At 40.2% G+C, this 144,179-nt stretch overlaps 3 long non-coding RNA genes across 4 annotated transcripts; 1 reads left to right on the plus strand and 2 right to left on the minus strand.

Annotated features, from left to right (window-relative positions):
• Positions 1 to 49,836: 49,836 nt before the first annotated feature.
• On the minus strand, positions 49,837 to 67,437 carry LOC115294311. Its single transcript, XR_003909807.1, has 3 exons — positions 67,398 to 67,437; positions 58,923 to 59,008; positions 49,837 to 50,002 (listed from the first exon to the last, which is right to left on the minus strand). It is a non-coding gene; the product is annotated as an uncharacterized LOC115294311 (long non-coding RNA).
• LOC115294317 lies at positions 62,353 to 110,720 on the plus strand. The gene is made up of 4 exons (XR_003909809.1): positions 62,353 to 62,378; positions 70,955 to 71,120; positions 108,765 to 108,909; positions 109,942 to 110,720. It is a non-coding gene; the product is annotated as an uncharacterized LOC115294317 (long non-coding RNA).
• On the minus strand, positions 67,434 to 86,483 carry LOC115294321. Of its 2 annotated transcripts, none has more exons than XR_003909814.1 (3): positions 86,408 to 86,483; positions 71,688 to 71,826; positions 67,434 to 67,489 (listed from the first exon to the last, which is right to left on the minus strand). It is a non-coding gene; the product is annotated as an uncharacterized LOC115294321 (long non-coding RNA). The 2 variants fall into 2 exon arrangements; XR_003909815.1 differs by lacking the exon at positions 67,434 to 67,489 and adding an exon at positions 70,321 to 70,367.
• Positions 110,721 to 144,179: the final 33,459 nt, after the last annotated feature.

Here is a 144,179-nt window from a genome sequence, read left to right on the forward strand (position 1 = left end):
TGGGCAATGCTAACATTATGCTGATGGAGGAAAGGGCAGGGTGCAGGGAAATCTGTCCCCTCGGCCAGGGTGAGAGTAGGAGAAGAGCACCTGTAATGTAAGATGGCTGCCTTCTCCATCTCCCGGCCGCCTCGGGGAGTCCAGGAAGTGCTGCTCCGTTGGCATCAGTACCGTGCTCCTTCAAACACAATTATCAAGACGGTCCTCAGTGACCTCTTATTGCTGCTGTATTTGGGAAACTGCATTCAGATGCAGATTGACCTAAATCCTATCAACCCATTCAACCATGTGTGTGAGTGTGCGTGTATGTGTGCGTGCCCGCGCACGTTTGTGAACACACATCACACATGTATTTGCACTTCTATAAGTTCCCCCTAGAGCATTTAAAGCCCCAATCTAAAATTTCCAAATGAGGAGAAACGTTTATTTTCCCAGGCAACTTTGTCAATTGCTCTTGTGCTCTTCTTATAAATATTTCATCGCAAATATTTAACATGGTTCTTTCCCCAATCGGATCAGCCTTGAAATGCTCCTCAAAGTGAATTCTCCCCTAACAATAGCTTGATGCAAAAGCTTTTTTTCTTCTCTTAAGCACAGGGTCTGCTGCCATAGCAGCACGAATAGTTCTTATTTAATGGAAAAGAAAAGATACTTTACATTGATTCAGTAGTCCACAAAGGTCGGGGCGTAGGGAGGCGCAGCACATGCGCACCTTAGGCTTCCAGTGCCGAGGCCCGGCCTACCTTGAGCTCCCCTCCCCCAGCACGCCTGCGATTATTACCCTGCCTACATTAGAACTGTAATGGGAAGTGACAAGTTTATGTAAATGATCCACACACTGATTTTGCTCTTGTAAAACAGAGCAGTTACTTTGGGCTTTCTAATTATTTCATGCCTTGTGGTTCTCTGATGAGGCAGAGATGACTATACTTGAAAAGTACCTTGTGATTGACAGACTTCTGTCCCCCTGGAGCTCATTAGGGCTCGGGCTTTGGAAGATGGGAAATAACCCTACCAGGCACCAAAAAAGAAAAGAATTCACCCAGCACCCGTGATTCCATAGATTCATTTGTTCAGATTTATGTGTTGTTGGGGAAACAGTGTTATCAGAAAAGTGCACTCTTGCCTTCCTGATCCAAACAGACTCTCCGCTTTGGTGCTTTTGATTTTTAAAGCCTGCATTTAGAGTCACACAGGCTGTATGATGTAGAGCTTGAAGGCTATGAAACACCAGTAGAGTTCTTCACAAAGACCCGGGGAGGAGGGTCAGATGAGAGGGGCAGCGTGCCATTTGGGGCAGCCACAGTCTAAGTGGATGTCGACCACCATTGTCACTTTGCAGACTCAGCATGACCTGTTCCAAAGTCAAATTGGCAGAGAAATCAATGAAAGGAGCAAATAAAATGGAATCATTGGTTAGGAAGCTCTGTTTCTCCAGTGTAAGTATACCCCGGGGAGAGGAAGGGCTGAGATGGGGGCAGGATTGTAGACAAGATCATAAAGCTGAAAAGACTTTAAGATTTCTTGTGTCTTCCTATTTTATGGATTAAAAAATTCGGAGAGGACAGCCCCGCAGCTAGCTAGCAGTACAGCCAGAACTAGACTGTAGCTTTCTATGTAAAACCCATTTCTCTGGGGCAGAACCAGGAAGGGGCTAGGACTGGGGAAGGCCGGCTGACATGAGGACTGCTGCTGGATGAGCTTCCAAGAAAAGAAAGCGAAAATCTGTTAGTCTAAGTACAGTAGGGGCAAGTTTTGTAGCCACTACAGTTATATGAGTAAAAACTGGACCGTTCTTTGTTTCTGTAATTGACCATGCTTTCAAGCTACATATGACTGTGTAATAAGGGAAACAAACACACCTCCTAATTAAAGTAAGTTCAGTGTCTCTTCGTTTAAAAGTTTCGTTCAGGTTTGTTTCTTTCCTTTTGGATGAATATTCAGTCAAATTCAGTGTCCACAATTCCTACTAGGGCCATTTATCTTCTTTCAAAAATTCCCCAATCCCATGCCCACTTCCCCAAGAAGTGCTGCATCTTTGTAGCAACAGGGGGATGGACTGGTCTGAGCACAGGTGAGTGGGCTCTTCTCTTGTTCTTTGATGCCTTTCCAGCTACAGGGAGCTGTGCATGCCAGTAAGCTGCCTCCCCTCCCTCCATCACCACACATACAGTTAAGTTTCCTTTGAACCCAGGAAGTCATCTTGGAGCCTAAGAGGAAGAGAGATGGATATTTCTTCAATTTGAGATTGTATTAATCTATAAGCTACTCTGATAATTTTTATATATTTGGTGAATTTTAGTACTACCATATGCCCTTATAATGCCCTTCTCCACCTCTGTCATTGGCAATGCAGTGTCCGTGAGGAAGTCTTAGTCAGTTATGAAAAATAAAGTAGCTACCATTAACTGCACATCTGACCCATGCAGTATAAATTTTGGTCCCCTGCTAGATTTGCAACACAGAGCCAACAACGAAAGCATGCACTGTGACCTGGAGCTGAAGAGTAAGTCAGGGGCCAGAGGAGTAAGTAAACCAAACTGGTGTAACTAGATGGACATATGGGAAGGAAAAGGTGACCAGCCTCTAACAGAAGCACACTGCAAAACTTTTTGTTTTTTAATGTTTTTTTAAATTTATTTTTGAGACAGAAACAGAGCAAGAATGGAGTAGGGGCAGAGAGAGAGGGAGACACAGAATCTGAAGCAGGCTCCAGGCTCTGAGCTGTCAGCATAGAGCACGACACAGGGCTCAAACCCCCAAACCATGAGATCATGACCTGAGCCAAAGTCGAACACTTAATCAACTGGGCCACCCAGGCACCCCATGCTGCAGAACTGAGTTGAAGAGAATAGAAAGGGAAGAAAGCTGCCCAACTCATTTTAGGAGACATAAAAATAAGTTGATTCTAAAACCACTGTGGACAGCACAAGAAAAAAGGTACAGGCCACTTTAAGCTGTGAATGCAGATGAGAAAATCCTGTATAAATTACTTTCTGTGTGAATCTAATAACATTTTTAAAAACAAACCCATGGGTGCCTGGGTGGCTCAGTCAATTAAGTGTCCAACTCTTGGTTTCAGCTCAGGTCATGTTCTCATGGTTTGTGAGTTTGAGCCCTGCATTAGGCTCTGCGCAATGCACAGCCTGTTTGGGATTCTCTGTCTCTTTCTCTCTCTGTCTGCCCCTCCCCCAGTTGCTATTTCTCTCAGTCTCAAAATAAATAAATAAACATTAAAAAAAAGTGAGATTTATCTCAGGAATGCAACAGGTGTCTAATACTAGGAAACCTCTCTTAAAAGAGAAAACAAAAGAAAAATAAAGGAGAGAAAATGTCTGAATATGAAAATATTTCATGAACTTTAACATTTACTTATGATAAAATAATAGTCTCAGTAGCCAGGACTAGAAGGGAACTGCTCTAATCTGATGTAGACTTTTGCCAGAAGACTGAGGGCAACATGGAAGCCTTAGAAACGCTCAGTTCTTCTAAGGTCTGGAACAAAACAAAGGTCTTATGATCCCTGCCCTACTTAACCTTTTATTAGATGTCCTCACCAATAAAAATTTCGAAATACAGGATAAGAAGAAAAGTAGCTTATATGATGCAACGGTTTAAAAGATGTCCATAAATTCTCAAAAAGTGGACCCTAGTTTCTCTGTCCTTGAGTTTGGACTGGATTTAGTGAGTTGCTTCTAACAAATAGAATAAGGTGAAGTAATGCTGTGTGATGTCTAACACTAAGTCAGATCCCTGGATTCCTGACCTCAGAGACTGTGTGCTAATAAATGTCTACTGTTGTAAGCTGATAAGTTTGGGGATAATTTGTTCCAATTGATAACTGCTACACAAGCATGGGAATAAAAGATACTAAATTGTCATTTATTGCTGACAATATGATCATCTGCATCCGAAATCCAACAGCATTTACAAAACCATTAACTAGTGAGAGTTCAGCAAGTTTGCCTTAATTTAAGATCAACTTATAAAAGTCAGTAGTGTTCTATCCCAGCAATAACTGACTGGAAAATAAGTATCATTCAAAATAGTAGCCAAACTGTAATGTATCTGTGACTTAATATTACATGGAATGTATGAGACATTTTTATGGAAAAATATTAAAGTCTTATTAAAAGACAGAAGACTGAATAGTAAAAACATGTACCGTTTTGATGGTTGCTGACTTCATATTAGAGATATTTCAGTTCTTGGGGTGCATGGGTGGCTCAGTTGGTTAGGCATCCAACTCTTGATTTCAGCTCAGGTCATGAATCTCACAGTTTGTGAGTTTGAGCCCCACGTGGAGGCTTTGCACTGGCAGCACTGCGCTGCTTTGGATTCTGTCTCTCCCTCTCTCTCTGCCCCTTTCCTGCTCAAATGCATTCTCTCTCTCTCTCTCTCTCTCTCTCTCTCTCTCTCTCTCTCTCTCTCAAAAATAAAAATAAAAAATAAATAAATATTTTTAAAAAATAAAGATGTTTCAATTCTTTCTCAATTATGTATAATTTCAATGCAAGGACAATAAAAATTCCAGCCAGATTTCCCCCCTGCCTGGATGGCTTGCCATCTTCTATCACTGTGACTTGTAAGCACCGCATACCTTAAATACCATGCTCTGTGCTTATCACTGGAATTCCTGGGTTGCCTTCAGCTGGGTCTGTATCAAGGGCCTACCTCACCCCAGTGGCCATATCTCTTTTCCAAGTCTCAGCCCTATGTGTTCTGGCTCACATTATTTACTGAGCTCCAAGCTTCTGTTGTGAGTTGGGCTGTGATAAGAGAGGCAAAAGAGGAAGGAGCAGGGGAAGGAGGGTGCAACAACAATAACAACAACATTTGCACCCTCTGTAGATAGGACCCCTTTCTTTGAAGACAGTTTCATTATGAAGCCAAAAGACCATAAGATGGGAGTCTGATTATTAACGCATTTGAACAAACCCATGGGACGTATTTACCTACATTAATGAAAGCTATGAAAAGTGAGGACTTTTATGCAACATTTAGAAAACATATCAGGAGAAAAGATGCCAGAACTGTGTGGTTACTCTAATTAGCAGATCAACACAAGCAACGTTTTTATTGGCTCCATGAATGAAATAGTAGGTTAAAAAATTACAAACTAATTTAGATTTGGTGTAGCAGAGGGCAAAGATTTGGGGCTCTATCAGAAAGAACATAGGACCACCAAACCAGAAGTTCTTTTCATTCTTAACCTTCCATTCTTGATGGGGAACGCAGCCAAAAGAGGACATCCTGTAGCTATGGTTTAAGAAATCATCTGAATGCACTAAGCAGTGAAGTGATTCGGCTGTAAAAGATTAGACTCAATGCAAAGGCAAATATTGGCCCCTTTAGCTCGAATCTCCACTCTCTCTAATATATTCATGCCACACTTCTCCTGACTTATTCCTAGTCATGCTTCAGAACTCAGCCCTGATGTCAACATCTGTGGAATGCTTTCCTTTATACCTCATCCTTCCACCTCAGCTCCTGCTAACTGCCCCTTCTCAATCCGCCCTGCATTGCTCCTTTCATGGACTTGTCACCTGAAATTGGGTTTGTTTTGTCATCTCTTTACTCACTAGACTTTGAGCTCTTTAAGGGTAGAGACTGTTTCTTTAAGTTCTATCTTCCAAAGATCCAGCCCAGCACCTTAAAGATACTAAGCTATCAATAACATTCACTCAATGAGTAGATGAGTGAATGAATGTCATTGCTCTCTAGAAAAAGAGAATTAGATGTAATCACTACGGAGGTAAAGGGAGTATGTATGCATAACAGAATAGCATCACTGAGCCAGACGTGAAGGACAAGTAAGAAGGAGAAATAACAAAAGTGCCTAAAGGCATGGAGCAAAGTCTGGCAGAGAAGAAAGAGGTGGTAAGGAGGAATTTACACATAAACAACAGAGAAAAGTAAAGATACACGTCAGGCTGTAATAGGGGGAGGGCAATGAAAAATATTTCCAAAAGCTATAGCTAAACAAGAGAGCGCAGTGAGAAGACAGGATGAAGAATGAAACATTTTGAGAAGTAAAGATAGGGAGAGCAGGTTTCAGAAGATTTCATCTTTTTAAATAAAGTTTATTTATTTGTTCTTTATAAAGTTTATCTATTTGTTTTGAGGGAGAGAGAGAGAGGAAGTGTGAGTGGGGGAGGGACAGAGAGAGAGAGAGAACCCGAGCAGGCTCCTCAAGCCAGTGCAGAGCCCGATGCGGGACTTGAACTCTCAAACTACGAGATCATGACCTGAGCCAAAATCAAGAGTCAGAGGCTTAATGGACTGAGCCACCCAGGGGCCCCTGAGAAGACTTCATCTTTTCAGAGGATCCTACAGAGGGAAGGTGAAGGATGAAGAAATTAGTGAAACTAGGGAATGGAAAGCATAAAGAAACAGAAGACAGTGAATGTCCATGAAGGTATGTAAAGAGCATAAATGCCACACGGAAGAGTAGAATAACAATATTTAACATTTGTTGAGCATTACCTCAGCTGCTGTGCTAATTTACATCACATTTCATTTACTCTTTATGGCAGTAGGCACTATTTTACAGATGAGGAAACAAGCCCAGAAAAGTGAAGTATCATGTGTAAATTCACAGTAGTAAGTGGTGGAAATGGAACTCCAATCCAGCTCTTTCATCTCTGAAGCTTGGAACCTGAGATAAAAATGAAGGCGACAGATAAACCAACGGGGGAATGGTAGGAAGAACGGACTTCTGGAGGAAGGCCAAGTGTACCAAGCACATGCATGACACATGACACACAACTCCAAGTGGAATTGCACAATACAAATAGCGAGAGAATGTTGGAATTAGGCCTTCTGTGCTCTGAGGGAGTAACTTAAGAAAAGAACAAAACAAAACCCAAGAAGGAATGTTTTCTTTTATGCCTTAGAGTCTGAGAATTTCTCTGTAGGAAGAGACACAAACTTGTTGAGACATACAGAAGAAAATATAAGCTAAAAGGAAACTCCTGAGTCTCTACATGGGGCCCCAGTTTTATAAGGAAGCAGATAGATATCTACATGATAAGGTGGGGGGAGGAACTGAAGTTTAGGGGGATAAAAGCATGAAAGAAGAAAAAGAAATGAGTAGGTAAGGATGCAGATCTATAGAGAGCTGGAGGAAAAAAGGTCATCCAGCAAGAGTACCTGAGAAAGAGAAGTGAAATGGAGAACTCAATGGCTCATTGGGTTTATGAAGTGTTGTTGGGGGGCCGAGTTAGAATTTGGGTTAGGGACCCCCACCCAATCTTCAGCAAAGGCAATGAAAAATAAACCATTCTGAATATGGTTGGGTTTCTTATATAACATGTTGAGGTGTGTCCGGTTATGGCTTGCATGGCCTATTAGACATGAAGAGAGTTAAATATGAATTGCATGTATAATAATACTTAAAAAAAAACATGAAGCATCACATATCAAAAGCCTAGAAAACTAAAAGCACTTCCTGTGTGCCAGCAAACTGTACTACTTGGAATTCATCTTAAGGAAATAATAGATGATATACGTGAAGATTTTACCTGCCACTATTTCACTGGAGAAAGAATGTGTGGAAAAAGAGCTGCCCAACAATAAGTCACTGATTTAAAAATTTATTTTTATTGTTTTATTTTTATTTTTTATTAATGTTTTGTATTTCTTTTTGAGAGACAGGGCAAGCAGGGGAGGGTCAGAGAGAGAGGAAGATACAGAATCTGAAGCAGGCTCCAGGCTCTGAGCTGTCAGCACAGAACCTGATGCAGGGCTCAAGCCCATGAACCGTGAGATCATGACCTGAGCCAAAGCCGGGCGCTTAACCAACTGAGCCACCCAGGTGCCCCAATAAGTCACTGATTTAAATAAATAATGATGCATATGTACAATAGAATACTATATGCCCACAAAAAATTACATTGTAGAGTCATTCATTTGACAAATATGTATTGAGTGCCTTTGATGTAGCCAGTGCTGTCCTAGGCACTGATGGCTCAGCTGAGAATAAGTAAATCTCTCTGCTCTCCTGGAATTTACATTCTAGTGGAGGAGAGAGAAAGACAACATGCAAGTAAACTAATAAATAAGCAATATAATTCAGTGATAATACTGGGCAGAATAAAAAAGAAAAGAAGGTAGAGATGGGTTCAAGTGTATAAGCTTATAAAGGTGTTCAAGGAAAGTCTCACTGAACATAGAGTTGGCTACACAATAGGGTGATGTGCCCTCTGGCCAGAAGTGTTCCTCTTTGGGGAAACAGAATCTCGATACCTGCACAGGTCAGAGGGAGATGGCAGGAAGCACAAAGTCCTCAGCACGTACCTGGGAGGGATGGTAAGCAGGACCACTCCTACTTCCACCCATTCATTCATAGATTCATGTGTTTGACCTATTGAGACACTCATCATCTAGATTTGTTGATTTACGATGAACACCGTAATCTCAACGATGATCTCCACCCTCAAAAGCACCTCCAAGCAGACACTGCAGCTGTGACTTGCACTTGTTTCATCATTCTAGCAGACCTTCTGGGTAATGCAGTATGTAATATGACTGTGAGTCCGTAAAAGTGTGTTGTTCTTTGGTCTAATGTGATGTTACTTGGGATCTTGTAGAGGTGGATCAAACTCACACTAATCTTCCACTCAAGATCCCCTCTCTAGGGGAGAAGAGACAACTTGCCACAGTGGGGTTAATTTGCCACAAGCGGCAGGCACTGTAGCCGGGATTCAGGGTTGGTTTCTGTTACAGACTTTGGACATTTGGCAACAGGGGCTTTTTCGTCTTTGGTTGGTGAGATTTTATAGGGATCCCTAACCCTAACCCAGGGCCACAGTAAAACACTTTATAAATTTCAGTTCAATTCAATAAAACATTTCAGTTTTAACATCTCTCTAAGGCTGCTCTCTTGGTTAGAGAACCCTTTCTCCCCCAGCCCTCTCTCCATACAGCCTTATTTTTGCTTGCCCACTCCTCCTTCCCATTCTTAGCCTCCTGCTTCCATGACTATTTTGTTCATGCATTTATTGTGCCAGCATCAGGTGAGGACAGACACTGGCTGGTATACTGCCTATTTAGTTCCTCTTGCATGGCGGGAGATCTCTGCTGAGCATTCAGACATGCGAGCTGAAGGTCTTCACATTGCATGCTCATTTCCATGTCGACTTACATGCTTCTCTACTCCTTGTCTCCTATCTTTTAATCTGTTTTCTTCTGGGATCTTGACCAGCTGCCTAAGCTATTTGGTGCTGCATACAAGGCTGTATGTTCTAACATCAGACCATTCTCCAAAGAGAGTGGGGGACCAGGAGCACCACCCCAATACTTGCCATTGGGAGAGTTTTCTGCCATTCTTTTGCATTTGAACACACATATAAGGCTGGCATATCCATAATTCAAAGAAGGCTTTTTCCTCCTCTGTTGGTCATAAAGCACCCTCAGAGGACAGTGAATGTGAGCTGCAGGAGACGGAGCTTGGTGGATAAAGGGAGGAGAACAGTGGTGGATGACACAGGGCCAAGGCCACCTTGTGCAGCTTGCTTGTGCTCTCCAGCTCATACTTGTTCCTATATGTGCCACTTGCCTCATATGATGGTTTGTGAGGGGCCCATGTGACCTTATCACTTGGTGGTCTGCAAGGACTCAGCTCAAGATGCACCATTCTGGTGGTCTGGTCACTTGGCACCCTATGGTCTACCAGGCATAATACCGGGAGCTGTTTTTCAAAAGGTGTGTAATTCTCCATGGCAGATGGCATGCTCCTGCTCTAGAAACCCAGGGGCCTCTGTTGTAATTCTTCCACTAGGGCCTTTCATAAACTCCACATGGTGTCCTTTCCCACCATGACATCTCTAAAACCACAGGGTCTGCTGGATTGTAAGGCCTAAGTGACAGGGTCACTCCTACCATAGCCTGGACCTGCTACAGAACTTGTCTTGATTCCTACTCAGAACCAGTAGCCTTTTGTGTCATCTGATATATGTGTTAGAGTTGTGTTTGCAGGTGTGTAACATGCTACCTTCAGAGCCTTAGGGAAGTGTGAAGTGTTATGAGAGGGAAGATGCAAGACGAGGTCGTGTGTTCTTTATTTCAGAGAGGATAAGGGGTTTCCCTCCCACGCCCAGCCACTAGATCCTCAAACACTCACTAAATGTGAATATCTCCGAATCTTTGTAAGGTTTATTCCTCAGCCTTGAGGGGGGGCATGTGTCTCACCAAAAGTTAAGCCACTTTTTGCTCATTATCGATTGGCATAATGTCATCATTCTAGTGGAACAGTGTGATGTTTGGCATAAAGTTTCTTCAGACTATATTGTGATAGAGGACAGGGGAGTTACGAGAGTTCTAGGTCAAGGTTGTAAATGTAGTCTGTTGTCCATCCCAGATGGATGTGAATTGTTTTTTTTTATCCTCTTTCCTTATGGAGATGGGAAGGAACATATGTGCCAGACCAGTGGCCTCATATCATGTACTTGAGGCCTTGTTAATCTGCTGTAGCAAAGATACCACATCTGGTACACCATCTGTAATTGTGGCTTCTACACAGTTGAGTTTGTAGTAGGTCCTTACCTTCTAGCAACCATCTGCTTTTTTCAAGGGTCAAACTGATAAATTATATAAAGATACTATGGGGGCTACCATCTCAGCATCCTTTAGACTATAAAGGTGGCTGGGAAGTAATTTTGTTTTCAATCTACTGTTTTGGCTGGGAGTGGCAGTGGGTTGGAATGTTCAGAGCTTCCACTTGGTTTTCCCACTGTGATTGGCCTTATTCCCAAAGTGAGGAAATCAATATTGGGATTATGCTAAATGCAAAGTATATCTTCTCCCATGGTTCATTTGGAGACGGGGAAATGACCACTGGGTGGGTCCATGGATGATGATGAACCACAGCTGGGTCAGGATTATATTTGTTACTTGGCCTCCACATGCCGTCATGAAGATGCTCCAGGTCTCCAGGTTAACTTTTACCCTATGATTGGGTACTCCCTTTTCCCTGGACTGTGGTCACCAAACACATGGCTATGTCTCTTTGCATGGCAACTAGGTAACCATTACCAGGTAACCTTGCCATGACACTGTGGAATCCTTCATCTTAGTAATGGCACCGTCTTCAGTCACTTTTCTCAGAGCTAAGAAAGCAGGCAAGAGACTGTGACTATTTATTAAAGTGACTGTCCCCAACTGCCTTATCAACCACTCTTGATTTCTTTTGATTGAACAGCTTAAGTAGCACCCTTCTTGGTTGCCCATCTATTTTGTCCCTACGCATACTATGCTCCATTACTCCACTTTATAACCGTGAGGCAGGCCCCCCTGAATGACCTCTGACCCTGTCACTCAATACTTGGCCTCTGATGATCAAACACTGCCACTTAGCTTCATCCCATTACTACCATGAGCATCTTCTACCATGAACCTCCCCCAGATGGAAGAACCACCACTGAATTTCATACTGGTGATGGTACCCTCTCACTGACACATTCCTTTGCTAAGTGGTAAGTCGTCTGGACTCTTCCATGGAATATAGTCACCTTCCATAGTAGATATGCTGGCACATGCCCACTCTTCTGATCTTTATAATCTCTCCTTCTAGCATCTGTCATGGCAGTTGTGACATTTCTCTCTCAGTGTGGACCATTTCTTTTTCCATAATTCTAGGAGCTCACATAACAGCACATTTACACTTAGTGTTGCCAGAGTGTTAAATCCTGTATCCTGGGGAAGTACTCTCAGTAAGCTTTCCTTTATCCAACTCTATGTTTCATGACCCTACCCCATCCCCACCCCATCCAGCTTGCTCAGAAACCAGTTTCCTGTGTACTCTTCTGATAGTACATGTTAGGTAGATTCTATAGCTCCTTTGGGGGTAAAGTCCCTTCCCTCCTTTATCAGACTCAGAATATCCCTAATCAGGTTATACTACAGCTTAACTCTTGCTGTCCTGATGACCAGAAGTGGGGACAGATCCCAAGGAAGGAGCAGGTTCTCTTGTAGGAGAAGTCCTCTGCAGCATCTTTAAACAAGTAGGTAGTGTGTCCCTTGAAGAGTGAAGAGTAGATGCCTTCTGCTATTTCAGAGTTCAGAGGAATCTAAGATCCGAGATTTTGGAGATCATTAACCCAAACATCCTCATCCCATGTGATAGGGACTCATTCTTCCCTAGCCTATATGCCTCTGTTGAGAATTAAGCTTTCCTTAGCACTCTGCGAATTTTATGATTAATTCCTGGTCTTGGTCCTTAGCTTTTTGTAGCCTCTAGCTAGTTTAGATTAACGTACTTTGTAAGCTTCCAAGGAAGCCCTTTGGCTATCACTTTTAGCATTTAACTGTCAAAAAATCACTTTTTCCAAAGTGATCAGTTGAGCTTCACAATAGCTATCCAACTGAACTGCCCTTATGTTATTTCTCCCACATTTATTAACACCTGACACATCTCATGGGCTGGTGCATTTTCTTCCACTAGTATCACATCCTAGTTCACCATCAGTGAAAGCTTTAGCAATGTTTTGCTGCCTTGGGCCAGGGGTTATCTATGCTCTACCTCCAGCCACTGATGGGGGCCTCCCTGCTGGCTAGGGGGAGGGACCCAACTCTAAACTTCTTAGTGTCTGCTTTCTCAGACCACTCCCAATATAACTGTTGTTTGTTGGGCTCCCCGAAAGAAAACCCTGAGACAGAGATTAGCATAGGGGAGGTTGATAAGAAAGTCCTCTTGGGATCATGTCTCTGGAAGAGAAGTGATGCGTTAGGCTGGACTGAAGGAAGAAGTGGGACCGATTATAGGTCCCAATATACCCTTCAGGAAATTCTGAAACTGGAATAGCCCTTCAAAATTGTCTACAGTCAAGTACCTGGCCGTGTTGCACAATGGATAGTACACTGGACTTCTAGACAGAATTGTCTACAGTCAAGGTAAGGGAGCCTGGCTTTCATCTTCCTGCATCTTCCAGTTGCTGGATGCCAGCAGCTAATGCATAGGACTGTGCCCTGGGGCAAGGTGAATACCTTCATCCATAAGTTCTGAGAATTGCTGAGAGCTGAGGGCTAGCTGCCAATAGCAGACAGCTGGGTAAATAGGTCTCCCAGTTTTGAAGGGGAATCTGAGTAGTACATCACAGCAGCATCTGTCACAGTTGCTTTGGATGAACCCAAAGGATGTTCATAATAGATTAATAAATGAAAAGAAAAATCAGGTTATAAAAGAATATATCTAAATGATCCCTTCTGCAAGGCCATACCCAAGGTATTGACGATGATCCTGTCTTGATGATGATGGAATTCTGATTTGTCTTTCCTCTTATTTACCTACACTTTCTAATATTCCTTTAATTGATTACTTATACAATAAGAGGTTACTTTTAACTTCAAAATTTTCTGGGGACAAAGTTGGACGTTATATAAGACATTAGAAATAAAGGATTTTAAATTTCCCTTATTATTTTAAGCTGTTTAATTAAAAAGATTTAAGTTTGGCTTTTGTTGATTTAAGCAGATGAAGGTATAAAAGTGAGCCCAGGAAAATATATTGGATTTTATAATTAGTAAAAATATTCATATTGCCTAGCTCTCAAATTAAAAGTTATATTGCCACCATATTGTGGCTTTTTCATCTGACTACTCAAAAACTCTTAATGAGAAATTATTACAAGTCCAATTTAGCTGATGGACAAAATAAAATATAGGGAGGTAAAGAGATCCAGCCAAAGCTACACAAATTACTAGCAGAAAAGATACTCTCAGCTTCTGATTTGGAATCCCATTTTCTAATTATGAAGCTATCCTTTCTCCAAGTAAAGTTTAGGTCAAGGGCATTGAATACCCAACTCACTTATTCTAAAGTGGTCCTCTTAATTACCAGTGCTCATTAACTTTATATGTCATTATTAGTGCAAGGAGGTGGGGAGGGAAGTGTGAGATGTAAAGGAAACAGGAAGTAATAAATTAATTTCTAACCAAGGTCAGCCATTCCCGAGAGCACAAAGCAATGCATGGTGGATTGCTCCAGGGGCTTATATTGGCAGAAAAGTTATTTGGACAAAGTTCTTAGGAAGTGGACAGAAAATTCTGTCAAAGATACAAAATATTCACCAGCTAAAAACTATGGTGAAAAAAGAGATTTGAGTTTAAATGTTTCTTTATAAGTGCTTTCTTCTATATGTCTACGCTTTACAAAATAACGCTGGTAACTAAAGTAGCCTACAGGGAAATAAAATGAGATAGTGTTAGATAAAAGGAATCTGAAAGAGAAAGAGACAGAGAGAAACAGAGAGAGAGAAATGTCCAACCACCCTTTCAGTTTCCTCGGCAGTTCAGACAAAGCATTTCCATGTTTCTAGAAAGTTTTCTTAAAGCAGCTTTCAATCTTTTGGAGAGTCACATATCACTAAAGTCATCAGTAAATCAGTAATTAATTATTCTTCAGTTGAAATGTAAATAAAACAAACCTGTTTGACACAAGCTAATAATAGTTTGGATATGAGATTTTAAATATACTCAAGACTTAATAACATTTTTCTATGTAGTCAGATGCAGAAACTTCACAGCTTTGTGCACAAGGACAGAAACCACTTTCAAAAACTAAAGTTGGTAAGAATTGACATAAAACATTTTAAACAAGTGATCAAGCTGACATTAAAAGCCTCCTGACATGACTTGAAGGAAGACACTCTCGCCTGGACAGAATTCTCACTAAAAGGTTTCACCTGGATCTAATAGTAAGACAAGTGCAAAATGTTGGCCTGGACTCTCCCAATGTCTATGTCATGGGAAAAAAATCAGAAGTAGGATACAGAACTGTTCTAGATAAAATCTGACTGCAGAGACACGACCACTAAATCTAATGAATGATATTCCAGAGGATCCTAGATTTGTTTAAAGAGTTACAAAGAATATTTTTAATTGGGAAAACCTGAATATGGACTAGGTACTAGATAATAATAATATTATTATTATAACAACATTTTATTAATTATCTATGATAATGGTGTTTTGGTTATCTAGGAGAATAGCTTTGTTCTGAGGGGCATGTGCTGATGTATTTAGGAGCAAAATGTCATGATAGTCACAACGCTAAATGGTTAGGAAATAGAAAAATGTTCATATATGTATGTTTATATGCAGATATGATATATAGACATTTCTATATATAGAAATGTGTGTGTGTGCATTTGTGTACATTATACATATGTATGTGAATATACGTATATATACACACACACACACATATATAAATATAGATAGAGAGAGAGAGAGAGAGAGAATATGACAGGGGCACCTGGGTGGCTCAGTGGATTAAGCATCTGATGCTTGATTTCAGCTCAGATCATGATCTCTCAGTTCCTGAGATGGAGCCCTGCATGGGGCTCTGTGCTGACAGTGTGGAGCCTGTTTGGGATTCTTTCCCTCTTTCTCTGCCCCTCCCTTGCTTGCACTCTTTTTCTCTCAAAATTTAACAGAGAAAGAAAGAAAGGAAAAGGAAAGAAAAGAAAAAAAGAAAAGAAGGAAGGAAGGAGGGAAGGAAGGAAGAAAGAAAGACAGACAAATGTGAACAATTGGCAAGCCTAGGTAATGTCCCGTTCTTTCAGGTCTTATATAGATTTGACTTTTTTTCTTTTCAAAAAGAAAAGAAGACTGAACTCAAAATGGAAGCATTTATTGACCCATGAAAAGTGATCTATCCAGCAATGGAAGTGCAAGTTGTTTTTTGAACACTGAGCACTCTGCATCACCTTCTCCCGGCAACGGTGCAACTCGTAAACGGGTTGGAGCACTTTTGAAAGAATGAATGTTCAAAGTGATAATCTAATACTCATTTTCACTCTTTGGTCAAGGAGATATCCTTGATGATGATGATGATGATGACTTTTAATGTTTATTTTTGAGAGAGAGAGCTCAGGCACCCACCAGCAGGAGAGGGGCAGAGACCGAGGCAGACAGAGAATCCCAAGCAGGCTCTGAGCTGTCAGTACAAAGTCCCACATGGGGCCCCAACAGACCGTCAGACCGTGACCTGAGTCAAAGTCAGATGCTCATTTGACTGAGCCACCCAGAGTCCCAAGATATATTTTAAAACAACTTTTTCATTCAAATGAAATGCTCTCTGTCAGATACACTCTTAAAATTTCTTTTTAACAAAACCAGCAAAGTTTGAGCTTCAGTTGTTTTTTCTCTAGGGACTATACAAGGACGCTTCAGAAATACATCATCAAAAGCAATTTATAATCTGCAATTGAAATTTAAAGTTTGAACCATGAAATAAATAGCTAAGACCAGTACTGTATTTAGATACATTTTTCTAATTCATGACGTTACAAAAATACTTGAAATAGGTTGAACATATGAACATGACATTTTTATAGGTCAAAAACAGTTGAGTACAATTCTGTATAGTTCAACTATCTATTTTCTATTTACTGTACAGTTCCGATTATAAAATGAGGTGCTTTTATTTGCTCAAAAAATTACTCTTTTTAAAAAGGGTTTATTCCAGCCATTGAAAATCCTCTCAATTTATAGGGACCTCTTTAATTACTTTATTTTGAACAACAAAATATTTTGAGGGCAAGACACATTTGCCTGAATTGACCTCAAACAGTGCCTACTTTGGGTGTTTTTAGTGGTTACCTGGCAGAATCTAATTATTTTTTAATAAAAAAAATATTAACACAAATCTAGTAATTACTGCAAAGGAGTTGATAATACAATTTTAAATGTTTGAATTTATTTTATTTCATTCCATTTTATTTTTATTCTTTTTATTTTTGAGAGAGCAAACAGGCGAGCAGGGGGTGAGGGGGAAGAGAGAGGCAGAAAGAATCTTAAGCAGGCTCTGTACCCAGCTCAGAGCCTGACGCGGGGCTCCATCCCATGACCATGAGATCATGACCTGAGCTGAAATCAAGAGTCAGGTGTGCAACCGACTAAGCCACCCAGGCGCCTCTATTTTTATTTATTTAATCAAAGTGAAATATACATAAGGAACCACATTCACTTTGTGGTGCAGCCATCATCATATCCATTTCCGGAACAATTTTCATCTTGTAAAACTGAAACTCTGTAACTGTTTAAATCATAGCTCCCCATTCCCAATTCCCTGGTCCCTGACAATCAGCATTCTTTGTGTCTCCATGAATATGACTGTCCTAAGTACCTCATGTAAGTGGAATCACACAGTATTTGTCCTTTTACGACTGGGTTAGTTCACTTACCATAAGCCCTCAAGTTTCATCTATTACAGTACATGTCAAAATTTCCTGTCTTTTAAAGGCATAGTAATATTCCCTATATGTAAACACCACATTTTGTTTATCCATTCACCCATCAGTGGATATTTGGGTTGTTTCCACCTTTTGGCTATTGTGAATAGTGCTGCTATGAACATGCGTGTATAAATATCTCTTTGTGACCCTGCTTTCGATTCTTTTGTATAGAGACCAGGAAGTGTGACTGCTGGATCATACAGCAATTTTATTTTTAAGTTTTTGAGAAACCACCATGGTGTTTTCACAGTGTCTGTACCATTTTATATTCCCACCAACAGCACATGATGTTTCCAATTTCTTCACATCTTCACAAACATTTGTTATTTTATGGGTTCATCTTTTTAAAATAGTAATCACCCTAAAGGGTGTGAGGTGGTTGATTTTATTTTGAAAAGATTTTTATTTTTATTTTTATTTTAATGTTTATTTACTTATTCTTGACAGAAAGCACAAGTGGGGAAGGGGCAGAAAGAGAAAGAGACAGAGACACAGAATCCAAGGCAGGCTCCAGGCTTCCAGTTATCAGCACAGAGCCTGACACGGAGCTCAAACACGTGAACCCTGAGATCATGACGTGAGTCGAAGCTGGATGCTTAACCTGTTGAGCCACCCAGGCGCCTCATGCATGAGATTTTTAAAGCATGATCTAAATGGCTACTTTACAAGACCACAAATATATATATCTTTGAAAAGATTTGAGGAAAAAAATATTATTAAATAAACAGGTACCCATGGCTTACAATAAAATATACAATGATAGCCTCAATCCTGAATTTTAAAATTGACAGAAGATGATCTGCTTTGAAAACTGTATTTGAGGAATTAAAAGATGTTTTGGTGAAGAAAACACCACTGATGTCAAAGTTGCCCATGAAGAATCTGAATCAAACTATGTCATGAAATGTGTAAGTGGAAAAAAGCAATGTTTCTAAATTAATATTTTATGCACATAATTTTAAATATGTATGTGTATCTAAATTAATAAATTATAAGTAGGCAATTGCCTGTTTTAATTATATCCCCAAAGTTTATATATTTAAATAGGCAAAAAATTTGACTTAAAAGTTAATGTATCCAAAACAGCAAAAAATATGAGATCAGCTTATATTGGGGGCCACCTTCTACCCATGTGTGCAGTGTGTGATGTTTATTGGTACTTGACACATTTATGACTTTCTCCCCTTGCAGAAAGAAACTGGCAGCCGGGGCACATCCTCCGAACAGAAATCAGAGATGATATTTTAAAAAGGTGAATTTGAAAATGACTGACTACATTTTTAAAGGAAGATAACATGAAGAGGTTCTATGTTAGGCCCTAGGAGTCAGACCATGAGAGTGTCACAAACAATTCCTTCCTTTGAGGGGCACATGATTCTAACTATGCAATATGTAGAGTGATGGTGGTCCTGTGCAGACCACATAACAAGCCTCTGCGCACACCTGGGCTGGACTGGGCACAAGAAAGAATCAGTTAACCAGACGTGCTTCTTTATTCTCGAAGAGCTCATTAACCTCGAAATAGGTGCACACAAAGCTTCCAGAGTTTGCTGCATACTAAAATAAAACAAAAACCACACACACAACAGTGAAATAACTAAGAATGTATACATTTAGTTCAAGAATTGACTGCATACTATATATCAGGGCTTGTGTCAGATGCAAGGAATGCAAAGCTAAACAAGACACGGCCACCAAGAGCAATGGTGCTGACGGCAGCAATTTCTCTGAGCGCTGACCATGTGCTGGGCACATCCTTTACAGTCTGTGAAGCTTAAATGATCTGGTCCAAGGCTCCATCCTGACTTCATTTCCTGGTATTGTCCACTGCCCTTTCCTCTTCAGCCACGCTGGTCTTTGATTCTCTGACCACATCAAGGACGTTCCATCCTTAGGGTCTTAGTACCTCCTGGTCCCTTTGCCTGGTGAGCTCTTTCCCAAGACATCTTCAAGGCTCAGTCCTTACTTCCTTCAGGCCTCTCCTCAGATGTCACCATGTTAGAGAAAGCTTCCTTCATCCTTGTATGTAAAGTAGCACAGCCCTTCCCACCCCCAGTGGACGTGGTGATGCACCACCCACACCCCCTTCAAGACTGAGGCACTCACTCCCCTGGGTGCTGGAGGTGATGGCAGCTGACAGCTCTAAGCTCTCAGCTCTGTCTGGAAATTTCTCTAAGCTGAGGAGAACCACTTTCCTAGATGTAGCTTGTTTGGCTGATCAAAGTAGGGATATAAGTGCCCAAATCCCTTACCCCAACTGGGGTCAATTCTGAAAGGCCTTCCCAGCTTCAGAGCTCCCCATGGGGTCAGCTGAGACCCTTTACCCTGCTGTGCCTTTCTGCTCCCAGAAGTGTTGATCCTGAGAGCACTCTCTAATGAGCTCCTGTCACACTAGTCTCTGTCCCATAATCTGTTCCCTGGGGGAACCCACCTGCCATGCCCCCAATCATTCTCTTTCTCTCTACTCTGCTGTATTCATCTTCAAATAACTTAGCACATCTGAACTTACTGCATAGTTATTTGCTTATGTTTCTCTAGCCCTCTATATGCTAGCTCCATGAAGGCAGAGACTTCGTGTTGTTCACTGCCATGTACCTAAAGTAACTAGGCACATAGTAGGTGTTCAAGAAATATTTATTAAATAAATGGACAGATGAGTTAATAAACACCACTAGGAAATACGTGTTGTTGTGGTTTCGTTAGCATTTTTCAGTTGAGGAAACCAAGGTTCAGAGAGGTTAAGTAACTTGTCCAAAGTCTCTCTGCTGATGATTGGTGAAGTCAGTAGAAAGACATAAATGGGATATTTCAAGAGAATGTAGACAGTACAACATGTGCATTATATGCTAAGGAAACTAGAAGCAAGCCGAATAAAAAGATACATTGGTGGGACAAAGTAATTTTTCTGCATCACAACTTAGAAAGAATCAGAGTGTGAAGCTTACTTTTTTTTTTTTTTCCAAGTAAGGAGGGAGGCACCTGGATGGCTCAGACAATTAAGTATCTAATTCAGCTTAGGCCATGATCTCATGGTTCATGTGTTCAAGCCTGGTATTGGGTTTTGTGCTGTCAGTGCGGAAGCTGCTTGGAATTCTCTCTCTCTCTGTGTCTGTCTCTCTGTGCCTCTCTCTCTTTCTTTCAGAATAAATAAATAAACTCTTAAAAAATTTAAAAATTCAAGTAAGCATAGGAGAGACTGGGTGGCCTAGTCAGTTAAGTGTCCAAGTCTCTCAATATCAGCTCAGGTCATTATCTCATGGTGGTGAGACTGAGCCCCGGGCCGGGCGCCATGCTGAATGTGGAGCCTGCTTGGGAGTCTGTCTCTCATGCTTTCTCTGCCCCTCCACTGCTCACACAGTCCCCCTCTCAAAATAGATAAATAAATAAACTTTTTTTAAAAAGTAAGGATAAAGAAGTAAGTATAGAGTAAGTGTAAAGAAGCATTTCACTACCCTGGTGAAATGGCTAAATATTCTTGATTTCAAAACCAATCAGTGCCCAACCCAGTTCTTTCTTTCTTAAGACCCAGAGCTCTCTGAAAATTGGTATTTCTATTACATTTTCATTTTTTCCTCAAGTATTAGTTACTTATCATTTAGCTAAGATTTCGATCAAAATGGAGTAATAAATAGCAAAATTTATGTCATTTCCTGTACTCCTGGCAGTCCCAGTGAGGCAGGGACTCAGTAGGGGTGAGGAAAGAGAACAAGCCCTTCTCAAACTGAGGATTTCAGTGATGCCAACAGCTGATGGATAACAAGTCTATGAAAAATGGCTCCTTAGAAAAACCTCTATATTTTGATTATAAAACTCTGTCTTTAGACACCTGAATAGTTGCTTAGAAAAGTTATCGATTATTTGGGGTTTTTTCCCCTCTAGTAAGAAGATTAAAAAAAAATGTCCTGACTTCCTGTCACAGAGAGAAATGGTAGAAAGTCACACTAGTTTTTGGAAGTAAAACAAGGAGCACCGAGGACCTGAGAGAATGAGATGTTGGGGGTGGGGACTGAGAGGGGGTTTGAAGGAAGATTGGGTGCCCGACAGCCAAGAGGGAGTCCTGATTTCTTTTTCCCAACAAAGAAATAAGTAGCAGTCACTTTGACCTTGTGGGGGATATCAAAGATCACAAATAAAAAAATTTACAATACAAGAATGTGGAACCAAAGAAGAAAATCAAAGAAGAGCACATGACTTTTGGTGGCTTGCAAAAGAAAAGATCAAGGAAGCAAGGAGACAGAGTGAGCTACACCATAGAGTTAGAAAAAAAAAATAATGCTTTTACAAGTCTATCAAAGGGAATAAAACCACCAAAGGGAAATGTACCACTAAGTAAAGGAAGAAGAGATGAGATGAAAACCCAAACTATCAAAATACTTAATAGACCACAGTGCAAACTGAAAGCTCTTGGGCTCATTAGAAATGTTGGACACGATATATTTTTCTCTAATTATTGCCATCTCAAGGTTGACCATCAGGGAATTGAATTCAACACGATTAAACTTCACTCACTCACCATCTCCCTTCACCAAATGCTGGTTTGGAGCTGAGCTAGCTTCAGATTGGAAGCATTGGGTGTGACAGTCTGGAAGTTATAGTCAAAAGGTACCTAGCTTTTCTCCAGTTCCTTCCGAAGGTTACTACCTTCCTTCAGCCCACCTCTCCCCTCCACCTCTCCCCTCCTTCCCCCTACACACATCCCAGACAGGATGACCCTGGGCCTCCTCCTTATCCTTCCATTCCACAGCTATTTACAGAGTGCCTGCTAAGTGCCGGCACCGTGCTGGGCCTCGAACCTGCAGAAGTGAGCAGAACAAACAAAGGTACCTGTCAAATGTGGAGTAACATGGAGACAGACACAATAATCAGATGATCTCACAGAGATTATATGTGAATCATGGCGAATGCTAAAGGAGCATGTGAGAATGTACCATGTAGGGCTCACTCCAGCCTGGTGGGTCAGGGGAACTTCCCTGAGGAATTCAAGTCCATGCTTAGAACTGAAGGACTGTCAGTAGGAGTGACTTTGGGGGTGGGGCTTGGAAAGAGATTCCTGGAAGAGGAGGAAGCAGCCATTGCAAAGGCCCTGAGGCCACATGGAATGTGGAGCAGTTAAGGGCCACCAGAAGGCCAGTGTGCATAGTGGGGAAGAAAGTGACACAATACCAGGTCAGAGGTGAATTGAGGCCCACCACGCTGGGTTTTGTAGGTTATTCTGGGGCATTGTGTCTACTCCAAGAGTGGTCAGTGAGGCTTTTAAGGGGGTGCAGAGGGAGCTTGACATTTCAGGTATTTTTTAATCTATTCTGTTAAGTGTAGCCAGGACCAGCTGGGACACATTGCAACATTAAAATGTGGGGCTCCTTGTTAAAAAATTATTAAGAATCTCAAGGCTGTGAGGGGCACCTGAGTGGCTCAGTCCCTTAAGAATCTCAAGGCTGTGACAGCAGACCATTAAACCAAGCATGGGGCTCTCCCATGGGGCGGAGCAGCCCCTGAGTCCCCTGGCCATTTTGGTCATGGGTGAGTCAGGAAGCTCCGTGATTGGTCTAAGTCTGTGTTAGTCAGGCCTTCTCTGAGCTCCATGAGAAAGCAAGGTGGTCCCCTTACTGTGTAGCTCAAAATATCATGCATGGCTTTGTTTCTGGTCATTCACGGTCTTTAACCAGTAAAAACAAAGAGAAGTTTAGCTGAGGTAAGTATATGAGAAGAGCGATCAAGCTCTATGAGAAACCTGGCTTGAGGTTTTTAAAACTAACAGGATGCATCAATCTCTCTCCAGAGCACTGGGCAACTCTGTCCAGGTCAGAGTCCAGACTAGCGGGAGGCAAGTGAGGCTCCTGGGAGCAAAACTTAAAGAGGCACTTATTCTCAGGGTCATGCAAGTTCAGGGTCAGTACCTGAAACTGAGTGCCTCCTTAAAGCTTTCTGCCCTCAGCCTGGCTTGCCTCACCCTGCTCCAGGCAGGTGGGGGGGGGGGGGGCTTTCACCACAAAGTGTGAATCTAAAGAGTCTTTGTGAGACTAGGAGGCACCAAGTCACTCCATGCCAGGGCTAGACAGAGGCCTAAAGAATAGGAGAGTAGGCCGTCTTTGCACTGGGAACGCTTTCTGGAATCCAGTGACATGAAGCGGGCCCTCTGGAGGAGTCAGCTAGAGCCCGGTGAAGGCCCGGGGATCCCACTGTATCTTACACTCTGCACACTGCAGTGACCTGTGTAGGCTTGGGTCAGTCAGAAACAGTTGAGCTGGAATTCAGACAGTCAACTGCTGATATGCAAACGGCTCCCCACCTGTGCTAGCCCAGCTAGCTTCCTCAATGCTGTATTCGATTCATTTGATTCAGTCGAATCTAACAACACACAGGCTCTTGCTCCCTTATGTGAAGAGGTACAAAAGTGATTCTGCTGTGCCTGTCTTCCTTTCTTTTTTCATTCTCCAGGCGTCAGACCATTCCTATCCCCTATCTTCCTCTTACTTCCTCTCCCCGGCCCCTAATGTAGCTTCTGCATGCCCCAGGGTCCAGTACAAAGCATCAAAAGTAATCTCCTTTGTGGCCAGTAAAGCCCCCGGCAGGTCCCACCACCGGAGGCCTGGCTGGGCACGGGGACGGCAGCTTCCCGAGGGGCAGACTATCTTCACAGAGGAGTTTGACCCTAGAACCCTGCCTGATTTCGTCTTTCTTCTGTCACTTTGTCTGGATTTTTGCTTCCCTTTTGCCCTGAAAAGTGCAACAACTCCACAGTGACTGATTTTCCTGGTAGAGGGCGGAAAGGCCGTTATTAATTTGTCCTCGCGTTAATATACTTCATTTCTTTTCATCTTTATTACCCATCTATATCTTCTTCAGAGGCCTTGTTTACATAAAACAGGACTCTTGGATGCAGAAAGTGCTTAACAAGCCTCAGCACCGCCACTACAGAGCAAACAGGGAACACTCACCCCGTATAATTACAAATCATTTGACAGTATTAAACAATGTCTTCAGCAAATGGTGCCAGGCTTCTTTCTAAATTTTTTTAAAATTACTATAAAGATTAGCCATAAACTAAATTATGAGCTTGGTCTATGACATTCTGACATTAAGCTCCAACAGTAAGGGCATATATCTTGAACTGGTGCTCAGATTACAGGCTCAGATTAATTTGATTCTTCTTCCTCTCAGAAATCTCTCCCTCCCCTCCTCTCTCCCTTCTTGTTTTAACCATTTTTTGCACATAGAGTACCACACACAGAGAAATACGACTTCAGGGCTCTTAGCCTCCTCAATTCTGCTCACATCCTATTTCCTCACCAAATGACCTCCTCTTCAGCAAGACTGATATGAGAGCCTGAGCTGCTCATCAGTGGGTTTGCCTCTGACTGAGCCCGTCTCATGAACAAGGAGCTGGGAGCAAATGGGTTCAATAACTAGTTATTGAACACCTACTATGCACCTGTCATGGTTTTAAGTGTTGATGAAAACCGTATGTGGGAGCAATTAGTTCTATTTTGGTCAGATGAGAAAGTCTATTGCGTTCAGGGGATATTTGAGCTGGGCTCTGAAGGATGAGTAGGAGTTTGCTGTATAGATAAGGAAGAAGGACATGTCAGACAAATGGCCCAGGATAATGAAGACATGGAAATATGAAAAAGTATGCCAGAGTTTGGGGAAGGCTACTATATCCTGGTACAACTGGTTTATGGGGATTCTAGGAAGGCATAACTGGATTAGAAGATGAAACTGGGAATGAAGGATGGATGCCTTGTGAAAGGACTTAGGTCTATACAGTAACAAGTTGCTCAGTCATTTAGTGGTGACCGCCCTTAGTTTTTGTGAATCATGAGCACAGTTTCATGGGAAAATTCCAGAGTGAATAATGCAGGATAATTCATTCTTTTACACAGACATTTTTTGAATGCCTTCTACATGCATAGCACTGAACTAGGCACTAGAATGGAATCCACCTGACAGCACAGAGGTACATAAATAACCACAGCCCAAGGCAAAATGAGGCAAGGGAGTGATCGGAAATGTATAAAGAAAGCATATGAATGGGAGTAATGAATGCCATCTGGAAAGACTTCAAGAAAGGTTGACTGGTGAGAAATGTGTATCTGGGACATACAAGGAATAACATAAGCCAAAGGCAAGACATTCTAGGAAGGAGGAATGACCTGAGCCAAATGAATAGTGTATGAGAGATCAGTTTATGTTCAGGAAAAGGTAGAGTATAGAGACTAATTTTGAGTAAAAACAAGATGGTAGAAGGATGGGCTGGGGTGAGTTTAGGGAAGGTCTTGAATGCCATAACAAGACATCTAGGCTTTACCCAGTAGAAAGTGGAGATCAATATAAGGTTACTTAACAGTGCTATTATATCAAAGGCACAGTGTAGGCATATATACTCCATCTCGAGAACCTACTTCTTTAGGTTAAGTAATGGCTTCCAGGAATATTGTCTTTAGAAGGATTCTGGGCTCAGTGAGGAAAAACTAGATGCATTTATCCATTCACTTATATAACTAGCCTAAAGACTAGTTACTCCTTCTATTTGAATAGTAGAGAAACCCTGGGAGAAGAGTAGTTTGATTGTCCTTGGGCATATCTCCCTTTTATTTACCTCAATGAGATTTCAGGAATAGTGGAGCGACATCCATCAGACACTTTTATAAGAAAGCAATCCTACCTTAATCTGCTCAACAGCAGAACTGAGACATCATTAGTTAATAATCCTGGCCAAGCCCTTTGAAGTTCAAAAGGACCATAAACACACTACAAATTGTTATTAGTAACCAATGGAAGAGAGACATCTTTCTAGCATCCAACATAAAAGACCAACTAGCAAGCTTGAAGATCCCCTCCCTCTTTCTCATTCACTACAGCTTCTCACGGCATTGCATCAGCTGATGTTAAGAGAGCCTCGTTGCCTTTTCTGAGTATCAGAGGCCACAGGGAAGAAGCAGGGGCAGCTGGCTGTAGAAACCACTGGCATTATTTGCCCCCCCCCTCAAGAAAGAGAAGACAACCCAAAGCAGCTGGAAACTTTAGAATATAATAAGGGGATACAGCCCCAGAATCTTTGAGAGGGGAGATTGAACTGAATGTATTCCAGAATCTAGATAAAGAATCCTTAATCAGGGACCATAGGATCTCCTCTCCCTAAAGGAGCCCATGGACAAAATTTGAGGAGAGGAATCTTTTAGCTTGGATGGAAAATAATTTACATTTTTATTTTCAGTGACCTATAGTTGAAATTTAGCATTTCTTTTAATTGTGAATGTAATCAAACTATAGTCGCATTAACAGTACCTGTGATTTTCTCACTAATAGAAATCGGAGTAATTTTCACATCCTATTAAAGTAGCTGCAAGTATCTTGAAACATTGTTTGTGGTCATCAATATTTTGAATTATGGTAGATAGACTCAGTACTAGATCTTGTTAAGTGTTATTAAAGAAGGGCATATATCACTATATCACAAATGTAGCCATATAGGTATAGATATCAACATAGATATAGATAGATAGTCTATTTTTTAGAGCAGTTTTGGGTTAATTTTTAGGAAAAATTAACAGAAAGTACAGAGTTCCTAGGGTATCTGACTGGCTCAGTCTGGAAAACATGTGACTTGATCTTGGGGTCGTGAGTTCGAGACCCATGTTGGGTGTTGAGATTACTTAAATAAATAAATAATTTTAAAACAGAAAAAGAAAGTGAAGAGTTTTCATATACCTGTCTTTCACCCAACACATCTGGAGCCTCCCCTACTATCAGCATCCCTGGCCAGAGTGATACATTTATTACCATCAATGAACCTACACTGATGCATCATTGCTACCCGATGTCTATAATATACATTCGAGTTCACTGTTGGTGGCATTACATCCACAAGTTTTAACAAATGTAAAATGACATGGGTCCATCATTACAGGATCATACAGAGTAGTTTCACTGCCCCAGAAGTCCCCCGTGCTCCTCCTATTCATCCCTGCCCGCCCCCAACAAATCTGTGGTTTTAAAAAATACTTTTATGACTATTATACTATATTGTTTTCTTTTTTTAATTCTATCTATTTTGTATCTCTTAAATTCTGAGAAGGGGTCATTTTGGCTTCACTAGACTCCCAAAGAGTATAAGGCAGAACTCAGTTGAAGAGCCCTGTGGCTCTTTCTCTCTGTTCTCATGATTTCAGGGATGGGGTTTCCTCTCTGTTTCTCCTCCAGCAAGCAGGCTTTCTTCTTCCATCTCCCCCTTAGTAGACCTCCCATAAACTTCCATTTTTTATGTAAAGCAATTTAACTTTGTCCCAGTCATTCTATCTAAACTTGCCCACTTTATCCTGGGACTGAGGAACTTGTTTGTGATTAGCAAACAACAAATCCTCTGGTTACCAAGATCCACTCTCCTTAAAAGCAGGGGGGTTATACATAATAATTTTTCTTTTTTTATATGTTCAAGTTAAAAACTAGAGATTTATTTTATGTCCAGTGCAGGAGTCAGACCTGTACATTTCACTAACTCTGTAAAGAGTACAGTGAGGAAACAGCAGTTCAAGGGCACCATCTTCCTGATTGCTTCTAGGGATGTTTTTGTATTCTTTGTAGAAATGCACCTGGAGGGGCACCCGGGGGGCTCAGTTGGTTAAGCATATGACTCTTGATTTTGGCTCAGGTCATGATCTCACAGTTTGTGAGTTTGAGCCCCACACCAGGCTCTGCCCTGATGGTGCAGAACCTACTTGGGATTCTCTCTCTCTTCCCTTACCCTGCTCATGCTCTCTCTCTCTCTCTCTCTCTCAAAATAAAAAAATTAAATTTAAAAAAATTTTAGAAAAGCACCTAGAAAGTGGTGGCTTACTCATCCGAAGTACCCCTTTCTATCCTACTGGTCTTGTCCATTTCTCCCATAAGTAACATCTCTTCAGGAAGGTATTTGTTCCCTACCCTTCCAGGCACTGTCTCCTTTCTCCAGACTCAACCCTTCCTGTATCATATTACAATTGCTTATTTAATAATAATGGCTGAGACTTTTCAAGTATCCATCTACCACATGCCAGGCCCTTTTTCTTCACCCTCTCAACAGTGGTTTCTTAAATGATAAACATGTGCTGCATTATAGTAGGACCTTACAAATCTGATGTTGACAACAACCCGAATGATTTTACAATCATCCCTAGTTCACAGATGAGAAATGTGTGACCCAGAAAGTTTCCATAATATTTCAGAGGTCACACAAAGTTGATCAGTTTGACTTTAAACTGCATCAAAATCTAAAAATTGAACACTGACTATTTAATGACATTACAGAAGTGTTGTTGACTGTTCCTTTTAGGTGTGATCATGATACTATTACAATTTTTGAAGTCCTTATCTTTTAGAGATATATTCAGAAATATTTATTGATTAAAAAAGTCAAAACCAAAGTTGATATACCATATCAGGCTCCAGGATTCCATCAGGCACACCCCCAGGATAGCGACAGTTTAGTAGGAACCTCACCCAGTAGCCAGAGCAGGGTCTTTCCCTAACAAGTTCTGTGACTTTGGACGAGTCATGTCACTTCTCCCTTTTAGAACTGAAGAGCTGGGCACGATGCCCTCCAGTGCTCCGTGCAGTTGGTGACTCTCAGAGAAGATGGTAGTTATTCACTTCCATCTTGTAGGACAGTCCACAGTTAATAGTGGTTCCTCAATGGAGTGTGGACTGTAACCTGAAAGGATCCAATCTGTCTGGGTTTAGACATAATCTTCACCAAGAAAATCTTCTTATTCTACACAAAAAGCCTTGAGACTCAAACTTCTTTCCTCATTTGTGTTTGTTTTAGAAGCAGTAGAACCCTTTCTTCAAATGAAACATCATGTAGATACCTAATTTATAAAACTTCTAGAGAGAGTTGCTCTCAATTTAAATGACAGATAAGAATACCCTAAAATAGCCCCCTCTAAAAACCCACTCATCTATACCACCCAGGAACTGCTTTCATGATTTATATTTATTTATTTATTTATTTATTTATTTACTTACTTACTTACTTACTTAATTATCCTATCATCCAAATAAGATAGATATCATTTGAAGATGAGATGAGGAAACTGAGGCACAGAGAGGTTAAGGAACCTGTCCAGTGTCATAAATATAGAAAGTATCTGAGTTGAGATTCAGACCTGGACAGCCTGTACTCTTAGCTGCCATACTATGTCCCTCCCAAAGCAATCACACGCTTATCTTCCATTATACTGTAAGTTCCTTGGGGAAGAGTGAGAGTAGGGGTATGTGACCCCGTATTCCTAGTGCCCAACCCAGTGTCTAGTCAAGAATAGGTGTTCAGTAAGAATGAATGAAATCTACTGGACACTTTTCAGGAAATAAATCAAAGCCCAATAAACTTCATAGATATGAATGGGTGGTAGAGATCAAGCCAAATTCTTTATTTTAAAAATAAAAAACCCGAGGCCTGAAAAGTTAAATGATTTGCCCAAGACCTGCTAATTGGTAGCAGAACCAGAATTAGGTATCTTAACTAGTAAATTATACTAAAAGAATCAAAATGATAAAGGGATTGAATTAACTAATGCCTATGTCTCTTTCTATCTTGAAGCTGTTCTTTTTCTAACCATGAGGTATTGATGATTAGGATAGTGAAAAACTGTCCTGGTCACTGTAAAGCTGGAGGGGACCCTAAGGGTGACTTTTAAGGGAGTTTCCTTTACATTCAAGTTACCTTTAAGTGACCAGCTGGCAAACCACAAAGTGTCTACTAGCCAATGTCATCACTAAAAATATTGCCTAATTACCACAAGTTAACTCTTTATAGAACTAGAAAATAAGTTATCTCATTTCTTTATAGACCTACCTCCTTTGACGTATGAGACAACAAATTACAGCTTCAGCCTCCATTCCAGGCCTAAGAACAATCAATGTATAATTAAAGAGTCTCGATTCAATATGAGGATGGTCCTAGTCAATATGTATGTCTACGGCTTTTCTAACCTGGTTTCAGTAATGGGGGGGTCCTTAATTTTTAAGACCAAACCCTCATATATAACTTAATTCTGATTAGACATTTGTTTTTCCCCTGTTGGGCCTAAGATACATTTTTGATAATTGGCTTACTGCAAAATGCAGGAATACAAAACACCTGGCTGGCTGGCTGCCACTCTACCCACCCCCTTCCCTCCACTTCCCTAGACATCACTAGTTGATCACAGCATTTCTTTCTGTAGATCCTAGAAATAAATGCGAGATCTTTCTCTGGGAAGCCACTGCATTCAAGAGGAAACCTATTTGCCATAAGCTTTATTCCCTTAAAGATCTGTCATTTGCTCCGTTCTCATTTTTCTCTCTTTAAGCAGCTAGAGGTCTATCGCGTGTACAGGTCCTGCTGCCTGTCAAGTGGCCTTTCCGATGCTGAGCCCTCCCTCATGCCTGAGATCAACCACACAAAAGATAAAAATTGTCCTCCCTTCCCTGAAGGAGTGGTTTAATGGACATCATTTGGGATCAAAGTCAGAGAAGACGTGTGTGTGGAGTATAAGAATAAAAAGAGAAAGTATCAGCTTATTAAAGTCAGGGAATTTGAAGATAACCATAAGCAGGAATTCAGGGCCAGTGTACAGAGAAAGGGAATTAGAAAGCAGAGAAAACAAGACTATTATGTAACAGATCAAGAAAGTGGATGGGGGAGTGCCTAAGTGGTGCAGTTGGTTTAGCGTCCAGTTCCTGATATTGGCTCAGGTCATGATCTTACAGTTTGTGAGTTGGAGCCCGCATCAGGCTCTGCACTGATGGTGTGGAGCCTGCTTGAGATATTGTCTCTCTTTCTCTCTGCCCCTTCCTGCTTGCGCTCTCTCTCACTCTATCAAAATTAATAAGTAAACTTTAAAAAAAAGGAATGTAGATGGGTAGTGAATAGGAGAGAATTATATAATCCATCATACTTGTTTTATTATTGCCAGGAAGCTCAAATTTGCTATCTGATAACAGTAGCTATCTTAGCTCTTGTAACTAGACTGTTCTGGGCTCACCTCCTTTTGGAGGCTTAATTTTTTGTTTCATTTAAAAAATATGAAATGTGTTTAAATATACACACATTATATATTTAATAATTTTTGCATTTCTCCATTTATTATAAGAATTTTGAAAACCCTAGCTGATGAGGGGGGCACTTGGGACAAGCACTGGGTGTTGTATGTAAGCAATGAATCATGGGAATCTACCCCTGAAACCAAGAGCACACTGTATACAATGTATGTTAGCTAACTTGACAACAAATTATATTTTTAAAAAGTAGCATACCTGAAAGGCCATAAGACCTTAGACATCCATCTGGAAGGAGAAATTTAAAAAACAGCAAGACATGAAAGGTAAGACCCTCCTCAATACAGCTAAACAAGTCTTCATTGGGTATTGAGCGTATATTAAGCTCTGAAATGGATGATGTGAAGGACATAAAATTGAAGAGGGGACCCATGTCCTTTAGATTATCATCTTGGAGAGACTGACTATATAGAAATATAATTATTGTTAAAAAAACAAAAAATGACATGTGACTCATAATGGATACAGAGTCTGAGTGCGAGGTTACACTAACCTAGTGTGGGGCCCAGGCCAGCAGCATTTGCATCACCTAAGTATGTGTTAGTAATGCACCTTCTCCAGACCCACTCCTGACATACTGAGTCAGAAACTCCGAGATGGGGCCCAGGACTCTGTGTTCTAACAAGCACTCCAGGTGATCCTGGTGTGCTAAAGTGTGAGAAACTTCAAACACCATATTCTTTGCCAGGAATACTTCCACATTTCCTCCTTGGCTTCCCCCGCATAGCACAGGGCCAGACCAGGACTCCTATATAGTCCTGAAGAACAGAATTCTAAATAAAGCCACTTTGCTCAAGCTCCACACTAATAGTTTTAGATTCAAATATTGAAGCAAGAGGCCTTGTTTAAATGTCATTAGCTCGGGGCACCTGGATGACTCAGTTGTTTCAGCATCTGACTTCAGCTCAGGTCATGATCTCCCAGTTTGTGAGTTTGCTCTGCTGTCAGCAAGAAGCCTGCTTAGGATGGTCTGTCCTCCTCTCTCTCTCTGCCCCTCCCCTGCTTGCACACTCTCTCTCTCTCAAAAATAAAAATAAACCTTGAAAAGAAAATGGCATCTGCTCAAGTGAAGAGGGCCTCTGCATCCTGAAAGAGGCTCATTTCAAGAATAAAAATGACCACAGTTATTGACACTTCCTATATGTTAGTTTATCCACTATCCTCTAACCCCTCTATTCTCAAAAAAAAAAGAGAGAGAAAGAGAGAGAGAGAGAAAAGCCTATAAAGAAGACAAAATTATCATTCCCAATCTACAGAGGAAAACATGGAAGATGGGAGCAGTCAAGTAACTTGCATAAGACCCAATAGTATGTAAACGGTAGACCCAGATTTGAACCCAAATCTGTCTGACCCCAGGCTCTATGCCCTTCGCCAACTGCCCTCATTAAAGAAATGAGCAATTTTCTGAGAGTGCCTGAGAACATGGAGGCCCAGGTAAGATGTCAACCCCTCATCATGTTACCAACCTGACCACCAATTTGTTGAGGTCACTTCATCATTAAGTCTTAAGTGTTTTTCTACTTGCAAAAGGAGAGATTCTGCTATTTACCACCTACTCCCCTGTGAGCTGGACTCAATTGAGGTATGTAAAACTTTAGAGAACTAAAGACAAAAAGTGTTATAAATAGTATTATTACAAGTAGCAATAAATCAGGTAAAGAATGTAATGTGCAAGTTGGAACATAAACTGGAATTAAGCCTCGTAAATATAAAAGAACCCAAGGCATGCAGTTCTTTGAATTCTAACAGTGAAATGCTTAACTTAAATTTTAGATTAACAAGGCACCCAAATAGCCACCTCAGGAAGGCATAATTTGAGAAGGTTGGGGCAGGATAATTATCAGGAACTTTTTTTGAAAAGGTGGTTAAGCTGATATATATCTTTAATGTTTTTTTAGGAAAGATTACAGTAACAAAATTTGACAGTTTATTATATACCACTGAGAGTTTCTAAGCTCTCTACATTACTAAATTATTTACTCTCCACAACAGTCTTACAAATAAGGGGTGAGAAGTCTTACAAAGTAAGTCATATTATTATCTCCCTTTTTAAAGAGAGGGAAGCTGACAGGGCCTCCCTGGTTAAGTGGCCAACGTCAGCTCAGGTCATGATCTCGCAGTCCGTGGGTTCCAGCCCCACATCGGGCTCAGTGCTGACAGCTTGGAGCCTGGAGCCTGGCTTGGATTCTGTGTCTCCCTCTTTCTGTCCCTCCCCTGCTCATACTCTGTCTCTGTCTCTCTCTCTCTCTCTCTCTCTCAAAATAATAAACATTAAAGAGGGGAAAATTGAGAAAAACAGTTTACACAACTTGTAAGTGGCAAAGCCAGAATAAGAATTGAGGCAGTCTGGTCCCAGATTGTATAGTCTTAGCCACAGTTATGTTGGTAAATTACTATTTTTAAAATCTCTTCCTCATCTCCCATTAGCTTGTTCCATTTATCTATCTTCTCTGTGTTTTTTTTTATCATCATTATCTCTAGCTGGGCTCATGACTCAGAACACTAGCAGTAGGTCAATGAATGTTGCAATAAACTACAATAAAACAAAACACCACAATGACCATGACCTTTTCATTCTTTCCCAGTGAAGCCATCTAGACAAGAATGTTAACCAAGCAGGTTTTTGTCAAGCAATCTCAAAACAAGAAGTGAGCCTCCATTCTTGAAGGGCCTGAGTGGCTCAGTCAGTTGAGTGTCCAACTTCTGTTCAGGTTATGGTCTCACAGTTCGTGAGTTTGAGCCTCACATCAGGCTCTGTGCTGACAGTTCAGAGCCTGGAACCTGCTTCAGATTCTGTGTCTCCCTCTCTCTCTCTCTCTCTGTCCCTTCCCACTAGTGCTCTGTTTCTCTCTCTCTCAAAAATAACTAACCATTAAAAAACAAAAAAAAACAAGAAGTGAGCATTTTCCCCCAGCACACAAGAACACTGAATGTGTGTGTATGCATATATAATCAACCATATACACATATATACAATTGATATATATCTCAATTTTTTGTATTCAGTGATAACAGTTGCTCTTCACAACCTCGCATGGTTACTTTCTCTGGCAATTCTCATTCAATTTCTCTTGTCTAAAAACTGCCCCAAATTGATGCTTTTCAGATAGTTTTCTCAATGTAATTCTATTTCAAAGTATTTTTGAGTCAGGCAGATTCTTAGAAATCAATGCAGTTGATCCCATGAAACCTCAAGAAGGAAGAAGCTTGCCCAGCATTACTCAGTGGCTTAGTGCATAGCATGACTCTAACCCACAGACTGGCCCTGAGGCCTGGGAAACATTCCTGCATCTGAACAGGAAGTAGCACATGGGCTCTCCAATAGACCCTACTGCCAGCCCCAGTTTTACCACTTACTAGACATGCTGAAGAATAATTTAACCAGACATTACTATCAGAAAGAGATTAAGGGGCATCTGACTGGCTCAGTCAGAAGAACATGTGACTCTTGACCTCAGGGTTGTGACTTCAAGCCCCACACTGGATCCCGAGATTATTTAAAAATAAAATTGTTTTTAAAAGAGAGATTAAAATATAGTTACTTGTAAAAGGCACATGACTATATACTTAGAAAAGCCAAAGAAATTCACTAAAACACTATTTACATTCAAGGGTAATCTTTAAATTTCCTGATGCATGATAAACATGCAAAAACTAATAAATATTCCTATTTACCAATAATAACCAAAATTATAATGTTTAATTACAATTACAATGTTTAGTTTCTTCTCAAATAACTATCAAAAGTATAAAATACTTACAGATTTAACAAGTATGTACATTACTTATATTTTGAGAGATTAATTGGTTTGGTAGAAGACGAAATACATCTGCTTCTAAATGGAAAATTTAGATATATAAAAGGTACCTGATTCTTTTCACACACACACACACACACACACACACACACTCACTAAAAATAATCTTTAATGACTCCCAATCAAAAGCTCAGTGAGATTTTTACTAATATTCTGAAAAATTAAAATAAAATTCATCTGGGGAAGCAAATAGATGAAACTACAAGGAATATTTTCTAAGAGATGAGTAAGGATAAAAGACTATTTTTATCAGATAGTAGAATACAGCATAGCAGTGTATTAGTTTTACTACAAACTTAGATACACACACTAATGGACCTTATAGGATGTTTGTTACATGTAAGAATACAATATATGATACAGAAATTTAAAATATTTTTACAAATGATATTGTAATGTCTTGTTAGAAACTGGGGAGAGAAATAAATTTAAGTCTATACCTCACTCAAAACCCAAATGAGTTCCAAGTGCTATTAAGAATTAAAGAAAAATAAAAACTAGCACAAAAGAAGATCTAATAATAATCAAATATCAAGAAAAGTAATAACTTCATAAATTTGGGAAGGAAATAGACAAAATTTCCCTACACGAAGACAACTTTCCTTTAAAAAAAACTTTATAGGGGCATCTGTCCGGCTCAGTCAGTAGAACATAGAACTCTTGATCTCAGGGTCATGAGTTCAAGCCCAATACAGGGCATAGAACTTAATTAAAAAAAAAAAAACTTTAAAAAAACACTTAAGCTATAAATATTAAATTAAAAGGCAAATTGACTAAGAAAACTTTTCAGTAAAAATGGCAAATGGTCATTTTGTATCATCTTCACAATAAAATAAAAGTCTGTTCAAATCAATTTTTGAATGATGTGGAAATAAAACTAAAATAAATTACATAAAGAACTCCCACATATGGACATGGAAATTGTAAGACCCTAATAGAGACTTAAGCAAAAGACAAAACAGAGACAATTCATACAAAAAGAAATACAATTAATAAGCAATTAATAAGTCAATAGAGAAAAATTAATATTGTTATTAACCAAAGAAATGCAAATTAAAGCAACAATGGAGCACCATTTTCCAACGACATTATTATTTTTTTATTTTTTTAATGTTTTATTTATTTTTGATACAGAGAGAGACAGAGCATGAGAGGGGGAGGGGCAGAGAGAGAAGGAGACACAGAACCGGAAGCAGGCTCCAGGCTCTGAGCTAGCTGTCAGCACAGAGCCTGATGCGGGACTCGAACCCACGAACGTGAGATCTGACCTGAGCCGAAGTCGGAGGCTTAACCGACTGAGCCACCCAGGCGCCCCCAACTACATTATTAACAAACATTGTTTTTCAATTAAAATACTCCGTGTTGGTGGGGTCATAAGGAAACCATCCACTTATATATTTCTGTATTAAGGTAGAGAAACATAAATACTTAAGCCATAAAAATGGAATGTACTTGTGTAAAAAAAACTGTAAAAAACAGAAAAACTGTAAGCACAAAGGTGTTTAGGGTCGTGTCATATTTTTAAATTAAATTTCAACGATTATCTGAATGTCTCAGCGTATATTCTTACAGGAAGCTTTGCCTTCCTCCCTGCCATGCTGCTTGCTGGCCTTCAGGCGCGTCGGTGCCTCTGCTGAGTGTGTGCCTATTATTGACATGTCCCTGGCCTTAGCACAGGGCCAGGCGCATGGTAGGGGTTTAGTAATTAGTGAATGAATGAGTGAATAAGTGGCTCAAAGGAATCCATGTTAAAAAGCAGCAGATTGCATTAGTATGGATCTTGATGAAATATGAACCTATTAATTTGCTAATTATGAAAATTATGTTGCAACTCAGAAAACGCTTCAGGATAGCAGTGCAAAGTGGGGGAAAAACAGAATACATAATTGCACATATATTATGATTGTAACTAGATAATAGTTGTAGGCACATGGACAAATGCTGGAAGATAATATGTAAATTTAATAATGTTTTTTGTTGGAGTCATGGGATTATGGATGTTTCAGTCTTTTTCTTTTTTTAAAAGCATATTAATTTTTCTCTTTTTATAATTATGAAAAGGCAGGGGGGAAATGCACAAGCCTTGAGTCACAATACTTGGTATCAGTACCAACTCTAATATTTAATAGCCTTCTGACCTTGGACAAGTTACTGGAACTCTTTGAGCCTCAGTTTCCTCATCTATTAAATGGGACTATAATAGCTACCTCTCAAAGCTGTTTGTAAGGTATAAATGACTTAATGCATGTGAAAGGATTTTATAAACTATAAAGTGCCATATAAAAGTGACACCATTATTATTAAAGTAGCCTCTCTTTCCTAAGAGAAATAAGCTTTTTACTTCCTCCAAACTGTTCACACTGAGTTGTTTACATACAATGAAAAACAATTCCTAAGTCATTGAAACCCACATCATCCTAACTGTGTCTCACAAGCTAATCCTGAGCAAGCCCTAAACACTGGCATGTCAGGTCCTAGTGCATTTCCAGTTGGGTATAGGAGACCTTGAGATGCTAGGAATAAATTGAGACCTAAACCCAAACAAAGTGAAAAGTTTTGCCCAGGTAATCAAATAAGGAAAGTCAGAGAAAATCCATCACCAACTTTTCAAGGTTAATAATTTAATTTTTAAACACTGAGAAAATATAAAAGGGAAAAGTCTCCCTCCCATTTCTGTCCCTGATGACCCAGTCCTGTTGTTCCCACATGGTGACTACTCTTTCTTTATTATGAGTCCTCTCGGGATATTTTATACACATGTCAGCAAACATAAATGTCTTAATTTTTTCTTTAAAAATGTAACTTGCACCTTGGTGCTGTTTACATATTGATACATAAAGAGTTTCCTTATTTCATCCTTTTGCAGCTATGTTCTATTCCATTGAATGGATGAGCCTTTATTTATCTATCAGTCCCCCTCAAAAGAACATCCAGGTTGTTTCCAATCATTTGCTCTGCCCACTGAAAGAGAAGAGTTCATTCTGCCGTGAGCGGTGACAACAAGGCATGTCAGGGAGTGTGTACAGAGTGACCCTAACCTAGAAAGCCCATTCGCTTGCTTCTCTTTTGAATAATTAGACAGGCTTTTGGAATCTGCTCAGTTGTTTTTCTTGCCTTGGATCAAAACTACATGATTGGGAGAATCTATTTTAGTTTGCTCTTTTCCTAAAAGTCAGTATGATGCTGTCGTAAAGTCAGACAACCTGGGTTCAAGTGCTGGCTCTTTCCACTTACTATTCAAATTCTATCTCAAAATAGAGATAATAATAGTATACGCCTGATGGTGTTTTATAAGCCTTACGTGAGTTAATATACGTATCAGTGGCTCTTACTATGTCCAGCATCGTTCAGAGGGTATTTGGTAAGGAGCAACCAAACCAATAAAAGGTATCATTATCTCAAGAAATTATGCCCTAAGTCAGCGGTTCTCAAAATGAGGTCTGTGGACTAGTAGTAACACCTGGAAACGTGTGAGAAATGCAAACATACTGAATCAGACTCTGAGGGTGGGACGTAGCAATTTGGGTTTTAATAAGCTGTCTAGGTAATTCTGATGCGTGCTATGGTTTAAAACCTAGTGTTCTAAAACGTCCGGTTTGGCATCTGAGGGTAGTTTTAAAACATTCAGATCATGGAACACCTAAATAATCATGTTCTTTGTGGGACACCATGAGTTGTAACACAGAATTCCATGCACTTTACCAATGGAAAATATGCCCATATAATTCGTATGCCATTTTTTCTTCTCAAAATATGTACATATAATTGTTTCCTTTTTACCCCTTTGTTATTTGAGAGAGAGAGAGCATGCTGGAGTAGGGGAGAAGGGCAGAGGGAGAGAGCAAATCTGACATGGGTCTTGATCTCATGACCCTGGGATCATGACCTGAGCCGAAATCCAGAGTCAGATGCTCAACGGACTGAGCCACAAAGGCACTCCTAGAATTATTTTCTTTTAAATCAGATTTCCAAAGTTTTCTGTTAGCGTTTGTTTGCGCTAGTTCGGTAGTGCTGATTAAATAGCAGCAAGTATTAATATTTAGTTAAAAATACAGGGCAGAAAAATTCATAAATGAAAAAATTATTCTAACTTTTGAACTCACTCTATAATTACAAAATTATTATTTTTGGCCACTGTGATTTAACTTTTGCCATTTTTTCTTTATCTATGTATTTATTCAGCAAACATTTGCTGAGCATTGACTACATTGCCAAAAATGTGCTGAGTGCTTGGAATTCTAGTGAATAAGACAGGCAGAAGGAGGCTATCCATTGATTATCATATGATCTATCGACAGAAAATCACAGTCCCATTTGTATTATACCACATTTTTATGCCATTGGGCAGCGTTTCTAGAACGAAATAAACCATTACTGTCCCTATTCTCCCTGGACCCAGCACAATGGTTTCCTCAGTGAAGAAATGTTACTATCCCATAGCAAAGACCAAGGGTAACAAATAAGTCTGAGGTCAATTCCAGCCAGTTGTCAAGTCTTCCCTGGAGCATTATTTTGAGAAAGATCCTGAGATATTCTGGCCAGGCAGGAAATAGTGCTGTGCACAAAAATGAGCCCTTGGAGAGTATAGCCTTCCTTTTCCTTTGGTATATGGGAGGATATTTCTCAGCAGTTCTTGCATTATAAAAGGGTACCTTTTGCCTCGTCTCCCCCTGAGGCTACTAATACTGTTGGCTTTCTCCTTTCCCCTTGTAGGGGGAAAGTTTCCTTCTCCAAGAGCCGTTGAGAATGCCCTGGTCAAGTTCAGGGACGGCGAATAGTGTTTCCAATGTCAAATATATGAGGGTGGGATGATTTTCTCTGTGGTGTTTGGTCTGAGGCTCAAGAGCCCAGCCCTACCGCTTCTTCCACGGGCTTTAGGACACGTGGCTTGCTCGCGAAGCAGTGTGGAGCAGCAGGATTTATGTTCCTGAATGAGAGAGCACATACTTGCCCCTGTGCCACTTGGTTGGCATTACACAGATGTGAACAAGTGGCCCTTCACCTTTTACCTCCATGTCAACCAACCACTCAGAATAAACATAAAGAAGATTCCCACCGCAAGCTTCATGCAAGAGAACACAGAGGAGACAAAGTGGGCATAAGAGTCAGAAATTCAGTGGTTGGGCTGGTTCTCCATTTGCTCTACAATTAAAAAGGTGTGTATGGCATTTCTAGATTACTATTTATTTGCTTACATACCTCTGTTACCAAAAAAAAAAAAAATCATGAATCCTTATTTAGGATCCACTGGGCTCATAGCTCTAGGGAAGTTTGAACCAGATCAATCTGGCCCATTTGGTCTGCTGGAGCTATACTTTGGAATGTGTGTTTCAAAAAACCTGTTCTGTGCTTTGAGAAATGACAAAGATCCTGGAACTCCAAAGATTATTTTTTTCCCCATTCAATTTCCTTCAAGAAGAGCCAATATGGAAGAATTGCCAGGAGATTTCTCTATTACCTCTGCTGAGAATAAATGAAGATTATACTTATCCTGATTTGCTGAAGACATTAGAAATCACTGTTCTCTTCCTCTAAAAGGTTTTTCTTCTCTTTTCTAATATTTTGCTTCTTTATGCAAAACCAACCAAGTTCATAATGCTTGCTCATCGCTGGACTATTTGCAGGTATTATCTGAACCCCCTTTCATTGGCCCTCCTTTCTATTTCAGCTTTCTATATAAGTTTCTTGAGGTGCCTCAAGCACTGTTTTTACGCTCTTGTTTTTTTCTTTTTTCTCATGAAAACATGTTCTGGGATTATCTAATTTTAAACCGTACCACAAAATGACGATTTTCCAATTTTTATAAAGTTGCAAGCTGGGAATCGAACCAATGTGTCCCATAAGATGATCAATTGTAAAAACTATTACTTATTCACCTAGTTGATTCAAATTTTAGACCACTGGCACATATGATTCACAGGTGGCTGTCAACTAACCCTAATAATAATGACTAGAAAGAGAACTGTATGGTAAGTTAAATCATAGATCACTGTTCTTACAAGAATATCAACTTCCTTCCCTCACCAGAATGCAGACGTTGCAGAGTAAAACTGACTGGCTTATTTTTATATTGTTTTTCTTCTTCCAACCTTATTTTGGAAAACAATGAGGAAAGACAAGAGGGGAAAACAGAGTAAAGGAGATGTGAAAATGCTATGAACTATCCCTAAAGAGTAAAAAAGCAAAACCAAACCCAAAAAACAAACCTAGATTTTGTTGGGACTCTCAAGATTGTGGACATAATATGCCATGTCCATTCACTGGCTCGAAGCACAGTTTTTACAGCCAGTCATAAAATGGAAAGTAAAGATTCATTGTGAAACAGTTGGCACACATTTAACAAAGACAAGCTGGCACCACGATAATTTATACCCATTAGCATGGGGTTCAGTGGTGATCTTATGGTAGAGGGCACAGCTAATAAAGAACTTCAAAAGAAGAGAGAACAAATTATGAAATGTTGATTAGTGTAAGCAGTTTACGTTTCCAGCTATGGTGAAACTGAATTTAAATTGCAAAGATCCGCAAATATCACTATTAGTTCATATAAATACCCCAGCAATTCTATAAATGGATACAGATTTCACACAATGCGTTTTGCTATAAAAAAGAATCAGTTACCATACTAAAATCTACACTGTTTAACTTTGTGAAGGAATGAAATGATAGCTCTTGAGAGCACTTACGAGAGGTTATCTGTCAGATCTACACTTGTAAAGATTCCCCCTGTGAAGACAGAAAATCACTGGACCCCTTCGCCTTGTAATAACCCTCCAGATTTCTAAAAATGGGAACTGACTCCTTAATCCTTAATTGTTACAGGTAAAACAATTCCATCCCCATCAATTTTTTCTTGAAAAAACTCATTTTCCACGTCCTTTGTTACTTGGTTATTTTTCTCTGGCTCTTTTCTTCACTCCCACTTTTCTCTTAAAAAGAAAAGTGGGGAGGGGGGTGCCTAGCTGGTTTGGTTGGTTAAGCATCCAACTTCGGCTCAGGTCATGATCTCGTGGTTCCTGAGTTGGAGTTTCCTGCCCCCTCCCACACCCCCACCCCATTGGGCTCTGTGTTGACAGCAGGGAGCCTGGAGCCTACTTTGAATTCTGTGTCTTCCTCTCTCTCTGCCCCTCACCAGCTCACTCTCTTTCTCTCTCTCTCTCAAAAATAAATAAACATTTTTTTTAAATTTTTAAAAAGAAAGAAAAGTAGATAGGTCTCAAGAAATATTCATCCAAACCTCACCCAGAAGCATTCCCACTTCTTCTAATTCATGTGGGTTTTTGTCGTTAGTTTGGGCAATTCCATCAAAAACATAACCAGATACTTTTAAATTCCTAAGAGAAGAAATTTGAACACAAATCAAAGATAACAATTAAACCTCTAAAATTATAATAGCCCTAATCCTTCTGTTGAGTGTACAAAGGGTCTGCAGACCACATGAGCTCACCCTGGAGAACTTGCTGTTTACCTGGGAGCCAACTGCTCTACTACGAAACAGCCTCCGTGCCCGTCTTAGGTCTTATACCAAGAACTTCTACTGTGATGCATGGTATAGAAAGGGGTACTCAGAATGCTGTGATGAGGCTACTGAAATCAGTTGCTTTTTAGTGCATTACTGTAGTCGTGAGAAAGTTGGATAAGTCAAGCTCTTTCTGAGACCCCAGACATCAAAGAGAATTCAGTTAAAGGCAATGCTTTGAAGAGCAACAACTATACTATTCTTTACCAGAAATTGTGTGAAATGTAGGTTTGGCCCATTTATTTGTGTAAGTCTTTTTTTTTTTAATTTTTAATGTTTATTTTTAAGAGAGACAGATGGGGGAGAGAAAAAGAGTGAGAGAGAGAGAGAGAGAGAGGGAACGATTGGGGGAGGGGCAGAGAGAGAGGAAGACATAGAATCCAAAGCAGGCTCCAAGCTCTAAGCTGTCAGCACAAAACCTGATCCAAGATCCAGGATATCATGACATGACCAGAGCCGAAGTCGGACGCTTAACCAGTTGAGCCACGCAGATGCCCCTATTTGTGTAATCCTTGTGCACATTTCAAAGGCCAAGGAAATTTGTAGAAAATGAATATTTGAACATTTAAAACTTGAATGGCCTGTCATTTTGTTTCTGGACAGCATATTGCACCATGGTGTAAACTAAAGGTGTATCTTGACGTTAGCGGCATCATGATGGTAGCTAGCATCAGCTGTGCTCCTTGGACGTTATGGAATAAATACAAACAACTGTGAAATTCTTGGTAGTCAAAACAGCATCTTTACCTTGTTTAACCAGAGAGATAATATTTCAGATTTGAAAGGAGCGCTATAAATCCAGAATTCACAAACTCCTATTTCATTATCACGTGTCTTTCAAGTACCTTATTACTCCAAGTGTGGGACCCATGCCAGCAGCATGGACATCACTTGAGAGCTCGTTAGAAATGCAGCACCTCTGGCCCTACCTCAGATTTATTAAATCTGCATTTTAATAAGATTTCTAAGAGATCTGGATATACATTAAAGTTTGGGGAACACTGCTTCATGGATGACTTCCTAAAGGTTTTAGCTGCAAAATGATTTTGTCTTCTTAAGCTCCCTTTCCAGGAAGTTAAAAGCACTAATGTAACCAAAAAATATGGCAATGAGAAATCTCTTGTAGAGTCATCATAAGGCTTTCTATCTTTAGAATCATAGAAAGGCCTACTTCACCCAAGCACTAAGATCAGGGGGAAAAAAGAGTTAAAAAAAAATAGCTCTTGGCAAAACATCAGATATTCCCTTCCATGTCTTACCTTGTCTAGTGAGGAATCTCCCTACAATTCAGCTTCTTTATTTCACACACTTTCTACCATTGAGAGTCTAGAAAAACTTCAAAGGAGGACCAGGTGTTCTAAGATTAACAGGTGTTTATTATTATAATTAATTTACGGAAAGAATTTAGTTCCATAGCAGTGCTGAGGAGATTGTGAACCCATCTGGAAGAGTGAGCAGCCTACATGCTTACTCACCAAAGATCAGCTCTGCACTACAACTCATGGCACATTGACCTTAAAAAGGTGAACAGAAGGGAGAAGATTCTATTACCAAGAGTTGAAGGACAGAACTGTGGGGCTCTAACTAGAGGTGAATTGCCTTTCTTTGAAATACTGAATGGCTTCCAAACCAGCTTGTAGTTTCATTTCCCCCCATGGAGAGAACATTTTATGAATAGTGGCATCGTTTCTGATGGAAAAGGGCAGATATCTAAAGACTAGGTTTCAAAGGATATGGAAAATAACTTCTCACAATTCAAAGTTATTTTCGCTGGGGACCCTGCAGCAATTAGCAGCCATTCTTGCTAGTTCCCCAGCCTATTCCTTTCCAGAAAGTACTTAGGCATTTAAGGAAATATGCTCTTAAATCTTTCTGGATTCTTCTGCCTGGCATATGTCACATGGCAGTGTCTGCAGAGAACAGTCTGAAGACCAGCACTATACATGATTCCTTCCTGACAGTGGGCCAGAGGACAAGCGTATCTGAATCAACTGGAGCTCTTTTTCAAATGCAAGTTCATGTATCTTCAGGTCTAGTAACTCAGAATCTACGGAGACTGGGTCTTAGAATCCACATTTTCAACACACTCCTAGGAGAATTTTTTTTTTTTTGCATGTAAACTACTGCTTATAGTTTGAAATCTGTTGAATTTTGGACTATAAGAGCACTTCAGTCTGCATAGTATTCTATAACTACCTCCAACATTTCGTTTGTGGTTTTAATGAGCCTGAGGCGTCTCACTATCTTAAGAAATCTCAACCCAGCCTACGTTATTTCTCCACGTAGAAGTGTTAGAGGAAGAAACAAAGTATATCAGTGAATACCCTAAGATACTGAAATGCTTGCCTAGTGATTTAAAATTTATTTTTATTTATTTTGAGAGAGAGAGAGAGAAGAGAGAGCATACACATGCAAGCATGGGGGAGGGACAGAGACAGGGAGAAAGAGAATTCCAGGCAGGCTCCACACCACCAGCTCAGAGCCTAATATGGGGCTTGATGAAACCCACCAAACATGAGATCATGACCTGAGCCAAAATCAAGAGTCAGATAACTGACTGAGCCACCCAGGAGCTCTTTTATCCCTGGTGGTTTAAATTGTGGCTTGGTGTATCTCCAACCCAGGTTCTCTCTGCCCACCTAAAAGATATTTCCACAGGCAGGTTCTCTTGAACTGTGGAATTAGAACAATCACTGCAAGACAGAAGTGGTATGTCAGCTATATGGACTGAAGAAACCCCTAAAGTTTCACCTAGACTACCTATGAACATACAGTGTTTTTTCAGTTAGGCAACTAGTTAGTCCATGCCTGAGCTCACTTTGCAACTAATTAATCATATCTTGGGTTGTTTCAGAATTCGCACCAGAATTTGCTTTCATTTCTTAATGGGCTGAGAAATGAGTAGGTTTGAATTTTCCATCAGTTCTGGTCAAGATTGCCTATTTACTAAGCTCTAAACTCACTGTGTTCTCATCACATTATTGATGTTTCTTTTGTCTTTCCCTGGTAGGAAGGGAACATTTAAATGAATAATAGAATAAAAAGGTCATCCAGAAAGAGAACCATTACAATCATTGTTTAGAAGTGAGTATTAACGCATTTTCATTTAAGCTCTAAAAAAAACCCAAATCAACTAGCACACATTTTGTGAACCACTTCTATAGTAAAAGGATTCTTTTTAAATTCTCTATTTCTTATCAACGTAAGTTCAGTTTTCCACTGAAATCAGCAATGAGGTAACAAATTTCTGGCAGGGTTTTCCCATCAACCTATACACCCAGTGCAGACTCATAAGCCATCATCTGGACACCTACATATTATGATCAATAGTTAACTAATGTGAGATTTCCTTTTTGAGGTCTTGTTTTTTTTAAACATCCACAAAGAATTGGGACACCTGGGTGGCTCAGTCAGTTAAGTGTCTGACTCCTGGTTTTGGATCAGGTCACAATCTCACGAGTTGTCAGATCTCACTGTGCTGACAGTGCGGCATCTACTTGCCACTCCCTCTGACTCCCTCTCCTCCCTCACACAATAAATAAATATTAAAATTTTATTTTAAAAAATACATAAGGAATTAACTTTCACCTCAAAGGAGTAATAATAAGAATGTTATGCTTGACCCAAGAACTCAATCAATTCCATCCTCATGAAAAGCAGATGGCCACAGGTGTATATGTCCAGGCTCCTAATAGGGAGCCATCAATTCTTTTCTCCTAAAATGACTAATTTTTGTCCCTATAAACTACTGACAACTAACTATACTCAGAATGAGACAAGCTTGGTATTTGCATGACAGGAAGTAAACACATCAACTTTGAGGGTAATGCAGCCACTGTCACATCTTAACCCTTTGTCCTTTGTGCTCTCAGTATCATTGATATATAAACAGAGATTTATTCTGGATTACTCAAGAAAAATTTTAGTCACCTGAACTAGCTACTTACTTAGTATTGGTGTTTCTGGATCTGAAGTGTTCACATAACTGGCCAATTCATTTAGAATGTTTTAACACAACTTTGTGTGTTCAAATGACAAAAGGGTAAATGGTATGTGATAGCTAGTCAGAGGTAGGGAAAAAATGGCTCTTTTCAATACAAGCTTTGTGAAGCACACATTTACAGTCAGATGGGAGCAAAGAAGTTGCTGCCTGAGCTACACGGTGACAAAGCGAGTGCTTATTCCAAGTTCACATAACTCTCAGCAAAGGTATGCACTTCTCATTGGTCATCGGTTTATGAAATTACTAAGGGCTTCTTTGCCCTTAATTTCCTAAAGGATTGGTATGAAATGAAATCAAGAACTATCACTATGTAATAAATCAAACATACAACTCTTCAAATAAGTTGAGCAATTTGCCTCAAGTGATGTAATAATTCCATGCTGAGCCTAGATTAAAAGTCAGAATATAGAGAGGCCTGGGAAGAGAGCATAGAGTATGTTCTCTGGGTCCATACTTCAAACAGGATCTCACACCATTCTTGCAAGAATCTTATGAGGTAACTTTGCTTATATCCATTTAACGGATGAGGAAATAGGGACTTGGTGTGGGTCATTTGGCCACCTTCACACAGTTGGAAAATATCAGAACCAGGAACCAAACACAAGCCTTCTTTCTTTAAAGCCCAAATCTTGTGTTTCCCCAAGTGTAGTGCACACACCACTCCTTTCGGTGGTACAAGGAATCAAACTAGTGCAATAGTTCTCAACTGTACCCTGGGTGAGAATCACCTGTGAAGCTCGTTAAACTGCAGAACCCCCACACCGCTCCCAAGAGCTTCTGAGTCAGCACCACCCAGGTGATTCTGAAGCGAGCGTTCTGACGGTCTCACCGTGAGAAACACGCACTATGGATGAAAATGTAATTAGCACCACAAACCCACTTCACAGGCATTTTCTTTTTCAAATAAACTCAAGTTAAAAAAAAAAGTGAGGGGGTGGATTTTAAATTCGCACATTATTTTTTAAATTTCACTTTATGTAAAAAGAAGAAAATGTTAAGGAAATGAGAGCAGAGGTGGTGGCAGATCTGACAGAGATCACGGAGGTGGTTCTCTAAACGACGGGTTGGCAGGTGAACAGTCTCTGACCACGACTCAGGTCTACGAACAGAGCTTTGCTGGCCGCCCAGCAGCCCCTCCGTGTGCCTCAGCGCATCGTGGCCCCCTCCCTCCCTCCAAAAGTAACCACCATCTGAGATTAAGAGCAATCATTTCCTTGTAATTCTTTCTAGTTTTATCACCCAAGTGTCATCCTGAGACACTGTCATTTAAACTTGCCCATTCTTTAAAATCTGGCATACACTTTCAATCTCTTTTAATCTACTGGTTATCCTTCTTTTCCCCCTTATAATTTATTTTTTGAAAAAAAATCTCAGACTATCTGAAGTTTCCCACAGACTGGATTTTGCTGATCGCATACCCTTGGTGCAGTTCATTTTGTTCCCGTCCTTGATATCTCCTGCAAAGTGGCAGCTGGGCCCAGAGACTGATCAGACTCAGTTTGGCAAAGCTGTAGGTGGTGTATTCTTCCATCAGGTGGCTTATAATGTCTGGTGTTTGCTCCTTTTTGATATAAACAGCAGTTGATTCAGTGTATGGATCTGTTAATTCATTAGATGTTACAAAACTGTGAAATTCTGATTGTATCATTTTGTTTTCATTTGGTAGCTCTAATAATCTTACAAGGAGATACATGGTGGTATCGTTCACAAAGGAAAGGTAGATTGATGCTTGATTTTTTTTCTTTTACCTACCCGGTTTTTAAAGCAACAAATCAGTCCCTGTTATCTTCAGAATGGATTTCAAGCCTTTGCAATTCTTACCAAATTTGAAGCTAAAATTGATTATTGGGAGCCTTGTCTTCAAGGTTGTTCTCAAGTCCATGAGACATGGATACTAGTCTTTGATAGCTTCTTGGCTATCTGGTATAACAAGATCCTTCTGGTTCATCTTGGGTGTCTCCTGCCCCCGACATGGAATCAGTCATTTGCCAATAAATCCTGGTTTCTTTTAGAGGAAAATAGTATTTCAAGACCACATCTGGGCTTTATTAAAACTCACTGTTTCTGAGTTATTGTTTATTGTTATTGGTTATTGTTTCTAGACCTTTTCAGTGAACAGAGCTAAGAAATACACACAGCATATATGCACATATGGTTTTAAAAATAGAATACCTCATTGATTCATACTGCAATTATAGATCTAGGACAACAAGGTTTTCACAGGGTTCATGGGTCAATAGTTCTTGAGTTCTTCCATGTTGGTTATAAACTTTGTGTCTTTTTTTTTACCTGAGAGTCAGTTTTGCTAGATATAAAATCTTGGCACACGTTTTCTTTCTTTGAGTTTATTTTATACCATTTCCTCCTGACACAAACAATTGCTGTTGAAAAGTCTGATAACAACCTGACTTTCCTTATGTTACATGCCTTTTTTGTCCACATACACAAAAGATTAGGATTGTTTTTTTTAAGCTCAGTGATTTTATGGGAATTTTTCTTTAAAGTTCAGTAATTTTGCAAGAATTTTTCTTGGTGTTGGTCATTCTGGGTTGGTACTTCACAGTGTGCTTTTTTAAAATGCTGTTTCTTTATTTTTTTTTCCTGTTTCAGAAACATTTTCTGGAATTTTCATATTTGTTCTTCTCTGTCACATTGGTTTTCTTCTTTAGGAATTTCTGTTATCTTCAGATTTTATTTTCTTTGCCTATCTTTAAATATCTGCCTTATTATCTTGAATCCTTTTTATTTCTTTCATCCTTTATTTTTAAACTTTAAAACTGTCCTCCTTTTCACCTTCTGCTCCTTCTCTGGCATTTCCTCTAATTTAGTCTTCATTTTTTCTTTAATTTAAAAATTTTTGACACCTATCCCTTGACTTCTGACTTTTTTAAAGTGTGACTGTTGTTCTTTCCTGTTTTGAATAATTTTCTTAAAATATTCAGCTTGCTTTGAAATAGCACATTATAGTTTTTATCTTTTGTACTTATGTCTTTCTGGTATGAATTATTATCTATAAAATGCTATTCGCTCTCCATTCCCTCTTTTCTTTCAATAACTGTGTGTAGAATTTGACCTTAAAATTTTTCTGCTTCCAATTCCCAATTCTTATGTAAAATTAGTTTCCTGAATTTTTAGGAAGGGCTTTGGTTCATACAAATTTTCTAACTTCACAGAGATCCCTCTTCTGTTGTTTTTGTAGATCATTTAAAATATGGACACATGGAAGCGACGAATACCTGACCAGTACTCCTCAAAACAGCCAAGATCGTGACAAACAAGGGAGGTCTCAGAAACTGTTACAGCCCAGAGGAGCCTAAGGAGGCATGATAAGTAGATGTAATGTGGTATCCTGGATGGGATGAAACAGAAAAAGGACACTGGGTAAAAACTAAGGAAATCTGAACAAAGTACAAACATCAGTCAATAATAATGTATTAATATTGGGTCATTAATTGTAATAGCTGTACCATGTAAGATGTAATAGGGGAAACTGGGTGGGAAGTATATGGGAGCTCTTTGTATTGTCTTCCCAACTTCTCTGTATCTAAAAAGTTATTTCTAAAAAAATAAAGTCTAGTTTTCATGCACAAATGCGCACGTGCATGTGCACGCACACACACACACACACACACACACAAGCAGGGCACTTGCTCTCTAAGATTTCCCAGCTCTGTTTTCCATACTTACCCACTTTTATCTGAACCCTCTCTTTTCTGCATACTTTCACTGTGAGGTTCTGCACTGGCAGAGGGCCCTGGTGGGTGAGTTTTGAGAGCACACAGATGTTACATTGCCCTGGTCACTTTAAGCCTTAACATGAGAACTTTGTATCACCAGCAATTGTCCTGACAAAGTCAGCTGTTATCAAAATGATCTCCTTTCATTCCCAGTTTCATCTATTTGGGGGCTCATCCATTATTCTAATATTTATCAAATCCAGCCCTATTACTTCCCTCTGTTTTCTTTTACACAGATGTCAGAAAGATAGAGATCTTGTGGCTCATATGCTAGGGGTCACTGGTTTACCTTGTTCCCTGGCTTTTTCATAGCTGTCCATGGATTTTTGGCTTTATGATCTAGTTGCTCTGTTTTTTCCTTACAGTTTATGATCTTGAGTTTCCATATATATATATTCATTCATATAGCATACAATTCACCCTGTGGTTTTTTTGTGTGTGTGGGGGGGAATTTAGGAAGACCCCCCAAATCATGCTGCTACTGTTTTCTTAGCATTCCAAAACCAAACTTAAGGCAACATCAACATAGACTAGTGAGATAATGAGGATTTTTATTACGGTGGAAGATCCAATGGCTTGTTTAACTCTAGGCAGGCTAGAATGCGCTGTGGGTGGTAAAGATAGGGTGCTATGTTTTTCCATGTGTTTCAAAGCAGAAACTCAAGGACTTCCTGTCCCATGTGGAGTATAAGCAGCTCACAATTACTGACAGTGCTGTCTGCGATGGCAGCATTGGCACGGACATTTGAAATGCATCAATCATCCTGATCTTCTCATTCCTGTTACTTTACTGAATTTCTCCTGTTGATCAGTCATTGAGGAGTAAAAAGAAAACCCAAAACACACAGGAGTGTGATTTTATCACCTTCTTCCAGGGCGTGAGGCCTGTGTGGGATTTTCCTCCTCTCACCCAAGAAACCCAGCTTTGCACTGGAGATGGTCTCAGTGATGCAAAACTCAGGTGACGTCAGAACAGTTGACATGCTGGGAAATAATATATCTTATTTCCAGGGGCCAGTTCTTTAAATGTCTTCAAAAACAAACACTCTTAAGGTATTCTCTGAGATTCTTTCTACCTTTCACAGTGGGTGAGGGGGAGCACAACGAGACTGTGATATCACCGTGAAGAATGTTTTCCAGGCCTATCTGACAAGAAGGCTATATTTTCAGGCCAGGCTCCATTAACCTGCTTCTACTACTATCTTAGATACTTTGAACAGGGCCTGCTCATATAACAGTCTGTAAACTACTAACTAAGCTAAATTAAACTTGTTAGAAATTAAACTTGGTAGAATCCACTCAACTTCGACAATTTCTTCCCTAAGGTGTTACTAAGTCTCAGCATAAACTTATATAAATTACATTTCTTCTGTCCGCCCTTGACCTTTCTTTAGGCAAAGTACTAAAGGCAGCCAAGAAAAGGGAGTAACAGGGACCTTCACATAATCCATAGCCTGCATGACCAAATCCTAAACAAAGGATATAATATTTTATTTTAAAGCTGCCACTAGACCTTGTTGAAATTAGATAGGGGCTCTTTCTCCGCAGAACATTCTAAGGATGAGAAGCCACCCTCAGAATGCCACCCTAACACAAACTGATCCCCACACACACCACTAGTCATGATTTGTTTTCTTATAGGGCAGAAGTTTATTTTATTTCACTGCTCCATCAAAAATTTTTTATCTCATTTATCATACAGTTCCTGCCTAGTGTGTTTTGCCAGAACTAACATGCATGAAAATTATGTTAATGGGCCTTGGACTGGTTTTAATGTACTTCATATAATCAAGAAACTAAACAAACAGAAAGGGCCCTGAAAGGTGCTCATTCTACTCAGAAGAACTGCTTGCTCTTGTAAGACACGTTTTTGAGGCGAGTACCTGCCAAGGATCAAACCACCAGCAATTCCCTTAGAAAAGAGCTGTTTATTGAAAGGAGAAAACAGACTGAGGGACTGATCATTGTATCCCACCCCATCAAGTACCCTAGGTTTCCACTAACCGGTGGTGGTTTCATGGAGAGAGACTGGGAAGTGAGTTGGAAAGGATTCTCAACACGAAAACTCACCAAAAGAAAAATTTAGTTTCGATTTTTTGAGGAGATGCCAGCTTGGTGAAAATCATCCATTGCTTGAGGAATTCAATGTGTGTATACACAAGGATGTCACTATCATGCCGGCCTGGTGGTCTATTTCCAAAGCACACTGACGTTGGGAAAAGTGATATTATAAAGAGGTCTTTCTGCTACTTCTGAGAATTGAATATCCTAGGATTTAGTACAAGATGGACCCACATTATCATAAATTTTCCTCCATAAATAAGTTTTATAGAAAAACCCCATTAAACTTGCTGAAGAACTCAAGCTCTGAGGATGTTTCAAGTAGCTTTGTGATACTGCTTTGAATATTTAGATCTACATACTAATTTTTTGTAAACAACCGCCAAAAAATTTCCTGAGACCCAGGAATTAGGCTAGTCTCTGGGATACAACAACTGCACACACATAACTCCTTTATTAGCAATGTAAAAAGAATGCTGAAACCAGATAGAATCTATGTGTCTGAAATGAAAATAAAGACCTGGGTCTGCAATTTTAGTCACTTAAATGATAGTATCAGATAGATTGGTTGCCCAATCAAACCTATAGAGTTGGACTGTGGTTAAAAACGGCTGAAGTACGTGATCTCTGAATGATTGCAATATGTAAAATATGTAGCCCTAATTCTTATTTTGAATAGCATCCAGGACATTGAGGTCATTTCTGTCCCAGTGGCAGGAGGACCTTTGCTCTTTTCACAAGAGAAATGTCTGTTTTGTTTTTGTCTAATCTGTTTTCCACTGAGAAGAAGACGTATTTTGCTTCATGAAGAAGAAGGCAAAAGTGCAGCCGGACATCAGTAAGCTCAGAGGGACTGGGTGTAAATGTGAGAGCTGGCGGGGGGAGGGGAGGCAGGTTGCCAAAGCAGGGCCCTGGAGATCGAAGGCTGGCAAAGAGTCTGTGAGCAAAGGGGGCCCAAACATGATATCATTTCAATAAATCACCTTCTCAATATGGCTCACAGACAGCTAAAACTCCACAATTGAAACTTTTGTTCTTTGACTCAACTAAACAAGGCTTTGTCTGTGGAAACAAAAACACCCCTGAAGAAAGATGGCACATGAAACTTACCATTTATTTTTCACTTCAACTCATTATATGAGTCAAACTCTTTCCTTACTGTTTATTTAATATGAGTAGTGGGTGGGGGTGTGGGGTGGGAGTGGGGCAACAGTGGTGAGATAGAGAGAGAAGGGGTAAAGGGTGAGAAGACCCCTGGAGTCAAAAGGGAAAATAAACCCTGAAGGAGTGGAATATTAGAAGTATAAAAGGCTCCTGGGTGGCTCAGTCAGTTAAGCGTCCGACGTTGGCTCAGGTCATGATCTCACGGTTCACGGGTTTGAGCCCTGCGTTGGACTCTGTGCTGACAGCTCAGAGCCTGGAGCCTGCTTCAGATTTCGTGTCTCCCTCTCCCTCTGTCCCTCTCCCACTCATGCTGTCTCTTTTTCTCCCTCAAAAATAAACATTAAAAAAATTTTTAAAGAAATAGAAGTATAAGTAAAACTAGAAATGGAAGCCAGATCTTAACCATACACTCTCCCCCTTAGGCATCTCGCTAATGGTTCTCCAGGTAGAACAAGATAATAATCCCTCTCTACAGTGTTTAGCCATGTGACAAATAGCACATCTATAAGTATGCCATGTGTTTAAAAAGATATTGACCAATTGTACCTCCATAAGAGTGTGCCTAAGGAGATGAGAATCATGCAGGATCTGTGAGGAGACTAAGGATAGTTAGCTAACAAAGATTTAGCAGAAACATGGTAATTAAGTTTGTGAAGGGCAGGAAGTCAGATAAAGCTGTACACTTAGAAGGGTTGGCGGGGCGCCTGGTTGGCTCCATTGGTTAAGTGTCCAACTTTGGCTCAGGTCATGATCTCATGGTCTGTGAGATCAAGCCCCACATTGGGCTCTGTGCTGACAGCTCAGAGCCTGGACCCTGCTTCAGATTCTGTGTCTCCCTCTCTCTTTGCCCCTCCCCAGCTCTCACTCTGTTTCTCTCTCTCTCCCTCTCAAATATAAATAAACATTAAAAAAATAAAAATAAAAGAAGTGTTGCTCTTGATAACCCACATAAGACCAATGAAAGGAGATAAGTTTGGGATCAATGTAGAATTTTCTAATCCTCCAGAAAGGAAATGAACTCCTTCAGAAAATAGTGAGGGCCTTATCTCGAGATGTACTCAAGAGTCAGTTGCTGAGTGTTCATTAGAGTTATTACAGAAAGGATCTATATTAGTGAGAGCTCTCACTTGAACATGGCAAAAACTAATTTAGTTTAGTTGGCTTAAGCAACAAGAAAATTAACTGCTTCAGTATAATTCTAGAGTCAGCATAGATGGATCCAGAAGCTCACATGATATCATCAGGAATCTCTATCACTCAGTTCTGCCTGCCTTTGTGTTGGCTTCTTACTCAGGCAGGTCAATCCTTATTTGGTGGCAAAGATGACAACCTATAGCTTCAGTCTTACACTACATCAACTACACAACAGGAATGGTAGGGGTTTCTTCTTTATTGATGGCACGAGCAATTGCTGGAATTCTCTCTAGCTCTGGCCAAGTGTCTCCTCTGAACCTATTTTTATGGTAACAGGAAAGCAGCAATTCCATTAGCCAGAACTGAGTCATGTGCCTGCCCTCGCACAATTCTTGGTGGTCATGGGCATGAAGCACCCTCTTTTGCCAGGTCTGGGTCATGTCCACTCCCTTAGAGCAGAAAAGGAGGCTGGGCATGGAGTCTATAATCCCTCTCTTCTAATCCATGTGGACTGAGAGTTGCCAAAAGAAAATCAAGATGCTATTATCAGAAAAGAGGGAGGAGTGTCAGGAGAGCCAAAAATAACAGCCATAGCAAGAATAGGAGACAGGCCTACAAAACATTTATAGCCTTTTCCAGGTAAGATTATGTTTATTGCTAAGTCCCATTTGCTGCGTCAAGAACTAGGTAGTCATTCTATAATTTAAAGCCAAACTGTTGACTTTAGTTACATAATCCCTTAGATATACAGTTATATCAACTCAGAAAGCAAATTATTCCAGCAATAGCCTGTTAATCACCTCCCTTTGTAAGATGTAAGAAACCAGTGGTGCGCTCCTCAAATGGCTCTTGGAAAATGAGCCCTGATGTATACATTTGCCAATTTCGGTAGCATAAATACTCCCAGAAAGAACAACTTCAAACTATCAACATGAAGTCACTAAAGACAGAGTTGGGAAGAGATGCACATATTCATCACTCCCAAGTTGGTGGCATCCAGCTCCAGCACCCTGCTTGACAAGCCTGAGTAAGAGTTCCAATCCCGTGGAAAATGATCTCAGATGACAGAAAAACAGTTTTTTATTTGTTTGGTTTTATTTTTTTACATTTCATTTAAGGTTATGGTAAGAGACTATGAATTTAAAATAAGGTCTAAAATATGCAAATTAGGTCTATCAATGTCCTTGCAATGGCTACTATTAACTTTTACAGTAGATATTTTCCACATGATATGGAATTTCCTAGTGAGTTCTTCATAAAATAGTTCTCATTTTTTTATGATTGAATTTGAAGAAATACGAAAGAAAACAAAGGCATTGCTAGTTGGTGGCTAATTATGATGCCTCCAGACCTGTTTGGAAAGCCTAAGACCCTTCTCTGCCATCAAAAACTGGTATACTTTTTGGCAAAAAGAACCAAATCTAATGGGAAATAAAACACATGTCCGCAATAGTTTATCAATGACTTGATTTGTTTGGTAATGAATGCAAAACTCCACACACAAAAAATACAACTGTGTATGAATGTACCTGGCTGGCATTTAGCAAGAGGGGAAGAGACCACAGGAGCTGGTGCAGAAACTCGACAGGAGAGCCGTTCTTTACAGGATGAGAACATATTAAAGGACCCTCTAGCAAAGCTTCTTATTATGCTTCCTCCCAAAAGGTCTCGGTTCAAACTTCAAGCATCCCACATTCCAAATAGACCACTGCAGTTATTTTAAAAGGAATTACTTATAATTCAACCTTTTCAAATATTGCAAAACAGAGTATGGGTGAATATATATTTCTTAGTTTGTTTATAATATCCTGTTGGAATTTTAGAAATTGATTTTGTCTTCACTGTCAGCAGCCTCAACTATTTAACCATTTTGAATTGTGAAAAAGGCAGTTTCAGGTCAACATTTGCAAACAGTAATAGTTAACAATTATGTAACCCTTACTTTGTCCCAGGTGCTGTTCTATTTAATATAGACCCTTTGATGCATTCGCTCAACAAATAGTGTTGCACCAGATTGAGGTCCACAGCCCCAGTGAGTGGGTTCCAAGAGGCCATCCAAACCAATACGGCCTGACTCAGGGATCGGGAGCGAAAGCCAAAACCAAGTGGTGCCCAGATTGAAAGGAGCAAGGGAAGTAGGCCACTGAGTGAGGCCGGGATGGGATCTTCCCTTGTTTCCTGAAAGTGTTTATGTGGCTTGTTTCACTTATCATCCTATACATGAAACAAATACAGAATCTTCTTTCGAAAAGTAGGAATCTGAATTTTAAAATGGGTGGATTTAAAAAAATATTTGGGGAGGGTATTTTTATGGAAACCATAAAACCCAAAAAGTATAAAAGGAAAGACTAATCTATTGAATTTGCCTCAAAATTTTTAGCTTTTGTAGGAGAAAATACCATAAAGAAAGTAAAAAAGATAAACTTGAGTAAAACTTTTGTAATACATACTGCTTGTACAGAAAGAAATATTATAAATTGGTAGAGAGAAAGAAAAAAAAGAGGGGAAGGACAGAAGGAGGAAATGAAAACGAAAGAAAGGCAAAAAAGAAAAATAAGCAAAGGACAAACATGAAAATCTTCTCATAACTTTATATATATCACTCATAATTTTAAAATATGAACATTAGGGGCACCTGGGTGGCTCAGTGGGTTAAGCATCCAACTCTTGATTTTCAGCTCAGGTCATGATCTCACAGTTCTGTGCTATAACCTCAGAGCTTGCTTGGGATTCTCTCTCTCCTTCTTTCTCTCCATTCCTGCTCGCATGCATGTGTTCTCTCTCTCAAAATAAATAAATAGACATTAAAAATATTTTAAAATATAAATGTCAGTCATAATTTTAACAATATGAATTAATACAACAATGAAGTATTCTTCTGACCTATACATTTAAAATTAAAGCAAGCATGTCAGCAAGCATGTAGTAAGAGATAAATTATAAAACTTTTCTCGAGAACAATTTGGCGAAACATCAAAATTTAAAATGCATATATTCTTTGACGTTGCAATTTGGTCGAAATCCAGAATTCAGAATAATAATAAATCAATAAAGTCAGGATTTTGACTAATGAAGAAGCAAGCCACCTAAAAAAGAACACTGTTGTTCCTAGACAATTGAGGCTGTAATTTATAATACGAGAGAATGTGAGCTTTCTTGGACTGGCATGATGGATAGCAGGTCAACTTAGAAGAATACTTATGAGCAGAGCTCATAACAAATTCTGAGCCTACTTTGATCTATGATTTGGTTGAATTGGTTTTTCCTTTGCCCTCCCCTAGGCTGATCATCCGGTAGAAACCAAGGCCACTCAACACCCCACATATCACATAGGTTAGCAAGCTAAGAGCAGCACTGTACTGGAGGCCAGGGAAGAGAGAGAGAATGGGATGCAGGGTAACAGAAACAGCAAATGCCGTGTGACTACATGGGTAGGAATTGGACTTCACAAAAGCTTATTGCCTAAAAGGGGCCTTGAACAGGAAGAGCAGAAGACTGGAAAAGCCAGTCCAAGGTTAGGGAAGAACAAGATCAAGATTCAGGAACGGGCAGAAAAATTTGAGACTTCAAGACAAATCTAGGAGATATTGGACCAGGAGTAAGAAAATTCTTAGCATGTGTCTACAACCATCAATACATCCAGGAAAACAGAGACCCTGGGTCTCAAGATGTCCTATATGAATGGGTCCCAAACTTTATCCATTCATGATGTTCCCTCCAAATTCTTGCCATATTGGACAGCAGATGTATTTGCACTAAAGTTTTCCTTTGGGTCCTTTTGTATTTAGCCTTGTCTTAAGGAATAATACCCATGAAATAATATGTTTGTATGTTAAAATTAGTTCAACTACATGTTAAGTAAACATAAAGCTGGTAAGATGTTTTTAATTTTTTTAAACATTTATTCATTTTTGAGAGACAGAGTGTGAGTGGGGGAGGGGCAGAGAGAGAGGGAGACACAGAATCTGAAGCAGGCTCCAGGCTCTGAGTTGTGAGCACAAAGCTCGACGCTGGGCTTGAACTCACCAACTGTGAGGTCATGACCTGAGCTGAAGTTGGATGCTTAACTGACTGAGCCACCCAGGTGTCTCAGCTAGTAAACTGTTTTAAAAAGCTCATTGTATACCACCTGAGATACCGACACGTGAACCAGCAAAGTGACAAGTCTCCCACCTTGAGAAATGCTGGTCTTCAGATAGAGTCACTTCGAATGGATGTGAAAGCTGTCCTTTGTTCCTGTTTACATCCCATAGGACAACCTAGGCCAAACATGAAGTGTGAAAGTGAGGAGACCGGATTGCATTTTTAAACCATGCTGAAGCATGACTTAACATACCATGGTACCATGAGAAACTAACATTTTGGGAACAGCTATGGTGTGTAGTCCATGTGCTGGTTATTTAAAATATCTTCTAAATGGATGTGAAAGTTTCACAAAATCAAATAATGTAAATAAGCAAGTGACCTCCAATTAGAAACACCTTCATATTCTAACCCCTGAAAGCCTGATATTAAATATCATTTCAAGGTAATTTGGGCTCAGTTTTACTCCCAACCTTTGAGGAAGGTTGTTGGATCTCACTTGAAAGGATGGCCCTCCTTTAAGGAGGAAGACCACAATACCACAAGAAACAAGGAAAAAACGTATAACCTTTAATTACCTTACAGCATTTACTAAAGGTGGGAGAGATTTCCAAACAGTGTGACAGCTGGTTGGAGTCACGGCGTGGCTTCTCCTTTATCTGTTTATTTGCTTAGGGTACATGTATTCACATCTCCCACCAGTCTTATCATTTTCTGAGAGACCGAAGAAGATTTTTAACTGGGATTGTAATTGTGGCAGTACGGACCTCTCTTCATGGAAAACTAAATGACTTATCTTCAATGGGTCAGAGAAAGGAATCAGGGAAGCCTGGTTGCCTTAGCCCCCTGGTTAAATGAGCTCTGATTTGGGGGATTGGAGCAGAATGTGATTTTATTCCCCTGTTTATCCCTACACCATATAAAAGCCCTCCTCTTTATGTGTCCAACAAGGCAGAGGTGGGCAGGGGCTGAAGGTGCCAGGGAAAGTATGCTGTGTGGCACTTGGAGAGAACAACCAAAATGATTAAATGTTTGGGAAGCAGTCCTCACAATGAAAGAGGCAAACGAATTTAGATCACCTGTGCATTAAGAGAAGAAGGTAGTGAGGACCAGGATGTGAGTCTCCTTCCTAAGGGAAGGGATGGTTATTGAAGGCACATAAGAAGGGTCCGTCAACCACATGCACATAAGTGGAGCAACACTGAACTTGACAGGAGGTGTTTCTTGTGAGCTGCAATTCCCTTACTGCTTTCTAGAACATCACTAGGTGGGGTGTCTGGGTGACTCAGTTAGTTAAGCATCCAACTTCGGCTCAGGTCATGATCTCAACGTTTGTGGGTTTGAGCCCCACGTCAGGCTCTGTGCTGACAGCTCAGAGCCTGGAGCCTGTCTTCAGATTCTGTGTCTCCCTCTCTCTCTGACCCTTCCCTACTCATGCTCTCTCTTCTCTCTCTCTCTCTCTCAAAAATAAATAAAACATTAAAAAAAATTTAGAACAGCACCAGTATATGAGAGCCAGGGCAGCAAACAGTGTAGGCACACACACTCTGAAGCCAGACTTAGCCTAAGTTCCTTTGCCTGTAAAATAACAATAAAAGTGCCCATCTCATTAAGCTTTCATGAGGATTATATTTTTACTATATGTAAAATGGTTGAACCAGTGCCTGGCACATAGTTAGTGCTACGTGTTTGCTACTGTTGTTTTGTTAGTGTAATATTAACCATAAGCACTTGCTCATTTCCATCAAGATTAACAAGTTTGGGGATTGGTCTTGAAATAGTACTATCGCATCATGACAAATGAAAGCTATACTTGTGGTGATTAAAAAAAAGTTTGAAGAGTCAATTAAAATGCATGAATTTGATTCAGTGCATTGGATAAATACAAATAGATGTAGGTAATATTAATATAACTGACTGACCAACTAAAATGACATAACGAACAACCATTAATTGACCACCCAGTCCAAGAATTAGTATATAATTAACAATTTGTATTATGTATTGCTGCTGTCTGTCTCCCTACCTCTGTCTATATTTTATTGCATATATATTTTTTCAAAAAAAATAAGTTGCTTAGTTTTTCTTACTAAATTAGTGAATAAAAGATACTGTAGGCAGTCTTGTAGAACTTACTGCTTTTGCTCAATATTGTGTTTCCAAGACCCACCGATGTTGCTCTGTGCAACAGTATTTCATTAATTTTTATGCCATATAATGTTTTGTTGTGTTAATATACCACAATTTATGAGTTAAAAAATAAATAAAGTGCAAGAATTTGAGGTAAGATGTTGAATAAAACAAAATGTGTTACTATAGGGGAGTGGGAATTTTATCCTTTAGGATTGATATATTTTTGTTGTTTGAGACAGCTTTTCTGAGCTGGTGTGAACATAGTCCTTCCTATAGAGTAGAGTGTATACAAGATGACCCATTGAGATCTTCAGAGCCAGCTGATTTGGTATCAACAACGTGACCACAGGAGCTCTGGACAGAGAAAAGTTTTCCTAAACACAGCTACAAGAACATCTCCTGTCAAGGTCTATGTTGTTTTACGTACATGCATATGGCCAACAGATCTGTGCTAGCTACCAGTCAATAAACATGTGTGATGGCGTCTCTCCCTATGGCAGGAGGGGAGTGGAGAAGTGTCTCCAAATCCAGACTTTACAAAGGATGTGAGCAGGCTCTGTGTGTCTCTGCTGTCCATGTCAGTCAATAAAATTAGGTCCTTGCATCTCCCTTTTCTTGAAGGCATTTAATGAGTTACATATTCATTGTCTTAAGAAGCACACTCGAGCAACAATACAGCTTGAGAGCAGAAAAAAGAACCACTCAGGCGGGGTTCTGATGCCATAAAAACTTGGTGATAGGAAGTAACCTCAAACACTGGTGAAATCTTCTGAACGAAGTGGGAGTCTGCCTGCTGAAAGATGCCCCATCCCATCTGAGGGGGAGCTGCTTCGTGGTAGACAGATGTGGCTCAGTGGGAGTTGAAATCCTGGAGATCCGTGACATATGCAGATTCAGCTATTCATAGTAGACTATCGGGGAGCAGCCTCCATGGGCTATGCCATGTAATCATTTGTAATTCTGCTCCAGTGCCGGAGTTCCTGAGAGACCACATAGCTAGTGATGGGAACATGGTGTACTATACTAGGCCAGTCCACCATATTGTCCAAATTGTGACAGCTTTTAAAAAATTTTTTTAATGTTTATTTATTTTTGAGAGAGAGAGAGAGACAGAGTGTGAGTAGGGGAGGGGCAGAGAGCAAGGAAGACGCAGAATCTGAAGCAGGCTCCAGGCTCTGAGCTGTCAGCACAGAGCCCAACATGGGACTTGACCTCACAAACAGTGAGATTGTGACCTGAGCCGAAGTCAGATGCTTAACTACTGAGCCTCCCAGGTGCCCCTGGACAACTCTTAAAAGTAAGGGGGGGGGTGCTATTAGAAATAGGATAACAGGCATAAACTGAGTCTGTCCTGGACAAATTAAAACATATGATCACCCCACCCAAGGTCCAGCTTTTGGATCTTCTACTAGTGTAAGTTACATCTCTGATTAATTTTTTAAAATTTTTTAACATTTATTCATTTTTGAGAAAGTGAGAGAGACAGAGCACAAGCAGTGAAGGGACAGAGAGAGAAGGAGATGCAGAATCCAAAGAAGTGCTGACAGCTCAGAGCCCAATGTGGGGCTCAAACTCAGGAACCTCGAGATCATGACCTGAGCTGGTCTGTCACTTAACCGACCAAGGCACTCAGGCGCCCTTCTGATTAATTATTTTTAAAAATATATTATTTAAAATAGCAATAATGTAAGAAATAAAATTTTATTTTGGGTTGGTTAACTTATATGAAGATTTGCAGCCCAAACAGTTAACTGCAGGAAAGCTGGGGAGCTACAGAAACGTGTCCGTTTTGGAGACTCATTGAAATCTTGCCCTAGCACTTTATGGGACTCCTAAGAATTTACCAATTCGTCAAGCATGTCATAAATCTGAACCTCGTATGTCTACCAAATTGGGTCAGGCCACTTAAAGAGTGGAGCGACCACCCGAGCACAACTCCAAACAACATCACCAGGGCTAGTTATTCAGATCACTGAAGTAAATGACCGAGTGGGTCACTGGTGATACTGATGTCTTATTAGGCACTTACTGATAGCTGAAGTTAATTATTTAACTTAGGAATTTTGGAATCAGGAGCATCATGAAAAGAACGGTCCTACTAAGTCTTCTGGGTAAGAGGAAATTATTGCAACGCACCGTATACCCAGAATGAACCAGGCTCTTTGCTACACTCTCTATATATGCTCTGATGTAATCCTCACAATTCTATGGAGGAGACACCATCCTCATTTAGCAACTTGAGCAATTAGAAAAGTTGGTATAACTTGTACAAGGAAGTCACATAAAATATAAAAGTTATAAAAAGTATAAAATCAGTGAACATGTTTACACAATCATGGTCAGGAGCCATGTTGGCAACAGAAAATGAACTTTTGTCTCCTGGTCACCCGGGAAGGAGAAGAGAAATTAATGGTTTGCTGCCTCCAAGAAACCACTACTATTTAGTCCATCATGTGCCAACAAAATTCTAGAGACTAATTAGACTAAGATTGGTACCTGCCTACAAACTAACCTTTTTGCTGGCTGTCATTTTATTGCTCCATGCAATTCCCAGGAGAACTGCAGGAATTCTGGGGCAGCCTAAGAGACATAAACAGGACAGTGGTTTGCAAATATTTTGCCACCAACAGTAAGAAAGGCCATCTCTCTGAGTCTTCAATTCAACATGAATGTTGATTCATTAAAAAGAAACTGGAACTAAGGATGTAATGGAGAGAGATAGTAACTTCAAACTGCAGTAGGGAAGTGACCAAAAGGCATTCTGTCACAAATGCAATGATCAGGGGCGCGTGGGTGGTTCGGTCGGTTGAGTGCCTGACTTTGGCTCAGGTCATGATCTCACGATTCATGGGTTCAAGCCCTTCGTCGGGCTCTATGCTGACAGCTTGGCGCCTGGAGACTGCTTCAGAATCTGTGTCTCCCTCTCTCTCTCCGCCCCTCCCTTGCTTGTGCTCTGTCTCTCTCTCTCAAGAATGAATAAACATTAAAAAATTTAAAATAAACAAATGCAATAATCAATAAGTGTGGAGAGCATCCGTCTGTTCAAAAATAAGGCACCCATCTGCAGTATGTGACTCCCAGATGAACTCGCTTTAGGGTAGAAGGTGAACAGACTGAGGCTTACACTGTAGTAATTACCTATAATTATCCTTTTGGATTTTTTTTACATAAAAGGAAATAGGTTATAGTTACGCTGCAATAATCCACTTATGTACAGTTTTTGTTAATTCTGTCTATGAGAGGAGATGAGGGTGTGGGGGGGAGAACACTTTCCAGTCAAGCTTTAAATGAAAATGTGTTTCAAGTCACCACAAGTTGGGTAAATACAATGATCTGGGATTTTTAATGCATGCATGAAACATCGGAAGATTAGCATTGGCAGATTTCTGAAGTAAAAGCAAAACTTGATTAATCTAGCCAAGATTGCCTGGATATGTATGTCCAGCTGGGCAGTATGTTCAAAGATGAAAAACGTGATTTGGGATGACTTTCTCCAGGACACATCTTCGCTCTAGGGATCTTGCCTGTCTCATTCCCTGCTGTATCCCCTGCTCCTAGAACACGGGGGGTGCTCACTTGTGGAATGAAGAGAGAGGAATTCTGGGGGAGGGGGAAAGTGTCAACAAGAAATTTGAATTTTAGTACAGTCACCAGGAAGTGGCTGTTCTGTAGACACATGATGCTTACTTTGTTGTCAGCCACAGGAATAAGTGAGGACTACATATAAAAAACTATCTAGTGACAAATGTGCAACAGTTTGCTCTGTGACAACTTCCAAACTGCATGGAAGTATGTCAATGTGCTCGTTGAACAGATGTTCTCCAAATTGCCTGTAGGGCCAACACAGCTGTGTGGGACAGGTGGCTGCTTAGAGTGTAGGCAGGACTGTCACCTTGCAGCAGATTCTCACTGACTGAAAGCACCATGATGGATCCAAAATGTGCTGCACCAAATGAACACCCCAACCTTTCAGTACAATGGAAAGAGGATGGAGAATTGATCTATTTTAAAAATGACAAAACTTGATCTTACCCTGGTCACTGTGACTAATTAGCTCCCACTTTGGATACATATGTTAGCCTCTGTCTCAAATTCTATTCTCCTGACACCAATCTCACACCCTCAACCCCCTTATAACCCAGCTAAAACGGGGTTTATAAACTGAAAGTGCTCCAGAGGCCGTCCCAGAATAAATTCCATTACTTTTGGCCATTCTAATGGTCAATATAAGATACAATGTAATCTGAGTAATGAATATGTGAAACGAGCTCATCAGTGTCCCGCTGAGTCACCAGCATGGCATTAACCATATGGAAGGTAATGTGGCTAAAACTCCTTACAGACTCACCCAACCTCCTCTGTACTCATAGAAGCGTGTGATGTACTCTTAGCTGAGAATGTAGAGCACTTCCTACCCTCTCCCTCCCTCTGCATCCATCTAAAGATATTTAATTTTTGGCTTCCTAGTCATATCTTAGAGAACAAGGTGGGGTGGGTGAGGGAATCAGAAGTCTTCATCCTGCTCTGGTTGAGTCCTCACTTTTATGTGGCATGGAGGAAGTACATGAGCTTTGAAATCATGCATATCATGTGACCCTGGGCAAATTACTGAATTCCTGCCCTCCGTGACTTCCTGTTTAAATTCCTGTTTTAGGCCTTTTGTGATCAACAAGTCACAGTTTGGCCAGCACCTATCACCAGCAGGAAACGCTGTGCATCTTAAGAAATACCTCTCTGTGATGTTTCTGAGGTCACACAGCATTCCCACTTGTGACAGGCCCCATGGTGAAGGAGAGCCACCTCAAGTTTCTGTGATGAGGTTTTTGGAGAAGGGAAACAGAGGGCGCACCCCATTGCTTTAGTGGCTGTGAAAGAAGTAAAGGACAATGTCCAACAGAGCTGGATTTTCTGATGAGGTAGTTAGGTATTCAAGCTCTGGGATAAAACACATGCAAGGCTTTGCCACTTACTGGCCCTGTAATATCAGATCACTAACAACCTCTTTAGCCTCAGTTTCTGAAAATGAGACAAAATACAGCACATAGGCCACAGGCTGCTGCTGAAAGATTAAATTAGGTAATATATGTGAAGAATTTAACATAGCTCCCAGCAGGTGGGAAGTATGTCAATAAATCTTAGCTGTTACTTTGGCGGTACAGAGAGTCTGAGGGTCCAGATGCATGTTGATCAAGTGCATCTCTAGTTATACTTATTGTGTAATGATTTTGTTGGAAGTATTCGTGCAAGACAGAGAGTCTTCCCAACCTGTATTTCCAATATTTCTGGAAGGGTAAGAGAAGGGAGTTGGGGGGAGTGTGCCAACAGAGACATTATTCCACAGAACTAATTGCCTGGGAGTCTAATGCACAGGTGCCCTGGCATGGGTACTAGATGACAAGGCAATGATAGAAATAACCAGTTCATAGGATAAGTGTCAGAATTCAATGAGAGAACGCATATGCAGCTACCTACAGTCTAAGAAGTCATTGCCTTTTCCTCTTTCTTTCGCATGTTTTGGAAAATGCTTCAGGTTTTTATTTAGTAACTTGCCAAAAAAAAATTTTACCACCACCGCCAAATCTTGAGACCATTTTTTCCATGATTAATTCTTGAAATGCTATGTATTTCTTAAACTTTTTAAAAAATCATCTCACCTTCCTTTCTCACCCTTTGATCCTTTCTTTCCCTTGTAGTCTCTCCATTTCTCACATTCCTTTAATTTACATTTTGTTGTAGAATCCTGGTACAAGAGCTTTATTGTGGCACCAATCATAGAATGACTTTTTTAAATGGTCATTTTCTACAGAAAAGAGTAGAATCCTAGCAGGCTGCATCCTGCCACACTCTGATAGATTGTCTTTTTTTTTTCTGAATAAAAAAAAAATGGCTCTTTTGGTATTCTATGCAGATGAGTGCTGACTATAAGTTGGAAACACATTCAGCCGCCTCCTCAAACAAAGATGTCTTTTCAATGTCAGAATTCTTGAAACTCCTTGAATAAAAATTCACTTCCCTCTAGAGTCGTATTGATGTATTTTTAATATTGCTATTTTTCTTTTATTGTTGCATTGAGATGCATTCTAATTTTGTTTGTAGTTTATAATCAAAAGGAACCAAGGGAAAAACTAGTAAGGGTCTATTGAAAGAGTTAAATCATTTCCCTACAGCTTTTCTAAGCGGAACTGATAGTCTTAGTCTGACTTAGAGAGCTGGAATAGAAAGGCTGCCAACATCTGTTTTGGTCAGAGACAGATAAAAGAGACTAATTCATAGTGGGAATAACCCATGTGTGGCATTCTGTATTCCATTACACTTTTCACAAAAAAAAATACGCATGATACAGATAGACAGATATATTTCTACCTAAACTTCTCCACAGTGAAAATAAAAGAAATGTGAAAGGCTCAGAAGAGTTATTATTGATTTATTTACCTAGAATTAAGCCAGGAGGCATAGCGCATCAACATCCCCACCACTACCTTGCAAGGTGGGTCTCAGCCATTCGACAGAGCTGGTCTTGAAATCTAAAAATACAGAAGTGAAAACAACTTTTCAAATACTGTAGAAACATGAGTTAGGGCTGACAGAAACAAATGAAATGCAAGAATAACGTAAAACCTTAATGGTATCCATTAGTTTCAACCTTCTCCATTAAAACCAATTCAAGAACAGTTAATATATAGCTAAGTAAAGTTACCTCAGGCCTTCTTCTCACATTATTGGTAGAGATGCTAACAGGTAGGCAAGAGAAGTAGTAAGCTATCTGGATAATTGATGAAATGAGTAAGCCACACAGAAATAATCAGGGCATGGCTGTATCAAGAGAACAATACCAGAAAAAAAATGTTTTGCATTTGATAGGAAAGCAGCTGTGGAGGTGGGGAGAGAGATTTTGTTTCTTTCGTTGGTTAGCTGGCTGGCTGGCTGGCTGGCTGGTTGGTTGGTTGGTTGGTTGGTTGGCTGGAAATGAAGACTGTCACTTTCATTTCTTACCTAAGAATACACAAAAAGCCTCCGACATCCAGGGTCATCAAGAAACTAGTTTAATTCTGAATTATTTCAGGTAAGTAGCTCAATGCTTTGTGGCTCGACACTTTCTGTTTTGACACTAATCCTTGCATGACTGAAACAGCATTGTGATAGAACAGAGTTTTGTGGTATACTTTTGACAATGAACAGGAAAATCTTGAGTCAGTGCAGCCCAACGGATGGACTATATGCCACAGTTTTGACACCCAGACCCCATGATTTCTGTGAGAGAAAAAGCTCCACCCTAGCTACTCCAAAAGTGGAGGGCACAAGCCCTCTTGTTCTTCTTGGTGAGATTTGAATGCTCTTCTCCTGCTTAAAAATTAAGCAAAAACTCTTCATGACTAATCCTAGTCTTTTGTTTTTCCTATCTCTTTCCTTCTTTCTCATCTTCTTTGTCATCTTTTTCACCCTCCCTTTCTCTTCCATGGCCATGGAAATTGGTCATGGTCTAGGTGGGGAATATGCCTTATACCTGAATACTAAAACACAAGCCCATTGGGGTTGAAGACTGTACAAAGAAGGTGCTCAAACATGCACTTTAAATAGAGTAAAGCCAGGACTACCCCGAGGTCCTATACTGAAGAAGTAACCAAGTCAGAGGGGGAGCAGCTCCTACCCAAGGAAGGTCAGGCTGATGTGGCACATTGTTTGTTCTATCTCAGCATCTGAAAACATTTGCTTCTGAGCAACTGTCTTATTAAATAACAACTGTAGTCTTTGATACTCAGAACATAGTACAAATGTTTTATGTCTCTGAATTCTTTAAACATCTCAGAGCCTTAATTAACCAGAACTCAATGAAATGGAACACTAAATACCACCACTCTCAAAAAAATATTTAAAATTTTTTTGTCATCCTACTTTTATGAAAAGTATCTAAACAGAGACCACAGATACAATTGATAAAAATGCCTCCACGTACACGTAAGACAGCACACATTCAGGCCAATCTCTTAAATCTGCTATAGGCAGAGCATGTGACACTGAATGCATCATAAACATACTTATTCAGATTTTAATGCTGAAGCAGAAGAGAGCCATGATAATGGAAGAAATATTGCTATATGCTCTGGTCTTACTAAAGCAAGAAAAACTGCTACTGCCCTTCAGAAAGATTTTCAACAAGAGAGAATATTCTTTTTTTCTTTGCATTCCAGATAATTGAATTTCTTTTTTCATCTGCCAAAGAATGTCAGTGCTCTGATCCTTCTAAGAAATCTGGGAGTAGTAGCCTGGAATTATTTATGATTTATGCCTACTGCCATAAAGGATTTGAGGCCCGTATTCAAAGAATTGATATGACCAATATGCTAGACTCTGCCCTTGACTTTTGACCAAAGATGTGTGCTTCTTTTACTCTAACTATAAAACAAAAGACAGAGTCATTGGATGACAGAGTTAGAAGGGACCTATACTCCTAAAAACTGTAGATCATTTTATAGAAAACCAAGTTTCAGAGAAGTAAAATAATCTGTCCAAAGCCAAAGGGCACATCGGTAGCAGAACTAAGAGAAGAATCGAGTCCCCTGAACTCAGGACTTTTCCCATTGGCCCAGACAGTCTCCCCATTGTGCAGCTCTCAAGAGGATACTGGAGTAAGGATGAGACAGACCACTTTGTAAAGCTGGAATGCTGGAACATGCCCCAGAAGGATGAAATATTAAGGCCAGTTTTCCTCTAAACACCAAGTTCCATCCTCTTACTTAGACAAACCCAAGAGGCACCTCAGATAGGTCACAAACTAGCACCTCAGTTGCCACGTAGCCACCATGTGCCTCCTTTTCCCTGTCAGCATTCCTGGGGTTACTGGCCCAGGTAAAGCCACTGATCATGTGGAGTCCAAGAAGCACCTGCCTCTGAAAGCACCAGTGTCCACCATTAAGCTTCCAGATTGCTTCCTCTGGATGGTGCGAGTGGGGAGTGTGGTGGTAGATGGCAGCTCGCTTGCCGTGGACCAGAGCATTTAGCATCAGGAGATACCAGACCATTAAGCGGGGAGCAGGGGTGCATACGAGGGAAGGAGGTATAGTAGGTCAGTGAACTAAAGAGGGTCTGAAACATGTAACAAGCGATGGAAAATGGCTCCATGGGTTCAGAGTCACAGAGAAAAAGAATGCCATGGGAATGTGGGCCAAGGAAATAACTGGAATTTTTGTTTTTCACATGTAGCTTTTTGATGAATCAAACCCAGATTGAGGTCTTGGAGGGAGGAGGGGGTATAGGTATAATTTTTCCTTCTCTTCTGGCAAACCTGTAGTTACTTGTGGGGAGAGGGGGTCTCAAGAGCCATCTCAACTGGGCCAATCACCTTTCTCCCCCACTTGTTCCATAGGTACTCCTCCAGTATCTCACACAGAAGAGGTTTTGTCTCTGGAAAAATAGAGGCAAATTCTAAGTAAGAGTAGGAAACTCAACTTTTATGGGCAGTGGTGTACCAGGGAAGGCTTGACAATCAGCTCTCTATGAAAAACATGCACACATAAATACATGGGTACACGTTACATAAATTTACTGACATAAATAACGTTTGTCTATAATACATAACTATAAGAAAATATTCAAGCCTCTGTATCAGAAGTACCATATAGTCAGTTGATTTCTCACTGACTCAATGATTTCTGGATGCTTTCCTTGATTCTTCTCTTACTGTTGCATCCTTAGCCACCCATGGTTGCAATGATCAAACAAGTATAGTTCCAACATGAATCCTGGTGAATATTTTCATTTATATTAAGGAGTAATAAACAACAAAGACATATATCAGAACAATACCTGTTCATGGATGATGTAATCAGCTTCTTTGCTGAATCAGATAATAGTTTCTGAATACCAGAAGATTATTCCCTCAATTTTTGGGGGGAGGGACTGTCCACAATATAATGAATATGGAGACAAAACATTTAAATTTAATGCTACTCTTGTTATTAATATTTTCTCCATCACTTTCTTACATCTAGATAATCAACAAAAGGATAAATCAATCCATGATTTCTAGCCAATTTCTGTGGTGTCAATACCCCCACCATGCAGATTTCAGACTACCAGAGTGACTCACCGGCTGCGGGGTGGTGAGGAGTGAGGCGAGAGCACAGCCTTGTCTAATCTGCTCTGTCCACAGTACAGGTATGATGGATGCAAATTGCCTCAAGAGCGTGGGCCATGTTAAAATGTAGTAAAATAATTTTAAAATGGTGAGAGAAGGCTATTTCTTACCTTTGTTTTTAAATATAACTGCTGTAATTGTAAATTTATGAAACTGAATTCTTAAATAGCAGCTATGTTTAACGAGGGGGGTCACAAAATTCCTAAAAGCTTCGCAATCAGCTCTCATAAACTGGCACAGGCTGGCTCTAGCACTCCATTGGAGGGAAAAGACATTCTTTGGAAAATGAGTATCAGGAAAAAGATCGTTAGTGCATAAGATATGTGTTCATATTAAGTTATAAAGCTGTGTATTAAGAAACTGAGTTTTCAAGCCCTTGTCCAGTCAGTAGATTTGGCTTTTCTGGCCAAGTGTGGGGGTTAGATTCCCCCACTTCCCCCACAGCCTTTAACCACTCCCAACCAACTCTCCCACAGACACCCTCTGCACAGAAGGGATTCATTTAGTGCACCTCATGAGAGCTTCACCTTGTCCTATCCAAAATAACTCTTTCTGGAGCCAATTTTTTAGTGTAATTTATTCCAAACCTTTGATGGGGAAACTTGTCCTCTTGAAGCTGTTCAGATGTGCAGCCAGTGGGGAGCTTCTGGGCCACACTGGCTTCTACAGCTACAGATGCTGTGGCCGAGCCGGCGCCCAGGGACACCGCGCGGATTTCCAACATTCCTTGAGGGAGAGCAGATCCATAGCCCATAAATGAACACATTATGCTTATCCACGTACATGTTTTTAATCTGTGACAGGTATTTTATGGATTGGAGCCTTCATTTAAATGTTATATAATCCTCCTTTAAGAAATAATGTGAATATTCAATATAATTGAAACAAGAAAGCCTGCCTTTGTTTCCGCATAGCTGGTTCAAAAAAAAAGACTCAGCACAGATTCGAGATTGATCATCAGAAAGATCAGTTACATTAGAAAGTGTGATCACGTGTCTGTCATAGCTGAATCAAAATAAAAGAAGTATAAATGATATCAGGATTTTTGCCTTCTCATACGGTCATCTTGAGTTCTTCAGACATAAAAAGCCAGAGAAACGCGCCATTTGGTGAAATTACTAATTTGGCTTAACTAAAAGCAAAACCAGGATGAATCAATTAAAAATACTAAGTTACAAAATACTTTTTACAAAATGCTTCTTAAAGAAATTAAGTTGCATTATTTTTCAGGATAAGACGTAAGTGAAATTCCATCCACACTGTCACGTAGAGTATTTACTTCAACCGCTTGAAGTGTACAAGACTGATGTCAACTAGGGAATCTGTTGAGCTTAAAGAGTTTGTACCCGTAGCATTTTCCACAATGCCTGGCTGAGCATTCAAAAGGAATTTCTAAAACGAACGAATGCATGGCTATCTTAATGACTGAAGACAATTTATTAGCATTCTTTTTTAAAGTTTCTTCTGTTATATAGACTAAAAAATATGTTTGTAATTTTACTTATGGTACTAATTTTTTAAATAAACATTTTCTCTATTAATATTACTAAAATTTAGTCCTTTACTGAATTATCATGTTTTGAATTAAGGGAGTCTATAATTAAGAAGTTATAGTATTCTTCTGTGGTTTTTTTCCTGTCCAGGATCCAATTTTCCTTTCTGCCATTAATAACACCCTGATTTTCTCCTGGGGAACCATCTCTCCCCTTCTCGTAGCCCATCAGGATACACAGAGATTGACCCCAACCCTAGCCCGCAGGTATGATCCAAACCTGGTGTCGTCAGCGGTTAGTATACAGGGACTTTACCATGCACAAATCCCATGTGTGTACCTGAGACATATGTACACGAGAATGTAAGCACCTTGATAACAAGAGGATAAATGGCATGGGTGCCCCCTGCTTTGTGAGCTGCACGTAAGTATGTGTGGCAGGGTGAACCTTGCTTTCCTATCCAAGGCAGTGTGCTAAGCGCTATCAGAGTTACAGAGATAAGTAAGACAGTCTCTACTTTCTAAGAACACAGAGGCCACCTGTGGAGCCAAATGTACTCGACGCCAGGCACAGCATGCGTCCTAGAATAGATGGGCAGGCAAAGGGCTATCTCAGTGGAAGTAAGAACTGATTAAATGTAGTGAACAGTAAATACAAGCCTTTCTGCACCATTTCAAAAATGGCTTGGTTTTTAACAGGTACTAGAGAAGAAACCTCACAAGAAAAAGAAAAAACTCCATGGAATGGCCTTGAATAGGGAAAATGCATAAGGGATGCATGAAATGGGGTTTAGGGAATGAACTAGGAATGGAACAATTGTCAGATTGAGGAGGGCTTCGAACACCTAGCAAAAAAATTGGACCTAATTCCATAGGCAATCATGAGTTACTGCAGTCTGTAAATGAATGAGCTACAAAAACCAGGCTAAAATTTAAGAAGAAATCTCAAACGTCAATGTGAAGGATTTCATGAATAGGAAAAAGAATGTTGGCCAGCAGAGAAGACAGGGAGGACAGGCTGTAGTTCATCCAGGTAAGAGAACGTCAGAACCTGAATCATGCAAGCGCCAGAAGGCCCGAAAACAAAGAAAATTATTTTAATTTTTTTAATGTGTATTTTTTAAATTTTTTAAATATTTATTTTTGAAAGAAAGATGGAGACATAGTGTGAACAGAGGAGGGTCAGAGAGAGGGAGACACAGAATCTGAAGCAGACTCCAGGCTCCAAGCTGTCAGCACAGAGCCCAACACGAAGCTCAATGTCATGAACCATGAGATCATGACCTGAGCCAAAGTCAGACACTTAACCAACAGAGTGACCCACGAGTCCCAGTGTTTATTTATTTTTGATAGAGAGAGGTAGAGAGAGCATAGGGGAGGGGCAGAAAGAGAGGGAGACACAGAATCCAAAGCAGGCTTTAGGCTCTGAGCTGTCAGCACAGAGCTCAATGTGGGGCTTGAACCCATAAACCACAAGACCATGACCTAAGCCAAAGTCAGATGCTTAACCAACTGAGCCACCCATGGGCCCCAAAGAAAGCCTCTGCACGTTGACTATAAATACTACAGTAAAACCTTGGATTGCAAGTAACTTGTTCTGTGAGTGTTCTACAAGACGAGCAAATGTTTCTAATAAATTTTAACTTGATAAACAAGCAACGTCTTGCAATATGAGAATACTAGTAGTAGGTGACACCGAATGTCATGTGATCACAACTGAGCCTGTGATTCTTGAAATTCGCTTTGATATACAAGTGCTTTGGATTCCAAGCATGTTTCAGAAACAAATTATGCTCACACGCCAAGGTATTACTGTACTTGATATGGATATGGGAAGTAAAGGGAGGTGCCAGTACTTCCTGATAGAATAACTAGGACGCTGTTAATACTGCTACTCAAGTAGGAAATTCAAGATGGGGAACACAACAGGAAATGCAGGCAGATTTTAAACTTTTGAAGTTTGAGGTTGGGTGACATAGTGTAAGAGGTATTGAAAGGCAATAGCAAATGAAGATATCTAGTCAGGATGAAGTTTAGAGCTAGAGGGAGAGATTTAGAAATGGTGAGATCCCCCGAGGAGAGACTATAGGATGGTACATAGTGTTATACGGGAAAGGAAGAAACATAAGTGACTCAAAAAGTAGAGTTCAGGGGTACCTGCTTGGCCCAGTTGGTTAAGTGTCCAACTTTGGCTCAGGTCTGGTCTCACCCCTCATGAGTTCGAGCCCAGCCTCAGGCTCTGTGCTGACAGCTCAGAGCCTCGTGCCTGTTTCAGATTCTGTCTTTCTCTCTCTCTCTCCCTCTCTCTCTCTCTCTCTCTCTCTCTCTCTCTGCCCTCCCCAATTCGCACTCTGTGTCTCTCTCTCTCAAAAATAAATAAACATTAAAAGAAATTTTTTAAAGTACGGTTAAAAACCAAAAGAAGTTAGAATCATTGTTGTAAAGGGACAGACAATTTTAAGAAGGGAGTGATCCCCACATAACAGGCTGCAGAAAGAATTAAGATGAAAAACAATGTTTGCCCATTAAAAGTTCAAGTTTGCTCATTTTTTAAGATTTCATTTTACATATACATATATTTTAGAGTTTCCTCATCCCCAGGACCAGGGCCAATTAACACACTAGTAGAACTAGATATTCTGGAAAATGATTTACATAAGAATAATCACTGATATTTCTTAAATCCCAAACACTGTCTCAAATATTATTTTCCTGGTTTTTCTCTCCCCAAATTACTCTTTTTCCCTCCAAAAAAGGAAAAAGTAACATCAGGGATTCGGGCAATTTTTTTTAGTCTTGCACTTTCTTTTTTTTTTTTTAATTTTTTAAATGTTTTACTTATTTTTGATACAGAGAGAGACAGAGCATGAGAGGAGGAGGGGCAGAGAGAGAGAAGGAGACACAGAACCAGAAGATGGCTCCAGTCTCTGAGCTAGCTGTCAGCACAGAGCCTGACGCGGGGCTCGAACCCACGAATATGAGATCATGACCTGAGCCGAAGTCAGAGGCTTTACCAACTGAGCCACCCAGGCACCCATAGTGTTGCGCTTTCAAATGTTTTTCTGTTTTTTTAAATATTTTTTATCAACTTTATTTGTAAACCACTAACCTAGGAATTATTAGTCTACAAAACTTACCCTTTGAAGAAGTATATAATCACTTAATGATAGATAACTCAACTTTACTTTAGAAGAGAGACAAAAGAGACTTCAGTTTCCTACTGGGTTCGGAAGCTCAACAGTGAGAGGGCATCTAGCCTATGGAGAGGAAAATGAGGAAAACTCCTTGCTGGAGAAGTGTGTGTGTGTGTGTGTGTGTGTGTGTGTGTGTGTGTGTGTGTGTGCTCTGATTTGTTTATCTAACACTCTTTCTGAGGAAGCAGAATAAAGTCCTCATGTTTGCATGTCCCCTTAGTTTCACCAGCATCACATAAACTTAATGAATTAGAGGTGGAGGAACAAAATCGAGACACCAAGGTGGGAATCTGAGAGGAGAGAAGGGAGAAGGTCTTCTCTGATGAACGCTGACCCTCAGGGGAGGACCCTGTCACATGATGTTCAGCTAGGTTCTCTAATAGGAGAAGCCACTTAGTGATTTCATGGACTTGATTTTTGTCCTAGTGACTCTAGACTCCTAGAAATATCAGTCTTCAATGTACTATATTTTTTAGGTTTAAATATAACTATATTTGTTTAGGTTTAAATAAACTATATTTGTTTAGGTTTATTCCTTAGTTCTTTCACTATAAAATCTGTTGTGCTCTGAAGTGTACAAATTGGTTAAGTGGAATTAACTATCACCAGCCACCTCCTTTCTAGCTGTTCCTGATCACTTACTTTTAAGGCTGACATTGTTTAAGAATAACTTGAGGTCACCAATGTTCATATAAGCTTAAACATTTCAAAAATTTTACATTCTTTTTCAAGTACTTTAGAAAGTTCCACAACAAAATGTTTCTCTGTATCTCTGTGCAGTCAATTTTTAATGGGGTGAAAACTTTTGGCCCCAAAAAGAGAATTATCCAAAATTCAAGGATTGCCATCCATGCTGTTAGTTCCCAAAGAAATCTGCATCAATGAGGGCCTGCGCTCAAGTAGTCAACTGCCACAGCCTTATACAGCTTCTCTAGAAGAAGCCAGAGGCACAAACCCAAGGCAGTCACAGCCTCTTTGTGGCTCCAATGGCCAACGCAGAGCTGCCTCTAGCTGCCAATGCCCCAGGAGCCACAACAAACCAAGCAGAACACTCTATGGAATTCAGCCTGGATCCAACCCTGCCCCTGGTAAATAGGAAGGCCCATCAGCTGAACAGGTCAGCAGCAAAAGAGAAGCACATCAAAGATGGAACTGCCCAGTGCTCTCTCTTTTTCTTCTCTCTCCCTTCCCTCCCTTCCTTCCTTCTCCCTCTTTACAACTTTATTGAAAGATAACTGACATAGAATCAACTGCCCATATTTAAAGTATACAGTTTGATGAGCTTTAACATATATACATATGCAAACATGTATATATATACATATACATGTATATGTATAAACAAACAAGATAACAAACATTTCCATCACTGTTCAAAAGTTTCCTTGTGACCCTTTGTAATCCATATTTTGTTCCATCCTCATGCCCAGACAACCACTGATCTGGTTTCTGTCACTATAAATTTCTTGCATTTTCGAGAATTTTATGTAGATGCATTACTCAATGCAGAATTATATATGTATTCTTTTTTGTCTAGCTTCTTCCAGCATAATGATTTTGAAATTCATTCATGGAGTTCTGTATATCAATACTTTGTCACTTTTATAGTAATTGTCTATTATCTGGCATACCACAATTTATTTTAATATTCACCTACTGATGAGCCCATGGGTTGTTTTTATGAGCAAAGCTACTATGAACAACTGTATACTATTATTCATGTGGAAATATGATTTCTCTTGGGTAAATGGGGAATAAAATGACTAGGTCATATGATAGGTATACGATCAACTTTTTAAGAAATGGTCAAATTGTGTAGAATTGGTATTATTTTTTCTTAAATGTTTGGGGTAGGATTAAAAGATTATCTGGTGGGGTTTTCTTTGTGGGAAGACTTTTAACTAATTAATTATCTTTAATAGGTATAGATAGAGTTTCTAAATGTTGTCCCAAGGCTCACTGTTGCTGTTTTGTCTTTTTTCTCTTTGTCTTTCTTTGTCTTTTGGGGTTTTTTTTTCTTTTTGTGTTTCTTTCTGGATAGTTTCTATGGCTATGTCTTCAAATTCACTAATACTTTCTTCTGTAGTGTTTAATCTACTAGTAATTCTATGTGGTGTATTTTTCATCTCAAGCATTGATTTTTCATCTTTAGAGATTTCATTTGGGTCTTTTCTAAAATCTCTTCCACATCTCTACTTATCATGCTCATGCCTGCTTCCATTTTCTTAAACATATCGAGTATATTTATAATAGCACTCTTAATGTCCTTATCAATTCATTTTAGGAGTAGGATAATTTCTGGGTCTTTTTCTATTGATTTATTTTTCTCCTCATTATATTATATATTTTCCCATTTCTTTGCATGCCTAGTCATTTTTTAATTAGATGCTAGACAATGTCAATTTTTTATCATGGAGTGATAGATTTTTGTTGTTGTGTTCCTTTAAATATTCTTAAACATTGTTGTGGGAACATCAAGTCACTTAGAAACAGATGGGGCCTTTCAATGCTTGCTTTTAATCTTTGTTACCCAGGTCTACAGTGACATTTAGTGTAGGGCTTGACCATGCAACTAAGGAAAAGACTTTCTGAGTACCCTACTCAATGGCCTATGTGTCAAGAGCTCTTTGCACTGTGAATGGTGGAAAGATGAACTATTTCTGGCTCTGTGTGAGCACCAAAGATCATTCTACCTAAGTCTTCCTACTGATTCCAAGGCCTCAGAATTTTCCTCACATACATTCCCTGACCAGTAGTACTCAGCTAAAGACTTGAGGGCACCCTCTTCATATCTTCGCAGCATTTCCTCTCCCTCCCTCTCTCTCTCTCTCTCTCTCTCTCTCTCTCTCTGTGTGTGTAGCTTTTTGCTCTCTGGTACCTAGCCATGAGATTTTTGGCCACCTTGCCCTCTTCCCTCTCCTCAACTTGGGTAGGACTACACTACAGCCTGGAAACATTCACCAAGCACAGAGCTGGGATCATCACAGGGCTTGTTTAATTTGTTTTCCTTATCTCAGAGATTATTGTCTTGTACCGCCTATTATAAAATAGACACTATTGTTTCATATGTTTTTGCCCTTTTTTTAGTTGTCTAATGCAGAAGGGTAAACACAGTCCCTGTTACTCCATGACAGCACAGTGTGAAACTCTGATTCAGGAAATTTAATGTCAGGTTCAAAGAATTTAACTATAATCTAAGAGTTCACATTAAACAATTTCTACAAAGTCCAACCCAGAGCCACACAACACATAAATATACTAAGTGGATTCAGTGTGTCTAATAGAAATCCTATTTCATTTCCATAAATTAAGATTCAATGTAATAGTGCATGTGACTCCATATTATCAGATCCTAGCCTAATGATTTGGTGATATTTTCTCTCTAGTTCTGTGCATGTGTGCATGTGGCAGAGGGTGTCCCTATAAATATACATGAGTATAGATTTTTTAGCCAGCATTGTGACTGGATTTAGACTTAAAATAAAATTTATAAGTACACATTTTTAATGCACATAAATAAGAAATAGCCACTTGTGAATTCATTCATTAGAATCCTGTTTATAGAGGTATTATGAAGAATAATCCTTTGTTCACATGAGTGAGATCTTGCCTTCAATAGGAAAAAATATGGAGTGAGGTGCCTTAGGGAACCACCTTGGAGCTTCCCCACGTAGTCAGCCAGTATTAGTCAAGAGCCCTCTGCATTTTCCATTTTCTAAGATTGAATTTTACTCTCAGAGGAATAAGCTCTTGACTTGACTAGAGCCTTGCATGAGAATTAGTCGCCCATTCACCTGCACCCACAGCCCCCCCTTACTCCAACTCTGTTCCTAGAGCTGCGTTGGCTGCCTGCCCAGACCCTTGACTTCTTGAATTTGGGCCCATCATGTTTCTCATGCCTGGCTGAACCCAAGGCCGTCCACCTTTCCTTGACCTCTGGTATAAACTTTCTAGACTCCTGTCTGCCTGTCCACCTGGCCATTGCTTGGCCTGTTGCCCAGCACATGTTAAAAGCAAAAGGCAAGATTTAGGAATCTACTGGTTTCCTCTGAATTACAGAAAGGCAGCCGGCAATCAAGAGAGATGGATATGGTAAGTATTTATAAAGTTAAATGAACCAAGGACACAGCTACAATATTAATGCAACTCAGCAAAATTCTTTTAAGCCAGGCACTGTGCAAAGATGTAGAATGCAAACTGAATAAGGCATTAGCCTGATGACGGAGACTCTACTAGTTTGGAAGATAAGCAAGGAAGAGATTACAGTACAGCGTGTGAGAGAGCCACAGCTTCTCCTTGCCTGCCTAATTTCAAATTCTCTGCTTTTATTTACATTACATTTGGATAACAGACTATATATATTACTACTGGATGACACTGACACTATGTCCTGATTGATTTCCACAAACAGTTTATATGTCTGTCTTTCTAAGCTGTAAATTCCCTAAGGATAAGGGCCACTTCTTATTCCTTTCTTGTCACTCCCAGTGACTAACATAAGTTTTCCTTGAACTGAGATGCATGAAGTTCACATATATAAGGGTCTATGATAAAGTAATAAATTAATTATACAAGCAATGCATAATAAATTAAAGCACACCTCTTGATAAACAGCAATGATTCCAATTATCATAAGAAAGTAGAGATGGTTACAATTCACAATGGGGAATTAATAGGTTAATTAACTAAATGGCTAAAAAGTAAAGTAAATGTATTAAAGTTGTTCATTGTTTGTTTACCTTCCCCAAGCTTTATCTTTAATATGCATGTATAGAAAAGTTATATGAACATATAAGCAACTGTGACACTGCCATTTGGGTAATTGACAAGATGGCAGCTAAAATTCATATTTTCAAAAAAGAAAAATTATAGATCTTGCCATTTTACCATTTGTCAGTCTTTGGGCCATTACTTTAATCTATTATACCTTACTCTATATAGGATAACCTGGAAGAAAGAAGATAAGTCTAGATAGTTTTGTGCTTAGTAAGAGACCGTAAGGGTTTAGCTAGAAGCCAAGGAGGAACAAGAGGTAGGAGGGACAGTCAAGCTGACTCTTGCCGTTAGGGTTCCTGCAAGTGACAAAAAGCCAAATACACAATAAAGGAAAAATTTTTATGCTTCACTACAGCTGAATTTGGGGCTCAAACAGTGTCATCAAAACCCCATCTCTCTACCTCACAGTCTGGTCTCTTCCATGTTGGCTTCATTCTCAGCTTTCATCCAGCTCACTGAATAATTCTACCTTTTTTAGAAACTGAGTGTAGTGACATGTTTTCTAGAAACTTAGCATTGTCCTTGATAGTAAATAAAGGATGAGTGAAATTATTTAACCACTCTCTACTTTGATATACAGCAATGTCGAGCACATTGACAGAAGTATTAAAATGTGATCTAACCAGGGCATCTGGGTGGATCAGTCAGTTAAGTGTACGACTTCAACCCAGGTCATGATCTCACAATTTGTGGGTTCAAGCCCCTCACTGGGCTCTGTGCTGATGGCTCAGAACCTGGAGTCTGCTTCAGATACTCTGTTTTTCTCTCTGTGTCCCTTCCCCACTTGTGCTCTCTCACTCTCTCTCTCCTTGAAAAATAAATAAACATAAAAAAGAGGAAAAAAAGCAAAAAAAAAAAGTGATCTAACCAAGAGAGGGGCAGCACTTTCAACGTTGACAGTTCCTAAACTCAGCGGTAGCTTTGAGTCCCATAAACATGTACTCTATTATACAAAATGACATAATTTTGGAGGTTTGTTGATGGATCTGAACTTTAATAAGCCATATTTATTCAGTTTATCTCTCAAAGACCACGATGAAATTTATAATCTAGTTTTTAATTACATCTTATGTCCTCAGTTGCCCATTTGTTATGGTAAAATAATACCAATTAGTTCTCACCTTTGGTCTGGCTTGGCTTACTTAGCACACATGTAATTTGCAAGGTCAGACTGTGTTTTATCCAAGGATTTATCCTCAGCAGAGTGTTCGTCCAAAGTAGGTGTGTAATAAGTATATTTTAAACAAATGTCCTCTGTCTTCTGCAGTCCAGCCAGTTATCAGTCTCTGCTATTCTGCTGACTCTGTTGGTGCCTGCATTCTTGCTTGCTAACTCATTTATATAGTGCCATGCCTGTGCTCTCAAAGTTCTGGGTCATGTACACTGTGTGCATGTGAATGTGTGTGTGCATGCGGATGTGTTTTAATTAAGGCATAACTTACAAATAGTAAAGTACAACAATCTCAATTGCTCAACTGTACAATTTGATGACTTTTTACCATGAGAATAGATTTGTATGACCATCAACCTGCTCAATAAATAAAGCATTTCTGGAAAGGCTTCCTTATGCCACCTTCCAGTGTTCCACCAAAGATAACTGCTCTTATGGCTCTTATGGCTCTGCTCTTATGATACCGTTCATTATTGATTACCCTGTTTTTGACCTTTATGCAAACACAATTATATCCTGCATCAGTTATCTTTGCCATATGACAACCCCCCCCCAAGTTAATTGCTTAAAACAACAACCATTTTATGTACTTTTAATTCTCTGGGGTGGCCATTTGGCCTGGGTTCAGCTGGGAAGTTTTTCTGTTTCTCTCACCTTGGGTCACTCATGTGGCTGCAGGCATGTGGTAACTCAGGTTGGTGGTTCATGATCTCATGGGGCTCAAATAAATACTTACTGGTTTTTGCTGTAGTTTGGGCTGAATGTGTCTAGCAGGGAGGACCAGGCATTATCATGTGCATCCGTGTTTTGAGAGGGTCAGAGCTGCAATCCTCTGAGGTTCAGGCAAAGAGACACATGATGGTATTGCTCCCCCACATTCCATTGGTCAGAGCAAGTCACAACAGCAACTGCTATTCAAGGGAGGAGTATATAAACTCTGTCTCTTGTCGACAGTAGTTGCCATTTTTAATTCACTACATACAACCTGTACTATTTGTGTCTGACTTTTTCACTCAACATTATATCTATGAGATTCATACACAATATCATATGTATTATTAATTTGTCTTTTTTTTTAACATGTATTCATTTCTGAGAGACAAAAAGAACAGAGTGTGAGCAGGGGAGGGGCAGAGAGAGGGAGACAGAATCCAAAGCAGGCTCCAGGCTCTGAGCTGTCAGCACAGAGCCTGATGCGGGGCTCAAACTCACGGACTGTGAGATCATGACCTGAGCCGAAGTCAGACTCTCAACCGACTGAGTCACCCAGGTGCTCCAATTTATTCTTTTTTTATTGTGGTGTAGTATTCTATTATGTGAAAATACAGCAAACTCCATATCCATTCTACTCATGATGGGCAGCCAGGTTGTTCTCATTTTTGGAGCTATTATGAATAAAGCAGCTATGAACAATCCTGTACATGTCCTCTGGTGGACATAGGTACCCATATCTATTGAGTATACACCCAGGAGTAAAAGTATTGAGTAATAGGGTATGTGCATGTTTAGTTTAATTATACTGGTAAATATTTTCCCAAGTGATTATTTTGCAAAATGTTATAATCTAAAGTTTCACAGTGGCTTGGAAAACTATTTCAACTACCCATGTGTCTTCTTGAGTTCTCAAACAAAACTGTGAATTTTTTTTTCCTCTGTCAGGTACTTCTATTACTCTCTAAATGGTAAAAATGATTTCAACATAGTCATTTCTTAATTCATTTGATCTAAATACATTTCCTTGAACGATCAAAATACCAGTCCTCTTTTCTGAATGGTCTAGAGATAGATGACAAATGCAGTATGTCTAACTGACAGGGTGTACAGTGGCTGAGTTGAATAGGCACAATCAAAATTGTACCAAAGTGTGAGAGAAGGGTAAGGAGAGGGAAAGTAATATTTATTGGAGACCTACTGTGTGACACTCACTTGCTATGACCTCTGCCCACAGACTCTCACTGAGTCCTCACAACAATACTGGGAGGTAGGCTTGATTATTCACATTTTATAGATGAGTAGATTGAGACTCATCTACCTACCTGAAGTTTCACTTGCTAAGTAACAGAGTCTAGATCTAGACTGTCATCTGCGCTACCTAGCATTATATCAAATAATTATGAAGCAAAGATCTTGAAGGTGGGCAAGATTCATGAATTGCTGCTGCGTGGACTATAACTGATCCCTTGACCAGCACTTGAATACACTGGGGCTGAGAGAAAGCCAAAATGACAGGAGTTGCAAACTCCTCAATGTATCCTCACACACACACTAAAAATATCTCATAGAGCTTGTTCTGAATCATTTCTCAAGCCATATTTCCCCTACTGTTTCAGGTATCAGACAGTGAAGAGTCCTTTCCACATGCCCAGGACTGAGGATCACTGTGTGATTGAAATAACCCAGTGTGCGAGGAAAGCATATCCAAGCCCACATTCACACCTTCTGTTTCCTGACAGTATCCTCCCAATTCTAAATTCCTCTTTGCCCACTCATGATAAACTCTCAAGCCTTCAGATGAAGCTCTTGGCATTCTCTTAGAGTCCCTGTTCCCACCTTCCCCATTCACCCCAACTCACTCTGACCCCAGATGCCAGATGTCTCTTTCCCATGCATGCCAGATACCCCAGAGGCCCTTCTGTCTTTGCTCAGCCCTCTCACTGCACATAACACAGTCCATTCAAACATTTCAAAAAGGCACAAATTACAATTAAGAGTATTTTTAATCTGTGGGCACCTGGGTGGCTCAGTCTGTTAAGTGTCCAACTCTTAATTTTGGCTCAGGTCATGATCTCACTTTTCGTGAGATCTATCCCCACGTTGGGCTCTTCCCTGACAGCTTGGAGCGTGCTTGGGATTCGCTCTCCCTCTCTCTCTGCTCCTCTCCCTACTCTCACTCCCCTCCACTTCTCTCTCTCTCTCAAAAAAAAAAAAGAATATTTATTCTGGACTTCCTCCAGTTTTGTCACTTGGTTCTGCCTCACATTCCATCAAAACCATGTACCTCCACACACAACTGCAACACACACACACACACACACACACAATAATCCCTTCATGGAAGCTCATCAATGACCTTGTCTTTTTTAATCTGTTATTAAACAAGGCATTTTTTTCTTCTGTCAGAGCTACATATTTTCCATAAATACCTAGGCTTTTCTTCAGAAAGGAAAAAATAAACAGAATCAATAATCTATAACTGCTGAAACTGTTTCAGCCTTTGAGGTTCTTTTCCAAGCTGTGACTCACCAGGGAGCTTTGAAGATCACCTACCCCAGGCCAAAACAAAAATGAATGTCCTCCTGATTACTACCTAAAAGAACAAGGGCCTGAAATCTCCTGAATTCTTAGAACTTTCACCCCTGGATGACACATGGGAAGTATCCGTGAAAACGTGACACTACTTGTTGGAGCAGGTGGGTTATTTTGAAGGCTAAATGTGTAATGAATGATTAAAAGAACAGGCACTGGAGGTTTGAATCCTACGCCTGCTACTGGCCAATAGTGTGACCTTGGGAAGGTTACTTCACCTTCCAGAAAATAGAAATGACATCATTTATCTCATATTATTGCTGTGGGATTCCATGAGATAATTCATGAAATGTGCTTCTTACACTGTCCTAGCACGTGATAGGTTTTCAATAATTGTTAGTGTCATTTCAATAGACCCTGCAATCACCATTGCATCTTTAGCTGCCTCCCAATCTCCCTCCTCCTTCCTATTCCTGGACTACTGCCCTAAATGGACATTTCTACCCTGTCCCATCACTTCTCATACCCTCCTTCTGATTTGGCTAAACTCCATCCCTCCCCACAACATGAATGTCTGTACCCCCAGCAGGCTCTTCCACAATGCCCTAGAGAACCTCTGTTTTGTCCTTTCTCCACAATGCTGGCTTATCCCTGAAGATATCATTTCCCTGACAGCCCTTTCTAATGGTGACCACTCATTCCATAACCCATCACCTTTGAGAGGAGCGTACTCCAGTCACAAACCTAGTCAGTCACCTCCCAACATCTGCTCACCTCTGAAATCAAAGCCATCCAAATACATCACCTTCCACCATTTCCTTGCTGTCATGTTTCTTAGCTTTTTCATAAATTATACTTGGTTTGAATTTTGTTCTTATTCATATATTTAACAATTATGCTGCATTAATAGGTGCATCAAACCCTGCATCATGTACTGGGAATAAAAGGTCAATAAGACATTGTTCAAGTTCTATGAATTTGCAGGCTGGTGGGAAGGCAGACACATAATAATAGTAAGAGAACATTATTCATTACAATGAACTCTGTCAAGGAGATAAGTACTAGTGCAACTGAAGCTCAGACTCCACAGGCACCTCCCTGTTCATTATGTTTTCCCTTCCAAGCCCCATATTTTGGGTGATCTGATCACCTCAACTTTCCTACTTGCCCTGCCTATAAACAGACCACCACTTTCGATCTGGTTATCTATAACTTGGGATTGCTCACCTCCACAATCGTAAACTCCTAAATGTCCCACATTGATGATAACCTCCGATCCCTAGGAAAAACATGCTCTCTGCCCTCATTTTCCTTTAGTTCCTAAAACATTCCCTATTCTCACTACTCATTGGTCCCTTTTATGCCATTTTAATGTCTCTGTCTAGTACCATTAATTCTATTAGCCCATACTCTCCAGTCTTAACTTACTTTAAGAACCTCTAACCTGGGTCTTCAAACCATCCACAGTCACATTTTCTTCTCCCAGGGTTTAACCATTACTGGAAGCATGAGAGAGAGAGAGACAGAGAGAGAGAGAGAGAGAGAGAGAGAGAGAGAGAGAGAGAGGGAGAGAGAGAGAAAAATATAACAATAATTTTAAAACTGAATAGTTCCATTTCAATCTATATATCTCAGCTGTTAACTTTTCTTACAAAACAGTACTTTCATTCAGTGAAACCCAATCACATTCTCTACAAAACCAATTTCACATCATTTCCTTTCTCCAAATCTTCCTACCACTTTATCCCAGCTGAGGCCATGGGATAGCTCTTTCAACTTTCCCCATTCCTCCTCAAAATATCTTTAAATTCCTATCCATTTTCTCTTCCTTCCTTCCCAGCACAGAGAACAGTTTCCTGCTCTCCAAGGCTATCCACTATGCTTGTGACCTTGATTCTAGCCAGTTAATCCTCCTGGAACATCCATTATCAGTTGTCAGTTCCCTTGATTTTCTCTTTTTCCCTCTCCATTGGTCCTTCCCCCTTAGCCTATAAGGGAGCTACAATCTCTCTTCCCATCCTAAAAGAGCATTCCCTTGATATGCTACCCCTCAAGCTACCATCCATTCTCTTTTCTTCACTGCCAACTTCTTGAAAGAAACCTATACTTGTTGATTTCCACTTCCTGACCATCCACTCATATCGTATGCCTGTGCAATTTGCCTTACAGCCATGTGGCTCTAATAACAGTGCCTAAGCACAGATCACCAAGGAAAATACAAGATACTACAGACATTGCTCGAAATGAAGGTTAAATAGAATAGAGTTAGGCCTTTTCAGTGATAGTCTCACAAGAATCGAACACCACCCAATTCTCACAATTGTGTGTTGTTGATTTAAAAGGAGAAAAAAATGTTCTTAATTGTTTTTCTGAAAAAGGAAGAAACTTCAGGATGTAAATTACAAATCATGTGGGTCCTTTTTCCTCTTCCCTGAAATACTCTAATTTTTAGAGCATAATGACAGTATGTGGGGTTTCTTTTTATACAACTATCTTGATTTATAATGTATAACTTTTCCATTTTGTATGAAATGAATCATACCAGGTCTTATGGTTCATACAATACTCTTTATTTATACAAGTAGTTCCCGGAAATGGCAATGAATCAATTTAACTAATTATTGCATTATTCTGAAGAAAGATAAGCAATAAAAATTTGGTGAAAACAGATCTAGAATGCGGAGATGTCTATAATCTCCTGTCCTTGCAGTCAAGGACCATGACACACACCTATCTAACTGTGGTAGAATAAAATTAAGGGTTCATAATACAAACATGAGTTTTAGGAGTTTTATACACATTTCTGGTTCTGTCCACACCTCTGTGTGACGCACTTTCACTGGGATTCTGCTGACAATCTGTTCTAACGCATTCTTGTCCTCCAAAGTGTATCATTACTTCGGCCTTGGCATATCCATATTAGTGTCATCAATTAAACCCATGTTTGCCAGTTTCACAATATAAATGCTTCATAATTAGAATAATGACATTCAATCATAGTATAAGAATCAACTGAGCCTTCAGAAAACTAAGGGTGTGGCCTCGCTGTCTGGTCTCCCCAGATTTCAGACAACTAAGGATATTTCTATTTCTGCCTCATGCTATGCAGGGTGATACCTGAGAATATTTAAAGAGGGAGAGTGTTTCTGTCATTTTAAACAAACTTAAAAGAGCTAAGGCTTAATTATTTTAGAAGAAAGGTAGGAGGAAAATATGGTTTGGAGAGTGTTAAAAATTCTTGGTTCATAGGTTTTATTTCTTAAACTTCTACTTTTATGGGTAGATTTTTAAGCAGAAGGAGCCCTTTACAGTGAGACTTCACCATCACATCACATAGTGGAGCAGGAAAGAGCTGAATGCTGAATGCTATTTGCAAGTACCTAGAAAATGCCAGAGCCAGATAGCCAGGTTGCATGGAGGTTCCCCTCTCTGCTGCAAAATCACAAAGGGTACAAAGTACAAAGGGCCAGGGCTCTCTCTTAGTTTTAGTGATCTAAGAATTCAGAGTTGAGAAATTACCTTCTTCTTATATTTCACCAAGCATATATTCAGTTAGGAGCCTTGATTCTGTTAGCTGTGGAGCAATAATGCACCTTTGCATGGCTATTTCCTGAGAAGTGAAGAAGCCTAGGGTAAAACTCCTCTATACCATAATTAAGGCTGGAATACATCTTGCCCTTTGTCCAACACCACTTACTTGTACAATGTTATTCACACACCAAAGGGAATTCTAGTTACCATGAAAAACAAGCCACAGGGACACTATAGAAATTTCCCACAATTATTTGTTCCAAAGTAAATACATTTCCTTTGATTCTGACAGAACCATAAAACACAGAAGTGTATTGTGAGGCTGTTTAGCTGTGTGTTTACCAATACCCTGGAGGCTTTACTCTTTGAAACACAGCAAGATTACATCATGCTGTTTCATCTCTCATCACTTGGCATGCATGTATGTTATACCTAACAATCAAACATCAGCAGGGAAAAACAATGAACTAATTCACAAATCAGGATTTTGTTTTATACTCCATTTGTGAAGGATAATCATGACTTAGCTTAAATAAGACTTTGTGTCTTGATTTCAGGTTTCAAAGCATGAAAGTGTTGACCAAGCCTGGGTCCATGATATAACACAAGAAACAGAGACTATTCATACTTTCTTTGCTGAAAGACCATATAGGCACTAACTCATGTAACAGGATATGAACAAACAACAGAACTTCTAAAAGATTGTCATTTCTAAATTTTATCACTGTTCTTCTCACCCGTAAAAACAATAACTGTTTTCATTGACTTTCTTTCTCTTCCAATTGAAAAGACTTTCAAATGTTTGAGCCCCTGTAACTCTACTCTTCAAAATCAGATACTCACTTCAGGGGAGGATTTTGTTTTCATTTTAGATGGCAAACTTCAGTTTTCACTCTACCTCTACTTCATTAGATTATGGGTAAAGTAGGGTTATAAAAGAGTGATAAATGCTCACAAAAAGAAGCCCCACTACTTTATAGTTTCTTTTGTGACTATTTTTTTCATTCACTCACTCATTCATTCATTCATTCATTCATTCATTCATTCATTCTATATTGGACATCTAAAATATGCCAGGCATTAACCTTCCAAGAAACAATACATAAGGATCTTGTAGTTCTATAGCCTTCTTCATGTTGGTTCATTCACATCCATTCCCATGGCTACATTTCAGCTTTACATCACCTGGAAGTGGGCCGCTGGAGACTCCTAAAATCAAACTACACCTTTCTATCTGTGCTTTTCCACTGCTCCTTTACTCTTTTAAAGCTAGTCTTTGATATTGCTGGCACTTTTAGTTTCTCATCACTTAGAGGCTTTCAAACATACCTGGTTTCAGATACTGACTTACCTAGAGCCATACTTAGTCAGCAGCGGTCTAGCCAGTACCTTCCTTTCTAGCCTCTTTTCTCCTTTCATTGCCTTCACCATGACAAAATCCAGCTCTGTTCAACCCAAGTAAACCCACGGAAGCATCAGCACAGAAGCCTAGCCCCAGATAAAGTACTGGCCTTTGGAGTCAGTCTGTGGTCTGCATCTGCTTTGGTCAGTTGTCAGCTGTGTGACTTTATTAAGATAATAATCTCCACAGACCTGAGTTTTTCCAGCCATATCACAGAAATGATAATTACTACATTACAGGCTTCCCGACAAAGAATAGACAATTGGCATTTTAATTCTATAGCATAGATACTGGCATATAGTAGGCAGGAATAAATAGTAACTAGCCTTATTTTGTCTATTTCTGGTTCAGGTCTGCTAACCCTTCTGGAGAAAATTACATATTCATGTTACAGGGCTCCATTATAAATTTATGACCTCCTATCTTAACTGGCCCCTCAAGGGTTTCCCATCTACTCCATTTCCGTTCTCCTTAACAGCTGTTCCAAACCGTTACCACTTTCCTCAAGGGTCAGACCAACTCCCTGCCTCCCCTGCTCTCAGCGGGTGGCCTAACCACCCCTTCACTGAGATAACAGGTGGCTGTGAGCAACTCTGATTCTGTCCGGACTTGTCCGTCAGCTATGTCATCACACCTCCTCTCCCGCTTCACTTCTATTTTAGAAAATGAGGTATTCCTGCTCAGTTGATCACTAAGTGACTCAGAAAGCATTTATTAAATGAGGACCCAACATACATCAGGACCTGTGCTGGGTGCCAAACTGCCCTCAAACAGCTGTAGCATCTGGAGGAGTCAGACCCGCAAACCACCTGGAACCAAACAACAAGATTTGTGCTACAACAGAAAAAAGACAGGTACTAACAAAGTCAGCTAGGACAGCTTCTGGTAGGAGGAGATCGCATCTGGGCTGAAAACTGAAGAAAAAATAGTAGCCAGGTTGGGAGAAGGGGACGGGGCTTTCAGACTAAGAAAGCAGGGTACGTGCCAATCATGGACATATGGAAAAGCCGGGTGCTGGCTATGAGTTAAGTTCTAAGAGACTGAGTGACTTCAATTCTTACAAATGTAATGAGACAAAAAAAAAAAATTCCAAGCAATAAGGGGTAGAAAACCAGTCAAGTGATTTCATATCCTTTTATTCTTTTAAAAACTATTATCTAAACAACATTCAGACAGGACACACACTGCCTCAAGATTAGACCCTGCAGTTCTGTGGAAGATCGCAGACCTCATAGTGGGGATGGAAGACAGAGGAGCACCATGATCCATACCACGTCAGTGAAACTTGTCTAGTAAATCATTAAGGCCTCCAATTTCTTTTATGCTTTCCAAAGAAGAAACTGTGGGCCCACATTATCTATATTCCAATAGGTACTGTGATATTGCGACTTATAATAAGAAATGCATATTAGGTCTTCATCCCTGTTTCTGGCACAGAGCCCCTAAAACCATTGGAATTTCCTAAATAATGAGAGCAATAAAAGTAGGTGATTTTTGTTCTGTAATGAGATGATTTTTGGAAAGCACCTAAGGAGGGGGGCTGGTTGCCAGAAGAACCAACCAATGTGACTAGGGGAGCCGGAACTTTCAGTGCCTCCCCGCTGACCTCTAGGAAGGGGAAAGGGGGGTGGACATTGAATCAACCAGTCATGCCTATGTAGTGAAACCTCTGTAAAATCCAAAGGGACGTAGTTCCAAAAGCTTCTGAGTTGGTGAAAACATGGAGATGTGGGGAGAGTCGTGCCCTAGGAGAGGGCATGGAAGCACCACACCCTTCCCCATACTTTGCCTTATGCATCTTTTCCTTCCTGCTGCTCTTGGATTGTATTCTTTTATAATAAACTGGTAATCTAGTAAATAAAATGTTTCTATGAGTTCCATGAACCACTCTACCAAATTAATCAAACCCAAGGTAGGGGTCACGGGAACCTCTGATACATAGCTGGTCAGAAGCACAGGTAACAACCTAGGCTTTCCTTTGGCATTTGAAGTGGAGGGTCGTCTTATAGAACCGAGACCTCAACCTGTGGAATCTGATGCTATCTCCAGGTAGATGGTGTCAGAATTGAGTTGAATTGTAGCATACCCAGGTGGTATCCAAGAACCGTTTGAATGTGTGTTCTTCAGTCCTCAAGCACTTCATGCTGTTGACAGCCTCCTTGGCTGCCCTTCCGTACTCATTCACAGTTTAGAATCATTGTTATTTTGAATTACCTATGAAGGATACACCATGATCTTTTCCACGGTAAGGGCTTCTCAAGAAAGAAATTGTACCTGACGTTCATCTTTGTGTCCCCAACACCCAGTACAACAGTGAGCCCAAAGTAGGGACACAGTGATTGTGAGTGTGTAGATAGACAGATGCTTGGGATAATAGATGTAGGCTGGTTTCCTACCCTTAAATGACTCATATGTTTCTATTAGATTTTCTCTCCTCATTTTAGCTTGCCTTGAGCAATCTCATTCAATTCCACAGTCTTAACTCATCTTTAGAGACAAGCATTGCTACCAGTTACTTGGTATTTTCTATTCTTGTTACAACGAATGTATAAGCAAACAGACAAAAAGTTCATACTATATATACTGCTATGAAATTTGCTTTTTTCCATTAATATGTTATATAAATTATTCTATATCATTGCATACTTCATTCTTAATAGTTGCATGGTATTCCATTGTAGGGAAGTGCTAGAATTTAATTTCTGTTGATGAACATATAATTTATTTCTAATGTTTCTTTCTAATAATAATGCTATACTGGATAGCTTTATAAATACGTCTTTGTGTAGGTGTGTGAATGCTTCTGTAGGATAAATTCCTAGAAATGGATCCATTTAAAATTTTTCATAAATACTGACAAACTCTCTCCAAAAATAAATATTTTATGAGTCCACCTTCCTACCAAGAGTTGCTTTATTGTACCAGTTTCCTCATATCCTCACAAAAAACTAAGTGTCATAACTGTTTTAAAATCTTTGCCAATTTGATATGTAAAAAATATATCACCATGTCTTTAATCTGCATTTCATTGACTATGGAAAGCTAAAGGACCTTTCAATATATTTAATGGACAATTGTATTTATTCTTTTATGATCTACTTGTTAGTATACACATTGCTTGTTTTGGTTTTTTTTGGAATATTGACTTCTAATAAATTTGTAAGAACTTTTATAAGCTTTGTTTTGCCATATTGGTTGCAAATGGTTTTCAATTCAGTGAAGCATTATTCAGTGTATAAAGGTATGTTCTTCGTAGATTTTACCTTTTATTAATATTAAAATAGTCCCTCTATTCTGTTAGTCTATTTTATCTTAAAGTCTTTCTTTCTCTTATATTCCATTTCTAATTTCCTTTTGCATGCATTTACCTGATGTATCTTTTTATGTCTCTTTTTAAAAATAATTCTTTGTCATTTGCTCTTTTTTATGTTTATATTTGAGAAAAAGAGAGAGAGAGCAAGTAGGGGAGAGGCAGAGAGAGAGAAATGTGGAGACAGAGAATTCTAAGCAGCCTCCACACTGTCAGCACAGAGCCTGATTCAGGGCTCGAACTCACCAACCAGGAGATCATGACTTGAGTGGAAGTGGGGCGCCCAACCGACTGAGCCGCCCAGGTGTCCCCTCGGTCATTTGCTTTTATGTATGTCTCTTATACATACAAAATAATGCTCTTGCTCTTTCACCCAACTGGAAAGCCTTTTCTTGTTCATGTGTGCATGTGTTGTTTAGTGGTGTGGGGGAAAGAAGGAATTCATTCGCATTCATTCTGCCTGCTTATATATTCTTACTATGATGTAGTGTAATTGCTGCCTTCTCAATTTCACTTCAGTTTATTATACCTGTTTCTTTCTTATTAGCATGTGCTTATTTCACTCTAACAAACGTAAGTGAACTTCTATTTCTCTATCAAAGCCTAGAGTTATTCAAAATCTGTAACCTAACTCCACACAACCATCAAGATCAGAACTTCAGAAGAATTTTAACTCCTTTCCCCACTACTAGGCTTCACTGAAGTAAAATTAAATTTTAGTCACAAATTGTTTTATTGTTATAATCTGTCTCCTCTGGCATAAAAATCCTTAAACTTTGCATTAAACTTAACAATGACCATTAGTTACTATATGTTTCATGCTCATCATTCTATCATGTATGCCTTGGCTTTCCTTCTTGACTTCTTTATTCTGATTTATTTTTCATTTAGGTAGAGGGCTTCCGAGAGTAACTTTTGTAATAAAAGGTATGTAGTAGTATGTTTTCTATGTCTTCTCATATCTCCACAATTGAATGACAATTTGGCTGCATGTGGAATTCTTAGTTTATACTGTTTACCTATGAAAAGTCAATTCCAATCTTAGTAGCTTCCTTGGTGAGTAATCTGTTTTTTCTGCCTGGAAGGTTGGATTGAGAATTTTCCAAGGGTATGAAATATTCAAAACAGAATTAACGTCTGTCCGAAGGATTTCATGATTTCATAAAAGTGAGTGAAGAATAATTTATATTCTACTTTAAAAAGTAGCTAATTTTCACCAAAGGCATAGTAATTAGGGTTTTTAAAAACTGAGTAGCCAAAGAGTAAATGTGATTTATCTCTAAGCTTTAAAAAATTAGGTTATGCTTAGTGGATTATTTTCTAATAGCAATGGTTTTGAGAAAAGTTTATAAAATTAAGAACTACAGGGGCACCTGGGTGGCTCAGTCGGTTAAGCCTCCGACTTCAGCTCAGGTCAGATCTCACATTCGTGGGTTCGAGCCCCACATCGGGCTCTGTGCCGACAGCTAGCTCAGAGCCTGGAGCCTGCTTCGGATTCTGTGTCTCCCTCTCTCTCTGACCCTCCCCCTCTCATGCTCTGTCTCTCTCTGTATCAAAAATAAATAAAAACATTTTTAAAAAATTTTTTTAAAAATACAATTAAGCACTACAAAATAAGTTTCTCAAAGGTCCAGGAGGGTCCCTGGAATTGGGATGGGATCCTACATTCAATCACATGACGTTTGGCAATGGAAGAGAATGTGGCAGGCACCTTACCTACATTATTTTCTTCAGAAGTGGTTCTCAAAGAAGTTAAACACTTAGTCAAGAAGACCCCAACATTGGTAGGTAAGTGGCAGAAGATGAATTTGAACCCAAGACTCTATGCCTCCAGTACACAGCCTCTTTTCAGCACACCTTATTACAGGGAGTGTCTACAATGTTCAAAGCATTTGGCTAGGAGTTGTGAGGGATGCCAAGGTGAATGTCAAGGAGTCTTAGCTTTCAAGTTGGGTACATCTCGGTAGTTGTTATCTAGGTAAATCCCCTTTAATGAACTTAGTTTTCTTAAAAATTAGCATTTTTCTTCTTGTAAGTAAAAATCAGGCCACAAATCTGTGATTCAGAAGGAAAGCGTCCTCATCCAGGTGCATTTTTACACATTAGCATTTAGGGCAAATTGCCCAGAAATCCAATACTAATTTACCCCCAGGATCTCAAGCCCATAGTTACTGTTGGAATTTTTGGCAAGCAGATTTCCCCAAGGGTAATAGTCAAATTAAGAAGTATTTTAAAGAAAAGGTGTGAGAGTCTTAGGCAACAGTTCAAAGCTTGGTGTTCAAAGGTGGGGAGGGGTACTCATCCAGGCGGTGCTCCAGCAGTAAAACAGGTGAGAGGTCACCTGTTTACCTTACCTAAGTTCCTGTGTAATGATCAGTGTGGAGTTTGATGTGCAATGGTGACAATCTTTACATTGTACACAAAATTAGAGTAGACCATGTTTTAACTCCTAACTCCAAAGTTACTATAGCAGATTTGGGAGGTAAACATGTCCTGGGTCAATCTTGAACTCTCTGCCAAGTAGGAAATATGAGTGTGAATTTGGCAATCCAGATAAACACCTCCCACATCCGTACCACTCTCAGAGTAGAAACCAAATGGATGAATTCTGTCTCCGTTGAACTCAGAGTCCCCTTAGATCAACCAGAAAAATAATAATATCAACAATAATAGTTAACTTTATTGACCATTTACCATGTGGTATGTATTATTCTAAGTGCTTTAGTAACAAGCTTATGCATCTATTTTAGACATGCAAAAACTGAGGTCCAGTGAGATTAAATGATTTACTAAAGGCTATCACCAAGTAAATGATAGGTCCAGGATTTGAACCCACACAGACTGGCCCTGAGCATGCATTACTGACAACTACCATTTACAAAGCTTCATGTGGTCATATATGACCTTTAGAAAAAATTTTCTCTATCACTTGGACAAATCTTGCTCAGGATGAGTGCAAGCATGGTTAAGGAAATTGACTTGCTAGAGGACCAACTCCTTCAAAGATAAGAACTGTTGTAGATTCCAAAGGGATTTAGAAGAAGGAATGTTTAAAAAAAATGTTAAACATCAAGATGGAGTGGACTGGAAACTAGTGGGAGTACAATATTAAGGGGAAACTACAACTAAATGGATAGGTCAGTACTCATCCCCAAAACAGTCTGTAACAACAAGATGAAGTCATGCCCCACTACCTGGTAAGGCCAAGATACTAAACCCACTCACCTACCTGATCAAAGCTGATTTAAAAATTGAGTATGTGGAGCCAGATGGAAGGATTACGGGAAAGGAGTTGCAAAAGGGCTGAGACCAGACACTAGAATAAACATAAAAGGGACAATTTTTCAGGCCCATATCCAATTCCAACTTGAGAAAACATCCACTGATAATTTCCCATTTTGAGTAAAATATAACTTTCTACCATCAAGATATCTGACCTACTTTAATGTCTCTTTCTTTTATGCTTTACATAAAATTAATGTTTAATACAAGTGTGTTCCTTGATATTAAGAGTAAGATACAAGGAAAGACAGCCTTCTGTTATTCCTGTCTCCCAGCAATCATCTTGGAGAATCAATTCCTCTTTGCCAGTGAGCACTCCCCAGGATAGGACACCTACTCTAGAAAGCCTGCAGGCTGTGCTCACAATTCAGCACTGGCTAGGTCTATTATAGCTGCCCCGGATGAGCTTGACAAGTATGTAAGACATGGGGCAAACCAAGGAATCAGCAGTCTAGCATAAGGCAGCCAATCTGTTTGCTTGTTTGTTTGTTTAATATTTTTATTTGTTTTTGAGAGACAGAGAGAGACAGAGCATGAGCAGGGGAAGGGCAGAGAGAGAGGGGGACACAGAATCTGAAGCAGGCTCCAGGCTCTGAGCTGTCAGCAGAGAGCCAGACACGGGGCTCAAACCCACTAACTGTGAGATCATGACCTGAGCTGAAGTCGGACGCTTAACCCACTGAGTCACCCAGGCACCCCATTTTTTTAAAGACTCACAAAAGAGTATCTCACACTGACTAAAATTCAGCTTCAGCAAAGTAAGACTGATAAGGAACCCAGAGGTAGGAACAGCAGATATGGGCTTTCCTGGCCAGCTTTTTAACTTTATATGGCTGTGGAAAACCTCAGGGGTTTCTTGTTGTTGCTGTTGTTGTTGTTGTTGTTGTTGTTATTTAAATCTTTTTATATTCAAGATTTTGAGTCAAAGATGTCTCTGGCTGTGAGGAGAAAATGTTGGCAGCAGGAAGGGGAAATTGGTCATCTTTTATTTCCATCAATCCCAGAGGCATTGTTTTTTGCCAAACTTCCCATCCCACATGAAAGGATTCTCTTTCTTTTAGTTTTGATCTAGTTCTCTGGCAAGGCAATGTGAATTTTCTTAGCACTTCCCTTCCTCTGGCCAAGACACAGATGGTTTGCTTGGATACATGGGTCTCATTTCTATAATCCTTTAACCTATAAGACACTTGTGCCCCAGAGATGATGGTGGGTCTGTTGAGGCTCCATCTAGAACAGCTGAGGGATTGGGAGTCATTTCCTGAGGAGGGGACATATGTCTAGAGAAAGACATAAGCTCCATGAGATGAGGGCCTGTGTCAGACTTGGACAATCCCATGTTCCCGGCACTGATCATAATACCTGTCACATATGGACATCTAGTGCCTGAGAGTGGGTGTTCAATAATGTCTTCCACAAACTTACTTCTGTACAGAAGCTAGTGGTGCTAGATGGTAGTGCATGAGATAATCTGGAAGGAAATCTATCCCAATTGTATTCTCAGTGGCCAATGGTATAGATTTCCCAAAGTATTTCATGGGACACTAGACTCAAAATATACTCAGCAAAAAATTGATGGCACCTTCAAGTAAGCTTGAAATACTGCATACTACAGTGCCTTTCCAGAGTCCCTATTCACATTAACCTATTAAAGAGATTAAAGAGATTCTTTGACTTTTGAATACTGAAAACAAATTGAGGGCTGAAAAGGGAGGGGGGAAATGGTAGGGGGGTGATGGTCATGGAGAGGGGCACTTGTGGGGAAGAGTACTGGGTGTTATATGGAAACCAACCTGGTAATAAACTATTTTAAAAAAATAAAGATACTCCAGTTATTCTGTTTAGAAACATGTTTAACTTTAATCCAAATGTGATGAACAGAAAAAATATGCAACCAAGAATTCTTTATCCAGCAAGCCTGTCATTCAAAATAGAAGGAGAGATAAAGGTCTTATCAAATAAACAAAAATTGAGAGAATTCATCAACACCAAACCAGCCCTACAAGAAATCCTAAGAGGGACTCTATGAGAGAAAGGTAGCAAGGAATATAAGACACCAAAGACATCAATGCAAACATGAACTCTACAGAGAAGACAATGAATCTAAACCTACATTTTTCAATAATAACACTGAATGTAAATGAACTGAATGCTCCAATCCAATGACACAGGGTAGCAGAGTGGATAAAAACCCAAAATCCATCGATTTGCTGTCTACAATGGACTCACCTAAGACCTGAAGACACCTTCAGATTGAAATTAAGGGGATGGAGAAATATCTATCATGTGACTAGACATCAAAAGAAAGTCAGAGTAGCCATACTTATATCGGACAAACTGGACTTTAAAGTAAAGGAAGCAACAAAAGATGAAGGAGTGATCCACCCCGCAGGTCAGTCAACGCAGGTCCTGAGGGAGGGAGTGAGAATTGGGGGGCAGGGGGCACAGAGAATGGAGGCAAGACAAGTCTCTGATCAAGCCTCATTTATTGAGAGAACACACACGTCTTTTAAAGGCAGAAAACGGGCAACTTGATGTAAGTCAGTTGCTAAGAAACAAGGGCAAGGATAAGAGAGAAACTATAACTTGCAGTTTCAGCATAGCACAGTGCCTGGGAAACTGATAGGAAGGCCCAGCCTACGGGCCCCGAGCCTGGGAAACCAATAACACAGCTCCACTGAGCTGGGAGTGATAACAGTTCTGCAGAGCTGGAAGTAACAATACAGCTCTGCTCTGCGGGCTGCTGATCTTGCAAGGTCGAGGCACATATCTCTTCTTCTGGCAGCTCTTCTGGTGCAAGGCACATCTCTTCTCCAGCAGCTTCCGACAAAGGAGGACATTATATAATAATTACAGGGTCTCTAAATCAGGAAGAGCTAACAATTATAAACATCTATGCTCCAAATTTGGGAGCACCCAAATACATAAAACAACTAATCACAAACAGAAACAATCTTATTGATAAGAATATGCTAATTGCAGGGGACTTTAATACTCCACTTACAACAGTGGATAGGTCAACCAGACAGAGAATCACTAAAGAAACAATGGACCTGAACGGCACACTGGAACAGATGGAATTAATAGATATATCTAGAACTCTGTATCCTGAAGCTAGAGAATTCACTTTCTTCTTGAATGCACATGGCACATTCTCCAAGATAGATCACATACTGGGTCAGAAAGCAGCCCTCCATAAATACAAATGCATTGAGATCATCGCATGCACACTTTCAGATCACAATGCTATGAAACTTGAAATCAACCACAGGAAAAAGTCTGGAAAACCTCCGAAAACCAACCTACTAAAGAATGATTGGGCCAATAGGCAACTAGAGAAGAAATTTTAAAATATATTGAAACAAATGAAAATGAAAATACAACTATCCAAACTCTCTGGGACACAGCAAAGGCAGTTCTAAGAGGAAATTTTATTGCAATCCAGGCCTATTTCAACAAACTGGAAAAAGCGCAAATTAAAATCTAACAGAGCACCTAAGGAAACTAGAAAGGGAGCAGCATGAGCACCCCAAACCCAGCAGAAAAAGAGAAATAATAAAGATCAGGGCAGAAATAAACAATACAGAATTAAAGAAAAAAATTGAACAGATCAATGAAACCAAGAGTTAGTTTTTTGAAAAAATAAACAAAATTGATAAACTTCTAGGTAGGCTCCTCAGAAAGAAAAGAGAGAACACCCAAATAGACAAAATCATGAATGAAAATGGATTTATTACAACTGATCCCTTGGAAATACAAGCAATCATCAGAGATTCCTATGAAAAGTTATATGCCAACAAACTGGACAATCTAGAAGAAATGGACAAATTCCTAAACACACATGCACTACCTAAATTCAAACGGGAAGAGATAGAAAATCTGAACAGACCCATAACCAGTGAAGAAATCGAATCAGTTATCAAAAATCTCCCAATGAATAAAAGCCCAGGGCCAGATGGATTCCCACGGGAATTCTACCAGACATTTAAAGCAGAGTTAACACCCATCCTTCACAAGTTATTCCAAAAAACAGAAATAGAAGACTTCCGGACTCATTCTACGAAGCAAGTATCACTTTGATTCCCAAACCAGAGATCCAACAAAAAAAGAGAACTACGGGCCAATATAATTAATGAATACAGATGCAAAAACACCCAACAAGATACTAGCAAATCGAATTCAACAGCACATAAAAAGAATTATCCATCATGAGCAAGTGGGATTCATTCCTGGGTTACAGGGCTGGTTCAATATTCGCAAATCCATCAGTGTGATACATCCCATTAACAAAAAAAAAAAAAGGTAAAAACCATATTATCCTATCGATAGATGCAGAAAAACCATTTGACAAAATACAGCACCCTTTCTTAATAAAAACCTTAGAGAAAGTCTGGATAGAAGAAACTTACTGAAACATTATTAAAGCAATTTATGAAAAGTCCACAGCTAATATCATCCTCAATGGGGAAAAACTGAGAGCTTTCCCCCCTGAGATTAGGAACAAGACAGGGATGTCCACTCTCACCACTGTTGTTTAACATAGTGCTGGAAGTCCTAGCATCAGCAATCAGACAACAAAAGGAAATAAAAGGCATTAGACTTGGCAAAGAAGAAGTCAAACTTTCACTTTTTGCAGATGACATGATACTCTACATGGAAAACCTGACTGATTCCACCAGAAGCCTTCTAGAACTGATCCATGAATTCAGTAAAGTCGCAGGGTACAAAATCAATGTACAGAAATCGGTTCCGTTTTTATACACCAATAATGAAGTAACAGAAAGAGAAATCAAGAAACTGATCCATTCACAATTGCACGGAAAACCATAAAACACCTAGGAATAAACCTAACCAAAGATGTTAAAGACCTATATGATGAAAACTATAGAAAGCTTATGAAAGAAATTGAAGAAGACACAAAGAATGGAAAAACATCCCATGCTCATGGATTGGAAGAATAAACATTGTTAAAATGTCATTATTACCCAAAGCAATCTACACATTTAATCCAACCCCATTCAGTGCTCACTTCGGCAGCACATATAGCAACCCCATTCAAAATTTCACCAGCGTTCTTCTCAAAGCTAGAACAAACTATCCTCAAACTTGTATGGAACCACAAAAAACCCTGAATAGCCAAAGTATATTGAAAAAGAAAACCAAAACGGGAGGCATCACAGACTTTAGCCTCTACTACAAAGCTGTCATCATCAAGACAGCACAGTATTGGCACAAAAAACAGACACATAGACCGATGGAATAGAATAGAGAACCCAGAACTGGACCCACAAGTGTATGGACAATTAATCTTTGACAAAGCAGGAAAGAGTATCTCATGGAGAAAAGACAGCAACATGCAGAAGAATGAAACCAGACCACCTTCTTACACCATACACAAAAATAAACTGGATGAAGGACCTGAATGTGAGACAGGAAACCATCAAAACCCTTGAGGAGAAAGCAGGAAACAACCTCCTTGACCTCAATTGCAGCAATTTCCTACTCAGCACATCTCCAAAGGCAAGGGAATCAAGAACAGATATGAACTATTAGGACCTCATCAAGATAAAAAGCTTCTGCACCGCAAAGGAAACAATCAAAAAAACATTAGGCAACTGACGGAATGGAAAAAGATAGTGGCAAATGGCATATCAGATAAAGGGCGAGTATCCAACATATACAAGGAACTCACCAAACTCCACACCCGAAAAATGAATAATCCAGTGAAGAAATAGGTAGAAGACATGAATAGACACTTCTCCAGGGAGGACATCCAGATGGCCAACAGGCACATGAAACGATGCTCAGCGTCACGCATCATCAGGGAAATACAAATCAAAACCACACTGAGATACCACCTCGCACCTGTCAGAGTGGCTAAAATGAACAAATCAAGAGAATATAGATTCTGGCAAGGATGTGGAGACATGGGCACCCTCCTACACTGTTGGTGGGAATGGAAACTGGTACAGCCACTCTAGAAAACAGTGTGGAGGTTCCCCAAAAAATTATCAATAGAACTCCCCTATGACCCAGCAGTAGCACTGCTGGTGATCTACCCAAGGGATACAGAAGTGCTGATGCATAGGAGCACATGTACACCAATGTTCATAGCAGCACTTTCAACAATAGCCAAATCATGGAAAGAGCCTAAATGTCTACCAAATAATGAATGGATAAAGAAGATGGAATACTACATGGCAATGAGAAAGAATGAAATCTGGCCATTTGTAGCAAAGTGGATAAACTTAGAGGGAGTCATGCTAAGTGAAATAAGTCAGGCAGAGAAGAACAGATATTGTATGTTTTCACTCATAGGTCTAACAGGAGAATTCTAACAGGGGACCATGGGAAGGGGAAAGGTGGGGGGGGAGAGTTAGGGAGAGGGAGGGAGACAAACCATGAGAGACTCTTGAATACTGAAAACAAACTGAGGGGTGAAGAGGGAGGGGGAAAGGAGAAGGGGGATGATGGTCATGGAGAGGGGCATTTGTGGGGAAGAGCACTGGATGTTATATGGAAACCAACCTGGTAGTAAATTAATTTAAAAAAACTTTAATCCAAAATTTCTTAAAACTCTTTAACCACGACTCTTCACTTTGCATCTACTCCTACTATCCCATGAAAGTAGCGCTCCTCTGAGCATTAGACTGATTAGACCTCCATTTTCCCCAATAGTCCTTTGAGTGAATATTCAAGACCTTCCTCTAAAATCATTAGTTACATGAGCTTGATGACTTAAAATTTCCAAATCATCCTGCATGAAAATAGGGATGAATTCCTTCTGCCTCCTATGAGGAGAGGTGGGCACTCCCCTCTTCCATGAGAGGAGTTGACTAAGGACAGCTTCTACATCAGCTCAACAGTCTTGTTCATTCCCTGGGATGGAGCTCCCAGGGGCCCAGGGACCTTGTGAAAGAGGGAATTGGACTCTGTTCATGAACCCTGGCTTCTTTTTGGAACTGCCTATGTGTCAGCATGGCTAGGCTAGAGTATTCAATAGTTATTAAGCCCCAGTCTAGGTATTGCTGTGACAATAATTTGCAGATACGGTTAACATCTACAATCAGTCAATGAGATTGTCCTCAATCATCTGAGTGGGCCTCTCCCAATCAGAAGACCTTAAAAGACCTGAGGTTTTTTTTCCTGGGAAGAAGAGATCCCACCTGGTGGACCGCAGCTCCAGCTCCTGCCTGAGCGTCTCCAGTGTCTTGAGGGTTCTGGTCTTCAGCAGAAGCCTCACTGATGCACTGTCCATTGTAGCCTTCCTTCATCGGCATCCCTCCCAGTCAGGCTGACACGATTTTCAAGCACAGTAATAAGCCCAAAGGGATGGACAAGCATCTTCTCCTAAGGCCGTGGAAAGGCTCTGCCTCAAAGCAGCAAGAAGTGCCAGGCTCCGCAGTCTGCCCTGACCAGAAGGCTGGGAAGGAGAGGCAGGAATGCCCTTTGCCTCCTGACCCTGGGGTACAGGCTCTCCCTGAGGCAGTTTGTGTCTCTCCCGTTGTTGCTGTCCAATAGTGGGGCTAGGTAGGGGGCAGTTTGGGGCTAGGGGGGTGGAGGTGCGGGGGAAGGGGAAAATTGCTCGACACTGATGTATTTCCATACCTACCCACAATCAGGTGAAACAATTGTGGAAAAAGACGCTTGCTTTCAATTTAATGATTTATTCACAGTTTAATAGTGTCTCAGGGCATTTATTTTGCATTTAAGATGAAGAGCATAGATTTGTATATATTATGGAAGTAGACCATACTTCTCATCTTGAGAAAAATGTGAAAGCTTAATCTACTCGGTGGCATTGACATGAGGGAGAGATAGGACACACTTGTTTGTGCACTCACGTGGCTGTTCTTTAATCTGTGTATAGAGAGGAGTTTCATTTTTACAATATGTGGTTAAAATATGCATACTCAGCGATTCCATGTCTAAGATTTTATCCAAAGGATATATGTAAAGTTGTAACTTATATGAGATTTCATCTCAGTTGTGAAAAATCAGAAGCCACTTGCACATCTGACAGCAAGGTTAGTAAACAATGGCAAAACAATATACAATAGGATAAAACAAAAATAGCTGTTGTTCATTGAATGATGTACCAAGCACTGTTCTACACAAGCTTTATATTCTTAGTGTGCTTAGTCCTCACAGCAAACTACAGGGCATGTTCTACGTCCTCTTTTTACAGATGAGCAAACTAAGGCACAGAGTGGCAAGGTTAAGCATACAAGGTCACACAGTTAGCAGGTGGAGGCAGGATTCCAGCCTGAGCACTTTGGCTCCAGAGCCCACGCTCTGAGTATATGCTATGTTTCAGTCTCAAAAAGGATGATGTTATTTCAAACATGCATATATCCAGATACATATATACAAAACATAATAAAACAAAAATGGAAATTGTACACTTTCATATCAACGATCTTAAAAAAATAAATAAAAATAATAAAATCAATAATCTTCCTTTTTCCTTATTGCTCATCTATATTTACTGAGTTTTCTACAATGAATATCTAATATTTTATAGTTTAAAAATAAAAACAATCAAAATCCATTTTATTATTTTGATTTTGAACAAACTCTTAATTTGGTCAGAGTCTACAGTCAGCTCAATGAAGACCAACAGCTACTTAAGCCAATATATTCCAGGAGAATGTGAGCCAGGCGGCAGAGGGAGAGGATTCCTCCAGGGCACAAGTTCCAGGCCCCCTCACCACACACACCATCCATGAGCCAGTCAACCAACTGGCTGTGCTAGGAATAGAGTTAACCTGAGAACATCTTCTGCACCTCCCTTTAGCTAATTTACAACCCTGTTCTCTCAACCCAGCCAATCATTATGATTACTAACAGGGACCATGAGTTTCAGCTCCATAATCTGAAAAGTCAGGGAATAAAAGAAGTAATCAATAAATAAAATAATAAAATCAGTGGTGAGTTGGGACTTCACAGAACTCTTTGTCCCTGGGTGTGCTCTGGATCTTCTGCAGTCTTTATACATATTGAATGAGATAAGAAATAATCAGAAATGTAAAGGTTAGATAGAATTGAATAGACTCTTACAGACAAACTCCAAATGTCTTCATCTGTCAAAGATCACAAGGTTCAGAGAGGTTAAATAACTTGCTCTCAGTTATCCAGACTGTCAGAGGCCGAAACATAATTAAAAACAAAGTGTTTAGTGCCCAGTTCAATACTCTCTCTGTTGAGCCCTGATACCTCAGGGGTTTGTGTTCCACTGAAAGGAGGGAAAGGAGGTATTGGTATAAAAACAATTCATATTTTAGAAAAACCATCTTGTATCCACTTTTATTATGCTAGCAATACCTACAAAAGAGAAGTATACAGAGTAATGCATGAAGGTCCCCTGCTACATACTACAGCAAGCCCCCACCAAGAGGTACTTACCATGGTCAATAATTTGGGATGTGATCTTCCAAACCCCTTTCCACAGATATCATATGCGTATTCAGTGACACGCTAGAACCAGCTTATATTGGTTCTTGAGCGCCACCTTAAAAATTCAGGAAAAGTTGTGAGCTGGTTGTTAAACACAGAATTAAAAATCAATTTATATAAACTTATAATTACATTATATTAAAGGGGTGTCTGGGTGGCTCAGTCAGTTGGGCGGCCGACTTTGGCCCAGGTCATGATCTGGCAGTTCATGGGTTTGAGCCCCATGTCGGGCTCTATGCTGATGGCTCAGAGCCTGGAACCTGCTTTGGATTCTGTGTCTCCCTCCTTCCCTCTCTCTCTCTCTCTCTCTCTCTCTCTCTCTCTCTGTCCCTCTGCCTCTCACATGCTCGCTCTCCCTTTCTCTCAAAAATAAACATTAAAAAATTACATTAAAAACAAAGATAACAAGTACTCAGAACTCATCACTTCCTTTTTTTTTATTTGTTTTATAACATTTTACTGTTTGTGTTCCTGGGGTTATCTGCATTTCTTGGATCTGTACAATGGAAAGAGTGATGGTGTGTTACTGTGCATCTCTTCCCAGCTCCACGTGTTTACACTTACAGGACCCACACTTACAGGATCCCCCATAATGGGAGCATCTACACCAAGGACATTGACAAACACTACATAGATCAGGGCCTGCCCTCCCCTCCGCTGAGACATTGAGCATGTACTAGCAACATAAGAGATGTTTTTTCAAGTTCCTTTTTCTTTATAATAAACAGACTATTGAAAACTTTTAAAAATCTCTTAAATGCATTTCTTTTCCTTGGCAAAAATAGAGAAGAAGCACTCACTGAAACATGTAACACATCAATGAGCTTTTTAAATGATGATTCTCCTTCTCTCCCTCAGCAACCTGCTCCCTTGATCATCTAAACCTCTATTTTAACCAAATCCCAGTTCCTTTTAACTTTCCTCTTCAAGGATATTACACTTCCCCTCCTCAATTCACCCCCACACCTTTCAAGCTTTGTTAAGAGAGAAAGAGAATTTTTAATGGCAGAGGTGAAGTTTTCCAAAAGTAATTACTCAATAGGCAACCAAACAAGAATGGCTGGATTTGCATGGCCTGGGTAAGCACCAGCTCCGGCTAGGGGCCACCTGGGCCACCTGGGCTCCTGGATGTCGAATGTCAGAGGGAAAGCAATATGCTCAGTCCCTTTTGTTTACATGCCAAAAGATTAGGTTTCCTTAAATTCCTAAGGAATTTCAGAAGATTAATTTTTAGATAGGAAACTTCATAGGCTGAGCAGGCTGAGAAAAGAAAAAAGAAAAAAATCATGTCACCCTCAAGCAGTTCCATCAAGGGATGAAATTTTAAATCACATCATGTCTCACACCCATTGCTTAGTGCAAAATAAATCACTTGAACAGAGGGCAAGCCAATTTTTACTTTAAAAATGTTGTGTCCTAAGGCTGTCTTCTTGAACTTCAAAAGCACACTTTGTAATTACTCTACCTATCAAAGGAAACTCAACATTTCACCTCCAATTTCTTCAGTTTGTGTTATCACTTTTAATTGTTAATAAACCACATTAATTTTAAACTGATTATTCTGTTTGGGAATTCAATGTTTTCGAACAAGAATACACTGAATTATATATAAGTGGACTTATTTATGTACAAGTTCTAGTTAAGTGGGACTTTTTCTCACTACCTGTCATTTGTTTTATTTTTAGTAATTTCTGTCATTTTGGAGACTTATGACAATTCATGTCTCTCATTTTTTAAAAGACATTTCTAGGAATAAGGAGGATAAAAAAATGACGGGTTTTATTGGGGTTTGGGCTCAACATTGATATCATTTGATTGTGGGTCATGAGCCTCTACATGACTTTTTTTTTAAAAGAAGGTGAAAGACTACGAAATAATTTGCTAAACTCAGACCACACCATCAACCTTCATTCAGATTTGTTTAAACCTTTCATTTTCCTAACAAGATGTTCCCCAATCTGGAATTAACAAGACAAATTCTTCTTGCTATCAGCCTTCCTGCCTCTGTAGACACTGACCATGTCTATTTGACAAAAGTATATATTTGCTCACAAACCATGTTTTTCCAGCCCAGCCAATTTGTTTGTTACCAACCATGGTAAAAAACAAAATGGTCTTGAGATGGAAACTCACCATGTTTGTTTCCACTCTAGCATCACGCTCAGAATTCAGGAATTGCGAGCAGTTAACTGCCTGACTAGACAATTCTCAGAACATAGAACATCCTTCTCTCTACCTTAACTGGCCCCGTAGTGCCAAACCCTCCACCTGGAGGGAGCTCCCTCTCCTCTGCCAGCACGACCAGTTCTGCAGTGCCCTTCCCAGCCTCCTGGATAACTAACATGCCTTCCATGTTGGACCTCTTATCTCCACCACACCCACCATCTTTGTCACCATCACCATCCTCTATCAAGGGTTTTCTGTGGTGCCAGGCACTGTTCTACATGTTTTACATGTGTTGATTTAAGTAAACCTCACCACAACCTTTAGTATTAATACTCTATAGATATAGATAGGACACTGAGGCATTGAGAGGCTGGTGTCCAAGGCCACTCAGCTGGTAGATGACAGAGCAGGCCAGCTCCAGGGACCATGCACTCAAGCACTCTGCCGTACCTCCCTGCTTCATGAAGCTACTTGGTTACCTAATAGTTGCTTCTCCACGGGTCCAAGCACTCCCGAAGAGTAGGGACCATCCATTATGCATTCCTACATTCCCTGAGGTGTCTGCCTTAGTGCCCAGTGCATAGTAGAGGCTCATTAACTGTTTATGGAATGAATGAATGGATTTTTCCTACCATTTCTAGGTATGTGAACTGGGAGGTGTCTCCACAAGAAGACAGCCTGTGGTGGTACCAAGCTGGTGGCTCTGGATGGTACATGGCCTAAAGTCAAGACCTGTCCACTCCTGGGCCATATAAAGTGAGCAACATAACTGATTTCGTCAATCAGGTAAACACTGATCAAGTATCACCTCCCCTAGAAAGTTATGGCAAGTAAAGTGCCACAGATGGCACCTGGCACACTCTAAGTCAGTGATGGAGGTTTGTATAAGCTAGCAGGGCTGATGTTAGGTTGGCGGTAAAGTGGGGAAGGTTGACATATTAGTTTATCTTTCTGATTCTTTTAGCAATCCACTAGAAAAATTATAATTTTTTGATTATTTACACATACCCTATCTTTTCCCAAAAACGGTTTATATATTCAGCATATTTGCAAATTGGAAGTGGAAAGAAATAAGAAAACAAAAACGGGGACAATAAATAGAACTTAGAATGAGGCTGACACCAAAAAAAAAAGTGCTTAATAGTCTTTATATATTTGCTATGGCTGGAGCAAAAGATTAAAATGTATATAGTAATTTATGATGTACATTCACAAAGACTCTCATATTGGGTCTTCAGAGTAGCCATTCCCTATAGCTAATGTTATGACGTAGAGGTCACAGGTCAGAAACCTGAGGCTCAAAGAAACCAAGAAACTTGATTGAGTTCACACAGATAGTAAGTCTGACTGAAACCAAGACTAAAATGAAGCCCTTGGGGTAAGAAATTAATTCCAAAGCCTGTTGCCTAAGAGGCCTCACAAATTGGCCACACTTGAGCCATCGCTTCCAAATGGGAGAAAATAATGCACCATAATAGGGTAAAATCTTTCTTTGTCCCTTTAACCTACAATTATTATAGTATAATAATAATTTTTGTGAGTCTGATGATGTTTCTCCACACACTCCTGCCCACAGAAGTCACACTCTTTCCTCCTCACAGAGCAGGTCTAGGCATCGTTTTCCTGAATTTGCTTTCCTGGTGAGATCGCTTTACCGTACATCCCTCAGGTTCTAGTGGAATCTCTTAGGAGGGATTATTGGAGGAGGGTGCATCACTCCAGGGAAGACGGTCTTTTCTGCACAGGGTGTGAGGAAACACAGAACTACATCCAGACACCTTCACATAACCCCGATGCTGCCTCCTCACCTCTCATTAGATTGGAACCAAAATTTGAACCAGAAGGGACTCAGACATGGTACTTGAAAAAAGAGCACAAAGCAAGAAAACAAGATTTCTGATGATGAAGAAAGACTACTTACAGGCAGATCATTTCCGGAAGAGTTGCTTCCAAAGGGACCTGTATCTTACTAGCCTTGGTGGACTCTCCTTCCCCTCGACCCCTCCAACCTCAGTGCTCCCTAGTTCACCTCCCCTGATCCCCCCCCCCACCTCCAGGGCTGTTCCCCACCTGAACAACTCCAAGGAAAGTGCTTTAGACCCTGCTTTTCCAGAACTGTGCTTCCGAGCCTCTCCCTGCTTCTGTCCTCGACATCTACACAAGGTTTCACTGCGGGGTACACCGGTCAGCACAGTGAAGATACATAATAGTACCCACTTAGACGTGGGATTAATTGCAGCCAGACACACTGAAGAACAAAAATTCCTTAGCCTCCTGCTGACTTACTGTGTGAAGGAGAAGTCCTGCTGCTGTGTTAGCAATCTTCCCCGAACAATAAAACAATCTAATGCTTTCTGTTTGGGGAGCAAATCACCACTAATGGGATCTTGCCAACGACACAGACACCCTTGCTGGCCCTCACCTTTCCGGACTTTCCTTACATGACCCCTTTCTGACTGTGATAATGTTCCAGCATGTACAGATATAGACACTTCTCTTCAGCAAACTAATCACAATTCTAGGGGTAAGCCCCAACATCATCTTCTGACTCTCTGGAGTCCAACAACGTTGTCTAGCTATAAAACCATCTATGACCAAGAGACTGTGGATATATATGTATATATTTTTTGAAGTTTTATTTCTTTATTTTGGGAGAGAGGGAGAAAGAGCATGAGCAGAGGAGAAGGGCAGAGAGAGAGAATCCCAAGCAGTCTCCCCACTTAGCACAAAGCCTAATGTGGGACTCATTCCCATAACCCTGGGATCATAACCTGACCAGCTGAGCCACCCAGGCGGCCCTGTGGTGTTTGGGTTTTTTTAAATGCTTGCGGAGGGACACGAAATAAAATCCAAAGATTATCTCGAAAAAAGAAGGGGAAATAGGTTTAATCATTCAGTCAAACGTTCTGCTAAGACAACCACAAAATAGCACCCTGGGACAAAGGTGGGAGGTCATGTAGTATCTGGTATATAGTTGAAGAAATTGAGTCCCAAAGAAGTTAAATGAATGTCCCAAGGCTACAGTAAGAGTTCATGTCAGGACAAGAAGCTGAATGAGTGAGGCAGGTGGCAGGAAAAGAAAAGCACTAAAAAAGAAGGCAGCCGGAGAATCCAAGACTGCAGGGACGGAGCAAGCTGCTCAGACAATTAGAGACAAACATACTGCAGGCTCTCCCGCTGGCCCTATACATTCCCTCTGTGCCCTCTCTCCATCCCCACTGCCATTCCCACTGTTTACACGCCTCTCACTCATCCGGGGCTGGGTGCCATTTCACCTCTCCATCTGGGATCTGTCACAGGTGATAAGCCACAGAGTAGATGACAGAAGTCACGTGAGCTCCTTCACACTCTGTGGGTCCACTTTCTACCCCAAGAATGGGTGCAGGGAAGAGTAGAGCTAAGGAGCAGCAGCAGTTGCTCAATTTATCCTTATTTACCCGTGCCCTCCCCCTATTCGCCCCCGCCTCCCAAAAAACATCTTGTTGCAAAAAGATTTTAAGCCAGCATTTTTTTTCAGTCTTAAGCAACAGAGGTTTATGGCCATTGGTGTTTGAATTTTTTGAAAGTGGCACAGCGAAACATGAGTTCAAGGTGTCATCGTATTTTTGCAGGTGGATAGCTAAAATGCCCCGTTCGGCTTGCTGGCCAAAACAAGTTAAAGAGAAATTCGAAAGAAGACTACAGCACATGTTACTGAGTTTTAGGGTTTTTAAAAAAAATGAACGTTGTCACTTAAGAACTAGCTTCCTTTTTCTATGGTCTGGTAGGTGCAGCTTGTAATAACAGCTGGTCCTTGGTGACAACACACTGAGGGAGCCACATCTGCCTTTAACGATCCTCTTGGAGGCTGAAGACTGAGGCTTGGGGCCTTAAAGGAGCCCTGAAGACTGGATTTTAATTTATTCGCAGCTGATTTATTTACGGACATTCCCCCCCTAAATTTCTTTGTGAGGTTCGGTAATACACAAAGTGAAGTTTTTCCCATATAAGTAAAACATCACTACTGCCAACTGTATTCAAAACAACTGTTAAACTGTGAATCTTTGCAAAGAGGGGGAGTGTTCAGAGGCTGGAGACACAAAATAGCATCTGATATTGCATGGTCGGGGCAAGCAAACACATCTGGGAAAAGAAACCCGTGGCCGCTTAAAATACCTGCTCCATTCTCCAGCACATCTGTGGTACAATTAAAGAACCTAGTGCACAATTAAAATTCAGGTCAGCACACAGCAACAATGGGGCTCTTTGATGTGAGGTCAGCATTGGTCATTCTCATATACTCATTAAACAGGTTAATCAACTTAGTACAGGATATAGGACAGGACTAACCAAAAATCTATTTAATTACCATTACCCTGAAAGCATTGGCAAAGAGAACTATTTTATTTGTTTGGCATAGCAGCTACAGTTTCGTTGTCACTGCATGCTAGAGCTAAGGTCACCACTTCTGGAACCGAGTGCATTTTCCCCAGCTAATGAAATATAGATGTAACACAAATATTTGTTTGTATTTAGTATCGGTGTATTATAAAAATCAGATGGCTTGGTGTATGTCTTTCCTTTTTTCCCCGTGTACACTTCTCTCTTCTGGTTAAAGTACTGACGCATGAGTTAAGTTTGTGGAATATGCCTGGTGTTCTTTTCATTCGTTTGCCTTACCGTGGGTCAGGAAGGTGCTAATGTGACATATTCTGTCTGGATGAGTAAACCTGACTCATGTTCTCCTAAAGGGTTTTATACAGCACCTGAAAGGAAGGACAGGTAATATGAACAACTAGTGCCTATGGTTAACGCTTTAGTAGAAAGACCTAGACTTTAGGTTGAATAGACTTGGATTTGAATCCAGCTCCCTGATCTATACTCACTGACAAAATGAAGACAATAATATGACTCTGCAGCATTGTTGTGAGGATACAATAAAATAATGTATATAAAGTACTTAGCGCAGTCCTTGAAATGTGTTAGAACTTAATGATGCCTATTCATTAAGAACATGCTTTCCTTAGTCACTAAGGAATCTACAACACCATTAATCAGGGTACAATTTTCTTTTCCTGCCTAAAAACAATATTCAGTGCTTCTCAAAACAAACCAGTTTTTTAAAGTTTATTATATTTTTTTAGTAATCTCTGTACCCAACGTGGGGCTCAAACCTAAAACCTCGAAACAAAGAGTCACATGTTCTCCCAACTGAGCCAGTCAGGCACCACAATCAGCTTTTTTTTTTTTTCTAATGACAAAAATGAACATACAATATATGATTTTAAAGAAAATAATGAAAATTTGTCACTAATGGGGTCTAAATGACTTCAAGAGGAAGGCACCGTGAGTGGGTGACACAGGCATTATAAATGCTTCTTGTGGCATGCCCAAATAAGATACAGGGAGTCCCATCTTTTGGAAACAGGAGGTAACATGGGAATACTCAGGTTAAAACATCATGAGTGCCTAGCTGACTCAGTTAATAAAGCCTATGGCTGTGATCTCAGGGTCATGAGTTTTTGAGTCCCATGTTGGGCATGGAGCCTACATTTTTTTAAAAAGTGGTGCCTGGGTGGCTCAATCCAAGTGACCAACTCTTGACAGAGACTCAGGTCACCATCTCACAGTCACAAGATTGAGCCCCTACTTGGACTCTGCACTGAGTGTGAAGACTGCTTGAGATTCTCTCTCTCCTTCTCCCCTGCCCCTTCCCCATTTGCATGCGTGCACTGCTTGCTCTCTCTCTTTAAAAAAGGGGGGGAAAAAGGGTCAGGGCAACAGGGTGGCTCAGTTGGTTGAGTGCCCCACTCTTGATTTTGGCTCAGGTCGTGATCTTGCAGTTTGTGAGATCAAGCCCCAAGTTGGGCTCTGTGTTGACAGCATGAGACTGCTTGGGATTCTCGGTCTCCCTTGTTCTCTGCCCCTCCCCTGCACGTGCATGCCCATGTGTGTGCACGCGCTCTCTCTCTCTCTCTCTCTTTCAAAAAGAAGTAAACAAACACTTTTTTAGAAAAGTTAAAAATCACAAGCAGCCCCATATCCCTTTGGAAAGTACACCTGATATAAAGTGTATAAAGTCACCACAAACACTGAATTAGCAAACACTGAACCACTGTTCCCAGGGGGAAATTCAGGGTTAAGTTCCTATGAGCTTCTTGTCACAACATTTTTGTCAAGAAATTAACACCTTATTTTGTATGTGTTTCTGTTTAAAGACATCTTATTTAATTTGTACTGTTGGTTCATTAACATTGAACTCACAGCCATAAGCACTTGAACTTGTGTCTGAATGAAGCTTATCTACTAGAGGCAGTTTCTCCACAAGGCATGGCCACAGCCTTTTGCACACAGACAGCAACTCAGTCCTGTGCTGGGGACCATTTTAAACAGCAAAAATGCCAACATAAAGCACAAAAATACAAAAAGCAGGGCACTAAATTGACCACAAAAAGGACACTTGTTTACCGTTCATAAACAGAAGTAACAATACAGTGTCCCACTGTTCAACCTCAGCTGAAGTTGTATGTGTTTGGGCAACTCAAAGTTTTCACCATTCCACCCATGCATGTGAAAGTAACCCCAGTATTGATCAGGAGAGTACAAATAAATTTTAACAAGTAGGTAAATTCACAAATGCAGAATCCATGAATAATGGGGCTCAACTGTCAACTTGAAATTTGACATGTCTCCTTCTCAATAAGCCCTACATGACATGTCTTTTCTTCAGTGTTTGGTGGAAAGCTCCTTCTTTGGGAAATTAGATAAACCCATTGACTTAAATTTAGGGGTCATGTTGCATGAAAAACACGAAAACAAAACTGAATTCAAACACTAGAATGAAAGTCTCAGAGCAAGGATATCTAACTTTATGAGAAGGAAGAGTGGACTGAGACCCACTGAAGGACTAGTAGAGTTAGGTGTCCCATTGCCCATTTATTATGGAATCATTAAATAAAAGAATAACAATATAAAATGATAGCAACTATGTTGGGTTTATTATGTGCCAAGCACAAGTCTAAGTTTAGTTTATTAATTAAATATGTTAACATATCTATTTATTAAATACTTTTATTATTTGATGATTCAAGTTGTTGTTTTCCTCTATTTCCAATTTAGAAAAGTTAGTTTGGGTGCAATAGCAAGGAAGCTATCCCAGGTGGTTGGAAATAGAAAAATGTACCGGTAGGAAGACTAGAAGCTATGGATTTCTAGAAGTGTTCTCTCACCTTGCCTCTTATGTAAGAGCATCAGTTGATTCATGCTGAAACCAGCCATTACTAAGTGGGCTCAACAGGGTCAGCCAAGTGGAATCTGCTTCAGAGGGCTACATAACTCCTACAACGATGAAGTGTTAGACCTGGATGGGAGCCTAACAGTCACCTAATTGAGCTTCTTCTTCACTGGAGAAAAATGAAGCTCACAGATGTTAAGTGACAGATCTAATTAATACCATACATCTGAACTGATCACTTAGAAAAATTATCTGATCATAACAATAAGTGAATGATGAAACCCATTACTAATGTAAAAGAAGAGAAATGTGGATGGGCACTTGCCCTCCTACAAATTAAAATATGATAGGGCTCCTGGGTGGCTCAGTCAGTTGGAGATCTGACTCTTCATTTCGGCTCACATTATGATTTCATGGTCCAAGGGATGGAGCCCTACTCTGGGCTCTGCACTGACAGCATGGAACCTGCTTGGGATTTTCTCTCCCTTTCTCTCTGCCCCTCCCCCACGTGTGCTTGCTCACTCTCTTATTTATTTAATTATTTATTTTTGAGAGAGAGAGAGAAAATAAGGAGAGGAGGGGCAGAGAGAGAAGGAAACACAGAACCTAAAGCAGACTCCAGGCTCTGAGGTATCAGCACAGAGCCCAATGCAGGGCTTGAATCCGCCAACTCTGAGATCGTGACCTGAACCAAAGTCAGATGCCCAACCAAGTAAGCCACTCAGGCACCCCCTCTCTCTCTTAAAATAAATAAACTTAAGAAGTATGTCATAAAACCACAGTATGTTTTAAAATGTGGCACTGAAGAAGGGATATACAGACAGACCAGTGGAGTGGAATACATGGCCACAAATAAAACGCAGCAAGTTTATATGGATGTATGGGTAATCATCTGTAGCACCACTTGGAATTATTTACCAAAATAAATTATAGGTGAGGAACTAAATATTTCTATAAACTAGAAAATAGATTACTTTACAATAGCGGAAGAAATGACAGAAGAAATTATCAACTACGTAAAATATTTAATCGTATGTTTAATAAAAAGTAAACAAAATGCGAAATGTATTTTAGCAGACTCTGATGATTGCCTACCCCATATCCATTCTCTCCTAGTTACTTACTAACAGAACTCCAATGTTGCCAAAGGTATCCAACTAATAATCCTGTCTTAGACACGTTTGCAGCAAGGGGTGGCTATGAGATAAATTTGGAAAGAAGAAATGTATTGGAAACTGTTAAAGAGGGCATCCAGAGAAACGTCACAAAAGAGACACACTGTAGCAAATGCTTGGCGCTCCACCCAGTTCCCCTCAGAAACCCTCTATCTGTTCTGTGTGCCGATATTCTTGTTTCTGTAGGTTCTGATCCTGACAGCTGGCACCTATTACTTTCTTCAATGACCTTTGAGCTATTAGAGGATCTTTGCCTAGATGTCAGAAAGGCCCGGGGTGTTCACCTCCCCGCTTGACCAGGGCAGGAGTCTGAATGTAGGAGCTACTTGGCTTCAAGAGGACATCAACCTGCCTGATTTATGCTTAGAATCCAAGATGAGGTGGCGGCACTCCCTTACTTGGCTTTATCTTCTCTCTGCTTCCTTTACTCCATTCATCAATTTCTCCCAGAAATACTTCCTTCGTAAGTCACTAACACAAGAACAGGCACGGTCTGCTTCTGGGGAATCTGACCTAAGACATATTCTCAGTCAGCCTGCCCTTTCATCTTTTGTTCCTTCACGCTGCCACCTTTTCCCGTTTCGGAGCATGGAAGAGATGCCTGGGCGTTCAGCAGCCATCTGGCAAACATGAGGCAGAAGCACCAAATCACGGATCCACACACTAAGGATGATATAGCAGAAATACGGGAAAAGCCTGAATACCTCATGGTTTAATGAAATTGTCCTACGAGGCCTGGATAGACTTATTTTTGCATAAAACAAGTAACTACTTTGCTTATTGATAGGCCTGGTGGGGCATATAACACACAACCCCTCTCCCTCCCCCACGAAAGACGTCCACATCCTCATCCCTCACATCTGTAGCTGTGCCATGTTACATGATGAAGAAGAATTAAGGGTGCAGGCAGAATTAAGGTTTCCTCTCTGCTAACCTTAGAGCAGGGAGAGTAGCCTGACTTACCCAGGTGGGCCTGAAGTAATCACAGGAGTCTTTAAAAGTGGAAGGAGAAGCAGAAGAGAGAGCAGAGCCAAAGATGTGATGGTGGAAACCGGTGGGAGGAATTATGTGTGAGGACAACCACCCACCTCCGCCCGCTGCAAAGACGGGGGCAGGAGCCACGAGCCAAGGGATGCAGGCAGCCTCTGGAGGTTGGACAAGGCAAGGAAACAGACTCTCCCCCTGAGAGCCTCCAGAAGGGAACACAGCCCTGCCAACTCCTGGGTTTGAGCCCAGTGAGATTCATTTTGGACCTCTGACCTCCAGAACTGTAAGAGAATAAATTTGTTTGGTTTAAGCCATCCAGCTTGGCAACTTGTTACAGCAACAATAGAAAACCAACACAGCCACGTATATCTGAAATTTGCTGAGTAGATCTTAAGCATTCTCATCCAAAAAAAGGCAACTGTGTGAGGCGACAAATATGTTAATTAACTTGATTGTGGTAATGATTTCACAGGGCAGACATATATCAAATCCTCACGTTGTACTTTAAACATATACAATTTTTTTGGTCAATTATTCCTCAATAAAGCTGCAGAGAGGAGGGAGGAAAACTAATATTCCTGGTTTTCTGTTCCTTGCTGACGAATTCAATCTTAAATGACACTTTTTAAATGAAAATGGGTAATATTTTTGATATAAGAAAATCTTACACAAATCAATAAAAAAAACACTAAACAATAAGTTGATGGGCAAATAACACATGTAAACAGAACACACCGATGAAGTACAGGTGCTAAGAAACAACACAGAAATAGGCTTTCTACCAAAATATATGAAATATTTTTTTTAATATTTATTTGTGAGAAAGAGTGAGAGAATGAGCGGGGGAAGAGCTGAGAGAGACACAGGTCCGAAGCAGGCTCCAGGTTCTGAGCTGTCAGCACAGAGCCCCATGCGGGGCTCAAACCCACAATGCTTAACCACTGATGCTTAACCAACTGAGCCACCCAGGTGCCCCTGAAATATTTTTAAATATCAATGATTTTAAAAATCATTATAAGATTGCATGAAATATCAAGACACAGAATTTATATTGTGTGTTTCCAAGTGTATTTTAAAAATAAGCATTGGGGCTCTTGGGTGGCTCAGTCGTTTAAGCACCTGACTTCAGCTCCATGATCTCATGGTTCATGAGTTGGAGCCCCACACTGAGCTCTGCACTGACAGCACAGATCCTGCTTCCGATCTTCTGTCTCCCGATCTCTCTGCCCCTTTCCAGCTTTCTCTCAAATAAAATTAAAAAATTAAAGAATTAAAAACAAGCATTGAAAAAAGGCTGAAAGGAAAGAATAGGAAAGATTTTGAAATAGAGAGATTTGGGGTGTCTTTTCCTTCTATTACTTTTTCACATAAGCTATCTCTAAATAGCCGGCTCTCCCACTTTATTCCGTTCTCTGTAATAGGGAAAAGAAAATAAACTATGCCCTAAAAAATAATTGTAACACCAACACAAAATAATTATAACCCAAATGCTACTTGTACTAATGCATGGAGGTAAGTGTAAGGCCAAGTGCTGGCACAAAGGAGGGGTGAGGCTTTGCCTGGGAACACTGAGAAGGCCTCACGGGGGGGGGGGCATGGAGTGGGGTCTCACGCAGGCCCACCCAGCGAGAGGGGCACTACAGACAGAGGAAGGCACAAGCCCGAGGTGTTGAGTAAACTGCAAACCGCTGTGAGGGTCAGAACTCAGCGTGGGAAGGAGAGCGCAGTGGAAGACTAGGTATAGATATGGAGAAGCCTGAACCGAAAGGGTTTACATCCTAAATACCAGAGTTTGACCTTTACTGTATTGGGGAGTACCTTTTGGCAGGAAAGGGCTGTGGCTGTATTTTTATTTTATAAGGATTTTTCTGCTGCAGTGTGAGGATGGACTGGGGACCAAAGGCAGTGAAAGAAGTTAGATTGCAATTATCTAGGCAAGAGGTCTAAACTGAATGTGACAGATCCTTGAGGAATTTATGAGGTGAATTAGTTCAAGGAAATAAAGGAGCTGATTCCCAGTGTTCACTGAGCCTCTTTCTACCAATATTTCCCTGGCTTTTTAAATGAGAGGTAACACGCATGCAGAAAGCTATGGATATAAATGCATGGCATGTATAGCTTCATGGATTATCACAAAGGAACCCACCCATGTAACCACTATGCAATGAATGGATCATATCTTGGGCTATTGGAGCCTCAAAGGAAGGGACATCCACTTGCTTGGGCCAACAACCTAGAAGTCATCTTTTATTCTTTTCTACCCCTTGTATCATACATCTAAGTCATCAGAACTCCTATGAGCTCTGCCTTCAAAAACATATCCAGAACTCAACCTGTTCTCACCACCTCCACTATTACCCTACTGCAAGCCTCCATCATTTCCACCCTGGACTCTTGCTGTAGCCTCCTGCTGGTTCTCTCGTGCTCCAGTCTTGCTCCCTGTGATCCACACAGCTGCTGGAGAGGTCCTTTTACTTATGGGGATCCTATCACATTACTCCCATTACTTTGTGGCCCTAATTCTTCACTCCTCTCTGCATTGGTGCCCTTTGCCGAGTAACGTGGGAGTGATCTGCTCACCCCACCTTTGATTCTGGGCTAGTTGTGTGATTTGTGTAGTAGATATGACAGAAGTGCAGGCTTCAACTGGGTTGAGGCATTAAGGTTTTTGCTTTTGCAAAATTGTGTCAAAGTCCATGCTTCTCCCAACTTAGATATAAGTTTAAGTCTCACAAGACGCATCTAATTGGTAGAACGTAATTCATATCCAGAACTCTAGCTATTAGGTGTCTATGATTAGCAGGCTCTACAGTACAGGAAGGAGCACAAAAATAAAATTACCATCAACGGGGAATGATCACTTCATGGTATCACCATATCATCCTGCTCCTTGCGCCTTTCCGGATCACCTTGCACAGTCTTGCCCCTGTACTTGCCCATTACCCCAGGATCCCGTTATACGCTCTAAAGGTCCTGGCCAGAATCCCACCTTTCCCCGTGCCCTTCCCTAACCACGCTGGCCCGTGTTGGTCTCTGTCCCACCCTTCACAGTGTCTTTCAGCAATCTCTTCCCAAACTCCACAGCTGGCATCAGATGAAAGGGAATCTCTGGTCTCTCTCACTGTGCACCTGTCCCTCTTCCTTCCCACTGCACTCTGGACTTTATTCAGCTGCCCATTCCATCTTCGGCTCATCCTGGAAACTGACCACTTAGCATCATCTTCCTGGCTAACTTTGAATCCCCTAGAGTCATACATAGTTCAGATCAAAACAATCTCTTTTTCTTCTGATATTTTTCCCCCCTCACTGCATCACTTATTTGGAAAAGGAAACTTATCCATTAGGTACAATAGCATTGTACCTACAGGCTCACAAAAATGTTTTAATGTCAATTTAATATTAGAAAAAAGAAAATAATAATGAAGATATAATAATGAATCCAACCTGTATTATATTCATTTTTGTAACCTCTATTTGTAAAATTTATACTATTTTATTTAAAAATGTTTAATGTTTATTTTTGAGAGAGAGAGAGACGAAAAGAGTATGAGCAGGGGAGGGGCAGAGAGAGAGTGAGACACAGAATCTGAAGCAGCTTTAGGCTCTGAGCTGTCAGCAGAACCCAACGTGAGGGTTGAGCCCACGAGCCACAAGATCTTGACCTGAAATGGAGTTGGATGCTCAGCCAACTGAGACACCCAGGTGCCCCTAATTTTATTTAATCTTAGTTACTTTTACTTATTTTTAAATATATTTATATGTTTATATATTAATTTTGAGAGAGAGAGAGAGAGACTGAGCAAGTGAGTGGGGGAGGGGCAGAGAACGTGGGAGGGAGAGAATCCCGAGCAGGCCCTGCGCTGACAGCACAGAGCCTAATGTGGGGCTCGAACCCACAAACCATGACATCATGACCTGAGCCAAAATCCAGAGTCAGATGCTCAACCAACAGAGCCACACAGGGGCCCCAATCTTAGTTACTTTTAAGTGAAGGAAGGGATCCACAAAGGCAAAAGTGGCTAAGGAAAGCAAAGGTCATCATAGGGTCCTGGTTGCTTTTGAGTATGTTGTTACCTTTTGTGGCTGTATGTGTGCTTCAACTTAACTAGAAACTCCTTAAAAGTTTGTATAATTTTTTTACATATTTGTTTTCCCTAGAGAAACCATCTCTTTATTAGAAACTTGTTTTAATTGGCTGACCAAGTGTAACATGCTCCCCATGCTATAGAGAGCTCAGTAGTTTCATTTTCCTTTGTTCTAGGGTCAGGACCACAGACGGTAGACTGAGTGGGCCCTACACAGCTGCTCAATCTACATGAAGACAGTAGAGACGACCCAGTGTCTTTCCATCAGTCTTGTGACTGAAAGTTCACAATCAGGTAAGCATTCACACGTGCTGTTAGCGGCAAATGAGAGGAGGCAGTAGGTATTGCTCATTCATTTATTCACATGTTCATCTGGTAGGATCCTTTTCTCTTACTAGTTATGTGCCCTAGGCTGGTAATTTAAACTCTCTTTGCCTCAGCTTTCTGAACTAGACACTGGAGAATAAATAACTATTAGCTTCAGAGGGCCATGATGAAGAATAAGTGACATCATCTACATCAAGGCCTACAATGGTGCCTGATAAGCACTCTAGAAATGGTAACTGGAAAAAAAACTTGAGTGACATGTTTATTGAATTGATTCCCATCACCTGAATGAACTGACGGGGCTCAAACATCCAAAGGCCTTGTCGTGGGTTCCTTTGCTTCCCAGATCTCCTCAGGTGAGAACACAAGCTGCTGGAAGCTTGTGTAGGTCATGTCCACCCAGCTGCATAGATCAAGCATATTTGTCTTCACTGGCCTGGTGGAATGTAGGCACCTGGAATGTATCTTACGCTGCCGAGTGTTTGCTGACCAAGGAGAGAAGCTGTCCGTATCCCTGTGGGTTACAAAAGTATCCTGATGGTTGGGGGGTAGTTAGGGGATGGTTAGGGGATGGCTGGAAAAGCTACCTCTGGTCTTACCAACCCCACTTTTGCCTCCACTTCTCCACAGGGCAGCAGACCGATCTTTCTGAAGGTGTGGATTAAGTCAAATCTCTTTCCTGATTATTCCTTTAAAGGCATCTCTTTGAGTTCAAAATGCAAATTCAAAATGGTGTGGCAAACCCTCCAACCTCTTCCCAGCACCCCTCTCCATCTGATCATTCCCATTTTCCCTCCAACTCCACATTCCAGACTTGACCTTAGTTTTTCAGTTCCTCAAACAGCATGTTCTCTTTATCTCACAGATCTCCTACCTGCCTCCACCTTTTCCTCTGCCCACAGCCATTTTCTCTTTTGTCTTCATTGGCTAAATCCCATCCCACCGCTGAGAAATGACTCTGACACCTTGACCAGATTAAATGCACTGGCTTAGCTCCCCTGCAGCACCTAGGGTTTCTCCAACCAGCATTGCAATCTACTGTGATTCTCTGTTGAATGCCTGACTTTTTCAACAGAGGGTACCCTTTTTTTTAAGATTTTATTTTTTTAAGTCATCTCTACATCCAACGTGGGGCTCGAACTCACAACCCCAAAATCAAGAGCTGCATGCTCTACAAACTGAGCTAGCCAAGCACCCCTCAGAGTGTAAGCTTTATGGGGCTACTGCTATGCCTGTCTTGTTCATGACTGTATCTTCACACCTAACCCAGTGCTTTGTCCATGGTGTCTCTCAACACATATTTGCTGACTAAAAAATAGAATGAATAGATTAGAGAATAAAGTCCCAAGGGAGCAAAACCAAAAAATGAATCTCAGTGCCAAGAATCAGCCCACATCCATTAAAGTAACACAAGGTGTGGGCCAGAGAATAAGAGAGGTATATGGGTAACCCCTCATCTGTAAATCAGGGATACTAAAAAAAAAAAAACCTATCTAATAGGGTTATTGTGAGGATTAAGTTAGTTAATAGAAATGATGCTGGCATTGTATGTGATTATTATTTTTAGTATCCACAAAGGGCATTTTTCCTGGGTAGTGTACCCCATTCCACACAGTGGATGCAGAGGCCATTTGCTGAAACAAGCCTGCGCAGGAAGGGCTATTTGTGGAGTGCCGATGTCTGGTGATCCCTCCTAGAAGGACATACAGCAAGCATGGCTGGCGCTGTTACTCCTTGGAGTGTCCTGTTATCTATAACCTGGTACAGATTAGAGACTTATGACCTGCACTGTGGAAATGCATATACCCACTGCTACATTTTCAGCCCATCTGGAGAACTGGGCCCAATGAGTATTCCATCTTTATCCTCTCTAGTCCCCAAGAATAACACATCAAAGAGCGTGTTTGCATCCCTGCAATAGATAACAGCGTTGCCATAAGCTTCAGGGTCCACACATGCTACAGATAGAATGAATTAATAATTTCACATATTTATAAAATATGAATTAACCCAAGAAATATAGGACTCCGAGTAAAATTTCTGTTTTTTTTTTTAAATGGAGCAGAGAAAGACACTTTGATAAATGAAAGGCCTGTACATTTTCATTATATAGGATCACCAAATTGGCATTTATCACAAGCAACACATCACTCCTCTCAGACATATAGACATTGACACAACAGAAGCATCAGGTTACTGGGGGCGGGGGGCGGGGGGACCGGACAATTGACTTTGTAAATTATATTTGATTATTTTGTTTTGTTTTTTTTAACAATAGAAAAGCAAGTAATATGATTAGTAAGAGTAGAGTTCTATACATTTCTATAAGCACAGTAAATTACTTGTAAAAACCATGAAGCATTTACCTTTGTCTTTGTGTATGATACACTATGTCTGTGTGGAACCCAGTTTGTTTTGATGGTGAACAGCTATTCTTTCTGCAACCTTACCTTCTTTTGCTCTGTTCCACGTTTAGAGGTTCCCTTAATAGCCAAATTGGTTTTCCTGGAAGAAGAAAAAGCAGTATGAGAAAAGTATGTGTTAGACGTCTTCCTTTTACTGTAGTGACAATTTACATTCATATTCAAAGATGTAAAGATCCATACATCAGCTTTGTAAAGAAGTGGTAAAAATGTAAAGCAATATCCTGTATTAAATATATCACAGCAGGGGTGCCTGGGTAGCTCAGTCGGCGTTCAACTTCGGCTCAGGTCATGCACTCATGGTCCGTGAGTTTGAGCCCCATGTCGGACTCTATGCTGACAGCTCAGAGTCTGGAGCCTGCTTTGGATTCTGTGTGTGTGTGTGTGTGTGTGTGTGTGTGTGTGTGTCCCTTCCTCATTCACACTCTGTCTCTCTCTCTCTCAAAAATAAATAAACATTAAAAAAATTTAAATATAACCATAACAAAGAAAAAAATTGTTAGTCTATTCTACAATGACATAATATACCAAAAATAACCTTCTCTCTCCTCATGTCCTTGATCCTGAAACAACAATATGTGTATCTGCAAGAATGCTGTAAGCATGTGGATTATTTATTACTGGGTTTTGGGTTATTTTGTTGCTGAATAGGCTTGATGGGGGGGGTTACGTATATCTATGAGATGTTTCCAAACACTATTAAAGACACATCATTAGAAAAGAGAGCAACTTTGTAACTCAATGTTCTACTTTCTCATAAAGAATTCTCCATTCAGAACCTGAAATAATACTATGTTATTGTTTATAATAATATGCATACAAATAAATATAATATAAATACACACACAGGATCTAAAAGCACAGTAGAAACAAAAATCTTATAAAGAAGAAAGTATTAGCATCACCTCCAGGTAAAGAAATACATGAGCTGAGATGGAAAGCCTTTATATGTAAAGCCAAGAATACTTATTTCCATATTGCAAACTGTGTCAAGTTTTGCAGGGATAATAGCATTGACAGAAAAATGTTAATTAACATAAATCTCTCAGAAATACCCTGAACTAGAATCTCTCCCTTTAGCTCAGGACAGTCTGTAGAGCCAACCAAGGAACTCACTCCTGCCTCTCACTCCTGTTGTCTAGCTTGCTCCCAGGTAAACTAGAAATTTTCCCTTTGGCACCCAGAAGGATCCAAAGTTACCCATAATGGAAACCCCCTCAGGACCCCCACAACCACAGCTTCAAACAACCAGCCAGAGATTCACCCAAAATCAGGCTTGAGAGCTCTGTCCCAACCAGGGCCACTCGGTCTCTTGGCGGGGTCCATCTAGACTCAAACACTATAGCTACACACACAGCTACCTGAGGGAAGGGAAGAGATGCTTCCTGCTCCACACGCCTCCAACCTCCACGTGCATCTGATCCAGTTCCATTCCTCTGCTAACACACTTTGGGAAAACGTGTTGAGTACAGAATAAAATAGCAATGCGTAGAGGGAAGACTGGAATAGTGTGTGGTATTCGTACTTGCCAGAACTCCTTATTACTGAAACCTCTCCCGATACCTGTTCCTTCACAGTATAGAAAATTATATTGCTAAATTCTAAGCTGTGATCCTGAAGGATATGTTGTATCTAAAGCCTATTTGAAAACAAGGAGGGTGAGAGATGGCCCATATGTAAAAACTACCTTTTATTAGAAATGGCTATTGTCCTAAGGGCTCTGCATGCATTATCTCTAGAAGTTTCTATGATCATTCCATTCTACAGAGGCTTAAACTGAAGCTCAGAGACATTAAGTAACTTGCCCATGATTACATAGCTAGTGATACCTGAGTTAGGTTTGAACCCAGATTTTCAAGACCCTTGTTTTTAATCACTAACCCAAACCATACTGCTTATCTTTATAGATTAGGCAAATGTGGACAGCATGAAGAAGAACCCATTTATTAATTTAACAAATAAATAATACTTTTATCACAATACATGACAACCTTATCAGTAGTGTTTGAGGAAAAACATTAGGAAGATATAAAGAAACATTAGTCTTTCTATTGTACACACACACATATAATACACACTATGGTTAAATTAGTGGAACAGTGCAAATGCAGAAAAGCACATTTGGGGCAGAAGGGCTGTATCATGTGATCAAATGATCTGATTCTATGGTCATTAGGGTTTTCCTCCAGCCCTGACAAGAACCTGCATGGTTAACCCTAGAGGCTGTACAGAACAAAGTTAATCAAAGAACAATACTAAGTGCAGTGTAGTTTCCTGACTGGATTCTGCAACAAAAGAAAAAATGACATGAATGGGAAAACTAGTGAGACCTGACTTTAGTTAAAAGTAACATACCAGTTTTGACAAATGCCCAATGGTTATTTAAAATAGTAACATTAGAACAAACTGGGAGAAGGGAACACAGGAACGTTATATCTTTGGAATTCTTCCGTGTACCTAAAATTATTTCAAACTAAAAAATTTGGTTTAAAAAAAAACTAAAGGGAGCCTGGGTGGCTCAGTTAGTTGAGTGTCCGACTTGGGCTCTGGTCATGATCTCATGGTTCATGAGTTCAAGCCCTGCATCAGCCTCTGTGCTGACAGCTAGGATCCTGGACCCTGCTTTGAATTCTGTGTCTCCCTCTCTCTCTGCCCTTTCCCTGCTCACGCTGTCTCTCTCTCTCTCTCTCAAAAACAAATAAACATTAAAATTTTTTAATTAAAAAAACCCAAGTAAAATTTAAATGTAAAAATAAGAGAGAAAGAGAAGACAGCCCAATGCTAAGAGCCAGGAAATCATATCGCTGGCCTCTTATCATATCCAAACAGAAAAACCATGCAGGATAATTCTGCAAATGTTATTAATATGGTCACACAGATGCAAAGTTATTGAATATATATATAAATACAGAGAAAGGTGATTCTCAAAGATTAGAAATATGCATCAGTTAAGCCCATAACTTGCTTTTTCTGAGTAACTCTCTGGGGAGCTTCCTCTCTTGCTAGTACTTCATTAGGAGAGAGTCCCTTTACTGGAGTGAGTACTGAAAGAATTTGCTACTAGATACAGAAGACGAAGAAAATAGAAAAAAACCCATGTCCTTGGTCAAAGACTTCACATCCTAAATTCAGTTCTCCCTATGTCAATCTGTAAGCCTGATGTGTTTCCAACAAAAATATTAACAGATTTTGTGGAAGAACTGGATAAACTTTTTTCAATGTCCATAAGCAAGCAAGAATAGCCATGAAAATCTGGGGGGAAAGGTAACAGGAGAGTGTGCCAGAACAAGCCAGATTTTAAAATACATTATAAAGCTATAGTTTAAAAATAAAGTGCCACTAGTGCGTGACTCATCAAACTGATCAGTGGAATAAAACAAAATGTTCATAAAAGACTTAAATTCTTGAGGTAATTTAATATACAGCACTAATTTTTTTAAATATTAATGAAAACACGTGTGGTTCAATAAATGGTATTGAGGCAAGCAGATGGTCATGTGGAAAATATCAGTACAGCTGGTCCTCTATTCTGTACGTCCCACCAAAAATAAATTCCCAGGTGTATCAAATATGAATTCATATGCAAATAGGTGAAAACCTGGAAGGATTTTTTTAAATAACCAATTTTGGGAAAAGCCTCTTATATAAAATAAAACCTGTAAGTCATAAAATATAAATACCTGGATACCTGACTACATAAAAATGAACACTTTCTGCATAGGGTGAGGAGTGAGGAGACTAAATAAAATAAAATAAAATACAGTGAGTTGGTAAATATGTTTGTGATTCATATCTCAGAAAAAGACTAGCATTATTAATACATAAAGATCTGTAAAAAATCAATAAGAAAAAGAATAAAACCCAGTAGAAAAGGGGACAAAGGATATGAACATACAGTTTACAAAATAAGAAACACAAACAGCTCTTCAAACTTAAGCAAAGATGTTCACCCTTACTAACAAGATAAGTACCCATTAAACTACACACGAAGGCACGATTTTCCTTCCAAACTGGCAGAGATTCAGAAGTTTGACATCACACTGTGCTGCCAAGGATGTGAGGAAACAGGCATTCTTGTGTATGGCTAGCGTGAGTATAAAGTGGTATGACTGTTATGGGAAGCAAGCAATACAATTTCAAACAAAACCACCAGCGCCCCTACCTCCTCACCCAGCAATTCCAATTCCAGCTGTGTACCCTCCAGGCACACTCTCCCGCGTGCACAATCCCACAACTACAAGAGTATTAGTAGCCGCATTGTTGTTGGTAGCAAAATCTTAGAAATTACCTAAATACCATCCGCAGAGGACAGGTTAAATAAATGAGGTAACACCCACGTAATGGAATAGGATGCCACAGACGCTCTACAAGGGCTGGGAGGGAAAGCTCTCCAGAATACACTAAGGAAAAAAAGGAAACAATGAAACAATAAATAACATGGTGGGGATGGGGCAGGGCTGGTGTTTCTACATGACATAAAATCTGTGCAGGGGAACAGCTGGCTAAGGGCCCAAATGTGGGAAGAGACTTGGTGACAGATTTTTGTAGGTTTTCTCCACTGGCCTAATCGTTTTATAATGAACATTAATTCCATTTTAAATAAGCAAAATAAGCAATGATAATTTTATAAGAAACTCAATCAAATGCCTTGTGACTACTCAAAGGCATTTCGGAGAAGAAAGTGAAAACAAATAAAACCACCAGGTTCTGGAGGTCCCTCTCCCCCATCCTCAGCAGTCCCCACCCTCTCCCTAGGAAAACAAGGTCGTGTTAAACCCTCAAAGCCTCCCAGCTCAGTTGTTAAGGTAATTGTGTTTACTCTTTTCCAAACAAAGTAATTTGAATCAGAAAAGTAAATGTGCTGGGTCTTCAAGCTCTTTGATGTCACCTTCCTCCTTGCTCTCTAGGGTGATGACACCGCCCACAGCCCTAGGCTTGGAGCAGGACACACAAATTCTATAAGCATTGCCATAGCTACACCATTTTGCTTGTGATAATGATGTAAACCAAATAAAACAGAAAGAAAATCAAATTTGAAATAAAATATTAGGCCCTGAAAAACACAAGCTGTGGGGTTTTTTTTTCTGCCCTTTGAACACTTGGTGGAGATTATGAAACTGTGACGTATTTTTAAACCTCAGAACAATTTTTAGTGTCGCAGAGTCCCAGAGACAAGACTATTTTCTTTCCTGAAAATAACATCTGATCAAGGCAAATGGTATGTTTGAAACATTGGGAGCCAGCATCAGCACCTCCTGAGCCCATCAGTTGCTTTCCCTCTAGATGACCCTTGTTAAACATCACACCAGCTCTAAATGTGATTTTAGGATTTTAGGTTTCTAAGACTCTGAAGCTGGTGGCTGGTTAGTCATGCAGGCTGGATCTGTGCAGGCAAAGGACAGAGGTGTCCGTGCTGCGTTAGAAGGACTATCCGGGTCATCCAAATAAAATCCTCTAGCCTGTGAGACACCTACTGTGTCCTCCGCCTCAAACCGCCCACTGTCAGTCCTCTCTGTTCACTTTGTGGGTCCTAGGTCCACTCACCTGGGGTTCTAGTTTCTTTTAACTGTTTTCCTCTTTTTAACACTCCTTCCCTTCCCTTTCCTTGGGAGTTGGAAGATATTTAAAAAGAAAAAAGACAAACAAAACAAAACAGAAAAGATCCAAAAGAAACCTGCTAGAATATCCTTCGCTCATTTAACACCCTGAGGTTAAACTTCTCTAGTGGCATCTAAGTCCTTGGGGGTTGGTTTGTTTGGGTTTTTTTTCATTATTTTATGTACTTGCAATAAAAACATTCTTTAGACTTTAGAAATTCTAAATAAAACAAGAACAAAAGAGTGTTCCTTCTTTTCAGCTCTCCACCCAAACGTTACCATTGTAAATCAAGGTAAGAAAGTAAATTAACTGCTGGCATTTAAATGTTTGCTGTCCCAAATATTTATTCCTTTCCACTCCCCCAAATTTGCTTTATACAAAACAATGCTTGTAAAAACAATAAATATTCATTCTTTATCTACTAAAATTTTTAGATCAAAGTACTGTGTGGCCCAATTCCTCAATAGCAAAAGTAACATTGTTTGTTCAGCAGGAAGCCCTCAACTTCCCAATAGCAACCTGACCAAGTGTGGGTCCCGTTCATCTCTAAGTGCTGCAGTGCTAGGTATAGACATAATAACATGATTCCAGCTCCGTATTTGCAAATACACTTTGCAAATAGAGTTTCACTTACCCTTTACATTCACCACGTGCTGGCAGGCCTGCCCACTGTTGCCCGCATTCCGTGTTTGCGTGTTTGCTTCCCACTGCTGGAAAGTCAACTCCAGGGAGGAAGCAAACCTCTGCTCCCTCTGTAGCCTCAGAGCAGGTTATGCGTTCTGGCGGGCGGAGGGGGAGTCATTCACAGGAGAGGTGCCGCCACCTGAGTCCTGAAGGACATTCCAGCACAGGGCACGTGGTGAAGACTAGAATGGCATTGCAGGTGGAGGAAACCACAGGACCAAATGCCTGGAAAGCTGCATGGAATGCGGAATGCCTGGAGCCTACTGTATAAACCTGGGCCGTAGGGCATAAGACTACGGTGTGGGAAATGAAAGCCTTAGGGAGAGTCAAAGGTGTGGAGCACAGTGACTTTTTAGTCCCCTGCTGTAAGTAACAGGAGGTGTTCATTAAACATGTTTATCTCTTGAAAATCTATCTTTTGTGTTCATTGGAGGAAAAATATGTTCATTGTTAAAGAAAATCCAAGTGGTAAAAAAGTGCATAGAATGAAAAGCACATGCTCCAGCCCCCTTCTGTAGAGGTAACACTGTAATGTTTTATCAGAGACCTGGACTTTTCACTTAAGTGTTTTAAGCAAAAAAAAAAAGTGTCATGATCAGTTTCTATACCAAAAAAAATCACTTTGGCTATGAGGCAGTAAGTAGATGGGGTAGCTGAAGGCTGGGAGACTCCCCAAGAGACTGGCAGCTCTTTCAGAGAGGATGAGAGTCTGGGGGGGGGGCTGGGGCAGCACCAAGGGTGACTAAGAGGGAAGAGTCAAGGATACACCTTGATCTGTGCTTAAATTAATGAGTTTGGAAATACAGAAGAAACATGGGCTTGTGGGAGGAAAGTAGGAGTATAATTTGGGACATGATGAGTTGATGTGGCCATGGGACAGCCAGGAATGTCCAGATGTCCTGGATCTGAGGCTGAGGTGAGACATTTGGAGTAAATTTCATGTGATGGGGAGATCGTCAGGAAGAACCACAGGAAGGCCGATATTTAAAAACAAGCAGTTGGGGCATGTGGGTGGCGCTGACCATTAAGTGTCCGATGTCAGCTCAGGTCATGATCTCACAGTTCATGAGTTCAAGCCCCATATCAGGCTCTCTGTTGTCAGTGTAGAGCCCGCTTCAGAGATCTCTTTCTCCCCCTCTCTCTGCCCCTCCCCCGCCCTCTGTCTCTCAAAAATAAATAAACATCAAAAAAGTTTAAAAGAAAAAAAAAAGGAAGCAATTAGGCATAGGGGCCTTTATAAAGAGATGGAGAAGGAGTAGATGAAGAAGGGGAGAAACGAGAGCAGTGTCACTGTCAGTAAGGCAGGACAGACCTTCAGGAAGGACCCACGGTGTTAGATGCTGTGGTGGGAACAAGTCATTTGACTCAAGTGAAAACAAGCTTTGTTCTTAGTGGTCATCAGGGAGCTTAACTGGAATGGGTTCAGCACATCATTTATACATATCATTAGAAAAGGACAGGAAGGAAATATAACACAATGTTAACAGTAATTATTTCTGGGTGTTGAGATTATGGGTGATTGTTACTTCCTTCTGTTCCTAGAAAAGAGATGAGGGGTCAAGGGAGGAAGAAGGTGCAATATTCCAAAAGGAAATAATTAAAAATTTTATGAATGAGAGGCATCTTGGGTGGCTCAGTTGGTTGAGCATCCAACTCTTGGTTTCGGCTAAGGTCATGATCTCACAGTTTGCGAGTCTGAGTCCTGCATCAGGCTTCTTGCTGACAACATAGAGCCTGCTTACGAGTCTCTCTTATCTCTCTCTCTCTCTCTCTCTGCCCCTCTCCCACTTGCATATGCTCTCTCTCTCTCTCAAAAAGTTTAAAAATTATATGAATAAAATAAGTTTATTAAATATGTTCAGACATTTACAGTCATAATGGGAGATACTAACTTTATAGGGAATATAGAATAGAATAACATTACTGGTACATACTACTGCCTGCTGTTTTGTGCAGGTGCCATAGAAAGCATAGTGGGAAACTCTCTGGTTCCCTCAGAAACCCCACAAAGCTAGCTCAGGGACCCATAGCAGCACATCCCCCAAACCTCAGCTATTTATGTGCATGACTTTTGTCAAATCCTTTTGCCACTATCCTATGCTTTTAATAAACACTGTATTTAAACCAACTCCCTTCTTAAATTTAAATGGATCCATTTAGGGGCACCTGGGTGGCTTGGTAGGTTAAGCATCCAACTTTGGCTCACATCATGATCTCATGGCTCTGAGTTCAAGTCCCATGTTGGGCTCTGTGCTGACAGTGTGTAGCCTGCTTCAGATTCTCTGATTTCCTCTTCCTCTCTGCCCCTTCCTGATGTGCATGCACTAACTCTCTCTCCCAAAAATAAATATTTTTTTTAAAAATTGATCTATTTATATCATAATAGTAAACGGAAAATTATTATCACAGTAAATGGAAGGTAACTGAAAAATAAGTATAATGAAAACAGAACCACTGCCAGTAGTCTAGCAAGATGCTTGCAACAACCCAAGGTTTCTAGCCTGATGCCTGAACTGGCCCTCTGGTCAAAAAGAAGCTCTGTAGGCACTAGGAGTAGCTAACACCTGGCCAGTAGTGTTTTAGTTTGGATTTCTCCAGAAGCAAACCCTGTAAAAAGAATTCAGTTGCACGTAGTTCACTTCAAAAGGTAAAGGAAACATTAGAATACAAGTCAGGGAGTTGGGAATGAGAGAGAAAAGGGAAGGAAGCCAATACATGCAGTGGTATCAAGCCAGCAATCACTCTGGGCAACTGAAACTTACTTCCTCTGGGGAACCTCTGGGAGCCAGAACAGAACACACCTCAGAATTAGCCCACACAAAACAGGAGGGAGCTGGGGTATGTATACACCAGACTGTTGAAGGCTGATCCCGGGGACATTAGCTCCCCAGCAATCCTGATCTACTTTGTGGGCATCAGAGAGGGCTCCAGAGGAAAGAGAAGACCACACTCAAAGAATGTACTAATGCAAGACTGCAAATATGGCGGGAGTGCACTGACTTGATAAAGGTAAAGAGACAGGAGTGGGGCTCCACAGAGGCCCCTAGATACTAAACCGAGATCAACAGTGAATAGAAAAGGCAATAGCTTTCTCATTATCTGAGTCAAGAGAATTTATCTATCAATCACTCAAAGATCTTCTCCCATACAACCAACGTAGGGCTCTAGCACCCTGGGAAATTTTTGGATACCCTGTAAGGCCTGAAGCAGCACAGGAACAGTAAGGTCTAGCCCGACAACTATCCTCATGAGCCTGGCTGAATCTCACTCAAACCAGGCCACAGAGAAACAGACCTTTTAAAATATTTTAAAATTTAAATGTATTTTCCTCCCTGTCAATTCAAAATAGCCTCATTGTATCTGCTTGCCAAATGGAGTTGTCAAAGATTCTTCTCAGGGTGCCTGGGTGGCTCAACAGGTTAAGCGTCCCACTTCTGACTTTGGCTCAGGTCATCACCACACAATTTGTGAGATAAAGTTCCACATCGGGTTCTGCACTGACCGGAGCCTGCTTGCAATTCTCTCTTTCTCTCTCTCTCAAAATAAATAAATAAACATTAAAAACAAACAAACAAACAAACAAAGAACAGCTTGAAGGAAAAAAAAATTCTCTAGGGAAGCAAGCCATTAGAATGAAATTAACCTCATAGATAAACAACAATATAAATGGTCATTTAAAAAGAGGAATTTAACCCTTATAAAATAACCATTAAATTCTTCCAAGTAATAGCTTCCTTGATTCATTTAAAATACGGTTTATTGGGGTGCCTGAGTGGCTCATTCAGTTAAGTGTCTAACTCAGGTCATGATATCACAATTGGTGAGTTCAAGCCCTGCATCTGGCTTTGTGCTGACAGCATAGAACCTGCTTGTGATTCTCTCTCCCTCTCTGTTTCTGCCTCTCCCCTGCTAACTCTGTTTCTCTCTCTCTCAAAATAATTTAAATAAATAAATAAATAAAAATAATTTAAAAAAAAAATAAATAATAAAGCATGGTTTATTTACAAAAATCAAACTATCCACCCATCCGTAGCTCACAACTATTATAAAGGTCAAGTGTACAGGAACCACAGGCTACCAAGCTGTGTGTAGGTATTTTTTAAGATATTCATTCATTCAAGAAATATTTATTGGACTCTTTCTATATAGGAGAAACCTTCCTAGGTTCCTTGAGATATAGCAGTGAAAGAAACACAAAACTCCCTTCCTTTCAGGGAACTACATTCTAGTGGGGAAGACAGCCAAGCAGGATGTCAGCTGGCAGTAAGTGCTACAAATAACGCAGGAGAGCAGGGCACGGACCACAAGTGTCTGTGGGGAAGGGGGAGTGGGGGGATCGTTTTAAGTAGGTTGATCAGAGAAGACCTTACTGACAGGGATATTTGGAAAGACCCTAAGAAGTTTCGAGAGTAAGTCTCTTCTTCTCCCTTTTCCCTCTGATGAGGCACCAATGATCTGGGAGATAGGAAAAAGGAGATAGAAGAAAAAGCGAAGAAAGCAATACTTCCGAATTATCTCCAACCTGATGATGGCATTGGTTCCATTTAAATCCAGTTATCAACATAAAGAACACGTGGGGCGCCTGGTGGATCAGTCGGTTAAGTGTCCGGCTTCGGCTTAGGTCATGGTCTCACAGTTCATGGGTTCAAGCCCCGTGTCGGGCTCTGTGCTGACAGCTCAGAGCCTGGAAACTGTCTTCCGATTCTGTGTCTCCCTCTCTCTCTGACCCTCCCCTGCTCTCTCTCTCTCTCTCTCTCTCAAAAATAAATAAAACATTAAAAAAATTAAAAAAGAACACAAAGTCACATCCATCGGTGTTCTCAGTGAGAACATAATTATTGACTCATGTACAATGGGAATTGAGTTACCAAACAAAAGAAAAGTTGCCCTCTCTTTCCTTTTAAATTAAATCTTGTGTCATGTTGATCTGAATACAATCCTGAGTTTTTAACTGTATAAATTAGTTGTAATGTCTTAGTATCATTTTTATTTGATTGTAAATTCCTCTTTCATCTTACTAAGACCAGAAGAAACTATGAGAAAATAGGATATCACTTACGCTTCCTGCATAACTAGAACTGAGGGCAGTTTTATTCAAAGGATCATAGTCTTAGGCTAGAAATATAATTATTGTCTTTTCTTCTCCTTTTTTCACCCTTCAGTAAAAAGCGAAAGAAAAGAGACAGCACAGGTGAAATAGAGTTATTTCCATGAAATGTTTCTTCCATAGTGCTGGGAACCCTACGATAACAGTCTTGTATTCAAATGTGAGAGGCAGAAAATATAATTTACTTGAAGCATTATGTGAAACAGAATAATCAACCGTAGTAAGTGTAATACAGTACCAAATGTACAATGTCCATTTGATTTTCAACTTTTTTTTCACTTTTAGTAATCAAAAAACAGATACAGTGACAATGATTATCATGTAAAAATCATTTTGCTGTTACTATTATTGGACTTATGAATATAATTAATTATAGAGCATTGGCTCTTGCCTGGAACACAAGCAAACAAATAAACACCACCTTGGTTTACAAGCGAAGGGGAGAGACACAAGAAAATATTTAGTCATTAAATAAACTTCCTCTCCTGCTCCTTTTTCTCAGATTATAATTTAACTTTTATTATTGCTCTCTGTTCAGCCAACCTTCTCATAGAAATGAATCTTTTTTATTATCTTACTTTTCAGCTTACTTATTATTTCTTACTTATATAGCCACTATACAAAGGTGTTTCTTACCTAGGTGAGTCTTTCTAGTGACCAAGTCACCACGTTGGCACCAAATCATCTTTCCTATCAGTTCTTAATTCCCTTCACTTTCAGGGGTCAAACTATGAAATTTTCATAGCTTCCCAGTGGAGACAGTTTATCAAGTGATTTCACACCCCGCATGCTGCAGGGTCCATGAAGAAAGGGGGACAGATGAAGGCATCAAGGAGCAACACAGCAGCTTGGGAGTGTTTTCCGGCCCATACTTGGAGTAAATTCGGAGTGTTGTTTTCACATTACTGTTTTTATTTCCCTCACAGCATGCAATGTCTTTCTGGGCTACCAGAATAGCAATCCTAGAAGTTCTGACACGTAGTAAGAAATCGTCTGACCTGAACCCTCCTGCAATCCCTGCTACAGTCCTCTTTTGGACAGTTCTGACCCACTTACCAATCAGATTGTTCTGGCAACCCATATTTAGGTTGATTAAATGTTCCCCTTCCTGAAAGTCCAAGTTTATCTTCATGGCAGAGACAGAGAAAAGGCAAGAACGTCAGCTATTTCACAATAAGGGGAAAAAACATCAGACTACATCCCGTCTGTATTTTTTAACACTTCCCATAAGAGAAATCCAGGAAATTCTTTTTTTTTTTTTCACATTGAGTACAATTTTGTGCTACAGCCAGAAGACCCTCCTGTTTGCTGTGTTCAACGGTATGTGTGCAGTGGACTAGATCAGACAAAGCCCAGAGGAACACTGAGCTCACAAGGCATGCACTGGAGGCACGCACAATCCTCCTGTGTTCCTACAGCCACCAAAGACCCTCACGTTCCCAACTCTGGGACGCAGCGCTCTCTGGAAACCACCCCATGACTCCTTCTCAGTTTACCCCCTGAGGCTCCTCCCCGCAAAGCACCCCTGTCTGGAGCAGCCAAGACCTCTTCTGAGGTTTGCTGGGTTGACAGATGTCGTTTCATCTATCACATGAAGAACAATTTGCAGTAATTCACTGAATTTACCTGGTTGGTGTTCCAATTTGGCATTTCAATAGCTAGCGTGATATGATGAGGTCCATTTCTGCCCTTCCTATATAAAGGGCATTGCTGGCATATTTTCCGGAAAGGCGTATTTTAATCTGACAAGTTTTTCAGAGGGAGAAATTAAATCGCAGAAACGTTAAGGGACATATCCAAAGGAGCCAGTAAGAAAAGAACAAACATCATATGACATCTCACCAGAAATGTAGCTTAAAAAGTTACTTCAAAATAGTTCATTCTTGGGGGCATCTGGGTGGTTCAGTTGATTAAGTGTCCCACTTGATTTTGGCTTAGGTCATTATCTCATGGTTTTTGAGTTTGAGCCTTGCAATAAACTCTGTGCTGACAGCACGGAGCCTGCTTGGGATTCCTTCTCTCTCCTCTCTCTGCCCCTCCTCCATGTGTACTCACTCTGTCTCTCTCAAAATAAATAAACTTTAAAAATAAAGTAAATACTTAAAACCCAAAGAAACAAAATAAGTCATTCTCTAGGGGAATTTCCAGAGTAACTGAAATATTCTGTATTTCCACTGGAGTGATTGTTTCACAGGTATATGTCTCTATCAGAATTTTTAATAGAGATGTTTGTATACAGTACTTGCAAGCTACATTCAGTACAATGCTCTTTTGGTGAACGGAAGTGATACTCCTTCTGTAACGCAGGTAGTTAAATGTTTTAAAAAATCCTTCAGTTAATTGTACACATAGGAACTGTGCATTTCACTGTTTAAATTTTTCCTTAAAAGTAAAAAAAAAAAAAAAAAACCTTTTGAAAAATTGCTATAAATGGTCAGAGTGCCTCTGTAATAACTTCCGCGTGCTCACAATTTCGGTTCTTGTCCTGAAATCGCATCTGCTCCAATGCAGTGGCTCCAACACTGCCACTGAGGTCTCTTCCCCTTCTTTTCCTTGGTGATTTATTTCTTTAGGTTGTTGCTGTAAATGTTGTCAAAGTTGCCTAGCATCTGCTCTTTTATTTTTTAAGTCTTTTTTTTCATCACAATACATTTTAACTTTTAAAAATCTTCTTCCTTTCATCTTTATTCATTGCATATAAATGTTTTTAAAAGCACAAAGATGAAACTAAAAACCACCTAGGTCTCCTCTATTCAGAGAAAAACACTGTCAGTATTTTAGTGTCTGTCCTCCTACATAGACTGAACAGACACTGGCCAAGTGCCCAGTTTGTGGGGGGAGACCTTCTGGGTGCGGGGTACACTGTAGCAAACAAGGCAGTGCCCTTCCCTCAGAGAGCTTACGTGCCAATCAATGCTAAGGAGGAGGGGACTTCTTTTTTTTTAATGGGGCAGAACTGTACTTGTTCTGTCTTAATCTGCTTTTTCCGCTTAACATAATACTAATACCTTTTCTTCAAGAAGATAAAAATATGCCACCATTTTCATATCTGTGTAGCTTCTACCACATGCCTCTTTAGGATGTATTTAACAAATCCCCCAGTTCAAACAACCAGACCTTTTGACTCTCTGACTATCTCGATGACAGTATTTTGAATATATTTTTAGTGATCTTCTTGCTGGCAAAATAATTTCTTTTTACTTTCTTTATTGCATCAGGGTTTAAATGTCTGAAATGGGTGAAATGATTTTGCAACTATAAAGCATCTGCCTAAGCCTAAGACTTATTAAAGTATTTTGGTTGAAAACTCCAGGCAGAAGACAGAGATTTACTACTTGGCCCATGTGTGACCAAAAAGCAGTTGAGGAAGTATAGCTGAAAATGAAATCTGGGGCGGGAGCAGGAGCTCTCCATGTTACCTATTTCCTGAGAAACCTATGATCCTAGATGACCTAGGGAACTTTGAGCGTGGCAGTTTGGCCAGGAAGGGGAAAGTCGTTCAAGAAAAAACTCTACAGGAAATCTCCAATTTATATATTTTCTAAAGTGCACTGGTGAATCCACTATTTAAAAGGTGAAAACATGCTCAAAGAAATAATTTAACAGCACATGTGAACCACAACTATTTACTGAGCCCCTGTTATGTGCAAAGCACTATTGTAATGCACTTAAAGTGAGGATTATAATCTCAAACTAGTTCAGACTTATTTCACTCTCCGATAAAGTTGAAAATCTATATTTGCCATGAAAAACAGTGTATGACAACATATTGTAATAATATTACTTGATATGGTATATAATATTCTTTGATATTTTTCATCATCTACTGTTTTAAGGGAATTGTGCAAGGTTTCATTGTAGCAAGGGGGCTACCAAGATAAATCAGACACACTTGCCATTAAAGTGTTGACCAAATACAGCTACGCTGGCTAATACAGTAGCCATTAGCCATGTGTGCTGCTGACTCCTCAAAATGTGGTTGGTCTGAACTGAGAGTACTGTAAGCAAACAACACACCAAATTTCAAAAAGGTAACACAAAACCCTTCATTAATAAGTGTTTAAAATGATTACATATTAAAATAAATGGTAATATTTTGAATATTTGGGTTAAATAAATTATTAAAATTAATTTGGGGCACCAGGTTGGCTCAGTTGGTTGAGCATCCAATTCTTGATTTCAGCTCATGTCATGATTCCAGAGTCAGGGGATTGGCTCACGTCAGGTTCTGTGCTAAGTATGGGGCCTGTTTAAGATCCTCTCTCTCTGTCTCTGTCTCTCCTCTTTTGCCTTTTCTCTCCTTAAGTGTGCATCCCACATACCCAAATTCTCTCTTTCTAAAGTTAAAAAAAAATTTAGGGTAGGGGGCACCTGGGTGGTTCAGTCAGTTGACATCTGACCTCATCTCAGGTCATGATCTCGTGGTTCGTGGGTTTGAGTTCCATGTCAGGTTCTGCTTACAGCTCAGAGCCTGGAGCCTGCTTCAGATTGTCTCCCTCTCTCTGCCCCTTCCCTGCTTGCAATCTGTCTGTCTGTCTCTCTCTCTCTCTCTCTCTCTCTCTCAGAATTAAACATTTTTAAAAAACCCAGAAATTTCTTTATAAAATAAATTTAAAAATTTTAATTTAACTTAATCTTTTTCTGTCTAGCTTCTTAAAGTTACATATGGAACTTGCACTATATTTCTGTTGGCAGTGCTAATTTAAACAATTATAACTACCACCTACCCAGTGTTTATACTATGCGCCAGGTAGTTGTATATCAAATATATATAATCTTCTATAAAGGAAGCATTACAGATAAGAAAGTGAGGGTTCAAAAGCTGTATAAATTAATTATGTAACACAACACGTTTCTAGTATATCTTCAGTGTATCAAGAGCTGTTGTAGGCAGTGGGAATATCAGAAAGCAAAGCCCCTACTCATGGAACTTACATTCTAGTGGGATAAGAAGGTAAAAGATAAATAAATACAAAAAAAATATGTCAGGAAGTGACAGATGAAGAAAGATGAAGCCTGTAAAAGAACAGAGAGTGCCCAGAATTGGAGTGAAGTGGTGGTGAGGGGTTGTCATATGAGCAGAAACATGAAGAATGAGTCCTGTGACTCAGTCCTACCTGGCCAAGAGTCTCTGGGCAGAGTCCACAACAAATAAAAGAAAAGGATGCGCGTGTGCACGTGTATGCACGTGCACCTTACACGCTGGAGGAACCGCAGGGAGAAATAGGTGCTGGAGAGCAGCGAACAAGGAGAAGGAGAGGAAGCCAGGAGTGAGTTCGTGGCAACCTGGAAGCCTCCGCACACTAGGAACAGCTCAAGGATGACTTTGACTGCTCTGTGATGCATGGACTGCTGTAGGGCATGCGTGGAACCCAGCAAGAGTGGAAGCCAGAAAACAGCTGGAGGCTACTCAAGTACGAGAGAGACTGTACAAGCTCTGCCACAGCCGCTGGATGTTGGCTGTCCTGCAATACAAAGTAAAATAATCTAAAAATTATTCAGAGAATTCAAACAGCAAAGGTCAAATATCTGGATAATTCAAGCTTCAAAATATATTTGGGATTCTGTGCAGTTATCTAAACTGGCAGTCAAAAATCATTGTCTAACTTCATTGCACAGTAATTTATCTCTGTCCCTTGCTTTCTGCCAATTTATCCTAAGGGAAGTGGACTTGAGATCTGTAATTGGCAGAGTGGGATTGTAGGACTTTTAAGTCAAATTCAGATCAGGCAAATTAGCTTTATTTTTGCCAGAGTAAAGTGTTCAGTTGAGCCAGATGACAATTTCGTAGCCTAAACTATTTGCATTGGCTGAGCCTACCTTCTGAATTACTCCGATAATTGCTCATTCTCAGTTTAAGCATAGCTGCACACCCAAGACAGTTAAAAAACTAGAAGCTGTGTTCTGGATAAATGTATATATTAGCCAGGATAACTCCACTCAGTGAGTCTGTTTTTATGGACAGACATACTTCAAAAAAGAAAGCATCCTCAAGGTCAATTTTTTAATTTTGTTAATGTTTATTTATTCTTGAGAGAGAGACAGAGAGAGAGAGAGAGTATGAGCAGGGGAGGGGCAGAGAGAAAAGGAGACAGAGAATCAGAAGCAGGCTCCAGGCTCCAAGCAGTCAGCACAAAGCTTGACACAGGGCTTGTGCTCACGAACCGGATCATGACCTGAGCTGACGTCAGACACTTAATCCGCTGAGCCACCCAGACGCCCCAAGATCAAATGTTATACAGGCCAAGTCCTCTGAGAGGTAAATGAAGGTTTTTAAGTAGGTGCTCCGTTTAAAGTGGAAACAAATACCAATCAATGACAAGGACCCCTAAAAGTCATATCATGATAAAAATGAGGCACCATCCTGACCATCCAGGTTGGTTTATTTACTTTGATGGAACTCATTAGAAAATTGTTCAACATGCTTCACTGTGCCTATGTAGATGTGTTTTCTGGGCATTGGATGTAGTTCCTGTCAGGCACTTTCCTGGGGCACTAAAATGTATAGATTACACACATCAAAGACAGACTGCAACCACCATAACTGCAATTTACACAAATCTGTGCTGTGAGTAACTAGATAAACAATGAGACTAATGACCTTGTTCTGCATTAATCTCCATATGGCTCTGTTGGTACTGCCCTTGCCTTCAGCCAAGAAGGTTGTGGCTTTGGCTTCTCGCCTCAGACCAGGGATAAGACTCTGGCTCAATGCTGACAGAGCCCACGGCCCTGCTCCTTCAGCCCAGGAGGCCTGAAAAGACTGCAGAGGCCATCCATTTTAAGAGGTGTATTTACCTCATTTCAAGAAACTCCTCATTACCATATCCACCAAGGAGACAGATTTATAAAAAGAAGAAAATCCTTTAACCATGACTCCCCATTTAGAAAGTTTATTTTCCCCAACAGAGGGCCCCAGGTTTTTCTTGAGTATTCTCAGGGCCTCCTCATCGCCCCTCAAAACAAGACAAAAACTCTCAGTGCTTTGGTCCATGTTCCTTTTCCAGCCAAAAATAAATTTCAAAATGACTGCATCTGTAGAGAAGGGTGAAAGGAAGACCATAAGTGTCCCCTTCTCTGTCCTTTCCCCCATTGCTATAGAGTCTCTTCAACACCATTTGCAAAATCTGAGTGTTTCTACTTAGCAGGAGGCAGCCAAAAGAGATAGAGCATCTTAGGAGGACTTGTACCTGGGCAGCCTTGGGCCACAGTAGAAGGAGACTAGACCCAGAACACTAGAAACCACCTCCTACTCCTGCTTTCATCACTCTGTACACAGATCTCACTGAAAAACCTATGCTGGGAGGTGGAACCCAGGAAATGACTCCATTGGAGGGGCTATCTTAAGTTAGGAAGGATCACGCACCAAGCACACTCAGCTAAATGCCCTCAGCACTACACACGCAGCTCTAGCCATAACCTTTACTGCCTTGTAAACTTGAAATGCCTCAGTCTGAGCTATGTAATCACATTCTATGCTGAAACATAAATTCTGATGGGATTTACTCAGTCCCAAGAAACACCTCTTGCACACCTTTCTAGTCACTCCCCACTGCATTCTTAATGTTGTTGTTTTGAGTGTTTTACCTATACATGCTACATGTTAACCCTTTCATAGGCCATTATACTACTAAGGTCTCAGAGTTATCATGAGCTGTGTCAAATGCGTCACAAAATAATATTCTATTCTCGGTATCATTTGTCTACATCCACTTTTCTATTCATTAGGAACCCATTATAAGCATGAGGTGGTGTTAAGGTACATTCCCTCTCTCCCTGCAGTAGTTTCTCCTCTCACCACACTTCTAGGGGTAACAAATGCTAAGATGGTTTTGGTGCCTTTGTAACTCAACTGGTGCGGATATGGAGATGGTCACAGCACTAGATGAGCAAGTGTGAAAACATCCCCATGTACTCCTGCGGTAGAGACTCCTAGTGCCTTGGCCGTTTTTCTTCCGCAACTTACAGATCTGAAGAATCATCTTTGCTTCACAGACTAATAACCACTTTACATTTGTAGATATTTTCACATGCATTATCTCTCTGAATTAATACAACAATCTTGTCAAGTAGGCCATTATTACACCCATTCTGCAGAAAGGAAACTGAGTCTGGGAGACCGGAAATGGGTTGCCTGAGGTCAGCACAGTGTGATAGCTGAGACAACCCAGCCGTAGCAGAGCCCACCTCGGAACCAGGATTTCTAACCCCGCATTACACTGTTTCAAAGCAGTCTCTTCATACTGGGTCTCTTCTAAAACAGAATACTGCCCAAGCAATGTATTCCAAAAGGGGCCTTGTGGTTTTTTAAAGTATAAAGACAAACTGTCTACCTAGTCGCCTGTAGGAAAATATTTCATAACTCTGTCAATAGGAAGATTTCAAACCACAGACACCAGATAGATACTGCTTTGATAAAAAATAATATTAACATTGTTTTTGCAGGATCTAACTTCC

The sequence above is a fragment of the Suricata suricatta genome, chromosome 1 (genome assembly GCF_006229205.1).
Source record: "Suricata suricatta isolate VVHF042 chromosome 1, meerkat_22Aug2017_6uvM2_HiC, whole genome shotgun sequence".
NCBI classification, from domain to species: domain Eukaryota; kingdom Metazoa; phylum Chordata; class Mammalia; order Carnivora; family Herpestidae; genus Suricata; species Suricata suricatta.